Source organism: Centruroides sculpturatus, unplaced genomic scaffold (genome assembly GCF_000671375.1).
Source record: "Centruroides sculpturatus isolate CEXI.00-Female unplaced genomic scaffold, Cexi_2.0 scaffold1165, whole genome shotgun sequence".
NCBI lineage: Eukaryota > Metazoa > Arthropoda > Arachnida > Scorpiones > Buthidae > Centruroides > Centruroides sculpturatus.
Window position 1 is genome coordinate 20,197 of NW_019385337.1, and position 123,136 is coordinate 143,332.

Below are 123,136 nucleotides of genomic sequence, written 5' to 3' on the forward strand. Positions count from 1 at the left end.
TACGATAACGACAACGTAATAGTGTAACCACTTTTTTTTTTTTTTAAATTCATTTTTAATATATAAGGAAATTTATATTTTGGAAGCGAAGCGCGCTGTGGAGCTTTCGATAAATGCGAAATTACTGAATAAAACATTTTCTATACAGCTATATATAAAAACAACGAAGGCCATAAATGGACTGTTCTTACGTGGTGTCGCGGTCTAGATGAAGAATTGAGTAAATGGCTGTCTACGACGGTAGATAGATAGCTTATTTGATGACGTGTCGAATCGACCGGTGCAAAGTTTGGATCACGTGATTTAACACGCGCGTTATATCATCACAGATAAAAAGCAGCGCACATTTTTCAACCTCGTTTGCCGTTACTTCGCTACCGAATGACACAAACCAGAGGTGGCAACAAGCGAAACAGAAACTAAACGAACAAAACGACGGCGATAAGCGACGAACCGTACCATAAACGCATCAATAATACAATACCCTATTCCAGAAAGAATAGATCACGACCCGTAGAACTTTGACACCGCGTATGTACTGTTTACGTGGGTGGTGGTGGTGGTAGAGTGTTATGTATCTCATTTAGCTTCTAGTTTATTTTAATTATAAAAGAAAAAAAAAAAACAAAACGAGAAACATTTTACATTTAGATCGTTTATAGAAATAGCAATTTGCTATTCAATTTACTCGTCTTGACGTTCGTTTACCCTAATTGCATCCGGAGAAACTCGAAGAAGTAATAACGGGAGGAAATAATAACCTCATGAATAACAAGGCGGTTAATAGCCTGTCTCCCTCTCTTCCACAAAACAGACATTTAAATGGCATTGTCTGTACGGATTGCCGTGATACAAAATTACAACGGGGGCGGCAATCGATAACGCGATTTGCACAGAAATATGTGAATTTTACGTGACTCGCGTAAAGATGCCGATTCGCGTGAACAACGGGAGTAAAGAAAAAAAAAACAGGGAATTAATCACGTGCTCAAAGAAATTAAACCCTTTTCGTGCCACTCTCTCTCTGGGCAAACGTAAATTAATATCGTTGATGGGCGAGGTCTCGACCAGATAAGAAAAACGGCGCAAACGTGACGCCTTACAAACAGTTGACATAACAATAGAACTTTTTATTCGGTATTTACATGCACGTTTAAATAAATAGGGTCGAATTCGTTACTCGAGAATTGTAAGAAGATTTACGTGATCAACGAAACGATCACGTGGCTGGACACTTACTATATATATACTTTTTTTCAGCCAACCAATTGGCGCTAAATCCCATTTTACGGGCCATCGATTCGAAACGTCACGACAAATCTCGCTAGGCCACCTGATCGGAAAAGATGTCACCGCCATAAGATTTAATAACGCGCAATTGACACGTGATTAAATATACAGTATCTTGATTGGTCACGCCACGGTTTAAACGCATTCGTCATTCAACCGTTTCCGAATTTTCGGCATTCATTCATTCATTCCGAGTGTACAGTTTTAAAATCACTTATTACTATGCAAAGAATCGTATAATTACTCTATTCCGAAGCAATTATTATACAGTAGTATTCATCTACAATTATAAAAAGACTATTAAATTTGCAGCCGTGCTGCCTCGATAACAATTTGTGGTTAGACAATGGAAGAAGACTAGAGTAACAAGGTTAGACTTTAATAGATATGGCGATGAATTATTCTATAATGACACCAGAATATAAGTGGCTACTACTATTACTAGAGCAATAAATTTTTAAACTATTATTAGATTCCCTTTTCAGTAACAATCCTTTATAAAATCTCTCATCCCAAATCGATCAATATCACAATTTACGGAAACATTTTTATTGTTATAACAGTATATGAAGTAGAACTGTATCAACACCATTATCTTACAATAAAGAGCGGTTTCATTTCTTGATACATCAAGCGTTAGAGCTTAATAATATGTCCCCTTCTATTACAGTAACACAATAAATATACTTACTGTAATTCTAATTACTGTATATATTGATATTTCGATCTATTTTTTCTGTAATATAGGCCTATATATATTTTAAAGTCGAGTTAATAATACACAACGTACTGTACCTAGTTACCAAGATAGAATTTTAATGTTTATTAAGTAAATAATTAAAATTCTATCTGCAAAATTGCGTCACGTTTTTGTAGACATAATATACTGAAGCTAATCAATCTTCCATTAGTAAGTGGCATCTTCGATTTAGGTCAACTACTTAAGTGCTAATAAGCAAAGTAACTTTATTTATTTATAAAACTTTACTCTGTAAATAAGAGAATAAACGCTGCAACTAAGGCATTACCGCTACATTTGCTTAAAATTTACTGTATTAGCAATAAACAATAAATATGACCAATTTAAAGTAATAAAATTTTGATTAAATTGCAATGTTACGAATAAAACTTAATTTTATACTAGAAATAATCAAGATTTATGGACAATCTCACAAACGACAACGTAATTTGAACACATAAAATTAATTCTTAAATTTGATCAATTTGTTCGTCCTCCATCTCCAGCGGACACGTTTCGAGTACTGACAGACACACAGAACGCTATTGTATTTACCTTTCTAACTGAAATTCTAATGTTTAGATTTTTATAAAAATTTAGTAATATTTTACTGATTCGATGGTGTTTCGAACCATTCAAACCGTATCGCAATTTAATACACAAGGGATCTTTAATTCCCAATATATTCCCGACTATTAACTATTCCAGAAGAATTTAATTAAGAAAATGTAATTTATTTCCGAAAGGAAAGTAATTGAAACAAAACAAATGTCAAAACAATACACTTTCAAATTGCTTAAATTAACTTAGAAGCTATTGTTACAATTTTCCGATTAAAATCGAAGTAGGACCGGATGTAATTTTGGAAACAAGATTTTTATTAATTCAAACATCGCGACAAACAAACGGACACCCCATCCGAATTACAAACACTTGACCTATGATCCAAAAGGGTCGAATTGGAGAATAATCTAACATAACGAATCAATCCATCACGTTCTGTCAAGTGTTTACAACTAATACTACAACAGTACTAATTAGAGAACAAATATTTTTCTCCCTGTATTTAGTCTTGTAATTTGACTTTTGAACTTTATTCGAGCGAAAGAGATGAAACATTAATATTAATGTAGTACAAATAAGTATAGTTGCGTTACGAATTTAATTCGCTGTAAAGTCAAATAGCTTCACTTTAAAGCAATAGATTGTACAGTACATATAATGTTTCCACTCTCGTGTTGCCGGAAAGCAGTGAGTTAATTATAAGATACGTAACCTAAGAGAAGAGTAATTAAGTTTATATAAGACAATTACGTTGCTATATATTCCTCATATTTAACCTCATATTAAATACAGGAATATTTTCTATTAGTTCAGTAGCAATTATTGATATACAAGTCGACCCCCTATAAGATTGTTGATTTTTCCGTTTTATATGAATTCCATGTTGTACGAGTCACTTAGATTTTACAAATACGTGTGCCGGGCTGTGAACGGCTCACATATTTGTAAAATCTAAGTGACTCGTACAACATGTAATTCAGATAAAACGGAAAAATCAACAATCTTATAGGGGGGTCGACTGTAATATTTTGAATTTTAGTTAACAGAAATATACAGAAAAGTAAAAATATAATAAACTGAAAAACTAATGTATGCAAATGACTATATAACATATAGCATATACTAGTATTTGGTTTAGTAATAAATAAATTTAATGTGTCCGAGAGCAATTATTTACAATGATTTTAAAATTGATCTCGGATTTTAAGAATTTTAAGCATTATGGTGGTGAGTAATTAAAGTTTACAATAAATGCGTTGATTTATAATGTAAATTAAACCAGTATTTGCTAGTATCTTTGTTTTATTTACTGATAAGAACATGTCTTACATTTTCTCTTAATATCCTACATTTCGGAATAAGATGTCCGCTTTTTCATTATGGTTGCCCTAATCATTGTATATTCATTTCATAAATAATTTATTAACTATTCCATTAATTCCATAATTGCATAAGATAATTGTATAGAAGTATATTTCATAAAAATTAGAAGTTTTTCTAGTCAAGTTAGAAAATGTATTCAGAGATATGTATAAAAGTGTTAAGCACAAAACATATTTGATCCAAATGTTTGCTCTGAATAGCTGAAGTCAAATAATTAATTCTTAACAAATAATTTGTTAATGTAAAATTCCACTTCATTAATTCTCTTTGGCTGGCAACAGATTTGTCATTTCGAACGGACATCAGCAGAAAATGATCAGATGATGCTGGAGAGAGATGGAGAAGCACGGTCCGAATTATAAGTATAAGTTTTATTAAAAGCGTAAAAGATATTGCTATGCAATTATAATGTAACTCATGTTCTATTCACAAAAAAATACAGTATTTACATATCAGGTTTTGAATCTGTTTTTTCACTTTTCTTTTAATTAATAAAAGTCCTATTTCGTTTACTTTCTTACTGAATTTTCAGCGCATTCGCTAAAGAAACCATTTAGTTTCATGGCAATTTGGTCCCATCGTGAGTATGCTATAAAACTGATGAGAACTTTTCTCCTTTTACATAGCCATCTGGATTGGCTTCAATTTTGTTCATTCGCAATGGTAAACCAAACATTTAACCTTTTGTATGTAGACTCGTTCTTCATTTCCCAATCGCCCGTTTCGGTCATGGCTGAATCCATAATGGACATGAAAAAAGGCTTCTTAGTCTACAAGAGGAAAACAGTAAAAAACAAAAATTTCTTGAATGTACAGTACCATGTATTACACATACAATACCACAATACCATATTCTCTCGTATTACAAAATCAAACCAATTGAAAAAACAGACTTTTAGCTTATTCTAAACTTTTAAAACTATGGATATTTTTACTTGTTTTTGAATTATTATTTTTTTTTTTTTCATTTACTGACATATTGTAATGTTATAATATAAAATACTGCACATGTAAATTAAAATAATCATATTAAAATGTTCATTATAATTTTACATTGATGTTAATATAAAGTTATAGTTTTATTCAGCATATGATAGATGAATTTGAAAAATTTTGATTTCACCAAATAAATTTATTAGAATTTTTTGAAATTGAATGCTCGTCGCGCTACAAACCAAGCACATCATAGATATATAAAGTTTGATGACAAAGAACCTATTGTTGTTCTGATTATTTGGATATATATTCTTGTGAAGGAAAGTCATACTTTGATGCATCAGAGAATTTACAAATAAACTCTTCCATCTATTAAGTATAACTTTCCTTTAAGAGGAATGCATTTCCAGTTAATAATAACAATGACATAAAAATAGTATAATAATAAACATGAAATAATATTACTTGAAGTATCTAAATATAGTTTTATTCAGAAACTTTCGAGATTGGCTTCTAAAACATTCATTGTATGCAAATTAATCATATCGTATCTCGACCAGTTTACATAGACTATATATTATTCTTAGTAACTGTTCTAATGATTGTTTAAAATGATAATAATTATCTACTGGAAATTTTTGTATCTTGTACTGGCAGCATATAAATCGTAGGCTTTTATATAAAAGCCAACGGTTTTGACTATATATATATATATTTAATACAAAGCAGAAATTTCAAGATATTGAAATCTCTGCATTGAAAAACGATTCAACTTTTCAGATGGTTCTGTAAGCTGTACAGTACATGATCTACATGTAGTGGATCCAGCTGTACTACTGTACTATGTTACCAGAATTAATAGTTTATATCCCAAAACATAAATTAAAATACATATAAAACTGTTTATTGTAATCAGGTTTCAGTTATTATTGTTATCTTCATCTTTTCATCTTTAGATAAATAAGTACAGTATTATAAGTTTTCTTTCACGCTCTCGACTTCAACAGGCCATAACAAGCAATCGTTATCAATCTTAAGTAGTGTTTAAACGTTAAATGTTAATCGTTATTTGCTCAGTTGACGATACATTAAATTGCTAGTATTTCCCCCTCTAATTAATTATGTGGTAGTTATTATTGCTAATTATTTTATATACAAAATGCAGCATCATACAAACAGTATTGAATGAATTAGTATTAATTAATATTAATCATAATTAGTAAATCTTGAAGCTATACACTTTTTCAAATTGATTTAATGTATTATTTCAATGAGTTAATATCAATAAAACTAGAATTTTTACTAACTTTAGTCTCTTTTACGTATCGCGCATAATCCGTGTGCATTATGTTATCGATGGTTATACTTATCATTATCATGAGCCCTAAAATGATTTCAGTAAGTGTAATCTATCGTATATAATACTTTTTAAATCTGACAAGACCCATAATAGATTTTCTTTGAAAATCTATTATGGGTCTTGTCAGATTTGCAATGAAATGGACGATTGAAAGTGATGTGATCCAACAGATTCGCCTCGAACAATTCGTGATTTCTAAGATTCTGTCGCTGTAAAGATCGGGATCTTTACAGCGACAGACTGGGCCTTTATTGCCTCGGCCATTCTACAGTCAAACACTAGAAATTTTTAGTTACTGTTTGTAAACGTTAGAAAGCCATCTGATGATATAATCTCGTGTATTTGCAGAAAATTTTATTATCATTTTAAGAATATAGCGTAAATGAAATTGTTTAACAGTTTGCTTTAGCAGCTTTTTTAATATCTTGGTTAACTATATATAAAATTTCTTCCATTTTTTTTCTGTATCACAATAAATAATTGTATTTTTTACATTACTTTTCTTCTTAAGAAAACGATCATGTTTTATTAACGTTTTACTTAATTATATCTGATATGTAAAGATATATACAATAAAATCAAATAACAACATAAGTGCTAACATTTTCAATATTTTTACGTAGAGACAAGTGCCATTATTTAATTATTAGTTTTAAATCAAATTCGAAATGGATAAAATTATTTAAAACTCTGAGACGTAACAAACATTCCTATTTTTACGAGTAAAAATAGTTTTCTCCTATTTGACGTCATCACATTCTTTTCAAGTCGAAATATCCACAGTTGACTTGTATATTTAGTTGTGCTGACTTACGATAACACGAATAAAACAACGCAAATTTTCTAACTTGAATTATTATTAAAAATATTTTAATGTCTATATTATGGGTTTGGCCGAAACTATGTTAAATATAATAAAATAAAAGTTATTTTAGTACTCTCAGAGGGGCGAATAAAAAGATAATCCAGAATAGGTCGACAAAATTATCGTAATTAAAATTAATGGTCATTGTATCAATATTTCAGATATATTTCTTATATATATCTAAAATACATGTATTGTTGTTCTTAACTGTTTTTATTTAATGTATTAATATCTGCCGGATGATCATAAATTTATTTTAAAATTTGAACTATTTAAACGGCGATCTGAAAAAAAGATGAAATTCACCGAAGTTCTAGAAAACTTTAATTTCAAATAGAAAGTTATGATAGATAATATTGGAAAAATAGAAGTAGAAAAAGAAAATGAATTTGTTAGATGATATCACTTTGAGATATAAATTAAAAATAGATCTTATTTCTGAATTATTCGTCTATCGATTTCAAGCAACTAAAGAAAGAAAAAGAAAGAAAGAAAGGAATTGCGGATTACTAAACCGCTAGAAATTCATGCATTTTACGAAGTTTTCCATATGTAGTAAACAAATAAAATTATTCAAACGAATAAATAGATAATCAATACCTCATTGTAAGTGCAATGCAAATGGTTTATGCTATAAGAGCAATGCGATGAAATTGTCGAATACGGCAATGCTTAAGATTGTAGAGAAGTTTTCATCAAATAATTTGTAAAATGCATTATTTTCAACAAATTTTCGATAAATATGCGATTTTATCAATTGTTATTCGTATAACCATCGTAAACTCATAGTCATAGTATAATTTTTTGGCATGTCTAAGTGTGTTACGATTCTAAAGACAACTATATCATCTTCCGAATGTAAAAATGGACAGATGGAGAAAGATGGTCTGTTTCTGTCTGAACAATCATATAACGAACGACTCAGAACTGATGAATCCTATCATTTAATACAAGGTACAAATTGAATAAAAAGAATAGTTAGATAGTTCTGCAACAATAAGAACAATATACCGGATAATAGACTGTATATAGACAATACTCCGCTTAGTTAAATCCAGGATGATAATCGTTAACAGAATCACCGTAAAATAAGCCGTTCTATTGTTATAAGCAAGTTATATATTAGGATTATGTATCTAGAAATAATACAATTTTTATTGAGTAATACAACATAAAAGCAGCATACAGTAATAAATATAGTATCTTATACAATCATAATATAAATTTTACAGCTACAGGGTATATTCTATTAAATATTATATTTAAAATTTACGCAACGTTAGTCAATAGATGACTATTTACATTATTTGAATATGGAATAATATAATAATTTTTATTGAAATTTGTTGCAAGCTTGAGCATCTTATTGTTTGCTCTATAAAATTTCGTTTGTCTTTTCTAAGAGTCTACATATATTTTTCTGTTGACCTATACACATTTAGAATTTCCAGAAAAGTATACGAACATCTAATATTTAATCATTTAATATAAACAAGTTTTTAATAAAATAACATGGAATTCATTTGAAGTTATTTTATTTAAAAAGAAAATGAAGATGAAATAGAAGAATAAGGAAGAGGAAAAAGAAAGTAAGGCGTAGCAGAGGAAGAAGAAGAAAAAAGAGGAGCTTTGACCTAAAAATTCATTGTTCGCAAGAAGAGGATGAAGGATGAGGAGAAGAAGGAAGAGGAGAAAGGAGAGAACGAGGAGCAGGAAAAGAAGAAAATAAAAGAGAGAAAAAGTAAGTTATGGGGAAAAAATTTAAATCTGCGAACACGTATACAATATATATAAATATATATTATATATGTTCGAAGAATGATAAGTAAATCAGAATTACAGTTGTCAAATTAATACACTGTATAACTTTCAGTCATGATGATTGATGCAGACATATCGTTTTCTTTAATTTAAAAAATTGTTCAAATTTTCCGAATTCAAATGCATTAATTCATTTTAGACATTGTTTAATATATAAAAATATAATTTTTTCTTACATTTTTTCTTTTATACATTTTTATTTTCAAATTGCATTTATCGATCGAATATTGAGAAGAGATTTCCATTTCGATTCTTCAAACGATCGGAAAAGTTGCTTTAAGCATCAATTTTTCATTTTTTAGGGATTAAAATTCCAAGCAATTCATTCTTCCTCTGTCAATTTAAATATTTTTTGTGAAATTTGAGAAGTATCCAATTATCCGTTATCTATTTTTAGCTCTAAAATGAGTCAATTTAATTATAACCATCCTTCGTAGAAAATGGCTGAAATTAAATTAATAGTAGGATATTTGAGTCTACTTAAAACTGATCGAAATTAATGAAATTAAAATAAACATATACTTAATTTAAATAAGTAACAAAACGATTTCGTTTAAAATTATAGATTAATTAAATTTTTTAAGAAAACAATTCTTTGTTAGCCAACTGAATTCATTTAGTAACAAATTGATTTAGAAATATAAAATTAATAATAATAAGAGAAATTAGACCTTAAATTTGCAACGCATAAATTCAACAGTTTGAAGTTCGATAGAAATTCGAGTATGGGCAGAACTCACGACATGTTTTTCATCTTTTATTCTTGGTCTTTCTCTCTTTTTCCTTCTTCCTCTTCTTCTTCTCTTAATCTTCTTCTTCTTGTTTCCTTCTTTCTTCTCTTCCTTTCTATGGCTTATAACAAATTTACTATTTTATCTTTTAATATATATATGCTATTTAATGAAAAATATTTTAAATTAATAAAAAATTATCAAAAATACTCTCATATTTTTATTAGTTATATACTTGTTGGTTTATATGTACTGTATTGTACTGTAACCTATATAAATAAATAAAATGATTTAAACTCAATAAAATTGAATAATACAGATTTGCTTGAAAGAGTAAATAAATAATTCAAAATGAAATCATTAAAGGAAAACAAGGGATGCGATTTAATCATGAATATTTCAAATTCATATAAAAATTTTAATTTTAATGATAATATTATGGATATTTAATGACACTCTATGCACTTTTTTATATAATTAATTATATAATTTTATTTAAAATACTTAAAAATCTAATCTAACTAATTTTTAATACAAAATATGTAAAAATTAATTTTTGTAGTATTTTTGTAATTTTGGAATTTATATTTATTTGGTTTGCTACAATAATATAGTAAATTAAATAAGTTAAACATAATGTAATGATACATTGAAACATTCCAAAGCATTATCTATGATTAATACCAACAAAATATATAAAAAACATTTGAAATTTTGGCATATTTATTAATTGTTACCCTACAATTTTATTACAGCATTCAATATAAATTCTATAGAGAAGCATCTTCTATAGAGTTGGTAAAGTCATCATGGTCGGTAGACCCCGATTAAACAAAATCCGATTGTGTTCCTAAATGTTAGTCTAATAGATGTTCAATACTCGATGATTCAGCAGCATGGTTAATTGCAAAAGAGTGCTTCAATAGAACTAACATATCGCTGTAAGTATGACCCACTGTTCGCCATGGCAATCAATATTCACTGAGAATGCGGTTATCCTAAACAGATCAATTCTTTCTCTATCTTCTAGAACTAAAAAGAAATTTTACCAATGAAAATTGCCTACTATGGTTCTAAAACTATTGACATGAATTTCATTTTCCCGTCTCACTATATCCTTACATTAGTAGAAAGGTGCTCTTAGGCCCACAATAAGTCCCCAAGTTATAACATAAAAGAGGTACTCTCCTCTCATCAAATAATAATAATTTAAAAGGTTGAGAGCTTTAGCGCATTGTAACTTGAGGCCTTAATCTGCAGCTTATTAATTTGCGTGTAAATCTGATTCTGTTTATCATGATTAAATCTGTCAATGCTCTAAAATTGTTGACACAAATTTCACTTTCTGTTATATTCTATAGTTATCAAGGTTGAATTTAAACTTGTTTTAGACTTTAGATACAGTATATCTCTATCAAATAATAATAAATTTAAAAGCTCGAAGTCTTAATTTATAGCCTTGTAGCATGAAGTTCTAGCCGTACTTATTTCAGCTTATTTATAAATATGCCAATATATCCTTGCTACAACTTAAAAATAATTAAATTTTTAATTAAAAAATATATTTCATAAAATATCATTAATAATTTTTTCTAGCTTTTTATTTTGTTTAGTCTCTATTACAGGGTAAACTCTCCCTCTGTGATAAGGCCCCTATCACAAGGGAGGATAGTTTTCCCGCTTTGATAGGAGCCTTATCACAGGTTCTCTTGTAGGATATTTAGCTAAGGCCTCGCGTATATGAGGCCTAAAAGTACAGTATTTGTTCTCTTCATTGCATTTCCTGTATATTAAACAAATCCCTTCAGCTATTATCAAATTTTATTATTTTAAAAAATAGTTGGTCTACAATTTTAACGTTCTTTTTTGGATATTAATATCTTGGATAACTGAAAAAGACAAGTGCCTCTATTCAGGATCTCTTTTGACCTCTTAATATAGGCTAATTAAAATTGTCTTAAAATTAATTTAGATTTTTATTTTAAAAATCGACTTAAATTAATCATAAAAAATCTTTAATAACTTTTCATTCTACTAATTTTTATTTTTAATTAAGTCATAAAAGCGAGCCTACTGTATACGATATTTTAATACTTTTAACTAATGAAATACAGATTTATATAATTTTATACGTAAATAATATTAATTTTTAATTATTAAAAGCTTATTTTGAGCGGTTAGAAAATATTTTGATATATTATAAGCTTATGTTTTGTAATAAATCGTCAACTTACGCTTTAATTTTCACCAAATAACCAATTTTTATTGGTCGAAACGAAATGAAAATTTCCAACGTGGTCGATGTATGGTTGACATTTTAGGCTCTCTAGTAACAGAGCATGCGTCTAAACTTTCTTAGTGACGTCAGAAGGGGATGTGGGAGACTGCGAGTGAGAGACAGAACGAGAGAGAGATACAGAGAAAGCAAACTCTCGACAGCGAGGCTCTCTCCGTTCTTGAAATGGGACCCGTAAGCCTATCTTTTAAAGGTTGTCCAACGGGAGTTATATTTGGTGATCTGTCGGAATGTCTTAACTCGTAACATTTGATGAGTCCTCTATTTGTTTGTATGGTTTCGGTTTGTCTAAAATTATGACTGCTCTGGAGGGTGTTCAGAGATATTTCGCATCCTTAGAACAATATTATTCCGAAAGAAATAAGTTAGAAAGCTACAGAAGGAATAGAAAAATTAAGGTAAGTTACTTTTTATAGTTTTATATATATATGCTTTACAGGGTTCTAATACTGTATATACACTGCAGAGTTTTTATATGCACTTTTACACTCTTATATATAAGGTTTTGGGTGTAATTGCATTGACATACAATTACAATTTTTAAGTTGGTTGTTTGAAAGAAGAATGCAATTTGAATTTAACAAGAAAAGGTATATTAAGAATTCTAAGAATTGAATATAATAATTTAATTAAAATTCCAATTAAATTATAATAGAGAGGATAATTTTAACTTTTATAATACTTTATAAAAAGTTAAAATACATGCAGCCATTTAAATTATGAAATTTGTAAAAATTTTCTAAATTTATTTATATTTTTTCAATTTCTAAGTTTCTCAATTAAATTAATTTTAAAAATATACAATTTCATATAAAAGAAACTAGCTTTAATTTGGTATTTTACTTTAAAATATTATTAAGAATATTAAATAATTATCTTAATTTATTTTTAAAAGAGTTATTTATTTAAAAATTGAGTAGGTTTGAGGGAAAATTACGATTAATAACTTGAATTTGTATACGTTACTCTCTTATATTAATTGACAAATTTACTACTTCAATGCCACAGGAGAATGTAAGAATTAAATGTCTTTGAAATTAATTATTTAATTGATAAACATTTGAAGGTTATCGAAAGGGGGAAGTAGGAAAACTTTCCATATACTTGTATGAAGGAATAGAGTGGTGACACCTCATCGACACGGGGTTAGTAACTTAACGAGCTCGGCTTTGGTATCACCGACCTCCATACAGTCACATGACCTTGTTTAAATAAATAGAGTTACCCAAAAAAGGACCGGATGTCTGTCGTCTGAAGCATATTAAATTGACAGAAATTACGGTGGTAGCTAGTAGCGTATCGGGTATTAACATTTAGCATCGTTTAAGATAGATCGAGCGCATTTTTTTTTAGTTAACTTTAAGCTATTTTCGTAAAGAAAACACGGTATACAATTTTGTATTTCTACAATACATTGATAATAACGGTGCGATTACAATATTTTAAACATTAACAAAAAGTTAGGGACTTTTGGATGCAATCTCTGGTTCTTCGGGATTCACAAGCACCATTCCTAAAGTTGTCGAATGTACCGAACGGCGGCGCTACGAAGGGCGTGACGCTAAACGTTGACGTCATCCGTCAACGTTTAGCGCCGTCTCGTGGTAATGTGCAGAACTACGGAGTGTGGTGTCGAGTGAGGAACGATCCGGACATTGCTGTCCGAGTCGGTGCATCGGAACGTATAAGAGCGGGACGTTTCCTCGTCACAGACGATCTCGCTGCGAAAAACGATCGAAACTCGAAAAAAATACTAGAAAAAAATTAATCCGATCGATCGATGCAAGAATGAGAACAGATGCGAAGAATCTAACGTTGACGAGATTAACAAGCTGTTACTGTTAGTTCTACGAAGGCCTAAGAAGAGCGGTGAGTTACTTAATTCTTTCTTATAAATTCTTCAATTTTACTTCATAGAAAGTTGTAAAAAAAAGCGAAAACAATGGAGGAAAGTTTGGTACATCAAACATTATCTGTTTCGCTAAGTTACATTACTGATTTGTCACATCGCCTTAAAAACTAGGAAAAAGTCGGCAAGCGTGACTCCATCTAACTACAGCATTTTTTTTTTAAGTAATAGATACGAAAAGGCATAAAATAACTAATTAAATCTGGAATTAAATAATATAAAGATATTCTCTTTCCTTTCAGAAAATAATTAGGTCATGTTCTGGTCGGAAAAAGTTTAGCTTATCTGTCAAGCATCTTAATTAAAGGTCTAGCATTTGTTTGGTGTCACACACGTCTTCCAGGATGGACAAATTGATTCGAATGTAGTTTACTAATAACCTTAATTTTCTTCATCACTTACAGGTTTTAACTTGATGTATAGATCGGTTATATAAGAAATTCTTTCTCTGTTCCCTTAGGAATCCATTCTAATTCGATTCTCCGATGTTCTAATTAAGGCTTCTTTGAGATGATTACTCTCTTTTGTACCGTATTTAATTAACACAAAATGGATTTGGTCAATTGCATTTGCACCCATCTTTTTTTAAGGTGAACATAAACCAAATTGTCACCTAAGAATTTCACATTCGCGACTGATTTTTTTCTAATTTTAGTCATTAATAAATGCAATATTTACACCCTAAGTATTAGATTAAGTGGAGATAAAATGGTAGCTCACATGGCTCGGATTATTTTACTCGATTTTAGTTTATTTCTAAGGTTCTAAACGTGTAGAAATCGCGATGGGGTTTCTCTTCCGAGAGTGTTAACGTCCCTGTAAGATTTTTACCAACAACAGAAATGCAATTTTATTATCGTAGATTAGAAACCGGTTTTGTAGATGTTCTAGGAAAAATCTGTTGAGACAATGAGGCTTACCGACTATATGTATAAACAGTATATCGAAAACAGACTGTTTTGGCTTCATTTTATTTGCATTTATTATCCAGCTATTTTAGAATTATTGCAAGGGAGGAGTTTTGCGATCTAGTGGAAAATTAATAGGAATTGTAGTTAACGCATCAACTGTATCAACTGTAAGAAGAGTGAGTGGCTTGATATATATATATACAGTATATTGAGTTGCCCTTACGATCGTTTTACTGTACTACTGGGAGTAGATTAACGATCATTGAGAATCGGATTTTTTCCCTCGAGGGCTTTTGAGCATCGCCTGTTGCTCTAGTACACTGAAAGAACGTTTCACAACTAAAATCTACTCGACTTAAACGGAAGAATTTAACCATTGACTCGATTGTTGAGTCAGACTCAACTTTTTTTTTTTATTTGTTACAGGTTGAGGCATAGTAAAATGTAGGTCTTTAGGTTTGTATTATTAAAAATTGATTTGAATGAACTATTAAAAGTTACAAGAGGAAATTGCTCAATTCATTGACCTTTTTTTCCTTTAAATCTATTCGATAATTGGTGACCTCGCTGTGTATAGTCACTAAAATTGAACCCGAAACCCCGAAAGTCAAATCGGAGATTTTACGATATTTATATCGGAATTTGGAACTTTATAATGTTAAATTTATTTATTTTAAGATGATGACGACGACGATGATATGTATTTTTTGTTTTTAATTTGATCGTGATGAATTCGTAAATTGTTTTAGGTCACGGAAAACCGAAAAGCGTTGTTGCTCTTACGTGAACTATTGTATTTTATATGGAACGAGTTGATGTTATGTTTAAAATTACTTGGCATTATCTTAAAAACTCTTTAAAACCCGATTCGTTCTCGCACCTGTTACGGGTCAACGAGGTTGGCAACGTAATTAACGATAATTACTCCTTAAAATATTTAAAAAGCGGGTTTTATACGGATTGTGCAAGTCAGAAAACTCTCTCTCTATTTCTCTAGAGTCAACGGAAAGTGGTGTTAAGTGATTAAAATCGATTAAAAGATTTGATTTATAACACCTCAAAATAGATTTGACTATAAATTGACGACGTTGGAAATTGGTTCGACGACAGATTTCCATGTTAACAGATGGTGCCAAATCGATTGACGTCATCCAACCTGTTGAGTGTCTCTTCAATAAAATTAGAACTTTTCAATTGCTGTTATTACATTCTCATGATTGAAATATTGTCCCGTCTTTTAAAGGGGAAAAAATAAAAAAAAAATAAATTGACGTCTACTCAATGCGCCATTTGTAATTATTTTTCGTGTGGGTTTAAAAGTTATGACTCACTCGTTGACGCCACTCGACTTTTCTTAACCATCGAATCTGTCAAACCGAGACAGATTTTGATTTTAATTTTTTTTTAAAGATCCTACTACAGTGTTAATTCTTTTTTTAATTTTCGAAAGATTGAGATTTATGATTAAATCCAAATCATGAAAAATGTAGATTTTAACCTAATTTGAAGCTTTAAACTTATAAAATATAAATTGGCAATAAGTGTTTAACTGTAAAGATTTTTTAAAATAAAAAAAACCTGAACAAGAACTGGCAACACTTATGTTTAAAAATTGGGCAGAAAAACAGTTTGAAATGTTGCCAACTTTAATTAGATAATTTTTTTTATTAAAAAAAACTGAATAATAAATGGAAACGTTTATGTATTTTAAAGTCTAAAAAATCGTTGAATAAATATAAAACGGGGTTAGATTTTGTATATTAATTCGGTTCTTATCGGCGTTAAAAATATTGTTTCATATTTATCGCTGGAAGTAATATGATTTTTATGCTTTTTAATTTGATGTCCGAAATGCATCGGACGTAAAACTCTGTCGGAATTTTATTATACTGGTATTTCGTGACAAAACCTTGTACGTACTACATGAATGACACACTGATAAGACAATTAATGTCACGACATCTTTTATTACTTTAAAGGGGCACATAGTTACGCTTCTAATAAAAATAAATAAGTCTTTTTCCTATGTAATTCTGGATGTCAAAGAGATTTTGTATTAATGTTTTTCCTTTCCCCTTTTTTTGTATATATATATATTTATATTACCTCTCGATAACGAAACCGAATCTTGAACAGATGGCTGGATCTATCGAGGGTTGAATTACAAAATTACACAAGCTTCAATCGCCATTCTCAGTTCAGTTTGTAGTAATTTAACGTTGCGTGTAAGTTCGGGAGCAAAAACTTGAGATAATTTTTATCTCCGCAACATTAAAAATAGATACATTGAAGTTATCTATGTATGTTCTGATTGTAATGCCAATGTTTTGGCTTATTTTTTTTAAGTGGGAATTTTCTATCGGGATGGTTGGATTTAATTCTAGTTGTTAGAAGATCATGACTTTAGGTGATTAAAAAAAGAAAAAAAATGGTTAATTTAATAGTTTTGTGCATCATATTTATAAACATCCACCCGGTCATCTTTGTCTGAAGCGTCACGTGGGTGTCGCGCTTGGGGCACTATTTGGGTTTAGACCACGGGGGTCCTTACCTATCGGAACTACCGTAACTTAAAGCGAAGTTATACCCTCGGGAGTTGCGTGGGTATTGCGTGCCTCCTACCAAAAAGATCAGTAAGAACCGATGGTTTGTTTTGAACTAACAATCCGATGGAACGTGATAGCAATTAGTCACGATGGTCGATCGTGATCGTCGAGTATCCTATACTTTAGGTAACTCGTTCGAACGTTCCTTTGAGCCTGTTGCCTAGAACGCGATCAAAAAAGGCTCATCTTCCGATTACGTTTTCTTCAAAGTCGCGCGATGAACCGCGTAGGGTCACTCAACCGCGTCACGTGACCAGCAGGTGTCCATTAACCCTAATTATGGACAATACACCTACATTTACGATAACGGATTCAAATCCGAATGAGGTTTGGTACATGGAGTCAATTGGCCTTATTGCTTGTATTACTGCATCGTGTAATGGATAAAATAATGATTTATGTATACTTAGTTCTATTTATTTCACGCATACTTGTTTGAGTATGAAAACAAAGAGCCAAGTCGGTAGTCACCAGAGTGTGAAATTCTTTGTATGTCTAATGTAGCATTTTAAAGTGCAAAAGCATTATATAACTTACCAAATATTAATTCGAAACAGTCTAGCGCTCGTTTTAAGTGGTCGCAAATTACTAGAAAAAGTAAAAGTCCAATATGTGGAAGAACTTAATTTTATTGTGATTAAACTCCATAATAAACCATATTGTCGGGTATGTTTATTATTTTAAAGACGGACAACCGATAGCGAACTGTTTAATCGTCACGAAGCACACGTGTTGAGTTTCGTAAAGCCCACAAAGTCGCGACACGAATCCTGTAATCACCGAAGCCGACAAGCTTGACCAACGTTTACTATTTCGGAGAGCGTGACGGCCGGTCACGCGCGAACGTGACGTTTCGTGACCTTCGTGTGTGACACAAATCGCTCCGATTCTCGTATTGTCCCACCGCTCGTGTACAAAATCTGTATAACGTAAAGAAAAAAATTGGTCACTAATGACGACAATGCGACCATTTTTAACTAAAACATTATAGTTAAAATAGTCGAATTACACAGAGTTAACGTGTCATTACCCCTTTTTTTCGTCTTTATCATAATGGACACACAATGGCGGCTTTTTTCAACTTCTGAGTATTGTTTATTTATAAAGTTTCCGCCTGGAGTATCTGTTACATGCACAGTCGGTAAATCACCCCCCCCCAAATTATGACAGCGCGTAACTAGTTACGATTCACTTCCCTTCCTTTATGATAAAAATCTATTTAATATTTCTTAGAATATGATCTCATTAAAGCTTTAATTAATTTCGTTTTTTTAAAATTACTTACATTGCTCTTGTCGCAGGATGGTGAAAACTCGGAAAAAATGGAAGTCAAAAGACCGTGCTATAAGTGTCAAGACCAGTGTCCCGGATACGTCCCCCATTTTTGGAGGTAAGTGCCACATTATCTAGTAATTTGTTTCACAAAATATATACTAAAAAGCCGAACGAACGAACCATTTTATCCCCCTCCTCCTCTTACTACTACTCTTCCTGCTGCTGCTGTGCTTCTCTTCCTCATTTTCATCTGATGAAGGGGCGAACGATTAGTCATTGTAAAAAAAAACAGATAAAAATCTGACCTTCGAAAATGGAAGATTTTTGGATAGGAAAGAATGCAAAAATGTGTTTTCCCCTCTAGATTAAACTATTTTAAATTATCTTACGAGCCGAATCTGAAAATAATAATCATAGAAAAAAAAAAAAATGTTATCTCTGAAGAATGTATGAGAGCCAGTTCTTAATCTAGTCGACATCTAATGTTTTTGTCAAACGTTAATTAAAATAGTTGCCGCTTTGCGATATTGCTTGTATGAAAATTGAATTTTGATATTATTCTTTATTTCTTTTTTGATTTTTTCTTTCTCTTCTTTCATTGCCCAAATGATTTTTCTCTTTTTTAAATTGATAAAACTCGTTGCTTAATAACAAGTTGATGACAAGCTTTTGGCGATATTCTTTAGAAGGAAGATTAATTTATTGTTATAGATTAGTCTGTTTGTTATTTTTTTAAAGGAAAAGTCAGTATAGTATGAGTGAAAGAGAGAAAGAGACGTATAAAGACATCACATCTGAATGCCTAGGATTGCCATGTCTGTTAAACGTTTATGGCTTTGCCACTTGACGTTAAAGAACGTCTATCACCGGGAGTATGCGTGACACAAATGTTGATATACAAAGCGATACCAAATATCATAGCGGATCTCTGTGTACAGGGATGATAATGATGATAACATTTTTAAATATACCCTCACTTGTTTAAATATTTTACGAGAATTTCACCATGTGACTACGAAGAATCAAGCTTGTTAAAGAAGGGCATTGTTTATATTATAGTAGTCCGGTTCTATTTTTTCCTTTATTTTAACAAAGAGTTAAGTCGTACAGATAAAAATTCATACAAAACTCGACTTGATTCTTCATCATAATTCCAGTTTTTCGACAAACTACTACCTCCTTTTTACCAAGATTTATTATAATTTAGTATTCACGTCTTGCAATATGAATGAAAAAGTTGTAATATCTTGTAAAGTATCTTTTACAAAATTGTGATTTGAAGTGCCGCTTTTTTTGTGTGTGTTATTTTCTTATTCTGTGGTTTAAAAATGCTTGTCGTTTTGGCAATTTGTTCATCGGTTTATCTGTATGTCTACGTCGAATCTTATGGAAATTGTTTTAGATATTTTCATGGTAATTTTAAGCGTTTATTCTTTCGTTAAATGCCATAGAAAAAGTTTCGGATTTCTTCTTGAAATTGAAAAACACAAACTGATTACTATAATTTAATTTGTACTATTAATAATTTGACTTGACTTTTGAATTATTTCGTTTATTTATTGATTAATGTAACAACAAGTTAGCTTCGAGCAATTGACTTTATTCAATTATTATAGGTCTACATATTAAAAAACATAAATATGATGAATTGATGCGAAATAATGCCGAGACAAATAGTACATCAACCTTTTGAAAGTATCTTGATCTATGATATTAATTTAAAAAAACATGAAACCAGAACTACATTCGTAAAAATCATTTATGTTTTGTCTATGTGTTTGCATATTTTTTAAAATGATATAAAAAATATAAGCCTTATATTACTGTATTTTGTAGGAATTTTGAAATTTTATTGAAAATTCTAAGAATATTTTTGGTTTTTAGATTATTTACAATGTGTTTAAAATATTTATGTATTTTTTTTTTAAAGACATTTGAATGATTAACGCTAGCTATTTAAAATTGCGCGCTCCTCCCCCACACATACTTATATATAATGAACAATTAAATATGTATTTTTACTGAAATAATGATAAAAATCTTTGTTTCCGCTATGTTTTTATAATCGCTAAACGCATGATAACATTTTTCACAAGTTACCATTGTCAATTTTTTTTATTTTGTTAGATTAAGTGAGTGAGTAATAATAGCACCAGGCATTAAACGTCTCCATTCCCCCCTTTCCCAAAATATTCATTAAAAAAGTATATATGTAAAATCCAGTGAAGCGTGTGCTAATGAAACGAAGACCGGAAGTATAAGAAAGGTATTTTCTGCATTAAAAAAATGTAAAATTAATTTAAATTATTTTATATACGGCGGTAGGAGTAAAAAGAAGATTGGTGTCATAGTTCAAATGTCGTAGTTTGTGTTTTGATAATCGGTGTTAAGTCGGAGTAGAGGAAGCATCACTTCCTTGTTGAGTGCCTATTGTCTAGTAGAAACCACACCTGCCTAGGGGAATGGCCGATATGTCCGGTTTGGGTGGGTTGTGTATTATCTTGCTCCGTATACAGATCAAACGTCATCCAGAATCTTTTCGTTATCTGTTGAATTTTCTTTGATACGCTGCTCATCAGCGCTCTGCTCCGGGTGTTTGTGTATTTAAATTTTTAAATGTTCAAGCACTTAAAGTATTTAAACAAAAATAGTATCTTAAATTATTACGTTCTTAATAAACAAAGTAACATTTTAAATTGTGGCTTGAATGAACAATAAGCGAAATAATCTGCTAAATTGGGGATTTGATATTTTAAAGACTAATAAATTGCTTACTTGAGCATCCAATAAACAAAATAATTATCATTCTAAATGAGATAAATCGGTGTGTAAATCGCAAATACAAAATTTATATGCCGGTCTGTGTAAAAACTGAACCTATGTACTTTCGTTTAGAATGTTTTTAACTCTTTGTGAAGACATTTTAAGTTTATTACTCGAGAGTTTAAAAGATGGCGTTTGATCAAGTGCGTTTCCAGAAGTTAGCGAAGTGTGAACAAGGTACAGTACACGATGTATTTTTTTTTTCTTTTTAAAAAGCCTGTTCGGAGTTTGTTAGTTAGCTTTTTTTCTTGGCGGTGGAAGTCTCTGGGGGTGTCTTTCGCTTTCCGGAAGTGGTCGGACGGCAGCTCCATCTATCAACGACATTCAAAGACATCCCGATGGGACGGTTTTGGCATTCAGCCCGGATCACCGGCGAGCCACTGCCCTCCCTTGGGAAATAAATGAAACAAATGAGAAGTCAGTTATGTTGTTCCGGGTTTCGTACTTACTGGCTCCACTTTTCCCCCCGCTGCGTTCAATTGATTGAATGGAAAAGCTTTTGTAGATCGGTTAGAACAATGCAGCTATTGAAATCATTTAAAGAACATTTGCATCGCATTCATACTCCGGCGTTTCTGCCGTCCTCGGGACGACCTCGAAATTACGAAGTTTTCGTATTTTGTATACGATGCGCGTATACGGATACACCCCGAAATAATTCAAAAGGAATAATCTCGAAGGAGAGCGGGTTTACTCGAGGCTTCTTTGCGCTCCGTAGTCTTCGAGTGTCCTGTTAGACGACAACACCCTTAGATGTCACGAAGCGCGTCGAGATTATTCCCACGAGACTTTCTTAAACGCTCTCACAACTAAAAATGATTTCCATTCCATTTAAACACGCCTAATTCGAAATATTTCGTGATTGTGGATTTCTTGTGTAAGGTCAAGAAAACTCTCTTTGTTTAGCCGAAAGGAAACGTTTTCTATTCCTAAATAACGGACTCGCCTTCATTAATTCTGAATGGGAATTTTTCTGTTGTTTTCACCTGGCCCAATAGAAGAGCCAATTATTCGATCGCCCGCGGTCACTCTTCAACTTTGCAGGTGTTTCGAGAAATGTTAATCTGGAGGTGAGCTTACATTTTCAAAAAAACGACCCCCTGCACACACAAAATTCCTATACTTTGACCTCTCTGTTACGTCGATACGGTGGCTCGACACGTTAACAAATAGATTCCTGTAGCGTAAACGTACAGTACAGAGGTATTCGTATCTTGCGAACTGACTTAACAATTAGGTCGGATCTGTTAGGTCAGATCGCGTGCCAAACTAGAATTAGTAGAACCTAACACGAGTTATACCCTTATCTATGAGATTTTTCTGGTGTACGTGAATGACATTCTTTATACAGGTTCGGAAATAACAAATTTATCACCGTCAAATGATAAAAGTAGAAAGTAAAATAATGTTTTAGAGAGTTAAGATCTTCTTTAAAGACCGCATCTCCATTACTAAGCTGAAAATCCGATCGGGGGTCTCGGTCGTGCACAAATCTAATTGTTTGGCTCCCCGGTCGGAAGGGGGAGACTAATATCGAGTAAGAAGAAGAAGAAGGGAAAAAATGGTTTCGATTGAGTTTCGTGTCGTGCTGTGGTCTGTGTCGTTTGTGAACGACTTGGGTCGTTGCTTGGCATCATCAGCATAAATCACCCCACACTCTGTTTGCTGCACAAATCTCTTACTCTTTCTCGACAGTCGGCGCTCCCGTTAGAAACAAGGACAAGATAACTGACTATTGCACTCTTGTTGAATACCAAACACGTGTTAAATTGTGCAATAATTAGTGCGTCGCGCCATCTGCCGCTTAGATTAAGAATTATATCCATTCGTTGTCTGTACAATTCCTTTGTTGTCCCGAATTTCTACTGGTTTCTTTGTCGATTGGCCAGCGACGAATAACTGGTACCGTTTGAACAATGAACGAAATGGAACGTTGTCCTTTCTTTCATATAAAAAAAAACGAGGCCTGAACCAAAAAAGAACCGGATTTGTATTCCACACCAACAATTTGCACTCAATAACCGGTAAAGTGATGGCGAGACCATAATAATGTTGATTCTCCACCATATATTACCTATTCGAACTAGAAGCGCATAGAAATAACCGTTAAAAAAGTACATACGAAACTCTCACCGTAGGAGCTTTGTAACCCCCGTTGGTTCTTTTTTTTTCCTTTTTTTGCTGGTTGCAGTTTTGAATGGCATCAAGGTCGACACGCTCGCACGATCGAGCTTGTCTAACCACATTTTAAAATATTTGAACATTAATCAATTGAGCAAATTCTTTAGCACTCATATGTGTCGCTCGGATTATTAAAATCACTCCAATCCTAAATGATCCAATGGAAAAAAAAAATCAGGTTTCTTAGATCGGTGATTATCAATCTATTGCCTATTTCATCTCATCTGTCGCATCTTCTAAAAATCAAATATTGAAGATTTCTTATTTTGTTATTGATTCTTGTTTTATTGCTCTTTGCATCTTGCAAAAAACAGAACTTTCAGGTTTATCAGATTAATGGTTCATAATCTTTTGCCTTTTAATGATAAAATTTTAATTCTTATGTGTAAAAATTTCAGTTTTGGATCTCTTAAACCATCTTATTCTCATTTTATTTCTATCACATTCTCTAGAATCATAAATTTTACATCATTTCCTCCAGTTTTATAGTCGAATGGTCCTCATTCTTTTGCTTCTTGCATCTCATCAATCACATCTTGTAAAATCAAATATTGAATGGTATGTTTTCATGTTATTGCCCTTTGTATCATGCAAACTATATCATGTAAAAATCAAAATGTTCGGATTTCTTGAATCAGTTGTTCTCGTCATATTGCCCTTTGCAATTCACCTATCGCATCTTAAATTTTACCTCATTTTCTCTGGTTTCTTACTTGAGTAGTTCTCAATCCCTACTGCCTAAAATCTGGCATTTCACACCTATTAGAATCTTAAATTTTATATAGCAGTTGGATGATGCCAAACCATCTGCAATTCTCTCTGGCCCCTTCAAAGGTGCTCCGAAGACCACCGGTTGCTTAAACTGTCTACTCTGTTTACAGTTATCAAACACGTGATGGACCGCCACGAAACGAGCGGCTTCCTGATACAACCTCCCAGGGCTAGGTAGAGCGCGAATTGTTAATAGCGTCTTATATGCAAATGACGGTAAATGAAGGCGAGTGACGTTTCCAACACCTTTTATTTAATTTCCCGCAACGCATAATTTGCAGTTCGGGGTCTGTAATCGCAGGTAATATGTCAACTGGTCCTGTTACCTAGGCGATGTAGTCCATTACCACTTTAGTTGGTAGTAATTAACGCTTTGGGTCCATTTGTGCTGGATTGTTTACAGAGGTTTATTAAATATTCAGCATCGTTTCTAAGTACGAATGCTTCGGTACCATTAATAAGGTGAGTAGGAATCGTCGAGTATTTCGATGCGTTTCGTAATTGGCAGTTGCAAAAATGATAAAAATTGCCATAATGGGATAATTTATTTAACATCAAAGTCGACCGCGCTTAAGGGGTTGTATAGAGCGGAACAAAACATGTCAGATACATCACGTGTGTGTTTTGTCACCCTCTTTTCTTCCCCTCTCCGACTTGACTTCTCTTCTTCTCCCTCCGAAACTTTCACCGCTTTTGATAGTCGTGACGTACCATCGCGTAACCTCTGACCTCCCCAGGGACGGTGGGAAAGACAACGGAATTCCATTATTAGCCGAGGGAGGACGGGTCAATAATGGTCGGAATTAAAGAAAATTGAATTTCCCGCCACGCTGTTTAGATATACAATCGAGAATTTAAGGAGTTTTTTTTTTGCGATTTTGACCGGAATTATAGAAAATAAGCGGATGAATTTTGAAGCGATTTTAACTAAGATGTAATTATTATATACGAAACTGCCTGCGGGTTGAACAGGTTCATCTTCACGAATCGTGAAAGATGATGCTCATGTTAAACAATTTTAAAACATAAATTTGTTATGAAGAAATTGCTTAGCTTGTTCTTTTACTTTTTCCTTCGTCGAGGTGCATTTTAAATATGAAATTTCTTTGTTTTCTTTGTTAAATCGTATACGAAATTTCTTAATTTTTTGTTTTTTGATGTGAACTTGTAAGGCCTAACAAGGGAAATTCCTTTATTTCTTTGTGTAGAGTTAGTTGCCAGTAGCCGCGATTGTATGAGGAAGTAGTTTTAATATAATATAATTATTGTTAATTCACTATTATCGCTATGAAATTCGGAAGGGAGGGATAAAACAGCAGGAAACGTTGTAATTTACTTACAAATTTTTCACTTTTTCAGCGCAACAGCGACTGTTTTTTAATTTCTAATCAGTTTTTTCGTGTATTAAATTTATTTTTTAAACCTTAATTTAGGGATTAAATTAAAGAAAAAAAGGAATTAATTATAATTTGCTATTTATAATGTTTGAATTTTTTATTTTTAAACTGTCGAGGAAACGTGTCATTTTGTTATTACTGTTAGTAATAGATCTCTCGAACGAATTAATGAGTGTCGGAAGTAATGTTAAAGGTCACTCCTTTAACCAATGACACGTGGTCCAGTTAAGTTGTCAACAGGATGTGTATGCTGTATTTATCTCCTTCCTCTCATTTGCCATCTCGACTGGATAAACGATAGGAGGTAAGCTAATTTAAGACACCAAACTAAATTAAGAATGATAAACTGTCTCGCTAACAGATTTACGAAAGTTTTTGATAGTATTAGAGGCATTTTAAGCGTCCGAAATTCGGTTAAACATCACAAAAGATAGTACTTAAATTCTGACTTTGTTGAGTGTATGGCGATATTAAGAGATCCTAAATTCCAATGGATTCTTTCGACATCAAATGGATTCAGTTCTTTCCCAGTTCTTCTATCCAGAAAGTTGAGGATCCATCTCATTTTATCCGCGCTTTCATAGCAGAATTCCATTTACAGATCCCATCTTTCTAAACAGATGTACCATATTTTATTTTTTTTATATATATTTTTTCTCTTATCTCGGTCCATCCTCAACACGGTTTCCATCTACAATACTATTTACATGTAATTGAGTTGGAGATCTGGACTTATTACAGTGGGATTTAAGAAAATATCCACACAGAATACAAAAGTCAAGAGATTGTATCAGCAGAGAATGAGAGGGAGTGTGTGTGAGAGAGAGAGTAGCTATTGACGTTCAACCTAGGAAAATTGCCACGTTGGCCAGTTTAAGAAAACTCATTGTAACGTCTACGTAACCGAATTTATGAATTATATTCTATAATATAAGCCAGATAATAGCTCTATTTATAAAATAAAATAAATATATATCCGTTGTGTGGCAGTATATGAAAAATGATTCCTTCAGTACCACTCGCGTGTGAAGTAGTTATAATTCACTAGTTTGACTCTACAGAAGTTGTAGGTCATTCGCCGTATGGGGTCTTGGAATTAAGAATTTGCACTAAATTTTTATATCATTTTTCCATTTAAAATGTTAAGGGCAAACTGGACTTTTGCCAAATTCGCATTTTTCTGATGGTGGTACTCATTGGCACCACTTTTGCTATCACATGGTGCAGACAGAGTTGATTAACGATTCTTCTCCCGAGATGTTAAGTGAAGCGAACAGACGTAAAAATATGAAATAAAAGTGGAAATTTTGTGGTCGACATCCTTACAATAACGTTCCCTCCCATTCTCGAATTAATAAAATTTCAAAAACTTGGGGTTATGCATTCGCTCGGAACTTTTCCGTCTTTGTTTTATAAAGTGTAAACTCAGCTAGAAATTTGTTACTTCGTCTGTTATTTTTCTATATTTAGGATCATAAAAACGTTGTAATTTACGAGTCGAATATATAAAAATATATATAAAACAATATGCAAATACAGAAAAATGTTCGGATATCTGCAGTAATCAAGAAAGTAGCGGAAGCCATACAGACGCCTAATGAAGTAATTAAGACTAAACACAAGACTTATCTATGCACTTTGAAAATTAGCTAGCTAATTATCATGTCTTTGCTAATTAGTCACCGTCGCCCTGCGTTATGGACTCTTCCAACACTTAGTAAAATTGCTGAGTTTTCTCCCTTCTTCCCGTAGATTATACGAAAAAGTAATTAGATAAAAATATAAAACTAGTGACTGTGGCAGACAAACAAAAGGATGTCCATCAGTAGGACCCCCGTTTCTGAACATTAACGATCGACTGGCAAAAAGATAGCATTGATTCTTCCTGAAAGAAAATGGCACAAAAATGTTTTCCCCACATCGAAAAATATTTATCTCTTCCCATTGCGTGTAGATATCCCTACGGAACTAAGGGTCGAAAAATTCCTTATTATACAAGGAATTTATAGTGTAACCGTATAGGATAAGATTCTTTATTGTACGAGATATCATTCCTGTCATATTTCTATTAAAATTCAATTAATAAAATCGAAATTTTACTCGTTGCAACACGCCGGAACTCAGTATTTTTAATAAAAATCTTCAAATGATGGATCACGTTTACGGTCTCCAACGACAAGTTTAGAGGTTGCTAACGATGCCAGAAGCTGAGTAGCTTCATCAATAACATTGATACACGCTTGGCGTGTTATATATATTAAAGGATGCATAGGAAGAGAGAGGAATGTGTTGTTACCCCTTTTGGATGATGGTAAAGGTTAGGGGAGCAACTAATCAATCTATTGTATACACTTCACTAGATTAATAATAATTATTTACTTTGCCACAGGACAGTTAGATCTAGCGCATGATTAAATTTTGTGCTCTATTAATGATTTAGCCATCTTTTGTGCGGTTTGAAGCAGAAAAAATTAAATCATTTTCCCTCCTCCCACGCAAGAGATGGTCGAAGGCACTTGGCATATTGAATGAACACTTTGAAGTTATGTTGCGGTTTTTCTATACTTCACTTAACACCAATATGGTTTAATGTTGGAAAAAATAAGCTACTGCCGTATTTTCTCCATATCTAGACCATCCATAACGGTAAATTTAACCCCGTTTCTATTAAAAAAAGAAAAGGGCAAGATTAGACGGTATAAATGCAACGTTATTTAAATTCTTCTTTGATTTATACCACTTTTCCAGGTTGCTGCAAAAGTTAGATAGAAAAATCTATTGGTTTCGTGCTTTTAGAGGTTATGGTCCGCATTGCAAAGCGAAGAATCTCTTCTTCTCGTCTGGTGTATTTTCTATCCCCCTTCCCCCTCTTTGGATATAATTTCGTAGGTAAACTTTTAGTCATTAAGGATCGTAGGAGCATCATTACGTTACGACGGACATTGGGCCCCGCTGGGACCGGAAGTACCGTGACCGTGACTGTCACGTGCCGATGACTTCCGGTGCTGTCCGGTGTCGTAAAGACGACTTTAATGAGTCATAAAAGATTCAACTTATCGCTTTGTGTTAGTCTGTAGGAGGATAAGGCAGTTAACTAACTGGACGTCGGGGACGCAATCTCTTAATCTTTCTCTCGATCAGTTTTATTAAGAGAGCGACGTTCCTCTTCTACTAAAGAAAATCGACACGTCTCTTTATGACTGTCCAAAAGCTTTCGCGTGGCGCCATCTTTTGCCACAAATAAACATTACATATTTTCAAATTTTTAAAAAAATAATAATAATTTATGAAACGGATTTTTTTAAAAAAAATAACGCAAATAAATTTTTTATATCTTAATTATTTACTTCGTTCTAATCAAATTACTTACGTGTAAAGCAAATTACTTTTACAAATTACACCCCTTTTAATTAAAATTTTTTGTATAAATTTTCAAGAAATTTATAAATATTTTAAAGCTAAATCATTTTATAAATTTATAATGTTCTTACATTGATAAAATGGCATTTTTATACTTTTTTTTTAAATCAATAAATAGTTTTCCTATAGAAAAGTATAGGATGGTAAGAGCTAAAGATTAATTTTTAATGAAATATTTATAGGCATGTTGGCAGTTTATATTATTAATAACTGAAATCGTGTTTTATTGTTAAATATCTAAGCTTTTTGCATTTATTAAGGCGTAGAGCGTTCAGACAGACGAATGAAGTAGACCGAATTGTAAAAGTTGTATAGCTTATTTCATGTTTTCTGGGTGACGATATGCATAAAATGTTTGCATTGTTATGTATATTTATGCATTAATTAAGAAATTATAACTTAAATTTTTAAGTTTTTAAATTAATTTCGAACGTAATTACGTGTCAAATATATAAAGATAAATCACATTCTTCGTACACATAACACGTGTTTGCGTTCATTTCTATGATTAAAAAGTATAGAAAATGGAAATTCCTATCAGTTTTTCAGATTATTTTCAATAAAAATGACAAAAATTCGTCGTAAATTATAACAAGACGATTTTTGTATGGAGAAAGCGGTACCAGAACTTTCTTTATAACGATTTTTTTATCGCAGTTTTCTCGTTTTTATGTGATTAGAATTTGTAATAACTTATTTTTTATTTTATTCTATTTTTTTCCTTTTTTTATTCACCGGGAAACACTTCCAATTCTTAGTAAATACGAAAGAGCCATTGGAGAAATCTGCAGCCTCAGCACGTCTCTTGATCCATAGCGCTGACCGTCACGTGACCACTTGACCGTTACTTAGCAACGGGGGGACGTCGGTGGAGGAATAACGAAGGCGGGTCGTCGTTCGACAGAGTCGAATGGCGAATCTGTCACCGACATTTGTCACAGGACGTTGTCAAAATGTTGCCTTTTCTCCCCCACTCCGAAACAAAAGTCGAATACTCTCACTCCCGAACCACTCCACAGAAATTCCATATTTATCGAACTCTTCTCCCCGCATTTCTCGAAGAAATCTATACAAAATACTTCTTAATTCTATATATATATAACTAAATTTTTCCGTTTTCCTCCCCGCTGATTCTTCTCTATCCCTCTCTTTTGTTACTTCGATGACCAAATGGACGTGGGTGGAAGGAGATCGGCGATTGGTCAAACCGATAAAGAAATGCTAGTTGGGAATTCCATTACGTTGCTCGTAATTCCGTTAGTCGGACCGGAAATAGAGAAAAACGTGACTTCCGTCTTGTAGATGTTGCCATGCGAAGGGGGGGAAAAAGAGAAGGAAGGACAGGATGGAATTTTATTGGTTGGTCCGATATAAAAAAATATAAAAAACTAAACGAATCGTGGCCATCTGTTGCCATTTCCGATAAGAAGACGAAATATACCAAATGCTATTTTATAGTAATAAGTTCAAATATTGCTAATATTATTAGATCTAACGACATTTTTAACGCTTTGGAGATGAGGAACAATCGATTCCTCCTCATCATCTACACTTTTGTATTCTTTCCAAGCCAAAACATTGGATATTTTCCATATTAGAGCCGGCGCCTTCTCTACACATATTTACATGAAAGAATATGAAGTATTTCGCATGTGATGATGAAAATGAAATTTATAAAGTGGGTTTATTGTTTATAATTATTCATTTTCTTGCTAAAAATTCTTTTAAAATAGTTCTTCACAAACATCGAAATAGTTTCATAAAATTCTAATTAAATTTCTTTAAAATAAATTATTAGCAATTATCAAATAATTGAGCTAATTTACTGCGATGGATGTCCTCTACAGGTCTATTGTTCACGTTTACGTCAATTTGACGTCACGCTTACGTTTTTGCAATGGGAAAACATAATAATGATGTCAATTTGACGTGAAAATGTATATTATTCTGACAAAACGAAAGCGTTTCGGGAATAAAAATGGCCGAAACGTCTTTCCATTCTTTCCTTTCTGAATCGATAACAATTGCAATTTAAATTAAGATAATCTGCAAAAAGAGAAGAGCAAAATGGTGGTGATTAATTGAAGAATAATAAGATTTAAGTATTATAAACGAAAGGAATGACAGATCTGATTTTAACAGGAACGCTTAAACTTAAAATTCAAAGTAATGGAATGGAATTAATGCAAATATATGTTACATTATAATTAAATTCAGTTTTTCGTTAGCGAGAAGAGTGTTTTAATTTTTGATTTTTTAAAAAATTAAATAGCCGTAAGCCGGATTGTACTGTACCAGAGATAAAGATTCCAGTACATCGCTCCGGAGAATCCGGGTTCGAGTTCGAGTCAATCGGAAATTTTCGTAAGGAAGTTGACCCGATTATCTCGAATCTTTCCTCAGGAGGGCCTGGTTATGTTGGGCCTCACTGGCTGGGTATCCGAAAATATCGGTGTTCTTCTTACAACTCGGCCCTCCTTCGTTGTAGGCCTGGTCGAATTTATAAGTAAGAAAATAAGGATACAGTCGACCCCCCTATAAGATATAGATACGTTCCAATTTATTAGGAATCCGATTNCGCTAGCTATTTAAAATTGCGCGCTCCTCCCCCACACATACTTATATATAATGAACAATTAAATATGTATTTTTACTGAAATAATGATAAAAATCTTTGTTTCCGCTATGTTTTTATAATCGCTAAACGCATGATAACATTTTTCACAAGTTACCATTGTCAATTTTTTTTATTTTGTTAGATTAAGTGAGTGAGTAATAATAGCACCAGGCATTAAACGTCTCCATTCCCCCCTTTCCCAAAATATTCATTAAAAAAGTATATATGTAAAATCCAGTGAAGCGTGTGCTAATGAAACGAAGACCGGAAGTATAAGAAAGGTATTTTCTGCATTAAAAAAATGTAAAATTAATTTAAATTATTTTATATACGGCGGTAGGAGTAAAAAGAAGATTGGTGTCATAGTTCAAATGTCGTAGTTTGTGTTTTGATAATCGGTGTTAAGTCGGAGTAGAGGAAGCATCACTTCCTTGTTGAGTGCCTATTGTCTAGTAGAAACCACACCTGCCTAGGGGAATGGCCGATATGTCCGGTTTGGGTGGGTTGTGTATTATCTTGCTCCGTATACAGATCAAACGTCATCCAGAATCTTTTCGTTATCTGTTGAATTTTCTTTGATACGCTGCTCATCAGCGCTCTGCTCCGGGTGTTTGTGTATTTAAATTTTTAAATGTTCAAGCACTTAAAGTATTTAAACAAAAATAGTATCTTAAATTATTACGTTCTTAATAAACAAAGTAACATTTTAAATTGTGGCTTGAATGAACAATAAGCGAAATAATCTGCTAAATTGGGGATTTGATATTTTAAAGACTAATAAATTGCTTACTTGAGCATCCAATAAACAAAATAATTATCATTCTAAATGAGATAAATCGGTGTGTAAATCGCAAATACAAAATTTATATGCCGGTCTGTGTAAAAACTGAACCTATGTACTTTCGTTTAGAATGTTTTTAACTCTTTGTGAAGACATTTTAAGTTTATTACTCGAGAGTTTAAAAGATGGCGTTTGATCAAGTGCGTTTCCAGAAGTTAGCGAAGTGTGAACAAGGTACAGTACACGATGTATTTTTTTTTTCTTTTTAAAAAGCCTGTTCGGAGTTTGTTAGTTAGCTTTTTTTCTTGGCGGTGGAAGTCTCTGGGGGTGTCTTTCGCTTTCCGGAAGTGGTCGGACGGCAGCTCCATCTATCAACGACATTCAAAGACATCCCGATGGGACGGTTTTGGCATTCAGCCCGGATCACCGGCGAGCCACTGCCCTCCCTTGGGAAATAAATGAAACAAATGAGAAGTCAGTTATGTTGTTCCGGGTTTCGTACTTACTGGCTCCACTTTTCCCCCCGCTGCGTTCAATTGATTGAATGGAAAAGCTTTTGTAGATCGGTTAGAACAATGCAGCTATTGAAATCATTTAAAGAACATTTGCATCGCATTCATACTCCGGCGTTTCTGCCGTCCTCGGGACGACCTCGAAATTACGAAGTTTTCGTATTTTGTATACGATGCGCGTATACGGATACACCCCGAAATAATTCAAAAGGAATAATCTCGAAGGAGAGCGGGTTTACTCGAGGCTTCTTTGCGCTCCGTAGTCTTCGAGTGTCCTGTTAGACGACAACACCCTTAGATGTCACGAAGCGCGTCGAGATTATTCCCACGAGACTTTCTTAAACGCTCTCACAACTAAAAATGATTTCCATTCCATTTAAACACGCCTAATTCGAAATATTTCGTGATTGTGGATTTCTTGTGTAAGGTCAAGAAAACTCTCTTTGTTTAGCCGAAAGGAAACGTTTTCTATTCCTAAATAACGGACTCGCCTTCATTAATTCTGAATGGGAATTTTTCTGTTGTTTTCACCTGGCCCAATAGAAGAGCCAATTATTCGATCGCCCGCGGTCACTCTTCAACTTTGCAGGTGTTTCGAGAAATGTTAATCTGGAGGTGAGCTTACATTTTCAAAAAAACGACCCCCTGCACACACAAAATTCCTATACTTTGACCTCTCTGTTACGTCGATACGGTGGCTCGACACGTTAACAAATAGATTCCTGTAGCGTAAACGTACAGTACAGAGGTATTCGTATCTTGCGAACTGACTTAACAATTAGGTCGGATCTGTTAGGTCAGATCGCGTGCCAAACTAGAATTAGTAGAACCTAACACGAGTTATACCCTTATCTATGAGATTTTTCTGGTGTACGTGAATGACATTCTTTATACAGGTTCGGAAATAACAAATTTATCACCGTCAAATGATAAAAGTAGAAAGTAAAATAATGTTTTAGAGAGTTAAGATCTTCTTTAAAGACCGCATCTCCATTACTAAGCTGAAAATCCGATCGGGGGTCTCGGTCGTGCACAAATCTAATTGTTTGGCTCCCCGGTCGGAAGGGGGAGACTAATATCGAGTAAGAAGAAGAAGAAGGGAAAAAATGGTTTCGATTGAGTTTCGTGTCGTGCTGTGGTCTGTGTCGTTTGTGAACGACTTGGGTCGTTGCTTGGCATCATCAGCATAAATCACCCCACACTCTGTTTGCTGCACAAATCTCTTACTCTTTCTCGACAGTCGGCGCTCCCGTTAGAAACAAGGACAAGATAACTGACTATTGCACTCTTGTTGAATACCAAACACGTGTTAAATTGTGCAATAATTAGTGCGTCGCGCCATCTGCCGCTTAGATTAAGAATTATATCCATTCGTTGTCTGTACAATTCCTTTGTTGTCCCGAATTTCTACTGGTTTCTTTGTCGATTGGCCAGCGACGAATAACTGGTACCGTTTGAACAATGAACGAAATGGAACGTTGTCCTTTCTTTCATATAAAAAAAAACGAGGCCTGAACCAAAAAAGAACCGGATTTGTATTCCACACCAACAATTTGCACTCAATAACCGGTAAAGTGATGGCGAGACCATAATAATGTTGATTCTCCACCATATATTACCTATTCGAACTAGAAGCGCATAGAAATAACCGTTAAAAAAGTACATACGAAACTCTCACCGTAGGAGCTTTGTAACCCCCGTTGGTTCTTTTTTTTTCCTTTTTTTGCTGGTTGCAGTTTTGAATGGCATCAAGGTCGACACGCTCGCACGATCGAGCTTGTCTAACCACATTTTAAAATATTTGAACATTAATCAATTGAGCAAATTCTTTAGCACTCATATGTGTCGCTCGGATTATTAAAATCACTCCAATCCTAAATGATCCAATGGAAAAAAAAAATCAGGTTTCTTAGATCGGTGATTATCAATCTATTGCCTATTTCATCTCATCTGTCGCATCTTCTAAAAATCAAATATTGAAGATTTCTTATTTTGTTATTGATTCTTGTTTTATTGCTCTTTGCATCTTGCAAAAAACAGAACTTTCAGGTTTATCAGATTAATGGTTCATAATCTTTTGCCTTTTAATGATAAAATTTTAATTCTTATGTGTAAAAATTTCAGTTTTGGATCTCTTAAACCATCTTATTCTCATTTTATTTCTATCACATTCTCTAGAATCATAAATTTTACATCATTTCCTCCAGTTTTATAGTCGAATGGTCCTCATTCTTTTGCTTCTTGCATCTCATCAATCACATCTTGTAAAATCAAATATTGAATGGTATGTTTTCATGTTATTGCCCTTTGTATCATGCAAACTATATCATGTAAAAATCAAAATGTTCGGATTTCTTGAATCAGTTGTTCTCGTCATATTGCCCTTTGCAATTCACCTATCGCATCTTAAATTTTACCTCATTTTCTCTGGTTTCTTACTTGAGTAGTTCTCAATCCCTACTGCCTAAAATCTGGCATTTCACACCTATTAGAATCTTAAATTTTATATAGCAGTTGGATGATGCCAAACCATCTGCAATTCTCTCTGGCCCCTTCAAAGGTGCTCCGAAGACCACCGGTTGCTTAAACTGTCTACTCTGTTTACAGTTATCAAACACGTGATGGACCGCCACGAAACGAGCGGCTTCCTGATACAACCTCCCAGGGCTAGGTAGAGCGCGAATTGTTAATAGCGTCTTATATGCAAATGACGGTAAATGAAGGCGAGTGACGTTTCCAACACCTTTTATTTAATTTCCCGCAACGCATAATTTGCAGTTCGGGGTCTGTAATCGCAGGTAATATGTCAACTGGTCCTGTTACCTAGGCGATGTAGTCCATTACCACTTTAGTTGGTAGTAATTAACGCTTTGGGTCCATTTGTGCTGGATTGTTTACAGAGGTTTATTAAATATTCAGCATCGTTTCTAAGTACGAATGCTTCGGTACCATTAATAAGGTGAGTAGGAATCGTCGAGTATTTCGATGCGTTTCGTAATTGGCAGTTGCAAAAATGATAAAAATTGCCATAATGGGATAATTTATTTAACATCAAAGTCGACCGCGCTTAAGGGGTTGTATAGAGCGGAACAAAACATGTCAGATACATCACGTGTGTGTTTTGTCACCCTCTTTTCTTCCCCTCTCCGACTTGACTTCTCTTCTTCTCCCTCCGAAACTTTCACCGCTTTTGATAGTCGTGACGTACCATCGCGTAACCTCTGACCTCCCCAGGGACGGTGGGAAAGACAACGGAATTCCATTATTAGCCGAGGGAGGACGGGTCAATAATGGTCGGAATTAAAGAAAATTGAATTTCCCGCCACGCTGTTTAGATATACAATCGAGAATTTAAGGAGTTTTTTTTTTGCGATTTTGACCGGAATTATAGAAAATAAGCGGATGAATTTTGAAGCGATTTTAACTAAGATGTAATTATTATATACGAAACTGCCTGCGGGTTGAACAGGTTCATCTTCACGAATCGTGAAAGATGATGCTCATGTTAAACAATTTTAAAACATAAATTTGTTATGAAGAAATTGCTTAGCTTGTTCTTTTACTTTTTCCTTCGTCGAGGTGCATTTTAAATATGAAATTTCTTTGTTTTCTTTGTTAAATCGTATACGAAATTTCTTAATTTTTTGTTTTTTGATGTGAACTTGTAAGGCCTAACAAGGGAAATTCCTTTATTTCTTTGTGTAGAGTTAGTTGCCAGTAGCCGCGATTGTATGAGGAAGTAGTTTTAATATAATATAATTATTGTTAATTCACTATTATCGCTATGAAATTCGGAAGGGAGGGATAAAACAGCAGGAAACGTTGTAATTTACTTACAAATTTTTCACTTTTTCAGCGCAACAGCGACTGTTTTTTAATTTCTAATCAGTTTTTTCGTGTATTAAATTTATTTTTTAAACCTTAATTTAGGGATTAAATTAAAGAAAAAAAGGAATTAATTATAATTTGCTATTTATAATGTTTGAATTTTTTATTTTTAAACTGTCGAGGAAACGTGTCATTTTGTTATTACTGTTAGTAATAGATCTCTCGAACGAATTAATGAGTGTCGGAAGTAATGTTAAAGGTCACTCCTTTAACCAATGACACGTGGTCCAGTTAAGTTGTCAACAGGATGTGTATGCTGTATTTATCTCCTTCCTCTCATTTGCCATCTCGACTGGATAAACGATAGGAGGTAAGCTAATTTAAGACACCAAACTAAATTAAGAATGATAAACTGTCTCGCTAACAGATTTACGAAAGTTTTTGATAGTATTAGAGGCATTTTAAGCGTCCGAAATTCGGTTAAACATCACAAAAGATAGTACTTAAATTCTGACTTTGTTGAGTGTATGGCGATATTAAGAGATCCTAAATTCCAATGGATTCTTTCGACATCAAATGGATTCAGTTCTTTCCCAGTTCTTCTATCCAGAAAGTTGAGGATCCATCTCATTTTATCCGCGCTTTCATAGCAGAATTCCATTTACAGATCCCATCTTTCTAAACAGATGTACCATATTTTATTTTTTTTATATATATTTTTTCTCTTATCTCGGTCCATCCTCAACACGGTTTCCATCTACAATACTATTTACATGTAATTGAGTTGGAGATCTGGACTTATTACAGTGGGATTTAAGAAAATATCCACACAGAATACAAAAGTCAAGAGATTGTATCAGCAGAGAATGAGAGGGAGTGTGTGTGAGAGAGAGAGTAGCTATTGACGTTCAACCTAGGAAAATTGCCACGTTGGCCAGTTTAAGAAAACTCATTGTAACGTCTACGTAACCGAATTTATGAATTATATTCTATAATATAAGCCAGATAATAGCTCTATTTATAAAATAAAATAAATATATATCCGTTGTGTGGCAGTATATGAAAAATGATTCCTTCAGTACCACTCGCGTGTGAAGTAGTTATAATTCACTAGTTTGACTCTACAGAAGTTGTAGGTCATTCGCCGTATGGGGTCTTGGAATTAAGAATTTGCACTAAATTTTTATATCATTTTTCCATTTAAAATGTTAAGGGCAAACTGGACTTTTGCCAAATTCGCATTTTTCTGATGGTGGTACTCATTGGCACCACTTTTGCTATCACATGGTGCAGACAGAGTTGATTAACGATTCTTCTCCCGAGATGTTAAGTGAAGCGAACAGACGTAAAAATATGAAATAAAAGTGGAAATTTTGTGGTCGACATCCTTACAATAACGTTCCCTCCCATTCTCGAATTAATAAAATTTCAAAAACTTGGGGTTATGCATTCGCTCGGAACTTTTCCGTCTTTGTTTTATAAAGTGTAAACTCAGCTAGAAATTTGTTACTTCGTCTGTTATTTTTCTATATTTAGGATCATAAAAACGTTGTAATTTACGAGTCGAATATATAAAAATATATATAAAACAATATGCAAATACAGAAAAATGTTCGGATATCTGCAGTAATCAAGAAAGTAGCGGAAGCCATACAGACGCCTAATGAAGTAATTAAGACTAAACACAAGACTTATCTATGCACTTTGAAAATTAGCTAGCTAATTATCATGTCTTTGCTAATTAGTCACCGTCGCCCTGCGTTATGGACTCTTCCAACACTTAGTAAAATTGCTGAGTTTTCTCCCTTCTTCCCGTAGATTATACGAAAAAGTAATTAGATAAAAATATAAAACTAGTGACTGTGGCAGACAAACAAAAGGATGTCCATCAGTAGGACCCCCGTTTCTGAACATTAACGATCGACTGGCAAAAAGATAGCATTGATTCTTCCTGAAAGAAAATGGCACAAAAATGTTTTCCCCACATCGAAAAATATTTATCTCTTCCCATTGCGTGTAGATATCCCTACGGAACTAAGGGTCGAAAAATTCCTTATTATACAAGGAATTTATAGTGTAACCGTATAGGATAAGATTCTTTATTGTACGAGATATCATTCCTGTCATATTTCTATTAAAATTCAATTAATAAAATCGAAATTTTACTCGTTGCAACACGCCGGAACTCAGTATTTTTAATAAAAATCTTCAAATGATGGATCACGTTTACGGTCTCCAACGACAAGTTTAGAGGTTGCTAACGATGCCAGAAGCTGAGTAGCTTCATCAATAACATTGATACACGCTTGGCGTGTTATATATATTAAAGGATGCATAGGAAGAGAGAGGAATGTGTTGTTACCCCTTTTGGATGATGGTAAAGGTTAGGGGAGCAACTAATCAATCTATTGTATACACTTCACTAGATTAATAATAATTATTTACTTTGCCACAGGACAGTTAGATCTAGCGCATGATTAAATTTTGTGCTCTATTAATGATTTAGCCATCTTTTGTGCGGTTTGAAGCAGAAAAAATTAAATCATTTTCCCTCCTCCCACGCAAGAGATGGTCGAAGGCACTTGGCATATTGAATGAACACTTTGAAGTTATGTTGCGGTTTTTCTATACTTCACTTAACACCAATATGGTTTAATGTTGGAAAAAATAAGCTACTGCCGTATTTTCTCCATATCTAGACCATCCATAACGGTAAATTTAACCCCGTTTCTATTAAAAAAAGAAAAGGGCAAGATTAGACGGTATAAATGCAACGTTATTTAAATTCTTCTTTGATTTATACCACTTTTCCAGGTTGCTGCAAAAGTTAGATAGAAAAATCTATTGGTTTCGTGCTTTTAGAGGTTATGGTCCGCATTGCAAAGCGAAGAATCTCTTCTTCTCGTCTGGTGTATTTTCTATCCCCCTTCCCCCTCTTTGGATATAATTTCGTAGGTAAACTTTTAGTCATTAAGGATCGTAGGAGCATCATTACGTTACGACGGACATTGGGCCCCGCTGGGACCGGAAGTACCGTGACCGTGACTGTCACGTGCCGATGACTTCCGGTGCTGTCCGGTGTCGTAAAGACGACTTTAATGAGTCATAAAAGATTCAACTTATCGCTTTGTGTTAGTCTGTAGGAGGATAAGGCAGTTAACTAACTGGACGTCGGGGACGCAATCTCTTAATCTTTCTCTCGATCAGTTTTATTAAGAGAGCGACGTTCCTCTTCTACTAAAGAAAATCGACACGTCTCTTTATGACTGTCCAAAAGCTTTCGCGTGGCGCCATCTTTTGCCACAAATAAACATTACATATTTTCAAATTTTTAAAAAAATAATAATAATTTATGAAACGGATTTTTTTAAAAAAAATAACGCAAATAAATTTTTTATATCTTAATTATTTACTTCGTTCTAATCAAATTACTTACGTGTAAAGCAAATTACTTTTACAAATTACACCCCTTTTAATTAAAATTTTTTGTATAAATTTTCAAGAAATTTATAAATATTTTAAAGCTAAATCATTTTATAAATTTATAATGTTCTTACATTGATAAAATGGCATTTTTATACTTTTTTTTTAAATCAATAAATAGTTTTCCTATAGAAAAGTATAGGATGGTAAGAGCTAAAGATTAATTTTTAATGAAATATTTATAGGCATGTTGGCAGTTTATATTATTAATAACTGAAATCGTGTTTTATTGTTAAATATCTAAGCTTTTTGCATTTATTAAGGCGTAGAGCGTTCAGACAGACGAATGAAGTAGACCGAATTGTAAAAGTTGTATAGCTTATTTCATGTTTTCTGGGTGACGATATGCATAAAATGTTTGCATTGTTATGTATATTTATGCATTAATTAAGAAATTATAACTTAAATTTTTAAGTTTTTAAATTAATTTCGAACGTAATTACGTGTCAAATATATAAAGATAAATCACATTCTTCGTACACATAACACGTGTTTGCGTTCATTTCTATGATTAAAAAGTATAGAAAATGGAAATTCCTATCAGTTTTTCAGATTATTTTCAATAAAAATGACAAAAATTCGTCGTAAATTATAACAAGACGATTTTTGTATGGAGAAAGCGGTACCAGAACTTTCTTTATAACGATTTTTTTATCGCAGTTTTCTCGTTTTTATGTGATTAGAATTTGTAATAACTTATTTTTTATTTTATTCTATTTTTTTCCTTTTTTTATTCACCGGGAAACACTTCCAATTCTTAGTAAATACGAAAGAGCCATTGGAGAAATCTGCAGCCTCAGCACGTCTCTTGATCCATAGCGCTGACCGTCACGTGACCACTTGACCGTTACTTAGCAACGGGGGGACGTCGGTGGAGGAATAACGAAGGCGGGTCGTCGTTCGACAGAGTCGAATGGCGAATCTGTCACCGACATTTGTCACAGGACGTTGTCAAAATGTTGCCTTTTCTCCCCCACTCCGAAACAAAAGTCGAATACTCTCACTCCCGAACCACTCCACAGAAATTCCATATTTATCGAACTCTTCTCCCCGCATTTCTCGAAGAAATCTATACAAAATACTTCTTAATTCTATATATATATAACTAAATTTTTCCGTTTTCCTCCCCGCTGATTCTTCTCTATCCCTCTCTTTTGTTACTTCGATGACCAAATGGACGTGGGTGGAAGGAGATCGGCGATTGGTCAAACCGATAAAGAAATGCTAGTTGGGAATTCCATTACGTTGCTCGTAATTCCGTTAGTCGGACCGGAAATAGAGAAAAACGTGACTTCCGTCTTGTAGATGTTGCCATGCGAAGGGGGGGAAAAAGAGAAGGAAGGACAGGATGGAATTTTATTGGTTGGTCCGATATAAAAAAATATAAAAAACTAAACGAATCGTGGCCATCTGTTGCCATTTCCGATAAGAAGACGAAATATACCAAATGCTATTTTATAGTAATAAGTTCAAATATTGCTAATATTATTAGATCTAACGACATTTTTAACGCTTTGGAGATGAGGAACAATCGATTCCTCCTCATCATCTACACTTTTGTATTCTTTCCAAGCCAAAACATTGGATATTTTCCATATTAGAGCCGGCGCCTTCTCTACACATATTTACATGAAAGAATATGAAGTATTTCGCATGTGATGATGAAAATGAAATTTATAAAGTGGGTTTATTGTTTATAATTATTCATTTTCTTGCTAAAAATTCTTTTAAAATAGTTCTTCACAAACATCGAAATAGTTTCATAAAATTCTAATTAAATTTCTTTAAAATAAATTATTAGCAATTATCAAATAATTGAGCTAATTTACTGCGATGGATGTCCTCTACAGGTCTATTGTTCACGTTTACGTCAATTTGACGTCACGCTTACGTTTTTGCAATGGGAAAACATAATAATGATGTCAATTTGACGTGAAAATGTATATTATTCTGACAAAACGAAAGCGTTTCGGGAATAAAAATGGCCGAAACGTCTTTCCATTCTTTCCTTTCTGAATCGATAACAATTGCAATTTAAATTAAGATAATCTGCAAAAAGAGAAGAGCAAAATGGTGGTGATTAATTGAAGAATAATAAGATTTAAGTATTATAAACGAAAGGAATGACAGATCTGATTTTAACAGGAACGCTTAAACTTAAAATTCAAAGTAATGGAATGGAATTAATGCAAATATATGTTACATTATAATTAAATTCAGTTTTTCGTTAGCGAGAAGAGTGTTTTAATTTTTGATTTTTTAAAAAATTAAATAGCCGTAAGCCGGATTGTACTGTACCAGAGATAAAGATTCCAGTACATCGCTCCGGAGAATCCGGGTTCGAGTTCGAGTCAATCGGAAATTTTCGTAAGGAAGTTGACCCGATTATCTCGAATCTTTCCTCAGGAGGGCCTGGTTATGTTGGGCCTCACTGGCTGGGTATCCGAAAATATCGGTGTTCTTCTTACAACTCGGCCCTCCTTCGTTGTAGGCCTGGTCGAATTTATAAGTAAGAAAATAAGGATACAGTCGACCCCCCTATAAGATATAGATACGTTCCAATTTATTAGGAATCCGATTTCTTACAAGTCGTTCCAATCACAGCCCGACACGTGTCAAGTTTACGGACTACGGCTGATTGAAAGGTTTTCTTCCATAAAATTAATCGATTCTACACTAATCCGACTCAACATTTCCAAAATACGTATATTTTTTCGTAGTTTTATAGGAATCGTAATTATAGGGACCGTAATTATAGGGGGTCGACTGTATTTTACTGCAACATGGGCGAGTTACCAAGGAGGAAATGCGTCCCGGAAGGATTTTGCTACGGAAACTGGCTGCTTTTTAGATGTTAGATTAGACACATGAAGAAAATCCAATAAATTTTACGTGTTCAACGTAGTTTTATCCTGCCAACAGGGTGGAAAGATTTAAAAATTTGATGAAAATGTTATAAAAAATGTCGAGAATTACTGACAAAATGTAGTATGTTTTACGTTTTGTAATTTGGATATTACTTAGATACAGCTGTAGCCAGAGAAAGATTGCGGGAGGAGCTATTTGGCTCGATTCCCGGATGCAGATGGGCTCCCAAAATTTAGTTTCTTATATGAAAAACATGCCACGAAAGTGATACAAATGCAATTCGCTTTTGATAAGTTGCACAAAAGTTTGTTTTTTGTTGATTTTTCGTATATTTTTGTCTCACAGAAGACCCCAGGATTTGTAATCGGAAAGTCTTATTTCGCCTCTCTCGAGCCTTACTTAGATATTAATTAATTGAGTAAAATGATCAATTATTAAACAATTTTTGAGAAATTGATGGAAATTTAGACCCTTTAAAGTGTTTTAAAAAGCTTTATTTAAAACGGAAAAATAAAGAATTTGATGATATTTTTAACTTTTTATGAATTCAATTCTCCAAGTTTTCCCAATGAAAATATGTAATTTGAAGGGTTAAAATGGTCGATTTAGATTGTCATTCCTCTCGAAACTTTATCTAATTTCATTTAACTAAGAGATGTTATTTGTATTTATGTTATCCTTTGAGACTAATGCCAATAACTACGCAATAACCACACGAAGAACTTTTATTAAGGCAACTTATCGATATGTAAATTGAGTGGTGGCAAACATCTCTTTATTGTCCTCCACATGGTTGACACTGCATCAAGCTTTCTCCATTTTAATGAGATTTCATAGCTGTTGTGGTAACTCAAAGCGGGTTATTAAACTTTAATTATAACTATCCTCATCCTGATTAAATGGTAAACTATACAAGAGTTTATTGCCACGTGCTCCATTTAGTTAACATTGGATGTTGACATTCTTTAAACGTCTTTTTTCCACTTTCTAACACATTTTAAAGGTTGGAAAATCTTAAGAAACGTTCCTAAACATTGAAAATTTACGTTTGAAACGCTTTTAGCATCAGAAAAGATAGCGTTAAGTATGTTTATAGCGTGTCTAAAGTGACAGGTGATCCATCTACGCGAAGTGATTGATTCGTGGTTGATAAGGCAGATATTGCGTGTTGTTATGCTATATCTCCCCTGAAAATATAGGAGCCAATACATATAAAGGTAATAATAATGTGAGTAACAGCACACAGATGCATTTCTCTTGTTATATTAACGTTTGCACGTGTAAAAGGCTATTAATTCCACGTTCTCTTATTGCGCTTTAATCTCCATCATCTGAGTAGATAATAATTCTACTCTTCGCCTTATCTCATTCTCAGATTATTGTATTAATAATAGAATAATTTGAGAATTAAAATAAACTGTAAGTGATAAATTATTATTTTTTCCCCGTAAATAATTTCATTTATACAGAAACTTCTCTAGAATACTTGAATTACACGTAAAATAGTCTATTTTAGGTTATATAGTATATGATTATATATATATATATATTGTAAATTATTAGTTTAAATTCGAAATATCTTATCGTAAGAGCGGTATTTGGCGTGAATTTCTAGTTTAAACTGGAAAAATGGAATAAGAATTGGGTCGTAAAGCGGGGAATTCAGCTGTAAATCTTGAAACTCGAAAGAATGGAGTAATATTTGAACACAAATTTTCTTATTTAGTTTCATTTTATCGTCTATAAAATTTATTTAAGCGTGGAAATCATTTTCAAAAACTTTATTAATTTATTTTGTTTTTTTTTTTAAAAATAAAGTAATTAAAGTGAAAACTTTTCTGCCCGAAAACAGAACGCGAAAGGAAGAAGCAAACAGGAAGTGCAATACAGTCGACTGGTTACGAACTGGCACGTCGTTCCTCATAACTTCCGGTCCAGTTACCGGAAATGGACCTCACTCCTGTTTACTTCCCGAAAGGACTAGGAACTCCATTAGTGGAAGAATAGAAACCCCTCGAGTCAGACTTTACCCCACAACTTTGGCCTAATGCGGATACATAATCGGGGGATGTGTCACATTACGAGATCGTTGCTTTCATGACAAATGCACCCCCCCTTTCATAAATATCTATGCTAGGAATGTAATTAGGACATCATTTCCTATTAAATTATAATGTTCCTATACGGGTTCCTTTATAGGATAAGCTTGGAGGGAGGGTGCGGATGTCTTTGTCATTTGAAATTCATTGCCTCAAGAAGAATTTGTATAGCAAAATTTAGAATTAAAATTACGAAATTATTGATTCGTATTTTAATGTCTCAATATTTATCAGTTTTTAAAGAAAAAATTGTATTTTATCAATGTTTTTATAGCACGATTCTCATCTTTTCGTATTTTTACGTTAGGATCACCCATCTTTTTTCTCTCATTTTATATTTATATATATATTTTTTTTACATTTCTAATGCTTTTACACGTTATTTTTCTTCTATTTTTACTCTATGGTTATGATTTTATTCTCCATTTTTGTCTTTTTCAACGGAGGATGGGGAAAATAAGGGAAAAAGACATAAATTCCAGACCAATTTTTAAATATTTTCTGTTTTCTTCTATCTCTATAAGTCTTTTTCCTTATTTTAAAAATATTTTCTGGTTCCGCTCTGATCAGAATAATGCATACACAGAAGAAGAGATGTAACAATAGGAGTGAATATATGTTAAAGAAGGAAAATAACTTACAGAAAAGTGAGGGAAACGAGAAAAGATGTAAAAAAAGATGCCTATTTGGAGGTGGAAATGTAAGAAATTGTGTTAGGATTACATCTTTCGGCTTGTTTTACGTACATTTTCCCGTTTTATACATTTTTTTAAACAGAAAAAAGTATGAAAATGGAAAAAAGAGCGTAAAATAAGAGAAAAAGACGTAACTACAGTGTAAATTCTTACGTTTTCTCTTCCAAATTCGTATATTTTCATTGTTTTCTCATATCTCTATTCCTTGTTTACCTTATTTAACACATACTGGCATTCTTATTTTTTGGTAGCATTAGCTTTAAAAAAGAGTAAAAATGCTTCGCTTCATTATAAACATAAGTCTAAATACAATTTTTTTTCTTTGAGATCTAGAAAGAGATAAACCTTTCCTCGAATTTAACTCATTCCATATATTCAATAACACTCCAAAAATGCAAGTTTTGCTGTATTTGAGAGAATTAATGGTGTTCTGACGTCATCATTCTTCACGATTTCATCTCTACTGATTCTTGTCGCAATTTCCGTTGACGTCAATGTCACATTCGTGTCATTTGTCCGCTTCGTGACTACTTGCATCTGGACATCACTTTCATTAGTATTTATGATCGGCTCTTTCCACTTGTTTTCTTGTTATCTGTGTATCACGTGAAAGAATGCCTCATTTTCTCTTGTTTTCCTAGGAATTAAGATGAGGGATTGCTCGTAATTTAGTTGAGTTTTACGTGATGTTCATCCTTTTGTACTTATATTGCTAATCATTAGAATTTTGTATTTATAATGTCATTAAATTGAAATTTTATCCATTTTCATGAGAAAATATAACCATTTTTATGATGAATGTAAGGTTACCTTATGGTTAATCATTAAAATTAATAAAAAAAATCAATTTTTTCTCACGCGAAATTTATATTTCCATCACTTTCTAACGAAGACATTTCTCCACAAATAATTTAATTTTAAAATTTAATTAATATAAAATATAAAGAATTTATAATCTAAAACACGAATCTTGGATTTTTCAAATGTAATTCTTAAATAGTTATCCTTTTTAATTACATTACTTGGCAGTTAACTCATATAAAAGACAATATTTAAGTTGAAAGTTTTGCCATATCATTCTGTTACATCTCTCCTGTTTTCTGACGATTCGCAGTGGCTTTTTAATAAGAGGCAACCATTTATTAATCCGTTGTTATGCTATTACGATGCAGTAAAAGTCAATTTGGATTGACGCTAACCAGGTAGTGGGCGTCAACACTTTGACTTTCAGACAAAACAGAAACCTCCCCGGGTTTTTACTACCTTCACTTACTAACTGCCAATTGCCTCTTTAAAAGCCACTTAAAAACGAATTGCTTCTATAAAAACTTCATTAGTTAATTGTTTTCAATTATCCCAACAGCCTCCAACCTGCACATCTTTTTTTTTCTTGTAGATCTCAAGTTCGCATCTCTCTTTTTATAACGTTTCTCGTGGATAACGCGCATTCTAAGCATCTTTTCCTGCATTTTAAAAGTTAAACGTGCGTTTTTCTTATATTTTAAAGGTTAAATGACTAACATATACTTAAATTTTACACTTAAAAATCGAAGTTTTTCCAAGCAGTAAGTCGTTAGTTAATTATTTTCAATTGTCTCAAAAGCCTGAAAGATGGATCACATCTCTGATTTTATAACACGGAGGATAACACAAATTTTAGTATATGTTCCTGCATTTTAAAACTTAATGAGATCTGTGTTAAATTTTCATTAAATAAGTTGTTCGAAGGTGTAAGTCATCAATTAATTATTTTCAACCCAAGACTTGGAGAGCCTTTGTTATTTGTTACACTCTTCTATCACATTTCTCATGGAATAAAATGTATTTTTCTGATTTATTCCTATATTTTAAAGCTTAAACTAACGTTTTTCGTATATTTTAAAGATTAAACTGAAGAAATTTTAAGGATTTTTAAGTGTAAAATATGTTCTAGTCAAGTTTTCCAAACCTCAATTTGACTGAATTCTGTCTCGTTTCTCTCTCATCTCACCCTTTTTGGGGATTTTCCAAGAGAAAAACGTGGTCAAGATGAAGATAAAATCAATTTCTATCGATATTTCTTTAGTTTTAGGTGGACGAAATGTTTACTTTAGAGTTTTGAAACAAGTCATTACCCATGGTATAATATCTTCTATGTTTGTCAACCGTTAATTTCGTTGGTAATTTGGAACGGTTGTAATCCTCCACTTTACTGATTTTCCACGTTCTCAATCTAAAGTCTAATCTGTCATCTAAGTTCTCTTATCGTTGGGACAGAAAAAAACCTCCTCATCATTATTCTAATGACACACCGTAAATATGGAAGTTGGACTTATCTTCTCTGCCACTGTCGCCTCTGTGTTCGTCTTCACTGCATAGCGCGGCTGAAATGCAAGTAAGCTAGCTTGGCAGGAGCCGGGATTCCAAAAGACGTGAGGTATCGTAAAACTCGGTATAAACTTTCAATTTTCCAACCTCCCTCCTGGCTTTCGGGGGTTTTCCGGGGTTGAAAAATCCCCGGTGTTCTTGTCGGGGGAGGGAAGAAAGTCGTAAATATTCAGGCGCCAAGTTTCTAGGATATATGGATATATTTCTGGACTTCAAAGCGGGGTAGGAAGGAGATGGGGGATGGAAGAAAAAGAGTCAGTTCTAGAGGAGAATGGGAGATGGAGGAGTAGGCGACAGGGGGAATAATCTCTCGCACGTTATTCTTTTTTTCTTCTTCGCTCTTCTCCCCTCCTCGTTTTCCGGAAAATATCAACAGGAGAATGTGTCTTTGTCTCAGCAGTTCGATTATAGAGCAACAGGATTGGACACGAGGACCTATCAAATACTCTTATATTACTTCAGGTTCAAATAAGATGGAAGTTATTCTCCCACCTTTTATATATATATATATATCTATATTCAGGTTTTGTTTCGATATAAATTCTACTTTAAACTTTTCTCTTTTCGCAACTACTTTCACGGGAAAATAAGAGATAAAGTTGCGTTATTTATCATAAAATCTTAAATTAAGCAACACAATTATTATTAATTTTATGAACGATTTCGTTAAAGGGGGTATGGTTATATATAACAATAGAAAATCCTCCCCCCTTTAACGTTAATGCAAGCTTCAAATGTGTAGAGATTAACGTTGCTTCCCCACTCGAAACGTTGAAGCCCTTTAATTAATTTGTGACTAGGATTCATTCTGTTACGTTGCATTATTTACTCGGGGAGTTGACACGTCATTTACATATATCGTCATCTCGAACGACAACAGCAAAGTATTTTGTACTCGATATGAAAATTTTATCTTGTATGAGATTAGGAGGAGTTGTGTCAAATGGACATTTTGTACGACTATACACACGCACAGACTCACATACACACGCTTGGCTTTATGGAGTGGAATGACTCGAGTTATAAAGTGGAAAAGAAAATTGAGAATATATGTTATTGCTGCTTCTCCTCTCTCTCGCGCGCTCACTCTTTGCTCTTCCTCTTCTCCATCCTCCTTTTGAGGAATCCATTCTAGATAATTAAATATTGTTTAATGAGATGAGAAAAATGCATTTTTTTGAATAATCCCACTTGTTTTTCGTATTTAAAAAAAATATATCTTACACATTTAATGTGTTGCTGCGTGAGGGATGGTGGAAAAATTTTAATTTTTCCTTCCCCTCTCTACGGATAATCATACTCATTACACTCTTGAGACGATAAAATTTTCAGGCGTGCTATTAATTAATTTTTATATCTTCTCTAATGAGTGTGGAATGTAAAATATAGGAGTAGGAGATAAGAGTTTAGTATACGTATGTCCGTTTGTCGCGTGGATTTTGGGAAAGTTATCCCTCGTCTGCAGTTAGTACCATAAACTACCGACAGAGGGCAACGTCACGGACACCTGGTGCACTTGACAGCGAGTATTAACTTTCTTGCATCCCCCTCTGCTGGCAGGTGACGTTTGTGATCGCTTAATCTCCCCCTAGTCTACTGACACCCCGCTACGGAGGGTAGAAGTAGATATGACAAAATTCCCTTGTATTATGTTGCTAACAAGTATATGAAAGCCAGGCGAACGTCAATGATTTTTTCTCTTTCTTCCTTTTCTTACGTGCGCGGAATTGCGTAGGAATTCCATTTATCTTGCTCTTCCATAGTCTAGAATTTTGGTCGATTTCAGTAGAATGGGACATTTTTGGAAAGAACTGCTCTATACTTAGAGGCAATCGAAGTAAACACATAAAGGGAAATGGGCAAAGAGAAGGGATAAAAGACAAGAAATCAAGTGAAAAGATGTTGGAGACGTTCTTCAGAATGTCACTTTAGTATAAAAGTAAAAGGTCTAAATAGAGGAAGAATCGATTTGTTAAAGAAAAACCATCCCATTCTGCGGTGGGACAACTTTAAATCAGTTTGACATTTATAGCCCATGGGACTTTATAACTATTGGAATTGCAGAATTTGTTTCTGACACCGAATCGATTTCGGTCGACATAGTTTGATATTGGTCACTAACTTTACACTGTTCTGAATTTTACAGCCTTGTATCTAATCTTGTACTTCTTTTATTCTCGTGCTACCAGCACGAGAATAAAAGTTGCTTTTATAAAGTAGTTTAAAAAGCAGGCAGTTGGGGGGGCCAACTGCCTGCTTTTTAAACTACTTTATTCTACTCAACTTTTTATTTTTTTTTATCGATTGCAAATAACACACACACAAAAAAAAATGCTTTTTGTATTCAATTTATTGCTAAATTTCTCAACAATTAAATGAAATAAACGGTTGAAATTTTGGGGGCTTGTTCTGTATACATTTCTCTATTTACCAAATTTCTTGTAGAATTGCTCTTCTTATTTGTCGCACTTTGGTCCTTCCGAACGCAAAATGATAATTTTCTCCTGAACTAAAATAGCTAGACTGATGTAACTTTGTAGCCATTTTGTGCATTCGTCCGTATATTCATTGATCGTCCCGTTTGTCTGTCCGTTTAGTTTCTTATAAATTAAATGGACTAGGTTGGCAGAGATGGTGAAAGACGTCGAATAATTCGTTACGTATCGCTAAATTTATTTAAAAATTCCCTTCGAATGGTTGATAAACAATTCAACTTTGTTTTATTTTAAGCTGAGGTATAAAAATCTGTAAGAAAATCTAAAAGTTGAAGTGATTTCGTAATCAGATTTGGTCTTTTTGTGGTTAGAACGATTCTCCGAAAGATAAATTGTTAAAAGCGAACAATGTTTTGGATTTAAACTTAATTTAATAAATAAGTAGGGGTTGGATTTCACGTGAAAAAGTTAACGTGGCCTCGTGGCTCACTTCTAAGTTTGCAGAATTAAATTAAATGTTGGAAACGTTCGTCCCGAATGGAAAAAAAAAAAAAAGGCAGACTTACGCCCGACGATTGATAAATAATATAAAATGGAAAGTGAAAGAAGAAGAAGGTGTATATTCGAAACACGAGAGTGTGGAGAAAGTGAAGATGTTGGCAGATAATCTAATGGAGATACCTCAGGCATCTCACGTCACACTTTCTGGCAGAGAATCAATTCACTTGACGTCCACACCTCCTGATTGAGACACTTGGCACGCTCTCCTCTTTCCTCGCACCCTAAGCCGTATCGGAGCTCCCCTGCTAATAGCTCATTTACCTCCAAACTTTTCTTGTTTTCGTTACTATGGCAACTGGATTAGGAAAAGCTTTGGCCGAGTCACGTGATGGCTCGGAGCAGTAAGAGAAACAATAGAATTTGGGGGAGAATATTCTTCGATTCCCGCATCCCGTCCCAACCGGTTCGCCAGTCACGTGACGGTGGACATAGAAAAGGCGGATCCGGAATCGAGAGCATGCGCCCAACGTCACGGAAATGCCATCAATTCCGGAAGTCGTATTTAAACTTTAAATGAAGTCACGCTGCCGCATCTTTAAGCTTACAGAAAAATCATCTAATTTCCAATAGGAATATACACGTTTGTATAGATTCGGAAATGTTTGTGGAATGTGTAATATAGTCGAGGGGAATTCAAGCTACAAACTCGAATACATGAAAATGCGTGTACATTGCTTGAATATTTTCTGCGTATATTTGTAAAATTTAAAGATAGAACATCCGTTGGTACATGCTGATGTATATTATAGTCGAGAAAAATCTTAGATTCGACAAACAGACGTTCGAGTTCATAAAAATGGATAAACTCGTACGTGTAACGCTGTTTACTCGAATATTTTTTCCATATATTTGTAAGCATTAGGAGATGGTCCACCCGTGACACGCGCATCTCTACACTGTATTCACACTGATATACTGTATAATACAATCGAGAGAAATTATGTTACGCTATACAGACGTTCTAATCCACATAAACGAATAGATAAAATTATATACACGAATATTTTTTCTGTATATTTGTAAATATTCATGTATGGATCTCCGTTAGCAAGCTCGTTTTTACACTGTAATGTGTATATAACACTGATGAAAATACTGGATAATCGAAAGTCACGAGACGACGTACAGACGTCTTAGATGAATGTACAGAATCCGAATATTTTCTCCACATATATATAAATACTTGGGGCGGGTTGCTCATTATCACGCACATATCCACACACTACAGACGTGTCGATGTGTAACGGTAAGGTACAGACATACAGACGTTCGAATCCAGATATATAAGTAGATAAAAACTGAGCATCTGACGTTCTTTACCGAAGCGAACATTTTCTCCACATATAGTCTATCTATAATCATCAAGAGGGATGGACCACCCGTTGACACGCGCGTTTCTACACCCGCTACTCTATCGACCCCGTTTCTAATGACCTGTCCACTGTTATACGTAATGAAATGACCGGGGTCTTAACGATAAATTGCCTTTTTCCATTACCGAACTGACCTCTCTACCTTGTTGGACGAGTGCCACGCTTAGCGAGTAATGTATTTGATTTTCATTGCTTAAACTCGGGATCTAACCAATAATAATACCCGATATATATATATATTTTACTTTATTATTTTTTTATATATTTTCTCGTCCCCCCTCTCTCTCTCCACTTTTCCATCGACTTAAATCATATCCGAGCTTATTGCTTATCACCATGGCAACAAGAGAGTGAGCGAGAGAGTTTAAAATCCGTAGCCAGGGCTTAATATCAGCCATCTTACGGTAGTGTGTAGTTTGATTACGACTCAGTTCAGTTTATGGCCTCAAGGGGCGATGTTACAATTAGGTCCAGCTGTCCTTTCATATCTGTCGCTTTTAAATCATGACGGTATGCAAATGAGAAACTGTACGATGCTTCCTTTATAGACATCCCTCCAATGGAGGAGTGACGGAGGATTATCGCTGCCCCCTAGTGGCAGAAATTTCAAATATACACGGGACCATACAACTCTCGAATTTTCGGGAATGTGCCCTTAATAGGCGCCTGCATTGTAAAACGATGTTTAATACGTCTAAGGCCAAGCCGCTGTCAGAAATAGATTTATTGTTAAGATCGCGATATGAATAACCCCCTGCTTTAATATTTTCTTCTTTGTAACATTTTCAATCAAAATTCTTACTTTTAATGCTCTCTATCCCCCCTTTTTTCTGTCGTTAATTATGGAATTGTATAGCTAAAGCGGGGCAGTTTATGTGAGAGATTGTGTATAAATAAAACTGTGTTTCAACTTCGTGAAGTGACTGAATGGACGATTTGTTAGTAAGCAAATGACACCCCAAAATATGAACTTTAACCTCGTGTTTATCGGGAGGAAGAGCATCGGGTTCTGCAAGATATTTGAACTCATTATTTTAAGCTTTTGTTTTTTTTTTCTTGAAAAACTCTTAATTAGCTTTGAAAAATAAGTATAATGACATAAAAAAAGGTATCTTTTACCAATATAAACAATTGAAAACACTTTTATACATTGAATAACAACATAAATCTCCCTTCATAACACTACTTCTCAATCTCTTTCTACCCGACTCACTTTTACAATATCCGAAGTCGCTCGCGAACTACCGCTTAGAAAACAGCACTTTTTACCATTTTACGTCGAAAAATAAGTCACAATAACTTTTAAAAAATACTCTTTTTACAAAAATAAATCAATAAAAACAATTATAAACATCGGATAACATCGTAAATCTCCCTTTTGAGGTTCGACGCAACAACGATTACTCCACACACACTCTTACAACATGAAACGTCGCTCGCGAGCTACCAATTGAAAAGTACGTTTTTCACCTCCCCTAATTCTTACAGGACAGTATTTAAAACGGAATTTTCCTAATTAGTACTGTAGCCAACGTTCGATAGAGACGAATTAGCTATATTCGATTCGTCTAGAAAATTATTAAAGTCGAGTTGCGGTTAAGCTTTATTTGTACAGCTCTTGTCACAGAAATTTAAATCCTTCTGTCAACTCGACCAGTCGGGAACTGTGCGAGAGTAATATTGACGTAAGAGATTTAACTTAGCTCTTTTCTACAATCGATACTTGTAGTTGTGAGTCAGTAGGGAACCACTTGTATAGTAATGTACCGTTAATTGTTCCGAGCGTTATACAATTTTGAGTAAATTATTGCCATTAAATTACCGATCCTCACCACTCTCAGGTAATGGAGTGGATGGAAATACGGTAATTTATATGTATGAGCGTGTTATTTTGATCGATTTAAAGTTTCATAATTTTCTTCTTCTCCCCCTTTTGTTGCTCACTAAACTCGGTTAGTATTATGTTGCGTGATTAATTGGAGTTGCCTTAATGCTTTTATAACTATAAATTACTCGCGTTATATCGACACTTCTTTTTATATGCATAAACATATAAATTTTACGTTAAAAAGATTAACAAAAGTTGCATATCTTTATTACTAGATGGCGACAGGAGTCGATTTTTGAATTCAGTGATGCCATCTTCTGAATAATTATATTTTTTATGCATCATTTCTGTACGGCGACTTTGTGTTGCGGTGTTAATTTTTTTTTTTTAAATATCGTCTCTGCAGGGTTCTTAACCTTTATAAGGTGTAAAACAACACAACATCATTATTTTCGTGGAAATTATTTGCATATATTGTCTTTATACGAATTTATCCTTACCTTTAAGATGTCTTCCGCACAAAGGAGCATTGATAATAAGCTCCGGGCTAAGTTATCCAATTCTCAGAACGAATGATCGATAAATTAACGTAGCTATAGTTTTTTAATGCTTCCAATTAGTGGTTTTTAGGAATCACATTTAAGAAATAATCGTCGGTTATTCGAGTTTAAATACTCCGTCGCCGGTTTATCACAGTTCAAGAGTCGAATTTGTGGCTTGGCTCGGAATGTTTTAAGTCAATAAAGCTGCAGTTCCGTCGAGCTGTAAGCGAATTAAATGGTGTTTTCTACAAGTGAAACCTCGAAAAATTATTTTTCTGCTATATTTTTCGATCGAATCTACTGTATAAAGTAGGTCGCGTTATTTTTCTATTGATGTATCCTCTCTTAAATGCCTATTTATCAACGTGACCTATTTAATCGCGACTTTCGGAACGATTCGATTTATGTTACTAAGGGCATTTAGCATTAAAACGAAGGAACTGTTTTTCAACTAGTGATTTTGACACGAAACAACTATAATTGCCTCCAGAAATTCACGAAAGAAGCTTTTTACATAGATGTCGAACAAGACAAATTATTAAGAAAGGGTGTAGTGAATATCCGTATTATGCGAATCACGTACCAGTACCTCCCGTTCTTAGAAATTGGGTGAGGATTGTACGGGACAAGATTTAAAATTTATGACTGTCTATATGATGAGATTGTCGAAATATACTTTCTTTTTTTATCTATCTATATACATATATACTTTTCTATTGGATGCTTTGAAAAATATCTCCTCTCTTATCGGTGGGGTTTGATCGTGTATACATACACGTGTATCATGAATAAAAGCATTTTATTCGGACACACCTAAATCAAAATCATTCGATCTGATCGCAAAGATCTGTTTAAGTAGACTCGTGTACATCTTGTTTATCGATATATCAGTTTGGGGTCATCTTGTCAATAGATTGTGCACATTTTTTGATAACGCTCTCGGTTATTTTTTAATAGCTCCCGTTCAGACCTCAAAAAAAAGACTCCACCTTAACCGTCAGGTTAATCGCTTCTTTCCATCTAATGCACATTCTTTCTCGCCGGCCTAGAAAGAAGAAGAAGAAAAAAAAACTGCCTTCCTGTCAGGGAAGGTTGGGCTTAACGTGCTGCTTCTCCAAAAAAGCGGGTAGGACGTCGGGGCGTGGAAGGAACGAACGAACTGCAAGAAGGGAGAATAATACACTAAATTAGTTGTTCAACGCTTTAAAATCGGATTGAAAATGTTGATTTAGTGAGTAGGTATCATCAACAAGTGGCAGCGGCATCCGAGTTAGGCGGGTTCAATCTTGGTATTCGTCGCAACAACTTGGTCGGCCTCCAAATACCTTCGTAGGGGAAGATATCGGAATGCAAACCTGAACCAGAGAAAGACAGGAATGTCCGACTGCCCCTCTGCTAAGAGATGTTTATGAGCGTGCTGTTGACGTAATGTTGGACTCTGTAATTACAGCAGCTAAGAGTCTACTGCCCCTCCCGTGACGTCCCTGCTGAGGGCCTCCGAATCTTCGCGGTATTTGTCTCATCAACACGAAAACTAGGATGCTTCTTGAAATTCTAAACCCTTTTTATACTTAAAAGAATATCGCAAATGTTAGATACCTTTGACTTTAAAACCATTTTACATCTTTAATTTTATAAATTATGTTCTAAGCTCGAGGCGTTATGCAACCAGCTGCAAAGAAGCAACTTCTTTTTTTTTCAGTTTTCTTTAATTTACTGTAAAGGTTTTACGGTTTCTTAAGTAACAAATCGGAACTTGTTCGAAGATTAAACGTACTGAATTTAAAATTAACAGATCTTGTTAAAGTAATGAATATTTACAATCGATTATCATATTTTTATATATCAAACGAGTTCTTTAATGGCGGATACGCATATTTAAATGGAAGAAGAGATTTAAAGATTCGATTTTTCATAATGTTTTTGATAATTTAATTTAAAGGATATCTTTTACGACGAAGCGAATCGAAACTGGTTATTATAAAAGATTAGGCAGGTAGGCTGTTCTACAGAAATTTTTCACTTGATAAATGAGCTCATTGTTGGTCGAATCTTTCAAAAAAATGCTTCCAATATTAATAAAAGAATGGGAGAGACAATTCGCGAAAAATGACAAGTTGCGAAAATAAATTATTTTCGCGGTCCTTTCTTGAGAATATAAATAGTAAACAGGATTAAAATGGAAAGGTAAACAGAGGAACATCTGTTGCCTCGAGCCGTATCCATGGTAAAGAATCTATTCCCATACCAAAAACCAACGATGCCATTGTCCACAGGATGTAATGACAATGACACGTTTATTCGGCGGAAGTTCCGCTCGGCCCCTCCGTGTCCCACCCTCTCCACCTGTGGTCCACCTTCTGGATAGACTGCTCCAGCCAGACCAGGTAATAAGCAGGTAGATGTAGGACCAGCGAAGAAATAGTCGAACTCTCTTCTTTACAATAGTTCCTGCGTGAAGTGTGCGATTCATTAGATGCTGACAATCTGTTCAATTAGTTTTGTAATGTTTTGGTCTGTGTTTTCGACCGATGTAATTGGTGGATTTTTCGTTCCGTCTTCCTTAATATTGCCGAAATGTTCTTCACACGTCGTTTCATCCGGATACTAAAAGGATATATTTCTCGACATCTGCCAGATCAGTGAACTTGCTAGTGGCTCTCGCCCCACGCCACAACAGGAGATGAAGATAAAGTTGACAAGAAATGTTTTGTCGGACACGTGTTTGGGTGTGTAAGACGTCAGTTGGTATATATACAGTAGCAGTGACATAAGTGCGACTAAGTCATAAACGGGGGGATTCTTCTCAAAAGGGTAATTTCGTTACTGACAGAGGAGGAAAGAAGAAAATTCGGTACGCAATATGAATTATTTTTAGAATGTGAAGTTATAAAAGTTTAATGTCAAAAATGCCATCCAGACCAAATGGTATCACTACTGCGACAAATGCAAAATCTGTACTAGTGTTTCGCCAATGGTGGAAGGTATGTTGGATATACGGAGATCAGTACAAAGTGTACAGGCAGGCTTACAGCAGAAAGAACGTACAGATGAATCGTGTTGAGTAAGTTTTTATTACATTTTTTTTCTTCCTGTTTTCCAATTTATCTCGAGTGAAGTCCTTCCATATTGCAGATCCGTTTATTAGCTAACTTACGTTTCTAAGTCTTGTTACTTTTAGGCAAAAGATGCCAGATGTAAACCAGGCAATGAACTACATAACCTATTGTAATAAGTCCGGATTGTGTAAATTGTAATTTCTAACTCTTCAATGTCATTGCCGACTTGACAGAAAAGATGCCCGAAGCATTTTATTCTAGCTGAATACGTTGTCAGGTTGGGAGTGACAAATAATGATAGACTTCCTGTAAAATGCCTTCTCTTCATAATCAAAGAAAATTACCCCCAAGATGACAAACGGAGCCTGTTATAATCGGAGCGATGGGAAGATCTCAAACTTCAATAAATATAGGTTAAAAGAATTACGAATTTAACAAAGCTCGCACACTAATGACCAGTTGATATAAATCGGTAACGTTTTAAAAGTCTCTGTTGTTTAAATTAAAGTCAAAAACTCATAAATTAAAATAAAATTCGAGGTCATTTGTACGTTCTAAACATTGTTCTCGTATGGCTAGGGACGTATAAAGTGACATTATAATCGCACGTTAGGACGAAAATATATAAAGTCTTGTGAGTTATTAATGACGAGACGTGAATGTTAAAGCAATGTTGATGCTTCTAGTTATATCTCGAGATGTAAAACCAACCCCATACTCTCGTTATCTACTACACAGACTGGCCCCGGAACACCATTATTAATGGACTCTTCTATTTCATTCAAAATATACGACTGTCGTGTCTCATACCCCATATTCTCTTAGATTGCTCGTTAGGAGCCTTTTGTATAACGATTGTTTGTTAGTGAGAAAACTTTCAATGTATTCTTGTGATGCTTATCGACCTATAAAAGGCTATTGGCCGATAGAAGGACAGCAGACGTGTTTTAAATGTCAAGTAATTGAGCCTTTTTTTCTTCTACTTACGTGTTATAATTTATGCGAAGATATATTACTTGAAGGATTTTGAGGAATTCGGAACGAGTCAGGTGGCAAAACGTGTCGATTTGGATACCCACATACCGGATTTTTATGTAGATAAAAGTTGAAAAAAAAACTAAAAACAAGTAGGCAAAAAACCCGAGTGAACAAATAACTACAGATTCAGGTGTGGACACGAAGCATAATAACCAGGTAGCCACCATTTGTAAGAGCGATTGTCATTCCACATGACTCTAACTTAATTGACTCTACCGTGAGGGGTGTGTCTAGCCATCTACACATTTAATATTTTGTTGGACTGGTTCATTGTCAAATGAATTTTTATTTATTTATTTATTTTTTTATAGCGTTAAATCTATGTGATCTTTTTAATTATGACTCGTCATTCTACACATTAAACTTAGCAATTTTAGTATAATTATTTTTTAATTTGCTAACACTGCGGTAGGAATCTCTTATAGTTGTTAATGATATGTTGACCTAGAAGTATCTTCTACTATAATTAAGTCAGAATTTTGACTTGATCTATAGTGTGCTTCTTCTTCTTCTTTTTTTCTATTAAGTCTATTAAAATGAGAATTTAATTACATACTTACTTAATCAAAATAAATGACACGGTCTATTCTTAAACCTGTTTTATATTAACTATAAATATAGGAAAATAAGTCGAAGAACAGTCAAAATACATAGTAGACTACCACTAGCTTTACTTAATTTGCTGCTTTTAAATGTGCAAAATTGTTACTTTTTTAAAGCAAAATGTTAAAAATTGTTTTGCAAACGATTCAAAATAAGTTTTTTTTAATTTATTTATTGACTTATGCTTAAAAATGCGCGTTACCTGCATTCGTTTTTTTTACATTAATTTTACAGTTAATGTATTGAATCCTGTTTATCCTCCAGAAAAAGAAAAAAGAAAGAAATGAAGTTAATCTGTAGATTGTTAGTCTGTATGTCGATACGAAAAATAAAGGAAGAATATCTTCTGTCGACCTAAATCTTTATAATTTTTTTAAAAATAATGTTTTTATTCTTATGTAAAGTATAACACCTTAATTTTGAACTAGAAATTTATTTTCCTGGTCAGAATAAAGTAGTTTTAGTATCACTACTTTGTTTGAATTGCGAAGAAGAGCGAAAAGAAGAGAATTTTATTGATATTAATCATAAAACAATTCCTCTTTACGTCTATCACGATTAGACCCTTACGATAAATTATTATATAGCATCAGTAATTTAATTTTATTTGATATAAATCAAACAAAGGATATTAATTTTGAATAAACGTATCACCGATTAGATTTCGTAAAGGATATCTCCTATAATTCCATAAGAAAATATTGAAAGATTATTCTTTGTTTCTTTTTTCTTCCTTCTTAAATCACTGTCTAAGGAAGATGATAAATGGCTCATTTTTCCGTCTCACTACTTGTGGTCTGTTATTAAGAGACATTTGCTTAGTTCCTCAAGGCCATAGGCAAAAATCATTATGTGGGAGTTATAGATGGAAACAGATTCAAGATCTTTGCTTCTGCATCTTTGTAATAATTGGAGGGGGAAAATGGAAGAATGAAACTCATCATCCCGTTACATCTCTTTAAACTTATTCCCTTCTGAATTTCTCCGTAACACCAATTTTAGTCACAAATACATAAACCTTATCCAATGCTCTAGAGGGTTATTATATCGATTTTCCAAATTAGTCATGAGTTTGCCTTTTCAAACTGCATCGAGTACTTATACACTTCAAAATTAGTTCGTGTTTTTTATTTATTTATTGTTTTAAATAGATAAAAACGCGAAAAAAATGGAATTAAATTTGGAAAATTCACGGAGAGAATTGTTAAATTTCCTTTTGTTAATTTCATTTTCTGATGATTTGCTATTGATTATTTTAAATATATTCCATTCTAGTAACAGAATCTGGTTGGGAAAAGGAGGAGAAGTATAATAAATATCAAAATATCTTCCTTCTTTCTTCACTTTCAGCTTCTTCTTCTTTTTTCCATGCCAGATGTTTTAAAATTCTTCAGACTTAATGGAGCGAAATTGATATTTGATGGAAGTTTTGAGACCCGCGTCATGCATTCCCGTTTATTAGCTACCATAATTTACCCTTACTTGCCCCATCTTCTCTTCCCCTATATACTTGGCCTAGCTCATCAACGTTTTACGCTTAACAATATAAGTCAGGTATTACATCTCTTCTATATTAAAATGACAGAAGTTTGATTTATGCAAATTCATAAACATTCACCTGTGATAAATCAATTAAGCTTACATATATCTCAACTTTAATCAAGGAGTGAGTATCAGGTAGCTAGAAGTATGTAAAATCATTATAAACTCTTCTAATTTTAGTAATATTCATTAAAATTATACGAAAACGACAATTTTTGGCGATCCAGAGAGCTTTTTTGGGTGTTTGATGATTGCTTGTTAAGTTGGATATCAAGTAAAGATAACTAAAGCGTGAAAAGATGAAAGATTTTATCTGAGAATGTATAAAAAGTAATCCCTAAAGTTTGCCAAAACCACTCTGTTCAACTTTCCACTACAATTTAAAAAATATGAAAGAAAAGATGCACGGAACCTGTTTAATCCAATTGAAAAATGGAAATATATAAAAATTTAAATGACCAGTTTTGTAATTTGTAATATTTTATATTATATTAGTCAAATTATTTACAGAATTTTTTAATTTTTCCAGGAAAATCTGTAGGAATTGTAAGTGTCCACGCGAAGAGCACGGCGACATGTCCCTCACGACCACAGCATCGGAAACGGATAGGAGCCATCCAAAGATGATTTTGCAAGCAGCAGACGGACAACAGAGGCAATCACAATCGGATGACGATAGTGGATGCGCTCTAGAAGAATACACTTGGGTACCGAGCGGTTTAAAACCGGAACAAGTAAGATTTTTACCCCCAAAAAATAAAAATTGTTATGCAAATTAGCAGAGGAAGCGATTTTTGCACGCTTCGCTCGCGTGTTTATTAGAAAATAATCAAGTATGACGAAGCTAACTTTAATGATTTCGACTGCCGCTAGCTTCGGTAGCGCGGCCATCTGCCATTTGTCATAAAGAAAAGAAGTATCTGGAAGCTACTTCAATAGCTGTGATGACCGGTCTTCCTTGCCCTAAAGTCATAGAAACCCCGCGCCTATCGCTGCAGCCATTCTGATACATTATACAGAAACGGCTCATCTTCATCCTTTAGAAATGCTCAATTAAGCTTAATAGTCCAGTTATTTTTTATTCTTTCGTATAGTTTTTCTTTACAATCTTCCTGTGAATAAATTGTTATTCTATTGTTATTGTAAGCAATTTAAAAAAAAGAAAGAAAATTGTTAAAATTCTAGATATGTTGGAGTTTACGTATATTTTCAAAATAAGGATTTCTTTTTTTATCTCTTCGCCCGCATGTCTTTTCTGCAGTTTTTTCTTTTCTTTCTTCTTTCGTCGCAGGGATTTTGTTGGTCTCTATGACAACGAAATGGATTACGGGATTAGGAATAATCTTCGAAGATAGGAAAGCGTCAAATTACACGGCGATGGACAATTAAAACGTTTCTTCTAGATAAAAATGTCTAACGGAAGCATTAAATCATGATTGGAAGTTAGCCATTTCTGTCCACCTGTCACACAAGATCTCGTTTGTCGACGTTCTTTCGGCTCTCTTCTGCCATTTAAGTGTGAATTAATGAAGATAACGTGGCTCTGAATCAAGAAATCAGTGTCGTTTTTTTAAAAATATTTCTAAAAGTACAGGATCTTATGTAGTAAATTATATTTTTAATAAAATATTCTCTTCCGCAGTCCAGAATAAAATGATTTTTTCATACGTCTTCAGTTGGATTTATCCTATTCTATTTTTTTCCAATAAATCCACGGAGAATATAATTTTAAAACTTAAAGATACCTGGCAACACTTTTTGTTATATTCAAAATTAAGTTTTATTTGTTAGCTACAATTCAAAATTTGAAAATGGGATTAAGCGTTGCCAACCGCAATTGAAGATTTGAAAATAAGCAGAAGTGTTGCCAGTTAGTAATTCGAAACGAAAAAAGAAAATTCTGATAGTGATAACAGAAAGTGGGGAATCTTTTCGCTCTATTTAACGCTTTGATACGAATAGGTTGCATATACGATTTAGCCCTTAAACATGCCCGAGGTAAAAATCTTGTATTATTCATAGCTAAAATCTCCATTCTGACACTATCTGAAATAAATAAACCAATTCAGAAGCTAGTTAGGTCGTTGATTTCCTCCTGGTTGTCCGATAGTCTTATCGTTCGATAAGTCAATGCTTCGATTTCTATCCAAGTCACGGTTTCTCTTATCTTTAGCCAAGAGAGAGATTGTTTACCTCTTCTTCCACGCGGTAAAAAGTGTATTCAAGCAATGGAAGCGGGCGAAACGTGCCAAAATCGGCGACAAATTACATTGTTGCATTGTTTTGTGTGCTCAAGTTTTATCTGAGTGATACGCTAGTCGAGCGAGTCATTTAGTACTATAACAGTCTAGACGTGACCGATGTGACTCTCCTATATATATATATACACACACACACACACACTTAGCCTTTATTGCTAGTTTGCTTAATTGGAGAGGTCATTCGAAGATTACTCGCAGAAGTATCTTACTAACACTAATTACTTTATTCATGGATAAATTATGCAAATTTCATCGTTTTCTTAAAATTATAAAATGGCGGATTTGTATAATATTCATCTGCATTTTTCAAGTATTCGGTGAAATTCTTTGGCACAATATATGAAATTGTATTTTGTAATTTCTCGATATGTCGGGTCTTAAACTACAAATACTGTATAACCATATTTGGAGTTGATTGCACGCAACGTTAATGGATTATCGTCGAAATTGGACATTTACGTTTGTTATAAAGGACGTATAAATTTATAAACTCGATTAATATGTCGGAAAGTAAGCAATTCTTTCAAGATTTATATCTTTTCTGTGCCCATTTCTTATTAGATTCTTGGAGATTTTAATAAGATGAAGATGTTGAAGATTCTTTCATTCTTGTTCCAATTTAGAGCGCAACTAAAATATGTAACTTGGAAGGCATTTTTAAAAATACCGATAAATAAAGTTATAAATAATATTTGAACGTTAAAAGTAAACATTTGAAAATGTGTTTAAGTGTTGCCAGTTTAAATTGAATTATCGACGATAATCGAAACATTTGCTTAATTTCAAATAGTTTTTGTCTCTGATTTAATTAATTAATTACAAAATTTTTAAAATTATATATATATATCGATTTAAAAAATCTATAAAGTTTTTTACCTAAAATTATCAATATATAAAGTAGAAAGTAATTTTCAGGTTTAATATTAGCTTTCTCCAGGCACTCTGAGTGTCATTTCCCGTTATCATCTGTAGTAATTGATGGGAAAAGTCCAGAATGACTACAAAAATTTTTGTAGAAAAATCGATGAGAAACTCTAACGAAAAAATATATATATTTTTTTCTTTTCTTTTCTTTTTTTTCTTTCATTTTATTGGCTTGTAATGTACGGTTAATCGGTGCCATTTTGTTGAAGTGTTTGCATTTATGATCCTATTTTTGTGTGTTTACATATTTGCTCAACCGTGTAAATATTCCGTCGTGTCTCTCGTGTTACATTAGCGTTACAATAAGTGACTCTCTTCAATCGTTAATGTATTGAATCCTGAATTTAGCTTTCCTGCATCTTGTATTTATTCTCATAAATCCCGAATTAATTCGCCTGAATCCGAAATTTAACTTTCTCCAATGTCGAATTTATCCACTTGAATCCTGAACTTAATCCTGAATTACATCTCGACTATTTATTTATTAATATTTAAATTTTTGGACATTTTGATCCAAAATAAAACCAGATTTCTAATAGAATTTTTTGTTTTTCTACTTATCAAAAGATGTATTTAATTTCTATCCTATTCGTATCGTGTTTTTTTTATTACTTAAAATATTACATTTTGGGGTCTTTTATACCTAAAAATAAAGCCTGTAGACATAGAAAGGTCCCGAAATTAAATTTGTAATACTATGTCTACAGGCCTTCTATTTTAAATGCCAATTTGGTAATTAAGTTTGTAACGGGTCCAAATTGAAGAGTGTCAGATGACTGCTGGAAAAATTATTTGATAAGCCCTCTTTTCGAGCCTGCTATCACTTAATTGTCAAATTTTATTAAATTTTAATTAATTTTAAAGTTTATCTTGGATTCTTTTAAATATAATTTAATAGTCATTAAAGGTATTTAAAACTATGCAAAATATATTTTTGTTTTCATATTTTATGCCCGTATTTGGTTGATGAACTTAGATTTATTCTATAAAATCTTAATGAATAACTCCTTAATATATAAAACTATAGTATTTATAAGAGGCTATTAAACAGAGTATTTTATGTACTTGTCATTTGAGAAAGAATGTAAGGAGCTGCTTTATGTGACCTTATTTTTTCTCTAAATCCTCACCCTTCTTAACTATAGTTAAAGCCAATTTATATAGTTTACTACATAAAAGACATTTTTCCTGTATTAAAATCTTTTTTTTTTATTTTCTTAATATGATAAGAGGTAATAGGGCTTTTATGGCATTCACTAAAATGTAATCCCCATATCTATTCAATGTATAGATATATAGTTATGCCTTTCAAAGTCATCCAATAAAATTGATTCCCTGCAAAATTACTCCAGTTTTTGTCATTTTATTATTGAAATATAACGAATTTAATAATATAAATTCTTTAAACAACATAAAAATGTTCTTTAAATAGTAATTCGTGTCTTTTTTATTTTTGGGGTCGGAATTCTTTGATTAATTGATGGAAGGTTAGATCTGAAAGCTGCATTAATAAATATTTAACAAGTATTTTAAGAAAAATCTTGCTAATTAGTTATTAATTAGGTTCTACAGTCTACAGTATACTCGTACAGTTAATTGAATATTCATGTAGTGAAATTATCACAATTATCTGCATCTGGTTCTGTCAATACTTGTTAGTGATTTACATTCTACACAATAAATATTTCTGTAAGAAGTATTTTTATCGATTCTTTTGTCGAAATTACATGTTTATTACATAAAATTCGCAGCATTGTGTTCATTGCTATCTTCTGTAGAACTTACTTTTACTTTACTTAAGGAGTGTTGCTAAAAAGAAGTAAGTCTGCTTGTAGTTGTACTGTACACAGCTTGATGCTAGTTTAAGGCTCTAGTTCTTAAATATTCTGTCCTGTTTGAAGAGTTTTTGACCTTTGCAAGTTTGATTTTGCTTTTAAAATCCTTCAATTTGTGGAGCAGAGTCGAATTTAGTTAAATTTAAAAGCGCAAGATCTAAACTGTATAGTAGTAGCGCGAGGCCTTCAGCTGTAACTTAGGGCCTGTTGTAGATACCTCTTATTTACATTTAATATGAATAAATATCTCTATCATATGTAGGCCATTGAGAGAAAATTCCAGCGATTTAAAGTAAAAATAAGTTGGAAACTTAATCAATGCATTCACTTTGATTCACGTTTGTTCGTCCTGTTTGGAAAATGTTTTCTCCGAATATGATTTAATTTTAGTATTTGCTTTTCATCTCGGTAGATAACTAATAAAATCAAGATAACGAAATTTAAGTTTTTATTGAATTTACTATTTCTGTAAAGCTTATTGAAATGTATTTTCAGCTTTAACTTTATCTATTATGAACATTTCTGACCCACAATGAACTCGTCCAGGCAAATGTATTGCTATAAAGACATGTCAACAAGGCTAAAATAAATTCAAGACAGAATTAACTTAGGAGTTTATAGAAACTATAAAACTATACTACTGTATATTATTCTATACTAATACTACACTATACTACTATTACACTACGCTAGCGCTTTTTAGTGTGTAGTATATTGCAGTATAAAGCGCTAAAATGAATGGCTTTTTAATTATCAAGCACTATAAATTGAATTATAACGCTACGACCGTAATTATAATTAATTTCTAATAATACGACCGTAATTATAATTCTAATAAAGGTTAATTATAACTTTCATTCAAAATGAAAGTTATAATTAACCTTCCTATTGGCCACTTGTATACCTACTTGAGAAGCGTATAGATTTATTCTAAAGTAAAAAACAAATTGAAGTTAATTTTAAATTAATAAAATTTATTTTATTTTTAAAGTTATTAAACTAGTTTTTTTTAAAAAAAAAGTTATTATTTTGTATAAATGAGTTGGAAAACTTTAACTAGCTGCTGTTTACTGTAATTATAGCCAAATGTACACAGTGAGAAAAGTACATAAAATTAAATTCTATTTAAATTTTATGACAGTGTTGTGAAATTTATGGCAATATTAAATATTGGAAACAGACAAGTTACTAAACAAATTCCAGGAAAAGTTTTCTCTAATTCTAGGACCATATCTTCTATCCTCTGTTAGTTGAAGGAAGATAATTTTTTTTTAACAGTCGAGTAGGGAGATAAAGTTAGCAAACGTTTTTCTAGGAAAAGTATTTAGAAAAAAGCCATTTACAAGAATAAGTGTAAAACTTATCAGACATTCGTTAGAAGGCTAATTTTAGTATAATTTCGACTTGAGAAAATAGAAATAGTAAATATTCTAATTATCGGTATAGAATTTATGAACTTTTTCATTAAAAATTTATTTATTCTCACTGGAACATAATTGTTTGCTCCCTAAAATATGAGTTAAATAGTAATATTATAATATATTTTAGACCATTAAATGAATATAATGAACGTTATTAATTATTTCTAGTAATATATAATTGCGTAGAATGTCTTATTTTTTATTTTTTTTCTCTATATAAAAGCAAATAAATAAAGCGACACACATTACAAACATAAAATAAGGTCTAAAAGGCCTGTAAGTACTTCACCATTCATATAATAGTTCATGTTCCAACTTATATTTTCTATATAAAATCTGATTTATTGAACAATTCTCTTTAAAATGTAACGATACGTATCTGGATTAATAGGGGAGACCGGGGCAAGATCGGCATGTTAAGCTTTACTTAAATTTTGTGTAATAAATACTGCTGTAAACTGAAAAAAAAAGCTTTGCATATTGTCTATTGGAATGTTACCTTACTATAGAACTGGTTAAAATCAGTTTGGAAATAAAAATAATTAAAATAATTACAACTTTACAAGAAGAGAGAAATTGACGAAGTTGCCCCGGGTATAGGGGCAAGATCGGCAACTTCTCTCTTTTTGTAAAGTTGTAATTATTTTAATTATTTTTATTAAAGTTGCCCCTGGTATAGGGGCAACAGTAATGGGGCAAGATAGGCANTAGATTTTTATTTGTACAGTTGTCAAGCTTGGTTACTTTCTTTCTTTTTTTTTTTTGTACAAAAATGTTTCTAATGCATGATTAAAAGAGATTAAAATGCTGAATTTTGACATTTTATCTTAATTAAAAAGTTAACGCAGCACCCGTGTGTAAAGGGTGACTCAAAAGTCAGTTAACCACTGTAAACGCTAAAATGTCTTATTCGAATACTTTATTACTTTAAAAACTTCACACAAATTATAGAACTTTTATAAATTCATTCTACGATTCGTATTCACAAGTATGTAAGGAACGCGAAATTAAACACGGTTACTTGAGTTTTGGGCCACCCAGCATAAACAGTGCGTGATCAGAAGTAACTACAGTAGTAGTATTTTGGGATTCTAAAATCTTTTGAGTCAAACAATACATTTTCTGGATTTTTCTTCTTTGTATATTGTCAGTTAATGCACAAGAGAGTGTTAATTATCATTAAAAATTAATAGGTGAACACCTGACGTAATTAACTGTTTGTTAAAGTTAAAAATACCATTTAAAGACAAGTGATTAGAAAGTTCGTAGTATAACCGAAGATCGTGGGTTCAGATCCTATAATTTAAGTGATACGTTTAATGATATATTGATAGAAGTTTGGTTAAAACATTCAAAATCTTCCTCCAACTTTTTAAAAAACAAGTCTTATCAAATGTTTTCTATACTTAGAGAACAATAATAATTTTTAACAATGATTTTCATACGAAATAATCAAGAATTTAATGTAATTGTTTCATTTTGCGAATTTCTCATGAAACAGAATCAATTATTACAACAAATTAATGAAAAGACAAAAATTAATCAGCGAAAGGCCGAAGTTGGTAAAGGTGTCAGCCTACCGCTCTGGGGAACCCAGGATCGAATCCAAGCAAGCAACTCGGGAATTTTTCACGGATGGTCTGCTCGGAACACGTCAGTTCCCATCCCTCGTCACCGGTCGCTCCCCCAGTGGATCTAGCCAAACTTGTGGTATGGAAAAATCCATTTAGTGCCCACAGGGTTTTAAAGGATACAGAAATTGTTTCGAATAGGAACACATAATTCTACAGCCGGCGTCATTGTTCGACTTCTATCGCTGTTTAGACTTTACATGATAAATTATGCAATTTATCATATCATGAATTGGGACACCGTTTCTGATCTTTCAGTCGTGTTGGCCGAACCACTGAGGATCAAGTTCACCTGCCGTAGACTAAATTGAGACGGACCACATGGCCTTATTGTGCTGTATTATGCGTTAAAAACTAACGAACTGTTACACAAACTTCATCATCAACATCCCCTTGACGTCCGGATGGTCGAAGCGATTAAAGACCGATTCACCCTCTACGTATTTTCTTAGTACAGCAAGTTCTTGGACAGTGAAATATTTAGCTGCTTACAATAGTCTAATAAACTGTCGGGCAACTTAAATAAGGAAATACGAAAAAAAATGAAAAATTGGACTGAATTTGATTTGATTCAAACCTTTTATTACTGTAAGGTAAATACAGATTTGATTAGACAGACATGATTGGAAATGATATAGACTTTTTTGGCAAGAGAAAATTGACAGTTATCTTCTATACTCTTGTGAAAGATAAAGAATAAAGTCACTTTAAGATTTATCTATATTCCTCTGTCATAACAAGATGTAGTATTATATTTCATTGCAGATGTACAAGTATTCAAGGTATTCACAATCAATAGTGACAATTTGCTTTTTTATTTTTCCATAATTAGATTTATAATTTTGTTTGCAATGATAAGGTTTCTAAAGAACAGTTGCTCTTGCCAATGTACTGGGAAAATTTATGTTCTTAGCAGAGAAGAGAGAGGACAGGTCAATGCCTATAATGAAAAGAGAGGAGGGATCATGTATAAGGAAATTGAAACAACTGGCTCTCATATTATATAAGTCTATATATGGCAAAACTAATCGACAATTTATAATGAACCTTTAAATTTTATAGGATTGTAAAATCAAAAATTTTAAACTGACTAACAATTTTCCTTCTGTTATTTTAGTTACTTAAAATATTTAAAAAGTAGTAATTAGCTTTGATCCACATTTTGTTTAAATAATTACAGTATATCAAAGTAGTATTTATTATAATTAAAGGTTATCTTGTGTAATGTTAAACTTTGTAATTAATTTTCATACATATGATAGGAAAAAATGCCATCAGAAAGATTAAAAAACAAAAATGCTTTTTGATATACAGTGAGTGATTGGTTAATGAACAAACTGGATAACGAACACTTTTGCAAAAGATTTTTACGTTTGGATAACGAACACCTCACACATCAAACACAAAAAGAAGCGACATAAAATAATGAATACCGATTGGTCTTCCCTTGTCTTCAGACAACAATTTGAAACTTTTTGGAGCATGGGAGACTTTCTTTGATATCGATGCTCAACCCGGCATATACTGCTTGGATAGTATTCCTCCAAACTTTGAAACTCTCTGTTGTAATTCCAGCCTTTTATTTTTCTGACAGAAACAATTTTTTTATAGTATTAGCAAGACTGTCAGGCGGGAACTTGTTAAGTTTTGCATCGGTTTTTATTTTCGAAAGGTGAGAGTATAACAACAAAAGTAGAGAGTTGGCAGATGTCTGATGTTGCTGGGCAGTATGCTTTGAACAGGTCTATAGTAGGCCACAGTTCAATCTTACCTAAGATACTGTATTATCAAGAAGACACAAGCAGCTTAAGGAGTAACAAAAATCACATCTGAGAAATAAAGAACATTGAAGCACTCATAATGGAACCTGAAACGAATCTGATGACAGAAGAACGCCAAGAACTCTTGAATGAAGAACACCAAGAAACTCGGCGAGATACGCTTTCTTCTGAAAAAGAGAATTAATGTCAATATTTGCTATTAAACATTTTTTGAAGACGTGGGATGATGTTAAAACGACGGTCTTAGAATGACATCCAAACCAGATTGAGGTTAATAGGATTAGAGATTCTACAATTACAATGCTATTAATTAATTACTTCTGAAAAATCTTGAAGAGAGAAAAGACATTTAGACAAATTCTTTAACCCCCACAAATACTATGAAAACAAATGACTAATAAAAATACAAGACTGTATATATATGTATTTTTATTATTACATATAAATAAACGTAGTAAGAAAGTAATAAAGATGGGAAAGAAGTCATGTGATTGATTAATTAATTATTTAATAACATGATCTTGTGTTTAATACTCTCGAAAATTTAGTACAACACAATTTCAAAATAACAAATAAACAAGAAAGTATATATTTTTTTATTTTTTGGAATCTCCAGAATGAATTAATCAAATTCCCATAAAAACCTATGGTAAATCAATAATTGGTTAACAAACAATTTGAATAGCGAACAAAGTCTTGGAACGGATTATGTTCGTTAATCGATCACCCACTGTATATTACTGTTGTCTACATTGGAATATATCAAATACGTGTTCATAAATTATCTGTAAAACATTATAAAATTTCATTTTAAAATAAATTTTCAATTTTTTATTTTGTTTTCATATTAAATTTTTAAATTCATTGTTTGAATTGATTATTATTACTGACTAGAAATTTCCCTGTCAAGCAAGACAGAATACATTTTATCAGAAAGTAGATCAAAGAATTGAGAAGAGTAGAGAATTCACAAAATTCAAGAAGTGTTGCTATTTCTACAAATTAAGTAGTTTAGACTCAAGCTTGATATTGTGATGCTGTTTCTGTAGCCATTGACAAAGCAATTCTTACTCGATGTTGCTCAAGTCAAACTTCACAGCCTTCAGGTGTCCCTGTTGTTCTTATTCTTTTAGTTCTAGAATTTACCTGACCAATTTTAATCTTACACTTTCTTAGACATTTTTTTCAAAAAATAGCAAGTTTTTTTTAAATCCACATTGTTAAAATAAAGTTGAATTGTATGTACATTAGTTATATGAGTGGTAACACTTTCTAAATAACAAACTCGTTAAATCATTACTTCCGATTGGATAAGAGAACATCACATGGTCACTATGGAAAGATTTGTTAAAAAATTTGTTATATAAATGATATAATGAGACTGTCACAATGAGAATGTCATTTAAATTTAATGAAGTAAGTTTAAAATATACCATTTGTCAAAATATTTAAAATTGCAACTTAAGGAAAATTTCCTCATCAAGCATGAATGTCACGTGGTCACTGATGTCACCGCAATGTATGTGCAATCACCGATCCAAAAATCTATAAAATGTTTATTCTATAGCCAGTATTTCTGTAAAATAAACAGTCTATACTTTTTGCCAGAACACAAAATGAATATAACCAAAATTTTATCTGAATTGGACAAAACTTGCAGGAGTTATAAGGAATTCACATACAAATGACAACTTTTATATTAGTCTTTTATATCTTATATTTTAAGCTATGTGAACAGTGCTGCATTTCAACTCATATGGATTTAATACTTAGATTATTATTGCACATTCAAGATTTATACCATAAATCTGATTTTTAATCTACAAAAATAAACAGTACCTCACTTAGGTATAACAAACTTAATTTTGTCATATAATTACAAAACAACAAAAGGGATAGGACAGGTTCATGAAATACATAACAATGATTAGAAATACAGCAACAACAATACATTGTTTAAAAAGCTGTAACCACATGTTTTCAAACTGTGTACAACCAGGACTTAGTCCCACAAAGTCCAACAGATGAAAGCAGATATCTGAAAATGGAAACAAGGCCTGAAAAGTCATCCTGATTGCTTAAGTTTGCAGAGACAAATTTTCCTTGTGGGATACATTCAAAGACTGTGTGTCTTTGCACCAAATGATTTACCAGAATTATGCACAAGAATTATCACAGCTACAATTGTTACCAACAATCTAAACTGGATATAGTCTGAGAGAAATTTTCACTGATGTTTTTAGCATCACAAAAGTAAACCATGTCAAACATTTGTATTACATTAAAAACATTGTGATTACAGTCTTTCAAATGATATATTATTCTTGGCTGTATTTCTAACTTATATAATACAGAACTTTCAAAAACATTCTATTCTACTAGCCGTTAGTTCGATATCATCAATACCTGAGAATGTCTATTACATATAGATGAAAACGTTTGTAGAAAGAATTTTTCTGTTGGTTATGAACTGGTAATGGTTTATTTGGTGAGTGTTATATAATAGAAATAAAATCAGTTACAAATGACTTTGAATGTGTATATATATATAACCAAAACATACTGGAGGTAGAATAAGTTGAAAATAAATTACACTGATATAAATCCAGCAAAATTTAATAAAATAAAAACGTTTTCAATCGTTTTTCAACGATCATCATCAGTTACAAAAATAGAACAGTAAATATAGAACATAAAATGCTTTTGAAATAAATATAAAAATAAAAATTAACGGAAAACGCCCTAGCGGANTTGAACAAGATTTGTATAGAAGACTCTAGTTTGATTTACGTGAAGCAAAATAAATAATGATTAAATGTACAAGTTAATATTATTATTACTCCGATTTTCACGGTAAAATGTGAAAATTTTGTTGTACAAAATCAAATGTTTATAGATTTGTTCATAGATTTTTATTTGTACAGTTGTCAAGCTTGGTTACTTTCTTTCTTTTTTTTTTTTGTACAAAAATGTTTCTAATGCATGATTAAAAGAGATTAAAATGCTGAATTTTGACATTTTATCTTAATTAAAAAGTTAACGCAGCACCCGTGTGTAAAGGGTGACTCAAAAGTCAGTTAACCACTGTAAACGCTAAAATGTCTTATTCGAATACTTTATTACTTTAAAAACTTCACACAAATTATAGAACTTTTATAAATTCATTCTACGATTCGTATTCACAAGTATGTAAGGAACGCGAAATTAAACACGGTTACTTGAGTTTTGGGCCACCCAGCATAAACAGTGCGTGATCAGAAGTAACTACAGTAGTAGTATTTTGGGATTCTAAAATCTTTTGAGTCAAACAATACATTTTCTGGATTTTTCTTCTTTGTATATTGTCAGTTAATGCACAAGAGAGTGTTAATTATCATTAAAAATTAATAGGTGAACACCTGACGTAATTAACTGTTTGTTAAAGTTAAAAATACCATTTAAAGACAAGTGATTAGAAAGTTCGTAGTATAACCGAAGATCGTGGGTTCAGATCCTATAATTTAAGTGATATGTTTAATGATATATTGATAGAAGTTTGGTTAAAACATTCAAAATCTTCCTCCAACTTTTTAAAAAACAAGTCTTATCAAATGTTTTCTATACTTAGAGAACAATAATAATTTTTAACAATGATTTTCATACGAAATAATCAAGAATTTAATGTAATTGTTTCATTTTGCGAATTTCTCATGAAACAGAATCAATTATTACAACAAATTAATGAAAAGACAAAAATTAATCAGCGAAAGGCCGAAGTTGGTAAAGGTGTCAGCCTACCGCTCTGGGGAACCCAGGATCGAATCCAAGCAAGCAACTCGGGAATTTTTCACGGATGGTCTGCTCGGAACACGTCAGTTCCCATCCCTCGTCACCGGTCGCTCCCCCAGTGGATCTAGCCAAACTTGTGGTATGGAAAAATCCATTTAGTGCCCACAGGGTTTTAAAGGATACAGAAATTGTTTCGAATAGGAACACATAATTCTACAGCCGGCGTCATTGTTCGACTTCTATCGCTGTTTAGACTTTACATGATAAATTATGCAATTTATCATATCATGAATTGGGACACCGTTTCTGATCTTTCAGTCGTGTTGGCCGAACCACTGAGGATCAAGTTCACCTGCCGTAGACTAAATTGAGACGGACCACATGGCCTTATTGTGCTGTATTATGCGTTAAAAACTAACGAACTGTTACACAAACTTCATCATCAACATCCCCTTGACGTCCGGATGGTCGAAGCGATTAAAGACCGATTCACCCTCTACGTATTTTCTTAGTACAGCAAGTTCTTGGACAGTGAAATATTTAGCTGCTTACAATAGTCTAATAAACTGTCGGGCAACTTAAATAAGGAAATACGAAAAAAAATGAAAAATTCTATTAAAAGTATTAATACCAACGGTTTTCATTTGTTTGGTTATACAGTATTTTCTGAAACATTGNAAAAAAAAGCGCTTGACAAACTTGCCCCGCATGCCGAAGTTGCCCCGGTCTCCTCTATATTTAGGTTATATTATTTCATTTATTTCTGTTAATTAGTACTTTTAAGGAGTAACTTGAAGGAATGAAATTTTCTTTACTTTTAACATCGGCTTCATATTTTGCGGGGTCCAATGCAAAATATAAATGTGCAAGCCTTTTCAAGACGACGAAGATGGAGCATTAACCGCGCGGGGCCTTCTTAGCCTCTCTAAGCACGGGGCCCTGCGTGAATGTTTAGGTTGCATACACATAAAATCAACTCTTCGTATTTTGAAAGAGCATTTAATATATGGAGGCTTAATTGTGATTTTTGTACGCATACATAAATCAAATTTGCTTGTGGAGATATAGCGTCCTCTTAATGCCACCCTAAAAATCGCTCGTGAACAGATCTACATCATAAATATTAAATTGAGAACCCTCACTAGCTGTAAATTATTAAATTTGTTTATTAAATTAGATTTTGCATTGTAAACGACATTCGTATAATCAAACCACGCGATTTTCAATCTCCCAACCCCAAACTCGCGTGTTTACCTGATTACTTCATATAACTCTTATTGTTTGAATTACTTCGATTTAGAGCCATATTTCATTCAGAGGCGGAAAAAATTGGTAGCGTTAATTCGAGGTTTGGTTGTATATTTATGTACTGTACAGTACGTTTTCTCGAGACACCCAGTTTTTGTATGTTTTTTTTATGTTATAGAAATAAACTTATTCTATTTTGTGCTGTTTAATCACACTTTAACTTTTTAATTAGTTAACTTTCTTTATTTGGTTGTCTATTTTTTCCATTAATCTTAAATTTCATAAACACAGGAGTGCTGTATCTTCTAGCGCATTAACCTTTCTTCACGGTCATATCTTTGATTTAGATATGTCACATTTCTCTCAGTTTCCTCTCTTGATTCATGTTTTTTTTTTTTTTTTTCTAAAATCGTATTAGATAATAACGTTGTTTTTAAAATTTCTAATTGGTAAATAATTTTTTAACATTATTATTTTAATATAAAACTCAAGAGTATTGACAATACAGAAATGTTGTCTTACGTTATGAAACATTTTCTTCTATAAAATCATTTTATGACAAATTCTAGAAAAACCGAAATGGCTTCTCATTTAGTTTTCATTGTTATTGCTGTTCTCAATGATCGGACGTTAAGCATTTGTAAAACTTTAAATTCTCTCTTCTAGATTGATTCTGTAATCTTTATATACTTATATAATTTATTCAATATACGATAGAAAAGGGTGAAAAAACTGTTAATGAAAGTTTAGCAGTGCCTGAACCAAAGGTAACGATTGAAAAAAATGACAAGAATGCACTCTTGGATTCTTTTTCTTACGAACTAAGAGACGATAAAGAAGAATAAATTTCATTAAAAAATTACAAATTAATAGCTGATTTTTTTTTAGTACTAAGTAAATTATAACTCGAGAAGAACAGTAAAATTTACCAGAAAAACAATAATTGAACCCAAGATCATTCTTTACACAACCAATTTAAATAACAAATGAGAAATTCCCTTTCGTATAATTTAAATTCTTGTCGTTGATATCACTTGTAAAAAATGTCTTTTACACTTTTATTCATTCAACAATTTAGCTTGTTAATAAAAATTACGCTAATTTTTATTTAAAATCTAAAGGCAAGAAATTGTTGAATGAATAAAAATGTAAAAAAAACGTTTCTTATCGTATGTAAAAAATTGATAAAGTCATACTCAACACTTTAAATTTTCATAACGAAAACATGCATCTATGTCAAGTGAAGCGCGGAATATGATTTCATCACTCATATTATATTTTTTTTAGATAAATATAATATTCAGATCTTCTCTTCTATCGTTTCAAATATTAATTATTTTACTTTATCGGGTGTTATACTTTTCCGTTTCTCATAAAAAATTTTTGTATCTTACTGTATTTTACTTCTGTTGTTGAAAAAACAATATCAGCGTTTGTATAAAACTTCAGGTTAGCATTTATATGAATTACACAGGGTGGCCCAAAAGTCAGTTAATCTCGTACAGTGTATTAAAAACACAGCATTAAAAAGTCGTATTATATATTATATAGCCTACTATATAAAAAAATTTCTTTCTTAATACACAAGAAATGCAGTAGAATTATTCATTTTGTAAGAAATATTTTTAAGACGTCGAACTAAATTGCGACGCCGTATACAAGAAATAAGCAAATTTCCGAATTGAAAACATAATGAATAAAGTCACCATCCATCCTCTTAGATTTACTGCAGAATACACCAATTTTATAAGAATCCGGATTTAAAAATTAGCAAAAGTTATTTAGGGGGAAAAAGTCATTGGAGATGATTGAAAGTGTGGTATGTATCTTCTCCCCCGCTACGATTTATTGGTAAAGAGAAAGTGGCTTGCCGTCGTTAGGCGAACTAGGAGAGATTTTACCAGCTGGTTGCCAATTTATTTGATTGCTCTGCACGGCCATATATCATCGAAAAGAAGGCCGAGTTTGCCAGTTGGACCGGGCATTTGTCGCCAGCTGGACATTGGTCCATGTTAGACACCGTGTTAAGAGTCGAATGGGACCACACTATTAAACTGTAACGACGCACCGTAAGTCCATTTGTTATTTATCGAACTCGACAAGAAGAATCCACTTCCCCAGAAGAGAAAGAAAAGGAAAAAGTATACGAATTAATTCGAATAAATGACGTACTTAATGATAGGATTTTGTATGTTGGAGGAGAAGATATCGAAGAACGACACGAATTTATTTAGATTAGTCTCGGATATAACGCGAAAAATTGAGGATGGTATAATTACGAAAAGGCGCTTTACAGTAATGATTAGAAGCTTTAGCAAAATAGAAAAATGTCAGAACTGATGGAATTCTTTAAAAAAAAAATATTGTTAAGATTAGGAGGAGATTAGAGAGTGAGATTAATTTTCCCGACGGATCGAGGCGAACGAGATTTAAAGTTCTTTGTCGAAATCTTGGAGTATGTGAGAGGAGATTTCTTCGAAAACTTGTGAATAAAACGTGACAGACGGGAATGGAAAACTCGGAACTTCAGAAATAAAACTTCAAGAAAAGATCTGACAATGGTTTAAGTTTTCTTTACTTCTATTCTAAAATTTAGAATCGAAATTTCTAAAGGAATCAAAGAAAGGTCTTATCGGAACGTGACGCGCCATCCGTGCTCCTGTGGAATTTCCGGCAGAAGACATATCCCTGGAACAGTTTGAAACGGAAATTCCTGTTGACAGACAATAGAAATGGAAAGTGAGCGGTGTTAGAGCAGGAAAGCGGTCTTATCTGGCACGATTGTGATTGGACATTTTACCGAATCATCCGAGCAAAGCGTTACCTCTCTTGATCTATGGTTCCTGTTGAGTGTGGTTCCTGCTTACTTTATTTATTACAGTTTTGTAGTTATATATCGATTTTCTGGAAAACAAGCAAGCAAATTAATTTATTCGAAAGTAAAATCAACAAATCGCTTAAGTTTAATCTAGTTATTTATCCTTATTAGATTCTTCGGCCGCACGAAACGATAGAAGATTCATAAATCGTTGTCTATTTAACGTGCTAGAATCACTTGCAAAATGGCCAAATCGTGATTTACCATCGATCCGACACTTTTCGCCCCTCCTAGCTTGTAATTAACGGATTTAGTTTTCTCGCTTTGAGGTTTAACTGAAAGGGTCCATCGTCTGTAATTGTAGACATTGGTATGCGGATCGTCGCCTTGTGCCATTGCTTATGGCAACTATTAAGAACTGGCTCGGAATAACAACGACGCCGAAAGCGTACATTGTCTATGCGTCCGACGCTCATTATCATACGAAAGGCACTATCAACAGGTGGCCTAAATAAAGGACCAGAGGCCCTTCAAAGACTGCGCTTCTGAGGTTAAAAAAGAGAAAGAGAGAGGTGATTCTTTTTTGAAAGATTGAGCTGTCTTTAAAAACCCTTTCTTCGGATTGGATATGCAAATATTGAGAACAATAAACCTAGTCGTTTCTAACAACCCGGTTATTTTCTATCTTGACATGAGAATGGGAGGAGTGCCAAATCTTTAAGCTCCTTTCTCTCCCACGCTTATCGGAAAGTACATTTATTTGGATCCTTAATCCGAAATCGCAACCATTTACAACAAATTAACGAGATTCCTATAACCGATTCGTCCATTTTCTATAAACTGTGATTAAGGAAAATTAATGAAGATGACGATCTCGATTTTATACTTTCTTTAAAACGATTTATCATGTTAATTGTAATGATCTTCATTCGTGCACACCAAGTCTACCGAAGGCAAAAGTTTTTGTTTCAGCGTTGCTTCATCAAAATCCATCTACTCATTTTTTATTCGGAGGATAAGTTTTGCGACTTAACTCGATTAAACACGACTATATAAACTCGGAAACCTTAGTGTTTCTCTGTATATTACTTATTGTGACTCAATCGTTTATCTGAATGTGACTTTCGGAGCAGAAAACCATGAATTAAATGACGGTTGTCACTAGTTTGTAGTATACAAGAGAATACAATAGAATCATCGTAGTGTAGCCCATTTGTTTTCATTACCTACTCATTTCACACTTAATTAAGCGGAATCGCAGTAGATGGCTAGAGCCCAACTCTCGAACTAACCTCATCCCCACAATTTAGCTTTTCAGAGCAACTCACGTTTAAATTTTTTCAACGTCCTTACAAAGAATTATATTGTAAAATACGCATCAAATCTAATGGCGCCAGATAATCTGATAGTCGGAGAATAAGCGAGTAAAGAATCTGACATCTTCAAGTATGCTTCAAGTGCAGAAATTGATTTCGAAATGAAATTACGAAGAAATTGATCAAGTAGCCATTACCAGCTGAAGAACAACGGTTGCGTGACGGTGACGTAGTATCATATTTATGCTTTTAATTGGCTCAAACTGGTCAGATGTTTAAGAATGTCAAGCGATTCCGCTATGACGTCATCGGCAGAAAACAAATGGCCTTAAAAAAGGAGAAGAGTAGCCTGGAGGTGTTTTAGTCCTACGCTCTCCAATTTTATTTAGTGTTTGTTTGTTGGATCATTTGTCACGCGGTCTGCAACAAGAAAACTTACATGGATATTAATCAAACGAATGAGAGAGAGAGAGAGAGAACTACATTTAAGCTGAACACTTTTATTGCTAATTCCTTTATCAGGACGAGCTTTACGAGATAATTACTCTTTTTTTTTCCTTTTAAAAATACAAATTACTCGTAAACCTCGAACAAATTCGGAATTGATTCTTCATAAAAAGAATATTTTTGTAATGCCCATTTGCATTAAACAAACTCTCGACGCGTCGCCGCTTCCATCGTAGACGAGTGGCGCCGTCTGGTGCGGTCATTTCCGAAAGTTTAACGCATCCGACCCCCGTTCCCATAGCAACCACATCCCTGTTGGCGCCGTCCTAGATTAAATGTCTTCCGATATTTGCGTCCTTCCTATTGTCTCCAATTGGAAGAAAAAATAAGAAAGAAAAATATATATCAGTATAGAATGTCTGCTACAATATTTCCAGGTTAGGTTCGGATATAGCTTTGTGATGATAGATTATCGTGATTGTTATTGGTTACATAACAGATACGACTGACATCGGGGTCCTCGGGCTGTCAACAAATGATATATTACTGTAGAGATCAGGAGGTTTTTCCAAATGGAAAAAGTTTGCAGTAATTACTTTTTCTAGAAACTTATTAATACTTAATTAAATATTGCTTTTTGATCAAGTTTGCGTGTATCCAGCTAAAAATCTTTATTCCCAGCAGATGCTAATACGATGTAAATTTATGCATTTAAAGTCGCTACAGTTGAATTTATATACTTTATAAAGATCTGTAATTCCGTTTCTTAAATTCACAAGTTTGTTTTGTTTTTTTTACAGGTTCATCTTTATTTCTCGGCACTTCCCGAAGATAAAGTACCTTATGTCAATAGCGTAGGTGAAAAGTATCGTATTAAACAGCTTCTGCATCAGTTACCTCCACACGATAACGAAGTTCGATATTGTAATAGTTTAAGCGAAGAAGAGAAGAAAGAACTTCGTTTGTTTTCCGCTCAAAGGAAAAGGGAAGCTCTAGGAAGAGGAACCGTCAGGCAGCTTAACGCTTCTTCTCTAGCCGCTACTACTTGCGAAAACGTAAGTATTATCAATAGTAAATTTTTTAACCTAAAAGTATTGTCATTTGTCATTTTTACGATGTTGCCAGCCTTAAATGAGTTATCCATTAATAATTTTCGGCTGTTATTGACGCGTTGTGATAGCGGAGATGCATAATTTTACGTCTTTTCGCTAATATTATTAAGAATCTTTACAATTATGAGTGCCGCTTTTAGCTTTATGTTGAGGAAGAGCGGGAGTATGAGACTCGGCGCCCGATATAAATGAATAAATAAGGTTTTCCTCGCTGGAATTAATCGTGTATCGATGACAAACGTGTTTAGTTTATTTGTCAGAGTTAATAACGATGTGGCGAAAAGCCCACAATTTTTTTCTTAGCTCACAAAATCGATAAAGTTAAAAAATGCCCTCTTATTTATATGCTGTACGTAATGAAGCCGAATGTAAATAATAAATATCGACTTCTCGAAGAAAAAACTAAACACAAAAATAATAATAATCAATTTTTATGCATAAAATTTTCTCGACTGTGCCCTTATGCGTCATATTTATTTTCTTTCGAGACAATTGGATATAATTCTTCACTATAAATACTCGCTCGGGATATTTTCTTTGCCTTTTCCATCTTAGGTAATTACCTCCATTCGAGTTTTGTGTTTTCTTTACTGGCCACCAGAGGCGGGCCTTACTTTATTTATTCAAGTTCATTAGCGGAGGAAGTGGTCGGTGTTTGAATCCCAAACTGTTGTTCCCGCTCATTAATTCAGTTACATGACGTTATGGGAATCGTGCCGTTAGGAACCACTTTTTTTTTTCCTTCCTCACTAGTCGAATTTGCATTTTATCTATCGCCAGCCACCATTTCGGTACCGGAATATGTAAAAAAAAAAGAAGGGTAATGGAAAGCATCATCCGAAAGGGAGTGGAATGTATTTTATTTCTGAACCCTTTGCCTTAGTGGGATATTTAATTATCCCGGGAGTAATTTAAATAGTTATTTAGCATCCTTAGATTCAATTAATTTAATATCGATCTTACAACAAGAAAAAAATACATAAAAAAATATAATGCGCCGTGTCGACGCCCGACTCGCCGAGAACCCACCAATGATGATTCATGTTCCATTTCTATTGATAAACTTTTGAAAATAATTAATTACGTTAGATAAAAGTCGAATGTTACAAGGGTGGAATTCACTTTTCTTGAATTCTATACATTTCGCATCCGAGTAAAAAGTATGGTTGCTATCTAATTGAGCAAATAAAAGTAACCGATAGGAGGACAGCTCCGGTTACATCAAAGATGTGGATGGAAGCGTCGACCAATTTCACGTTCCAATGACCCCAAGAGACAATCAATGTTTAGTGCCATTAGGGTACTGTTGACCCCACCATCCTTTAACGTCGACAACAGAGCCGTTATCCGTTGGAGTGGTTGGAGGGTACTCGTTGTCGGTGATCGGTGACTCCCCTCTTGTATAATTCGATAGGAGATTCCGATGCTACAAATAACACTAACTTGGTTATTGTTTCAGTGTAGGGAGAGTTGCGCACCCGGTGACATTGGAGTGTTCGCCTCTAGATCGGGACCGAATACTTTTTGGCACCCGGCATGCTTCGTTTGTTGCGTGTGTGGAGAGTTACTCGTCGATCTCATATATTTCTACAAAAATGGAAAATTGTATTGCGGCCGACACCACGCCGAAAGTCTAAAACCCAGATGTGCAGCGTGCGACGAGGTATTTATTAAAATTTTGGCGGAATATTGCATATGTGTTCACATTCTTAATCGGACTTTTTGTTGCAGATCATTTTTGCCGACGAATGCACCGAAGCGGAAGGAAGAGCGTGGCACATGAAGCACTTCTGTTGTTTCGAGTGCGATCGACAGTTAGGGGGACAGAGATACATTATGAAAGAAGGTCGTCCCTACTGTCTGCATTGCTTCGATGCCATGTTCGCCGAATATTGTGACACGTGCGGAGAACCGATCGGTGTCGATCAGGGACAGATGACCCACGAAGGACAACACTGGCACGCGACCGAATCCTGTTTTCGATGTCATTCGTGTCACGTGTCTCTATTAGGATGTCCCTTCCTGCCTCGACGAGGTCTCATCTATTGTTCTCTACAGTGTAGTAAAGGTACGGCCATCTAGTGGTAGAAAATGTTTCCTTTTCCCGTTTTGCAGATTTTAAATTAAAATTTTTCTTTTTCTAATTAAATCGTTAAAATTATTTTAANTAGAATATAAAATGCATTTGAAATAAATATAAAAATAAAAATTAACGGAAAACGCCCTAGCGGACGAACTAATGAAAAATTAACAAATAAACTAATCGTTTTTCAACGATCATCATCAGTTACAAAAATAGAACAGTAAATATAGAACATAAAATGCTTTTGAAATAAATATAAAAATAAAAATTAACGGAAAACGCCCTAGCGGACGAACTAATGAAAAATTAACAGATAAACTAAATAAATAGTGAAAAATTAACAAATAAACTAAATAAATAGTGAAAAATTAATAATTGTAAAAGGACCTCCACGCAGTGGACAACGAGTCGGCATCTCTATGGTTTATACAACCAGTTTTCATGTGCGTTTTATAGATTTCCAACCTCTCCAGATGTTTGATCGTTTGCCTATTAGTCGTCGTTTTTATAACTGATGCTTGATCCCATTGCACGTCTATATCCTGTTGCTTTGCGTATGATGCTAAGACAGTGTTATCAAGGTTCCTATCTATTGTGTATTTATGCTCCTTGAGCCTTTGCTTCAGACCACGCATCGTCGCACCCACATAAACAAGACTGGAATCGAATCGTTGATCATGTAAAGGTACTGAATATATACTCGTTGTCGAATTCCGATCCTCTTTCTTTTTATCATTTCTCAAAAGCTTGAAAATAGTGGGGTTGCGGCGGTATATAATGTGTATGTTATTAGACTTGGCAGTAGATCTGTGTATCTAGTTCAAAAATGGGATGTAATTAAGTACTATTCATTTATTATAGTCAATCTTGGGAGAACGCCGTTCAGTGGATTGGAAGGATGAAATAAGATTCTCTATTTCTTCCTTTGGATATCCGTTTAGTTGGGCTATCTCAAGAATGTACTTTAGCTCCCTTATTGTGTCGGAAAAACTTGTACAATGCGTGTAAGCACGTTTAATCCATGATCTGAAAACCGCCAATTTGATATATGATATTTGGGATCGATTGATTGGCGTGGGATGATAACAGGTTGAAAGCAGGGTTTACGGTAAATATCGGTCCAGATCTCCCCTTGCTTGCACGTAATGGAAATGTCCAGGAAGTTAACACTGGAGTCACTCTTCTGGTCAAAGCTGCAAAGTTAAACCGTAAGGGTTATTGTTGATCTTGTTTAAAAAATATTGTAGGTTAGGTTCTTCGCGCCAAAGTACAAATATGTCATCAATGTATCTGGCGTACAAAATGATCTGCTGTTGAAATTCGGGTAGGATGGTGTTTTCAAGCTGATGCAAAACCAATTCGCAAAGGATTGCAGATGTAGGACTACCCATAGGTATGCCTCTTCCTTGTAAGAAGACATTTCCTTCAAATTCAAAAAACGACGTGTAACAAATTAAATGCGCTAATTCCAGGATATGAGCATGATAAGATGGAGCATTTTCTATATTGGCAAATAAAAAATCTCTTATGGAACAGAAGCAAGGAGGTAATTTTATCGAAGGGTACAAGGATTTGTAGTCGAATACGGTCATACATTCCTTGTCTGTAAGAGAAATGCTTCTGAGACTCTCCACAAGCTGCAGTGAGTTGGAAATAGAAAATGGATGTAGGTGGTCTCTAGCACGGAAGAAGTTGACTAACTGCTTTTCAATCAAGAATGTTGGGGAGCCACATTTATCAATGACCGGACATAGCTGGTTACCCGGTTTATGTGTCTTCGCAAACACAAACAACCTAGGAGTTCTTGGAGCGAGGATCATAGAATTCTGCATGTGTAAACGTCGTGCTAAAGCGGTGGAAGTGAATCTCTTAACCCTATTCTGCAAAGTATCCAAGAAATTGACGGGGGCAGGCTGGCACTCTGTGTTTGTAATATATTCTTTTAGCTTCTCGTTGTAATTAGAACGTTTTAGTAGTACTATATTGTATATCTAATACCATATAGTAGTAGTCTCTTTCGATTTATCCACCCTCGTGAGTATAACATTATTCTGTAGTAACCATTGGCGTAATTTCTTCAAGATAAGGTGAAACCGTCTTGCATTTACGTTATTGCTCTTCTCTTGCACCGTGCGGAATCTGATTTTCCATCGAATAACATCTTGCTCTGTGCTATTCATATCCTTAATGATGAGCTCAATATCTGGAATGAGGGTCTCCGGATGCGGTAACGGAGCCGGAGCATAAACAGGACTGAAACTTAGAGTATCCAAAAGACATTGGAGAGGCATGATGTTGTCCCAGGCTGTGATACTTAACTCCCACTTCTTTTGTGGATTAATATTTTGGGAACGAAATATCCATTTAATTTTTTTGACGTATGTACGCTTTAAATTTCTTTCGTAAGAGTGCGATAAATATATTTTTGCAATATATATATATATATATATGTATTGTATATATATATATATATACAGTAGACCCCCATAACACTTGATAATTGCATATTATATGAATTCCATGTTGTACAAGTTACTTAAATTTTACAACATGGAATTCATATAATATGGAATTATCAACGGTATTATAGGTGGGTCTACTGTACACCATATTTTTGCAAAATGACCAGCATGCTAGTCTATCTGGGAGAGACCATAAAATCAGATATTTCTGTATGGTAAAAATCAACATGTTGGTTTATCCCAAGGAGAATGCTGGCATGAACCTAACATGCCTGTTTAAGTGAGATTATATACATACCTCTCTAAAGGGTGCATTAAAAAAACAAACAAGCTCTTATTCTAAAACTGTGAAACTGCCAGCATTACATCAAAAACTGATTACAGTAGACCCCCTATAACACAGGTTCCTATAATGGAGATTCCTATAATGCGGCGATAAAATTGCGACAATATTTGTATAAAGATGCTAAAAGGGACGTGTAAGACGCAGTAAAACGTCATCGCCAACTCGTCATCACGGACAAGCAGCCGAACTACTTTCCACCATCCAGCGCCACGCTACGGAGAGTTTAGGTGGGTAAATTGAGTTTACTATTGTCTGTACAGTATTATATATAAATTAGGTACCGTACATATAATTATATATTAATTATATATAAATTAGGTACTGTATATATAATTATATATTAACTTAATTTATTTTATTTTAACTTTATTATAATTATATATATACTTTCCGCCGTCCAGCGCCACTCTACAGAGAGTTTAGGCGAGTAAGTTGAGTTTACTATCGTCTGTACAGTATGTAAATTAGGTACCGTAAGTCTAATACAGCACTGTAATTTTATACATTTCTTGTGAAAAAACATTTCTTATTCAACGGCCATAAAAATTATTTCTATTAATGATGTCTCCAAAGTTCAACGAATTTTTCACAGAAAAATAACATCAGAAATCACGGCTGCCGTTTGGTGCGCTGCTCTGCGACAAACACAAGCTTAAGCAATGGCGACGTCGAACGGTGCACACTCGGTAAGCAATCCTACAATTTTTTGTTTATAGCATAGTTTATACGGGTTATTCCCAAAAATTTATATGTATTTTGGAAATGTTAAGTTGAATTAGTCTAGAATCGATTAATTTTATGGAAGAAAACCTTTCAAACAGCCGTAGTCCGTAAACTTCACATGTGTTGGGCTGCGAATGGCTCATGTATTTAAGGATTCCTACAACGCAAAATTCGTATAACGAGGAACGTATCTCCGCGTTATAGGGGGGTCTACTGCATATGCTTAATTTCTTTATTTTGTCTACTTTCTAACAACATAAAACTCTCTTAGAATTCCAGAAGTGCTTTTTTTTGTGTATTTTATTGTTATTTGATTCAAAAACACAAAAATAAACATATTAAATTTAAGAAACTCTATAAACTATCTCAGATTACACTGATTAACATCACTACAGTGTGAAATCTGAGAGGAAGGTGTTATTTTTAAGGTCAGGGTAGACCACACTACCTAACTACTACTACTGTAAATGCCAATAAGTCATTAATTGTGTTTATTGTCATGAAAATGAAAACTCTCTTCTTTATTTTAAGTTGGTCAAATTACAATGTTATTATTTTAACTTGGAAGAATGTTTTCTTTAACATTTAATTAACAATTAGTTTCATAAAATCTGATTAATTTTATATTTTAGTCACAGTTTAACTAGCATGCTGGTAACCCTGGGGTTACCAGCGTGCCAGTCATTCTGTGAAAATAGGGTACACGATAATATAAAATACCCACAGTAAAATTTCATTAATTTGAATTTTAAGAATTCAAATTAATGAAAGTTGATTGTGCCATAATAAATATTTTGCATTAACATTTGATTACCTGATTTTGAAATGTCTCTTCTATCAAAGATTCCTGGTCATCTCCACCAAAATCTCCACTATTAACTGTAGGAGTGGACGCATCAGATCTCATTTGATCCGAATTTAGAGTAAGAACACCAGAAACACCAGAATGAGTTGCAGCAATTGTATTTGGAGCAAGTGATGTTAGAGCTGTAGCACCCCCTGTGGCACTTATTATTATTTGTGGCTGAGAACTCATCTGTATGGCCATATTCTCTCTGCCTTGAAGACTCTCAGTCTGAAACAATCAATATATTAATAATTATAATATTCATATTTTTTATGACCAACAGATTTTACAAATAAGGAAATCTGCATTATATTTAATATTTTACTGTATCTTAATGGAAGCTTGAAAATAATTTTAATCCTAAATTGAAAATAGGTAACTTGTATTATATTATTCATATATTGTAATCATTAAGTTGCAAAACCTATAAATTTTCATAATTATTAATTTAAAATACAATATTTATTTTAATTGTATTAGTAATATTTGTCAAAATGTATTTCAGTAGGAAAGTTAAAACATTCATAAAAATAATCATTACACATCATATCTATGTAAAAAGAAAATTATGTTTAATAAACTATTATAAATATTTTTTAATAATTTTTTTTTAAATTATAGTAAATTATAGTTTATATTCTTATTGGAAATGAATATCTAAAAGAGAACAGTACAGTATTAACAGAGACAACTACACAGATATAATTTTCATACTTCCAAAATCCACTATCATCACTTATATTATAATTTTTTAAAATTTCTCTCTTAAAGCTGATGCATTTAATGCCAACAAAATTAAACTGAATCAGAATTTACTTTTAAAGTATTAAATATTTGATAAATTCTATTCATATAATAACAACTTTATTTCTAAAACTAGTTTTTTAAACTCTAAATAGTAACAATTGTTTATGAAATATTTTATTTAACGTAAATACATATGTTAGGTTAAAGATCAAAAATGCTGAATGAGCTAAAAAAGTATCATAATGTGTTGCTGTTTGACAGAAACATGAAACTGGCATTGTAGCTGCTTAAAGAGCCAAGACACATTCTAGCATTTTTTAAAATGCCATGATGCAAAATTTGTTTTTTGGGATATTAAAAAAATTATCACAATGTTTTCCAGCATTATTAACATACCACAATACATTGATATATAAGCAACATTAGGAATTTTTATTACACATGCATACAACAATCTGCCATCTTAACCCAGTAAGGAAGAGAAGCCAATTCAAGGTGAACTTGGTCATTTGTCAGTTTTGATCTGATGTAACATCAGCAAACATGTCTGGACACCAAAGAAGACCCATTCAAATGATTCTATACTTGCAATGAGTGCACAACTGCTGACAACAAGTAGTGCCTTGTAAGCTATATTGTGAGAAGTATTGTATCAACAGAAAGTGCAAATATTATCAAAAAACATCAATGGTAATTTTAAGTGTTGTTCTAACAGTTCTTGATTATTACACTTATTTAACCATATATCCTGAACTCTTATTTGTTAATACAGAATAAACAGGAAATGACTGATAGACTGTGGTATGTTGATAATGGTGGAATTTACTGTGATCACTTTTTAACAGTCACAATATGAATTTTGTATCAATCAATGCATCATGGCTCTATATAAGCAGCCAGGATGTGAAATTTCTTGTTATGGCTGTTTCTGTAAAGCCACAACATATTATGGCCATTTTTTCCACTCATTAAATATTTTTAATCTTTGATCCTAACACACATATTTCACAAAACTGTAAGTATGCAAGGTTTTTTTTTTCGCACATATTTATTTATTTTTAAAAACTTTCATGGGACATTAACATCTTTTTCATGCCAATCTCATAATAGAAGCAGTTGTGTGTTGAGAGATGAAACTCAACATATCAGAGTAATCCCACCCTACAAAATCTGAGTTAAAAACATAGGTGCTCCAGTGTTGCACAGTAATCACCTCTATCATCTTGGTTATCATACACATTTAATAATATGTTTTGAAGGTTTTATCTTTATATTTTTGATGTAAATGGAAAAAAAAAGTTTTTGAAAATGATTGTATGCTGTTAATCTAAAAGATTTCATATAACTTACTGTAACAGCTTGAATAATTATTTGATTTGGTGAAATTGAAGCTGTTAATGGTATGGACTGAGTTGGATGAGTGAGTAGGAAAGTTTGTGGATTAGCTGGTGTTAGTTGAATTCCTTGCGGCAATACTTCTAGGGTCTGTAACATGGGAGACATTCCTACTGATGAAATTGTTGTAGCTGGAGAATTAATAGTTTCCACAACAGTAGTTGTTACTAAATTTGTTGTAACACTTGAATGATTTAACTCTATAAAAAATAAAAGTTTAAATGAAATCATCAATATTTAGGATTTAAAATGATTATGATAAACTGGTTAATCTTAGAATGATAATAAAAATAACTTACAATGAAAATCATAGAATAAATTTAAAAACAAATTATTCACTTTTAAAACATGCTATATAATAGCTGTAAAAGTAAATTTTTCAAATGTAAATGAAGTATTTATTCAAATTAACTTTTTCATACTTGCTAAAATTTTGTAACAGACTTACTGTTAACTATAAAATCAAAATTAAGAATACAAAATACAAAGTATGTTCAAAGAGTTCCAGGAATAGATCAAAACATCTTATTTAATAAATTTCTTTATATTTTATATTTCAAAATAATCACCTCAAACTTTGACACACTTTCTCCAACCATTTCAAAAAACATTTAGAAAAACAAATTTTTTTCAAAGATAACAAAATTTATTTACCATTTGTCTTAAACAGTATGAATTCTATTGACTAAACATTTAGAGTTTGAACTCTTGTTCTTCCACAATCACCCATTTTCCTAAACTAATTCACTTTAAATTTTTCTTTACCCAACTTGAAAAAATCAGCTTCTAAGTGTTTTGTGAATTGGAGAAATCATTGAAGAAAATGGAATGAAGTTCAGAGTGATTATTTGAAAATTTTAAATAAATTTCTTTACATCCTAATGTGTTTTGATTTTTTAACCAAATCAAAGACAAGTCTGCCCAAGAGTGATCACCATTTATTTTGCATTCCAGACTATACACATACATAACAACAGACCTTCCTTTTTAGACTATACACATAGCCTAAAAAACGCTATGTGTATAGCCTGGAATGCAAAATAAATGGTGATCCCTCTTGGGCAGACTTGTCTTCGATTTGGTTAATAATAATCCCGCCATCAGATGAAAAAAAAAAGTTTTGATTTTTAAAAAATTAAAAAATGGAAACCTTGAACAACCTTGTTCATTTAATACTTATTTCATTACTTTTATGTAATGTTTTAAAAAAATATAATAAATATTATTGATTTATAAATTTAATTTAATCATCTCTATTTTATAGTTTACTCTATAAAAATGAAAAATAAAAAATTTACAAAATTATTTCAAAAGATGAAGAATATTTCCTCAGTGTATTCCTAAAAGCAACTTTTTTTTAAAAAAACAGATTTTTAATGTAACAAGAAATGGGAAAATACTTTGAAATTAATGTAGTCCTCAAAATTTGTTACCATCATAATTTAAAAATGATAATTGATTATTCGAATACCGATCAATAGCATTGATTATCCGAATACCGATCAACCAAAACATTGGTTAACCGAAAGTGTTCCGGTCGGCAATTTCAAATTTTCACTAGGTTGCTACTCTTTCCTCTTCACTGCCAACTTAAACTGTAGGCCTACTTTATGTAAGGTATGTATTTGTAAGACACGATAGAAAGTATATACAGTACAGTTTTGTGTTTAATATATTTTTTTGTAAATAATCAGTTATCCAAACAATCCCAGTCCTGAATTGTTTCAGTGAATTGATGCTCTATTATATTCAAGAAGCCAAAAATAGAGTAGACGCCCTATAACATGGAATTATCTACAGTGTTATTGGGGGGTCTACTGTAATTTATTTTAGAAACTCTAAAAAACTACTTGAATCAGCTTGAGCCATCAATTATTTGTAAATTCTTATAATGTCAAATGGAATATCAAATAAAACTGAACTGAACCACAACATTCAAATTTAAACTGTGGTAAATTAGAGAATGATGAACAACTGTTAAAATACAGAGTAAATAATGAATTAAATCAAATTAATAATAATAAACCATCTAAAAGTAATGCGAAATCTTTAGCAGATTTCGCATTACTTTTAGATGCAATAGATGTATTAATCTATTGCATAAGATCAATGCTGTTTAATATAGGCTTCCAGCTATTGCAAATGGACACAGCATCATTAATATTAATTGTGTTTAAGTATTTGGATAAATAATAAATGTTCATCTACTCTTCTATGTTTTTGAACCATTACGGTTCTTCTTCAGGTAACGATCCCCTAACAGAATGTTGTCTTGACCCAATGAAGTCAATACGGACCTGTGCAGTATGCATGCTGCGTTCTATCTTAGAGTTTTATCTAGCAGGGCCTGCCAGGTCATTGATAGAGTGATTTCCTCCTTGTAGTTAATGCAATTACTCTCTTTAATTGTATTTAGGCATATGTAGATCGCCTCCAGCCATCTGAGATGGTTAGTGTGGTGGGTGGTATGTATGACCTTTATTTGAGAGAATATGGGTTTTATGTCCAGGTCCGAAGAGTATACAGCCAGAGCTGTGTGTTCTTTCATGATTAATATCTGCTTTATGTTCTTTAATTCAGGTTTCAAGGGGGAATTTGGTTGATCCTGTGTAGACCATGCCTCTATCACACCTGTGATTAATGATAGGAATGGTGTAGATGCAGGGAAGTTTATTTCCGTCTGGGGTATCTTTCCCATTTCATAACAAATCAAAAATCGTAGCGAATCTTCTAAAAGTAATACAGATATCCTTTTTCCTAGCAATCTCAGTGTATATGGATTATAGTACCAGATTATATGTGATAGGGATATTGTTACTAGGAGTATCATTGGTGAGTTGGTTACGATTTGCTTCCTACTGTTGTATTTTTTTGTTCAGTTTACTTATGAGCCCGTGGTAACCGTGCTGTTTGGCTACATATGCCTAAACATGATTAAAGAGAGTAATTGCATTAACTACAAGAAGGAAAATCGTTCTATCAATGGCCCGGCAGGTCCCGCTAGATAAAACTCTAAGATAGAAAGCAGCATGCATACTGCACAGGTCTATATTGACGTCATCGGGTCGGGACAACATTCTGGATCCTATTTCTTAACAACTTTGAATCAAAGCGCATTCCGTTAGGGGATTGTTACCTGAAGAAAAACTGTAATGGTTCAAAAACGTTTGTAACTTTGTTGTATAGTGTGATGAAATGTGCACTGGGAAAAGGCTTATAGATACGTGCATTTTTTACAGAACTCTGGTGTAGACATTCTACCATTTTCGTGTTCATCTACTCTAGTAATCTTATGGGAAATCCTTCTCTACCTCTTCTATGAGAGCTGATTTGTTCCATAATACTCTGGAACTTGTTATTTGCACATCATTGCACCAGTGAAGTACTGACACTGTTCTGAACAGAAATAATCAAATGAATATACTCCTTTAATATCTAGGGAGTGAGTGGTGGAACCTTTACAATAGAAGCATTGATCTTTTTTCATTAATTTTAGAGCTTATTCTCCAGATTTCTAAATAGCTTATTTCTTTTAAGAATAATAATATTGTTGCTTTGATTATTTCAATTTTTAAAATTATTTTTTATTGTATTTATATTTTTGATAATTTATTACACCATTAAATATTTATCTTATTTCATCTTATCAATATACTGAACAGAAGTTGATGATAATACATATATATATATCAAAACATTTTGGTTAATCTATGTTTAGCAAACATAAACAAAAACTTTTTAACCCTAAATCAAAATTATTATATCAAATTTTAAGATTTTACCTCGTATAGCAGCAGTTGAAATAGCTCCTTCCATTTCTAAAGGACTAGATATAGAATCTGTTGGACTGCATAAGATAGATGTAGGTGTATGACCCGTTAAATGAGCCGGAGGATGAGAATGCAGACTGGAAACATTTTCCGACGTTGAAGTGGATTCATCTTTTAACCTAATTTTTTGAACATAATGCTGATACAAATAATCACATATATCTGAAAGAAAACAAATCTTTGAATATTTATTTATTTAATATATAATTAGGAACTGACAGCAAACAAAAGATATTCCCCCCAATTAACAAGGAATAAAAAACATTATTTATGAAATAATGCAATATATCTAGGTTGCTACTCTTTCCTCTTCACTGCCAACTTAAACTGTAGGCCTACTTTATGTAAGGTATGTATTTGTAAGACACGATAGAAAGTATATACAGTACAGTTTTGTGTTTAATATATTTTTTTGTAAATAATCAGTTATCCAAACAATCCCAGTCCTGAATTGTTTCAGTGAATTGATGCTCTATTATATTCAAGAAGCCAAAAATAGAATAGACCCCCTATAACATGGAATTATCTACAGTGTTATTGGGGGGTCTACTGTAATTTATTTTAGAAACTCTAAAAAACTACTTGAATCAGCTTGAGCCATCAATTATTTGTAAATTCTTATAATGTCAAATGGAATATCAAATAAAACTGAACTGAACCACAACATTCAAATTTAAACTGTGGTAAATTAGAGAATGATGAACAACTGTTAAAATACAGAGTAAATAATGAATTAAATCAAATTAATAATAATAAACCATCTAAAAGTAATGCGAAATCTTTAGCAGATTTCGCATTACTTTTAGATGCAATAGATGTATTAATCTATTGCATAAGATCAATGCTGTTTAATATAGGCTTCCAGCTATTGCAAATGGACACAGCATCATTAATATTAATTGTGTTTAAGTATTTGGATAAATAATAAATGTTCATCTACTCTTCTATGTTTTTGAACCATTACGGTTCTTCTTCAGGTAACGATCCCCTAACAGAATGTTGTCTTGACCCAATGAAGTCAATACGGACCTGTGCAGTATGCATGCTGCGTTCTATCTTAGAGTTTTATCTAGCAGGGCCTGCCAGGTCATTGATAGAGTGATTTCCTCCTTGTAGTTAATGCAATTACTCTCTTTANAAGATTGACGAATACAGAGGCAACTGTGGTATTATGAGTTTGTCGCAAATTACATAATTTATTTCATAATAAATATAGTTTGAAAGTGCAAAAGTTTGGAAATCAGAGATGGAGCAGCCATAGACCAGATTGGAAGACAGTAATCAACTATTTACTGAAAATTTGAAAATAAAACTGTGTAATTATGGGTTTATAGTTTTACAGAATCTCCAAAGGATCCCTTGGCATATTGTGAGAGATTTTATTACTTTATCAATATGATGTTTGAAATTTATTATAAAAGAGATTACTTAAATATTTTGATATATAAGTGCATGGTATTTTTAAATACTAAGTTTGTGTTTCCAACTTTCAAACTATAACATTTTTATTTGAAAATAATATTTGAAAAACAACAGAAAGAATGGTAGTTATTGATGTTAATAAATTACTCCATTTTTTCACTCATTAATATTATGTACTTTGAAATTGTTAAAATATAAATAATAAATAAACAGCTTCAATGTTATAATATCATATACATTACTTGATACTGTCACATGTTAATCTATCATGTTATGGCATCAACACTAAAAAGTTCTATTAAATATTTACATTTTTATTTGAAGAAAGATACATATATTATTATCTTTTGCATATATAATTTTAATTTCTTTCAGTAGTTTATAGCTAATCATATTTCTATATACACAAAGATTTCTAAAGGATATGATTCCATAATAAATATATTCAAAATGATAACTAATTTTTTTTAATGTGAATATTTCTAGGAAACATAACTGAAGTCGATCCAAAATATTATTAAAAATTGCAATTATCTATACATTTATAGCAATTAAATGTTTAAAAAACATGTGCAATTAACATTTATTTTAATAAAACTCAAAATAATAAGGAAAACAAATAAATAAAAATGCATAATAATAATAACTGTTGTTTTTTTCAAATTTTTTATTTATGAAAACAAATTTAAATAAATGATAATATAAAATTAACAAAATGTACGTATTAGAATAAACATTTGTTTCATGATTTTGTTTACAAAACAGATTTATATATAAATCCATTGTGCTAATTTTTTTTATTTATTAAAATACAAAAAAATAAAAAATATTTACCACGGAAAGGGAGAGTAATGGCATTGGGTACATGTCGTTTCAAACTCCACCATTTCCCTCTCAACCACTGTGGTGATCGAACACTGTTATAAAATTTTATTATATTAGTCTAATCAAATAAAATTTTAGAAAAAATTGTCTCTAAAATAAAATCTTTTTCATTTAGAGAATTTCTACCATTTCAAAGAATCTAAAAATCTACTTTTTCATAAATCTAAAATGGTTTTAACATTTCCAAATAAAATTTTTTACATGCACATTCTTAAAGAAAAGAATTTTGTTATTTATTGCTAATAAAAAGATATTTACTTTATTGATTACATATACCAAACAAGTAGAAATAAATGACTGTCAAAGGTACAAATTATAATATAATTAGTTGCAAAAAGATTAAAACAATAACAACATTATCAATTTCTTTAAAATAAAGTATGTTTTCTGTTTTCAACCATTTGGCAGAATAAATTGATTATAAAGAATCTTACTTCTTTTAGAATATTTCAACTGAAAAATTTCATTAGAAAAGCTAAACTCAATATCACTATTTTGATTTATAAATAAGAAATTAAATTTATAGTTTTTATATATAGTAGGGTGCTTAGAATAGTCCTAAAAACATATTGAAAGGCCTGATGATCAGAAACATATGATCAGAATTCCTCACAATTCTGATCATATCATAATTAGCTACAAGATAATAGTTTTTTCCAATCTGGTCTTCAAAATTCATTAATGAGCTGTTTTACTTCTCATAGGTTCAGTACATAAACTGAAATTACATTCCAAGAAACAGTTTGAACTTCATACTTCGAACAACTCTAACTTCAAATGCTTCAAAGTTCAAATGTTAAATTCAACAAAAATTCACTTTCATATTTTTAAGTCACTCGTTAAATTACATTAGAGATTAAATTTTGGAAGTTGAATTTAATTTGATAAATTTTTTATCCAAACATAAAAAATTTATGCAGTAATATAATTAATATAAAAATTAATTTTTCACTTTCAGAAAGAAAATAATTCATTTTTATATTACTGGATACATTTTAAAATAAACTATTAGATAAACATTAATTAAATATTAATTATATATATATTTTAAAGTACAGTGGATGATTGGTTAACAAACATAATCTGTTCCAAGACTTTGTTCGCTATACAAATTGTTCATTAACTGATTATCAATTTACCATAGGTTTTTATGGGAAATTGAAAAATTCATTCTGAAAACCCCAAAAAATAAAAAAATATATACTTTCTTACATGTAATAATAAAAATACATATATACACATCCTTGCATTTTTATTAGTCAGGTTTTTTCCGTTTGTGGAGGTTAAGGAATCTATCTAATGTCGATTGCTTTTCTCTCTTTTTCAGGATTTTTCAGAAGTAATTAGTAGCATTGTAATTGTAAAGATCTCTAAGCCCAATAACCTCAACCAGGTTTGGATGCCATTCTAAGACTGTTGTTCTGACATCCTCCCACTTCTTCAAAAGATCTTTCATAGCAGATATCGACATTATTCCTCTTTTTCAGAAGAAAACATAGCACACCGAGTTTCTTGGTGTTCTTCTGTCGTCAGATCCATTTCAGGTTCCATTATGAGCTCTTCAATGTTCTTTATTTCTCAGATGTGATTTCTGTTACTCCTTTAGCTGTTTGAGTCTTCTTGATTATACTGTATCTCTCTTGGATAAGATTGAACTGTGGCCTACTGTACACCTATTCAAGCCATACTGTCCAGCAACATCAGACATCTACCCACTCTCTCTCTACCTTTGCTGTTACCTTTCAAAAATAAAAACTGATGTAAAACTTAACAAGTACTCTTCCAACAGTTTCACANTACTTTCTTACATGTAATAATAAAAATACATATATACACATCCTTGCATTTTTATTAGTCAGGTTTTTTCCGTTTGTGGAGGTTAAGGAATCTATCTAATGTCGATTGCTTTTCTCTCTTTTTCAGGATTTTTCAGAAGTAATTAGTAGCATTGTAATTGTAAAGATCTCTAAGCCCAATAACCTCAACCAGGTTTGGATGCCATTCTAAGACTGTTGTTCTGACATCCTCCCACTTCTTCAAAAGATCTTTCATAGCAGATATCGACATTATTCCTCTTTTTCAGAAGAAAACATAGCACACCGAGTTTCTTGGTGTTCTTCTGTCGTCAGATCCATTTCAGGTTCCATTATGAGCTCTTCAATGTTCTTTATTTCTCAGATGTGATTTCTGTTACTCCTTTAGCTGTTTGAGTCTTCTTGATTATACTGTATCTCTCTTGGATAAGATTGAACTGTGGCCTACTGTACACCTATTCAAGCCATACTGTCCAGCAACATCAGACATCTACCCACTCTCTCTCTACCTTTGCTGTTACCTTTCAAAAATAAAAACTGATGTAAAACTTAACAAGTACTCTTCCAACAGTTTCACAAATACTATAAAAGAATTGTTTCTGTCAGAAAAATAAAAGGCTGGAATTACAACAGAGTTTCAAAGTTTGGAGGAATACTATTCGAGCAGTATATACCGGGTTGAGGGTCGATGTCGACGTATCCCGTGCTCTGAAAAGTTTCAAATTGTTGCCTAAAGACAAGGGACGACCAATCAGTATTCATTATCTTACGTTGCTTCTTCTTGTGTTGATCTGTGAGGTGTTCGTTGTCTGAACATAAAATCTTTCGCAACAGTGTTTGTTATCCGATTTGTTCGTTAACTGATCATCCACTGTACTAGATGATCATAATTAAAGTTGTCATATTCAGAGGACTCTCCAGCTCCAACCAATAAGCCAACTGACACCAAAATTTGTGTACACAGTATTCAAACAATACAGGAAAAGATTCTGCTAAAAAAATTTTGTTCCAAAATTGTTCGCTACAGGTTAAATGGTGCTGAAAAACAAAACAACAGTAACACAATGAAAAAGCCTTTATTCATTCATATGGGATGATATCAGTATGTACTGTACAAAATTTTTAGCAATGCAGTAATGTTGTTTAATGTGTTCCAAATTATTTAGGTGTAAAATTTGAAGATAATGCACAGTATGTTCAATGGTTGACTGCAACTATTTCCCTATGATGCTTCACACTGTAATGCAGTACTGTCCTTTATCTGTCAATGCTGCAACATTACCATGATAAAACATATTCTTTAAATGGCTCCACAACCAGAAATCACATGTATTCAGATCCAGAGAATGTATGGCCAGGTGATCAGAAACAGACAACTAATCACCTGGTCGTCAGTGAAATGTTGGTGCAAAATCGTTGGAGTTACAGATTCCTCTGAATAGGACAACTTTAATTATGACCACACTGTATATAATAACTATATATAGTTTATAAATATTTTAATTTAAAAAATTTATATTTAAAATCTTAAATTAAAAGAATACAATTTTAATAAATATAATTTATACCTTGCCCATCCTTTAGCTAATTCAGCCCAATCAATCATATTCTCATCATTTACATTTAATCCATATACTCTGAAAATATTGTTTGACATTTAAAATATTTATATTAGCTTATAATTTCATATTTTATGTTTAAAATTAATAATTTTAAATAATATAACATGTTCTATAAATTTTAAACTAGATCAATAAAAAATGATTGCATTATTAATATTATCATATTATTATGAGTATAGTATTTTCAGGAGGCTTATCAAAAAAAATGAACAATTATTTATTGTGACAGCATCACAATGCTGGGCTGTAAAAATTTATTCATATATTTAATTTAAAATATATGTTCACCACCTCAAATTAGTGACTTGCCCCTGTACATCATACTTTTCTTATTCAAATAAGAATGACCATACAAATAATTTTGAGTCAGTTTAAAGTCACAACATGAAGATAGAAACAGTTCATTAAAAATTGACAATATGACATTAAAAAACATTTCACTTTAAACTGACCCAAAATTATTTGTATGTCATTATTGTTTGAATAAGTAAATTAATCCTTAGGACTTTATAATTCATCATACTTTTCCTTTAACAATAGAGTCATGCCAGTCATCTATCAAACACCTTTAAGGAGAAAATTTTTGAATTGAAATAACATAACTTCTGGTTTGCATTTGGAAGTTTGTATATAGTTAACCGGGGCCTTCTGCCTCAAGGTTTCCCTATCTTGTCTTGTCTTGCATGTATCTAACTCTGTTCTCAAGATTAAGGACAACTGGACAAAAGTGAAAATTTACAGATCTACAATCTTTTCAAATTGCAGTCTAACTAGTTATAAAATAAATGTGGCCTAACAAACAATAAAACATTTTAGTGCTGTTGATCGTCTTAAAGTCAACCATGCCATCAGGGCTGCATTTGAGTTTGAGTTCAATTTCATGTATTAGTCTGCAAACTCCTTTTAAAACTGTGGCCCATGTGTGAGAAATATAGTTTTTAGCTTTTAAGACAATCATGTAAATTACTTCCCTCACAGCTACTAATTGTAAAAGAGAGAGAAACATCAAATATATGTCAGTTATATCTGGACCTAATCAATTTAATTAGCAACTGTTCTAGAGTTTTCCAATGTTCCTTCAATTCCCAGGCCATAAAGTTTGTACACATCAAAATTAGAGACCACTCAAATTTTGGTCAGGTGGGCTAAGGCCCTATTTGTCCTGATATCTAATCCAATTCTTATTGGTCATTTCTTTTTTGTCTAAATAATGTCTGGTCTTTAATAGATGCCAGTCTACAAAGCAATTTCACAAATAAAAACCAAGGTGTTTATATGATATACAATATTTTTGATTTGGATTTTATGATGAATGTATAGATAAAAAAAATTGGTGATTTAACTACATGGCAGATAAATACTAAAAATTACTGAATTATATTTTAATTATTGAATTTATATACATGGCAAAGTTCAAGAGAAAAGTTATTTTTCATGCAGAGAAGATAGGTTTTTGGCCAGCCAAACAGAAATTTAATGCAAATGAAAAGAACGTTTGCTGGTGGATTAAAATAAAAGCTAAAATATACAAGATACCTTTACAAAAGAAAACTCTTCATGTCTATCCAGAAAAATGGTCAGCTTTGGAATAGAATTTTGCTAAGTGGATAAAAGCTTGATAAGAGGATGGACTGCCAGTCTCCACAGTTTTATTTAGGATGCAAGCATGACACATGGCAAAAGACATGAATATTGCAGATTTCACAAGAGGACCGTCCTGGGTAATCAAGTTTCGCAAGACATTTTTCATTTGTTCAAGGACCACCATTGAACAACAGTTGCCAGAAGGGTGGAAAGAAAAAGTGAAAAGCTTTCATGCATTTCTCCAAATAAGAAATGAAAAAGAGTAAAGGAAAATCAAGTTTTTAATATGGACAAAATGCTTTAACATTTAACACACCACCAAGCTGAACTGTAATGGTGAAAGGAGAGACTCTGTCTACATGAAAACAGGTTTTACTGTCCAGAGAATTACTGCTCTCCACATCTGCAAGGTGTATAGGACTGCACTCATGAGTGCTTCATTGGTAAAGTCAGATTTGATCCTAACAGATTTAAAAATTAAGAAAATCATTTGGAAAGAGAACCTCGTCAACCTGCCCTGGTGAGATTATAGTGACTCAGATGTTGCCAAAAATATTAAGGTAAGATTCCCCTTAGTCTAGCTCTGCTTGCCAACACAAGGAAATTTGATTTAGATAAAAGAATCCTTCCCATTTATGACTACCACCCTGTAAGCAGCTTGCACCTGATGTTTACTTTGAAGATCCAAAGAATCACCCCATGTTTAGAAATTACACTGACAGTCTTGTCATTGTCTGCTCTAGTCTGTCTGAGATGATCCTGTCTGTATTCTTTTGTAGTAATAAGTTAGTTATAAGTTAATAATAAGTAGTGTTAAGTTAGTTTTAAGCTGGTTATGAGAGATTTAAGTTAACTGTTTACTCACTGTTTCTTTCTTCATCCAGTTAGGTTATTTTGTCTCTTAGGGCTTGCTAGCTATGACTCTGGTATAATGTATTAGTTTTAAATCTTCATTAATAACAACTTGGCATTCACTTTTCTCTGTCTAGCATTTATGTAGCTGCACTACATAATGATGTATTCTAAACTCAAGTTTTCTTTTAGACACTTCAAGGGCAGATTTGCAGCATAGAAACTGCATACCAACATTAAATATAAAGAGAGCAGTGACATACACTGTTCAGAGAAAGCCTTTCTTTCTCTTCTTCCTATTCCCTTCCCCTCATCTCCCCTTTCTTCTCCAACCAAAAACTTTGTATATGGCCATAATCTTTCATAATGTAATGTAATGGGAGGAAAACCGAGGCCAATGATAATACTGAAAAGAAAAACTCCACCATTACACTCATAGCCATTTTTTCCTTCAGACAGAAAAAATGGCTATGGGTGTAATGATTGCTTTGAATAAGAAAGGCTGGGTGTTGGAAGGCATAATGCTTCAGTAGCTGAATAAATTGTACCATAAGTGCAGCATGCATACATTTTTTTACTCTAAAGTCAGTACTGATCATGGATTCCATGAAGACTTGTGATGAAATGAAAACTTCCCTACTTATAATTCTGGGTGGACTAACAAAAAAATCCAGCCACTTCATTTGACAATAAACCATGCTGTGTATACATTAGGTTAAATAGGTTTTCATAACCTATTATTTGTTTACCATGTAACTATAATAAATAAAACCTTTTTTAGTAGAACAAAGCTCACTATTATTATTCATATATTGTAAGTTTAGGAATCATTTTAAACATTTTCACTGTGGCCTAACTTCCATGCAATTACAAAACAAAATGTTTTATATAAGTATTTGGTTTTTCTGTGCAAACTATAATCCCAAAAATATGGTACTTAATGTAAAAGAAATTGGAATAGAATGTTAACAGTTATTTAGATCAAACAAATTATAAAATATTGTTTTTTCTACTTATTAATAAAATTCAAATCCTAATATAATCTATACTTTTTGAATATTAAAAAGATATTTTATTCTAAATTATTTCAAAAATCTGTCACATTAATAAATTTAATTTAAAATTTAAATAGTAGATTGTCTCAAAAGGAAAAATATCTTTTAGATAATTTAAGAATTAAGGATTATTATTACCACAGATGAATGCTTCAAAAATATAAATTTAGCCCAACTTAAATCAATATTCACATCAAAGAAGATACAGATTAAAGATATAAGACATTTTATAATTACATTAATATTTTCTCACTCATTAACTTCTGATAGTGTTTTCTATTCAGTGGTTGAAAGACCCTATTATTGAAAAACTTATATATAGTAAAAAGCACTCATAATTCATTCATTTATAGTCAGTTTTAAAAGAAATTATCTGACATCTTTAATTTAAGAAATGTTATGAATTTAAATAACATTAATAAATTAGGAGTCCTAAACTTAATTTAGACCCTTATATAAAATAAACAATTATCAAAATATATCTAAATCTAAGCCAAACACAGCCAGAATTTTTGGATAATAATTCTGTAGATTTTATAAATTACAGTACAGTAATACCTCGATGTATGCGAACCCGGAGTTATGCAATTTTCAAATCTCATCGATTCATCTTTTGTTTGAGCACCATGAAACTCTTAAATTACTCACTCCCCCCACACTATTGTTCAGCTTACATGTTCGGATGTGTCATGCGGAATCGACGCATAGCTACAATTTATTTTGTGTTATTTATTTCTGTGTTTGTTATATCTACGGAGACTTGAGAGACTCTACTATGTTATCCAAACAAAGTAGAACTGATTCTTCTGCATCAAACAAGAAAAGAAAAACTTTATCTTTAGAATATAAAGTTAACATTATTAAAGACTTCAATACAAAAATGAAAATTTGTGATTGGCAAAGGAGTTTGATCTACTGGTATCAACAGTCAGAACAATTATAAAAGATAAAGAAAAAATTCTTGAAGCTGTGAAAAATGCTCAATCTTTAAATTTAAGCATCATTTGTAAATGTAAATTTGCAGTATTATCGCTGAGATGGAAACAATGTTAAAATTATGGTGTGATAATCAAGTAAATGTAAAAAATTGTCCTGTTGATCAGTACAATGTGCTCTCAAGCTAAGTTGATTTTTGACAGATTGAAACAGAATGCTGGAGAGGTGGCTAAAAATGAAGAGTTTAAAACTAGTAATGGTTGGTTCAGCCGATTCAAAAGTCGCTATAATTGGCATAGCATTGCAGAAAGTGGAGAGACAAGTGCTGATAAAGAGGCTGTGTCTTACTATCCAAAGAAATTTAAAGCTATGTTACCTGTGATTTGAAAGTTGAATCGTAAAGCTTGGGTGACAGGTCATCCCCTGAAACTTTAACTAATTTTGATCCACGAGTGAAAGTTGTATTTTATCTTTTTTTACCTTATTTTGGTACCAAATACCACCAGTTTGCTTCAACCAATGGATCAAGGAGTCATAAAAAACATTCAAAGCTTATTACACAAGACAATCATTTGCACATCTGCATGAAGCTATGAGACAAAACAAAAAGCTCTCTATTAAAGACTTTTGGAAACAATTCAATGTTTTAGATGCAGTGAGAATCATTGGACAATCTTGGAATGAAATTTCACAAAAAACTTTAAATGGCATCTGGAAGAAACTGTGTTCTTTTTTTTACCAATGAAACACAGGAGGAATCAGTACCAAAGAATGATAAAATTGGTAATGTGATTGAAGAAGTTGTCGATATTGCCAGGCAAATAAATTTAGAAGTGGATAGTGATGGTGTTCAAGAACTGCTGGATTCCCACAATCAGGAGCTGACAATTGATGAGCTCATAGTAATGCATGAGTAAGAGTCTTGACATTGAAGAACTTGATTCTTTAGATCAGTGCAATCAGAAGATCGAATGACAGTTGGAAACTTGACATAAGGCATCAGTTCAATTGAAAAGGGGTTACAAATTTTAGAAAATATTCCAACGAAGAGTGCATTTCTTCTACAAAACAAGGAATAAAAAAATGATTAGCATGCTACGAGGAAATTTTGTGGGAGAAAAAATCTTTGAGCCGTCAGACAAATTTGTTAAATTTTATGAAGCCTTCTACATCAAAATAACTTCGGTTTACAATTTTAATAATATAATTTGTTATACATATGTATTATCTAAGATTTTATTAAACATCTTTTTCTAAATTATTGTTTTCTTTAGTTTCCGGCCCCAATTAAAAACAATTTGTATGTATTTATATGCGAAATTATACCCCAACTTACGCAGTTATCGCTTGGTCCCGCCTATCACGTAAGTTTGGGGTATTACTGTATAAATATAAAATACAGTAGCGCGTCGATTATCCAAATCAATTGGGGACTGGGGTTGTTCAGAAAATTGATTTTTCGGATAACCGATTATGTACAAAAAATACATTATTAATATACTGTAGTATATTAGTATATTCAAATAATAGAATATTAATATGTCCCATATTAAAATTTTTCTCTGTTGCATGTCACTTTGCGTTGAATTTTCATCGATGTTAAGTCTAATGAAAATTTTTATAATAATAATCGTGGCTATTGTATCATTAAAAATTATTTCTTTATTTTGTACAAACAAAATAAATATATTGAAAAATTTAAAAACAAAAAAAAATTATACTTTAGAAGTTAATCTAGTATCAAAAACATTTGATTCATCACAACACAGTCCGACTGGAACGTTTTCGGTTGATCGGCATTTGGCTAATCGCCACTCTACTGTATATGAAATCACAAGATTATAACCCATAAAGATCTAGAGGTGTTTGGTTTATACTCAATTTATGACTTTTTTGAAAAATATTTCAAATTTTTTGTTTTTACAAATTTCAAAAATTTCATATTCAGTACATGAAAATGTTCTATCAATAAGGTAACAACTTTAGATTAATAAGAATCTTAAAAATACAAGTTTTGAAGTCATTTTGTTGACCAAATGGCTGAGGCAATTATGGCATCAGTCTACCACTCTAGGAAACCCAAACTTGAATCTGAGTTAAAAAAAAAGTAGAGAGACAGCTTATTCCCAGTCCTTCACTACCCGGCTGCCTCTACTGTGGGCCAAACCAACATGGCCCTTCTAGTGCCTGTAGGGCAAAAAAAATTAAGGAAGGCATTTTGTTATTAATATTGCATATGTAACATTCATTTTTGTGAAGCATAATTTCACAAAAAATATATTTCAATCAGAATTGTCAAAAAGATGTTTTTTTGAAAATTGAAATGGCTTACAATGAATGATATGTACTGTACATACCTACAAATTAAAGAAATGTAATCTTCTCGAGTCCATTCTGTTCCACCAGCTTCCTTCCAATTTAAATAGTTAAGCCATTTTGTTCGACATTGTTTCTCAGATCTAGTACCTACTCTCTCAGCAACGGCAGCCCAAGAGAGACCAGATGTAATTCTTTCACCTGGTATCGCACTGGCTAATTCATACACAGCTTCTGCTAATCTCCTCTCCTCAGCAGGAAGCCATTTACCTAAAATTGTATTATAATTAATAAAAAATAGAAAATAAATTGTAATTCAATTATACATAATGTGAGATCCCAAGCACAATTAATTAGTTAAATTAATTAAATTAAAAATTAATATGCAGTTAATTTACAAAGTAGAAAAAAACCACTTTCTTTCCCCACCACCTGGCCTTTCTGTTGACCTCTGACCGATAGATAAAGACGATCAAATAATCGTACAAATCAACAATTTTTAACAATGTTTTGAATAAGTGTTAAGAACAATTCTAAACATATGGTTATTAATGGAAAAAATGTCAAATCAGTTAAATTATGAGGAAAGAAGAGTCACAACATCTTGATGGTGACATCTAAGAACTTCAAATTTGTTGCCCTATAAGGTAAAAAGAGTCAGAACATCAAGAAAGTATCAATAATCTGGCCTGATCCAGCCAATGCAGCCGATGCAATGACACATCCTAACCTTAGACCACCTTAAATCAAAATCACCTGATTCGACTCTCATGCTTGGGAAGAATAAAAAGGGCTCGAACTAGAATGTCAGTGTGGACATATTTCGAGAAACCATACACAACGTTCCACCTGCCAATATTAACTCCGATGTTTCCGCTGCAAAGTTTCATGATCGTCTCCCTGACCTTCGCATAAGCCAGACCTGCTAATAGCGGACCATTTAGGAGGTATTCAGTAAATTTTACATAAACTCTCTCTCAGTCTATTAGTGTATAAATACTTAGCTGTATATAGTAATCCACTTGGTTTTTTTATTAAATGTGTTATTTTATTAACCAGTCCAAATGTCTTTATTCAGAAAACCGGACACTCTGTCCACTTACCCGCAACCTCCCCACTCAACAAATAGCCCTCCTAGCAAATTAGCCATCCAGTGACCCTTGAGAGAGGCCTTTTCCAGGCTGATGCCAATCAACAGGCTCAGAGCAATAGCCTCGAACCCCTTACTTCTCACAATAATAAATAAAGCAACTAAATTATTTACAGGCCATTTTAAACTAAATTCAATTAAACTGTTATGAAAATTGATATTAATGGCAGGCAGTAGCATTGTCTTGTACAGAATTTATTTATTAATTTAAAAGTTGTTGTAACCAATAATTTAATAATGTCTGGAAGAAAAGATTAACCCATAGCAGAATTCAATTTTGCAATGTCTGTTAGCTGGGTAAGTAAATTACTAGTTATGTGTTCCAGCCATCAAACTCATATATCTTTTCTTCCAGATATTTCTAAATAATTTATTAATTTGAAATTAATTATTTATATACATATTATATATATGGTCAAATCCTATTCATACAAAGTTGAAGAGACTTAAAAACTAGCACTTCATATTATTATTATTTATTTAGGACACTGGCCATAAGTCTTTTATAAGCAAAATACAACTACATCATAAAAAACATACAAGAAAAAAATAACAATAATAATAAAATAATCAACATACAAAAGTAAACAGAATTCAAGCTGTTGATAGCATCTTTAAATTGTTTGTAGATTTTCAAATGTTTGTATTCTTCTTTTAGGGCATTCCAATTGTATATCATTTGGTAGATTGGCATGGTTCAACTGAAACAGTGTTTGGATATTGGCAGTAGCAGATTATTTTTCCATCTGTAGTTGTATTAAGAAGGTGGTAGCAGGTAGCAGGTTACTAATAAAAAATTCTTTCTTGCAAAGTTTTTAAAACTATCTAGAAGAACTTGTTTTTTATATAATATATGCACTTTGTCAATGTTATCCTAGTTGTAATATAAAGTGATGGTAAAATTATAAGATAGTTTATGTAATGCTCTGATGAGATTATTCTGTGTGACTTGAAGCTGGTTCAAAACAAAGTCTGAAGCTGTAACCCATATAGAAATGCTGTATCTTAATTTACATTCTATACATATATGATATAAGTGTAATAGTTTAGGTATCTCATTATTTTTTTAAAGTATTCCAGTAAACTTAGATAGTAAACTTTGGACAACTTATATTATTAATTCTTACTTGTATTTGGTCTAAATTTACTAGTTTATTTCTATTACCAGGCAGATATATTTTGTTTTGTTCTTGTTTATACTTAAGTTATGGTTTTCCATATAGATACTTAGTTTGGCTAATACTGAGTTTAAGCTTTCTTCAATTGCTTGGGAATTCTGGTCTGCATAGGTTATTATGATGTCATCTGCATACATTATGGTGATGTTTCCAGGAATAATCTTAAATATGTTGTTTATATAAATGTTAAAAAGTAAAGAGCCTAATATGAATCCTTTGTTAGTTTAGAAGAATTTAGATATTGAGTTACTTACTTTGACACAGTAGTTTCGATTAAATAGATAAGAAGTTAACCACTCCAATGACACTCCTCTTAATCCAACTTTATATAATTTTTGTTTTAATGTTTTCATGTCTACACTGTCAAAAGCTTTTGATAAGTCAATGAACACTGTTGCCACTATATCTAAATTATCAAATCCATCAACAATATATTGTTTGAGATGTGTTAATGTGTCAACTGTAGGAAAACCTTGTTCAAAGCAATACTGGTTACCATTTACAACATTATTTTTTTTTTTATACAATTAGAAAATCTTTCATAGAAAGCCTTTTCAATTGTTTTAGTTATAATTGGAATGATAGTGATCAGGTGATAGTGAAGTTTGTATTAAGTAAATTAAAAAAAAAAAATTTTTTTTTTTAAATTTGCTTTAATGGTCATACCATCCAAAAGCAAAAGCCAAATTTTCTCCTAGTTATTTCATTGTGTTTTAATTTGTTTGGATATGTTTAAAAATAAATAAATAAAATAAAATTTTATGTTGTTCCAAATATACACTTTATTGAGATACAATGGCTTGAAGAAAGACCCAATGTTTGTTATTTGACAGTGACTAGAATTAGTAGAGTGATTATTAAAATAACTGGATATAACAGCCTAATCTAGATGCCAAATCAAATCCAAGAGTAGAATATGCTAAAACCTTTACAACTTAAAAAAACTTATTTGCTTGGATTTCAATGAAAACAATTTGTTTATAATTTTAAAATTAAAAAGTAATTACAATATTTAATATTGTAATTCAACTGTTTCATTATTTCTGCTATTAAAGTAAATAAAAAAATAAGAACTATTTCATAAAATTAGATTTTTAATCAAAAATTTCCTAGTCTTATTAACTTTCAGTTTTCAATGCACATGTTAACTGTTTTATCTAATTGTTTGACATTGTCACAGAGTACAAGTGCCGACTATAAGAGAAAGTGTTATTTTTGTGAGTTGGAGTGAACATTATTAGTATAATGTATATTGCATTGCTAACAACAATGATAGCATTGATGTTGTAAGTGTTGTGTCTAATGTTAAAGTAAAAAAAAAACACACTCCTGATATTATAGCGTGGCTATCATATTGCCACTTAGGCTCATGCGACTTTGAAAAAAGCTGGAAACTGTGTGCTAAGACCAGATCTCACATCTAAATAAGAAACTGACCCTATTTAGGTGTTAAATCTATGAAAAAAATCTGGAAAACTCCCTATGGCCAGCCTGTTGGTGGGATGCAAACTTGAGACCAACTACCAGTGTAAGCCTTATAAAATTTCATTCAGAAGTCATTGTCATAAATAAATTTTGCATTTTTGGATGTCAAAAGGTCTGTGCTAAAAATGAAAATAATCATTCACAGCACTGACTTCAATTTTATTTCTATTAATTAACATATTCCATCAAGTTTATAATTGTATATGCTATCCTATGATGACAATGACATGTGCTTAAATTAAAACATTCTTTTAATCTGAAATATTTTTATGTTAACTTATGGGTTTAGTGTTGCATGGCAAATTTTATAGTAGGCATATTTAATTATATGCATTATTTAATTTGAATTTATCAAACTATGTAATAATAATTATTGCTTGGTCCATAAATTATTGGTTTTATTTTGTGTGCAATAATCTTTGGGAAAATTGTGTGTACTTTTTGAGGAAATTTGAGCCTGAAAATATTCTGTCCCCTTCTTGTAAGTTGAATTGCACCACATTACTTCTTGTTGCCTACAGACAGCTACACTTGATCAACCATATTGTGAGTAAAAGTCAACAAGGCAGCCAAGGAAACAAATTTCCTGACTTTCCATGACTTTTTTGAACACTAATGAAAAACCCCAACATTCCAGATGTGTAGGAACCTTGGTTTAATCATATTATATTTATTAGGCTCCTATATTATTGGATATTTAATTATAAAACAACTATAAATACAAAACCATTTACAAAACTATTCATTGAAATTATTAAGATATATTATGTTTAAATGTAATTACAACCAGTATTGTTTTCTTGACTGTTTCTAAATTTAAAAAAATCTATTATTTAGTTGTAAATATTTTTGCTTGCTTTATCACGTTTCATAAACAATCTGGTTAAGTCAATTTCATAATTTTTCTTCAAAATTAACTAAAACTAAAAACAAAATTGAATTTGTTGCTGTTTTCTAAAAACTGTATAATGAAATCATATTTCTTTCTTTCAACACACAAAAATATAAATTATAAATTTTCCCATTTTATCTATAAACTCATTTGATTCAAATTTTCTATGCAATGATATTGCTTAATGTAATAAAAAATGATATTCAATTAGGTTTCCAAATTATATCAATAATGCTTATAATTAAATAATACTAAACAAGATCATTTCAATATTTTACAAAATTAGAAATTTTAAAACACTTGCCTTGATTACAATTTTCTTTCATCAATCGGCAACGATCTTTAATAGAAGAAGCACTTCTTCCCATAACTGCTCCAATAGCTTGCCAATCATTTCCATAAACTGATCTTAATCTAATTATGCACAAAATTTACAAATCTGATGCTTTTAATATACTGTTTTCATTACAAAACTTATAACATTTCATAAAACATACTTTTTTAATCTTTCTAAATCTTCTGGAGTATATTTTCCAACGTGGTTCTTTTTGTCATACATCCTTATTACACGACGATAAACAGAAAATAATGGTCTATTTAAATCCTTAGCTACTGATCGATAAAAGTCTTTCCTCTCATCCTTTGTCATTTCAAAAATTATTGTAGCAGGATCAGTAATATTATGTTTCTAAAAAAATATTGGTAAATAATATTATTATTTTAAAAATTATATTGTAATATTAAAATTTATAACTAAAATAAAAGTTTTAACCACAAACTTTTAATTATTCAATTTAACATTACAACATTAATTCTGAAACTAATCAATAAATGATGTTGACTGCATACATATTTGTCTGATTTCTTTGTCATCATAATTTTCAAAATATTTTTTAAATATATTGAATTAATTTGCTTTAATTATTTTAAGAATACATAACTAAATAAAAATTTATTTTTAACAAATCTCTAATAAAATTCACCATCTCATTTTGAAATCTGTTAACAAAATATATTTAATTCATTAAATATTTATTGATATTTTCTATTTCATATATTTAAAACGAAACAATTACAATAGTGTCTCAATTATCCAAACTTTTGAAATCCAAAATTCTGCTTTATCCAACATAGCATATTTTATATTGAGCTTTGTGAGCATGTACACTATTTTGTTCATTCCCACTGTTACTTTATCTATCAGTATGTCATATATGATCACTGTTATAATATCAAGTTTGCTCAACTGCAAGAATAATTTGTTATATAGTATGTATTGTAATTATTAGTTTATTTTTCCAATCATATTTTCCTTTATTATTCCTTTATATTCTTTTATATTCCTTTATTTTCTTTTATTATAAATTTTATTTCAGTAACAAATTGGAAAAAAGTGATTCTTTCAATTAAATAATTATTAACAAAATCCAATTTCACATTTATACCAGACTTCTGTTAAATTTGAAATTTGTTTCAAATTTTCTCTTATTCATCTCCATATTAAAATTCTATATAGGACAGGTGGTCAGATTAGCAGAAATACTATCATCTTTGCTAATTTGACTATCCATACGTTTCTATATTCAACGGTTGACTCAACAGTGAATTTTCCGTTGAGTCCCTCCGTTGAACAATCTGACGTCATGTTTTGCAGAAAAAATAAACACTTTCGTTGAGAGGTCGCTTTTCAAGATGGCTGACTTAAGTAACGAGAAGGTGGCGATTGTGACTGTTTTGCTAAATAATTAAAGTAACTCGCTTAACCATTATTCGAATAAATCCTTTTATCCAAATGAACCCATATCTGTATCATTATCTTGTGTACTTGGTCTTTCTTTAATAATTTTAATTAATTTCTTGAATATTTATATCATTAGGAAGACTTAGAGGGCCAAATATCGGTCGTAATCAATTTTGGACAAATGAAAAAAATCTTAATACAGTATTTCAATATTGACCAAATTATCCAACATAATCATGCAATCACATGTTTTATCATATACAGATTGTTCATTAATCTGTTCACTATTACAGCATCCACAGCAGCGAATGGATAGTTTCTATAAGCGAAATTTACTTTTTCATGGAAGCCACCATGTTAGTTTGTTGAATACTCAACGGTCTTTCAGGTCGTTGAGACTGTTGAGCTCAACGGTGAAACAGCGCTGACGTCACTAGTCTCAACAGAGAACTCAACAGTCCATTTAGAAACGTTGTTCTCTCACCGTTGAGTCAACTGTTGAATATAGAAACGTACGGTATCTGTCAGTCCTATTTAGTTGGATAATTGGGATGCCATTGTTTGCTTCCTTTCCATTTATCATAAATTATATACATGCTAATTTAGTAAATTCTTGATCTTCAAAAAATTAGTTAAATATATTGTTTATATTAATCAAACTACTAGAGGTTTTCATATTTTGTTTATAATCAAATTATCAATTTGGACAGTAAAATGTTTTATTTTAGTAACAATAATGATACACAATGATTAAATTATTTAGTATACAATCTGTTAAGCATTAAAAACTTAAAAGCTTTTAGCTCATAGATCTGAGATGCAATAATTGTGTTAGATCTAACATCACACTATAAGAAAATATACAATACAATTATCTTCCTGTCATTAATGAGTCTTTATATAAGAAAGGTTATTCATAACAATGAAATTACTTAAATTTTTAATGCATTATAAAGCTCTTTGAACACAGATGTTCAATATATTGACAGAGTTCTATTCCAGCTTTGATTTACTAGCAAAAGACAAGAAAGAAGTACTCAATTGAATATTAGACAAAAACCAGATTGCCCTTTAACATAGTCCTACTTTAGTTCATTTATATACTTAATGTAATTTAAATGGGCAAATTTATTAGATACTATTAATAATTACTCTGTAGTTAATTACAAAATTAAGTTTTAAACAATTGAATGAAATTTTATTCAAATGTTTATATTATCAATTGCTTTTGCAAACATATATCATTAAAAGCATCACTTCAAAACTTGATATTACTGGCAAAGAAATATTTGCAAGAAGACTGAAGTGAACTCTGAATAGAAGAAATGATTGACTACATCAAATAAGTCAATTTTATATAAATTCAATTAGCATACAAATTTATATTAAAAAAATATTATGACTAACCTCACAATAATGTCTAATATTATTCTCCAGTACTTCTATTTCATCTTTGGACCACATTCCTTGTTTCCACATATGACCTGTATTGGAAGGTTCTGGGTACATTAGACACAGAACAATGCTAATGTTATAAAACCTTCAAGATGTAGTATATTATAAAGGCTCAAAAATGGCTACATCTACTTTGTTTTAGTACTAAAAAAAATATACTTTAAACTTAAATAATTTATATCTTAAAGTATTCCTATCAGGTAATTGAATTAACCATTAACTCTAATAAAACATATATTATTATTTGTTAAGAAATCTTAATTATTATTATTTAAAATAAAATGCAGAATATTTTTACTCAAAATTATTTTTGAACATTTTGAAAAACAATATTTCATAAATTCTAAAATATTTAAACAAAATTTAAAAAAATATATTATATCTATTCAAATAATAAAATAAATATATATAGAAAATAATATCAATTAATAGATATTTAATGGTTTTCATTACAACATAAATATCAACTAGTGACATGTTGAGAAACATGATCTGGTGTACAACATATGCAATTTCAGTTTATCGCCTATTTTTTTCAATCATCCTTTCAGTTTATTACCTAATCATTTTTTTTTCAATCAGGTTCTTTACATTTGCTCTAATTAAAGCATAATTTTTCATTTATTTAAAAATTGTTATTTGAAATCTAAAACTTCATCACATGTAAACATTTTTAAAGATAAGTATGCATTACTCTGTGCATGCAGGCTCAAAAAGGTTCACAATTCCTGAACTACATCATACAAAGTTAATTATTAAAAGCAAATCAATTTTTTATTGTCTAAATTATTTTTTAAAATTTATTAAATGTATAGTATGTGTAACTTGTTTAAAAATTTTATTTTATAAAACCAACATTCATTTTTATATGTATACAATTTTATAATACTAATAGCTACAACTAATATTTATCATTTATATTTAATATTTATTATTTTATTTTACAATTAATCCATTAAAAAATTTTTGAAAGTTGTCTAAAAAGACAACAGTATTTCCACGTACTTTGAAAATTTAAACATTTTGGACAAATATTATGATCATACAAAATATATTAAATGTATATAAAAATAAATAGAATCTTGTGTCAAAAAACAACTATTAGATTAAATTGCATCAGACATCAGTAAAAAGATAAATATAAGAACAAGACATGAAGATAAAGAACAAGCTACTGCGCAGTATATTGCCAGCATATTAGATTTGTTAAAAGCTACCTGCAGCATGCTGATTTATATTTGTGGATATTTTTCTTGCTAATGAAGAGTAAATTACAGATTTCTATACAGAGATAGCTTTTAAGCTAAAAAGCTAAGAGGGAGCCTCTTTTAAAATGGTCTTTATTTCTATATTGATATTTTTAAAATGCTATTTCTGGCATAATTTTATAAAAGACAATATAAAAAATGTTTTATACTTAAAACAGATTCACAAAATGTAACTATATATTTACTAAATGGAAAAAATAACCAATAGAAATGCACAAGTTGACTATGTCAAATTTATAATCTCATCAGAATAATTCTTCTTTTTGTTTTTGATTTGTTTGATATCCAGTATTCAGTAATTACTAATCTCATACTCATTTAACCTTTATTGTCTGGAACTGCTTACCAATTCATAAAACCTATGCCACCGACCCGGATATTTATGCAGAACTATCCAACACCAGATTAATAAATAGAGCTTTTCATATGGACCACATCAGAGCCCTTGAAGCCCTGGAAATATAGATGTGAGGACCCAAACGGGGTCCGAAAGCAGGCCATTAACAACTTTTTAAATGAGTCAAGTTTCGTAGTGCGAAAGAGCGAACTTAAAGATCGAATTTAAACAATGAACCTTTTGTCTTGTTAAAAGATTTTAAACAATAGATAGAGTAAAGTCGAAGAAAACGAGGTTGGAGAGGAGTCGTGTTCCGACGCGACGTTGAACTCTCCCGCGCCCTGCCTGGAGTTTCGAATTGTCACCATGTGACAAGGAGAGACCAATGGAGAGGCGACCGCGGTGGAAAAATCGATAAAACCGCATTTTCGGGAACTTTACAGAGTCTTTGGTTTTGTTGTGTAGAGCTCACCTGTCGGGATTTGGTGCTCCCGACTGAGACGCAATGAGGGCTCTTCCGACGACCTAGGAACTGGTTTCGCCAACCCGTCCACTCTAGGATTGCCAAGGTCACGTCCAGAATCGCCGAGGTTCGACTTGTCAACCGAGGACATCACTACAAGTGTTGGTGCATGCCCCGGAGCCATCGTTCTCTGCGTCCACAGTGCTGAAAGCTCCCCAGGGACCAATCAAACATTCAAACTATCCAATTTTTAGGAACTGTGACAGAAACCCATCGTGGGATAAGCTCTTGCCTGCATTAGATTGTTGTAAGAACGATTTATGTATATTATTAAACGGTTATATATGGCAAACCTGTCTCGGTGAGTCATTCCGCACCCACACGACAGAATTAACCGCTCGGCTGTCGAAAACACCTCACCCCTAATCGGCTGGCCTCACATAGAGAGCTGGCTAGACAGGGAGAAGTATAAACACCAAAGACAGCAATGCTCTTTCCTATGCTTGGCGCTACTTATGCGAAGAAAATAATGATGATACGTAACACACGTATAAGTTCGCATATAGTTTAAAAACTAAATGTTCATTCTAAGAATGAAATTCAATTGTTCTTTTAACCTGAAGCAGACCTTGACTGAGGCCAAAAACGTTTCTTTTATGAATGGTTAAGCAGTACTGGACAATAAAGGTTAAGTGAGTACGAGATTGTTCAAAATACGGGTATTCAGAATAGAAGATTTGTGTCAGTAATTACTTCAATGAATTTGCTCATTCCATACAGATATAAAAAATTTAGAAGATTCAGAAGTTTTCCTGATTATAAATTTTATATTAATATTAAATATCTGTTATCATATTTCATTAAAAAACTTTCTATATTTTTAACTATTATAAAACAGCAAAAATTTTAATTTTGAGGGTAGGAATGAGTTTTATAAAAAAATTGTAAGTGCTAATAATGTGTAAAATTGCCATTAAGTCCGACCCAGATGACCCCCATTATCTCCCCATCCCATCAACCTTTTACTACCAAAATTTAATAACATCAATCCCCCTAATAAACAAACCTCCCAGCAAAATTTCAGAAATTTTCAACAAAAAGCACAGAAGTTATTAAGCTTCAAACAAAGTAAACAAAATCATGCCCTCCCACACACAAACATTCATACATACAGAAATTATCCCCAAATTTTTTTCATTTTTCAATGTTTCAAGGTATCCTAAGTCCAAAAAATGTAAAAATCTGGAGGGTCGTTTGTTGCTAAATTGCCGTACTTTCTCTCTGTTGTAACAGCTGGGTAAGTAAAAAAGGCAAATATTGGACATCAAGGAAAAAGATAGATTTGCCAGCATTATTCATCAATTTATTTCCTTTAAGTTAATATAGCAGATCCAACAAAATTTTAAAATAAATTTTCTAAAGCAAGAGTTGATAAAGCAGTATTTTGGACTTAAACAAGAACAAGATAGGATCATATGGCATTCACAGTTCTGCTTGCAAATGTTTCTTGTTTTATTTTAGAAAACATCTAATATACACTGGATGACAAAAAAATAACACACCATGAAGGACTTGTTGGATTTGAATAAAAATTGGTATGTTGCATCATCATAGCTAAATATGCTTTTGGGAACAGTTTCTTGTGTCATATCGCCACAATAGGAAAGAAAAGTGCTTCCTCTGTCTGGTATAAAGGTGCACGCTGTGATGACTTGTGCATATGTCCTGCGTTTTGTGTTGATGATTGTGACTTTGTTGAGTGAGTTTGTTCAGTTAAGTGAGTTTGAGAGAGGTCGTATTGTTGGATTAAGAGGAGGATGGTCATACCGCCGGATTGGCCGCCATCTGAACCGTTCTGATGGAACTGTTAGGATGTGTTATGAGCAGTGCGTACGTAGAAGTACGCATGAATGGCAAACCACAGACCACCAGGAGAGAGGATCGTCTCATTGTACGTCAAGCACAGATAGCGCCTACAACTTTATCATCTACCATTCATGCAGCGGTGGCACCTGCATTACGGAACCATGTATCCAGCCGCACCATTTCCAGGCACTTAGTAGAAGGCGGATTGGTCTCTTGATGCCCAGTATGTGTTCTACCGTTAACAGCCACACACCAATGCCTCCGTCTGCAGTGATGTTGTGCAACAACTATGGACAGCTACTGACTGGCAGTATATTGTCTTCAGTGATGAATCCCGCTTTTGTTTGGGGGCTCATGATGGCCGTGTGAGGGTATGGTAGCCCGCTGGTCAAGGCGTCAGCCCGGCCTATACTGTGGAGCGGCACATGAGCCCAACAGTATTATGATGTCGGGAGCAATAACATACGACAGTAGGACACCTCTAGTTGTCATGTGTACTACCCTCACTGCCCAATGATATGTGCAATACATCCTCCAGCCACATGTGTTGCCCCTCATGGCAGGGCTTCCGACAGGCATATTCCAGCAGGATAATGCCTGGCCACACAGCACAGCAGTCTCCCAAGCATGCCTATGTAACGTTGCCACACTTCCTTGGCTTGCACGGTCTCCAGATTTATCGTTAATCGAACATGTGTGGGACCACCTGGGACGCCAGCTGTGACAGCCACAGGATCTGATGCATCTTGAGTCCCAGTTGCATCACGCATGGACAGATATGCCGCAGAACATTATACGCAACCTTTATGCCTCCATGCTGAGGCATATCACAGCTTGTATCCGCACTAGAGGTGGCCCAACGGGATATTAGCACCTGCACTGTATTGCACATTACTGCACAATAAAGTACGTTTTTGCTTTATGGTTGCAATCATATACCTGTCTAGCTATGACGATGTCACATACCAATTTTTATTCAAATCCAACAAGTCCTTCATGGTACATTATTTTTTTTGTTGTCCAGTGTATTTTTTCAAAACCATTATTATTTTCTCCATATCAATGTAAAAAATAATTCTGATCATTCGTTTATTTATACATGCAAATATTATTTTAAAATATTCTAATGCAACATAATTTTTGAATATGAAAAGAATTTCTAAGCTTATTTCATTAAAAATTTTAACTTTTCCAAAAATTTCATTTAAACACTAGTATAATTTGTAATTTTATTGAATTATACAGTAAAATTTTGTATCATTCATTTAAAGCAGCATTTAATATCCTAGATAAAGTATTCTATCAATATGATTGATATGTAAATCCCATAAATCAAAGTTTTCATATATATTCATAAAAATAGAAATAACATCTTGAAAAAAAAAATATATTGAGAAACAGAAATAAAAATAAGTAATAACAAAAACAACAGACGAACAAATAAAATATATATATATATATATATATATAATTGTACAGGTAGAATCAATTACAAAAAATTAAGACCCAGATTCACAAAAGTTTTGCTAGTTACATCATATTCTCATGACATTGTTAAATATGACAAATTTATGACATTGTATCTGAAAATCATGATACTCATCATAATCTGATTTACTTTTCATGACAAAATATCAGTGATCGGATTTCAAAAGTATACTGTTTCATCCAATAAAATATAGTCTGAAAACTTTTAAATGGTGCAAGTTGTCTCTGATATGAGTTTCAGCAATAAAAGAGAAGAGAAAAAAGCATCATTTCACTTATTCCAAAATATAGGCATTGATAGATGGCAGTGAGAAAAAAAATAATAATAATAATAATAGAAGGGATGATAGATTCAATTGTCACTTCTCACAGAAAAGGTAATTGTTGGAGATTAAACCTAATTTTCAAAGAAGTGAATAGTGTTAGTAATGTATGTAGCTGCTTAGATGAAATTCAACATAAATGAAGAACGATTACAAAAGCATTTAAAAAAAAAAAAAACTAGTAAAATTTCTATACGATTGATTATAACAATTCTATTTATAATTTTAACATGATTAAGAGACTAGCATGCTATACAGTACATGATGTGTATGTCTTTCCAAATGAGATTTCAGTTCTTCAATTAAACTAAAAATCATTTCCCTCTATATTATAGTATCAAATTAATTCTGTTAACAAAATGTCTTTGAGTGACAGACATGGTAAACAATAACTTTTCAATAAACTGAGTAATTTGTCAATCGAGAAAGCTAAGTATTCAGTGATCAACTTGAATTGTTTTGACTTATGACAATCCACCCTATGTCATATATAATGCCTATTTACAACATTTTTGGTCATGACAAGTTTTGTGAACACCAAATTTTCTCATATCACAACTTATGACAAACATTCATCCTAAGTTGAAATACGATACTTTCATGAATCCAGGCCTAATGTTGTATGTAATAAAATCCAAACAAATAACTCAGTTAAAATAAAAAATATACAGAATCTCTAATATTATTCATAATTAAATCGATATATGATCATCATCATGCAAAAAATGAATAATCACAGAAGGATATTTTCATTTATCACTTTTTATGTTTTAAATAATTTTTGATAAATGAATTAATTTTAAAATTAAATAATAAAAATAATCAGAAAATGTAATTTATTTTAATAAAATTTTAATTTCTAAACATCAGCTACATTCTGCTTACCTCTATTATGAAGGCTATTTTTATCTTCACGGCTTGTAAACCATGCTTGATTAATATCTCCAGCACTCATTGAATTTTCTCCATTAAAAACCTAGAATCAAGTTAAATTTTAATTATATTTAGTAAATAATGGAACTTCTTTATACTAAATTATTTATATATACCTCTGTAGGCATCAAATTGGAAGAAAGTGTTCTCTGACCTAATTCTACTACTCCAGCTGTCAAACCTTCTACTCCTTCTAAAATTTAAAATACAATTATAATAAATTTTATACTGCTATTTAGTACTATAGTGAATATAAGAAAAATTTTTAACCAAAGGTGTTAAAATTCTTTTAAATCATAAAATCATTAAATTTTCTCTTTAATATCTGCAATCTTTACATTAATTTTTATCATGTAACTGTTAATTATTAAAACATCCACCAACTAGAAATGATAGGTGTAAGTAAATTTAGATAATTCAAATACATCTGAAATTCATATACATCTACATTTTTCTGCAAAAACTAACTGGAAACATTAACCATACTGACTTTTATCACCACATTTTAATAATAAATCCTCATTTTAGATTATTTTTAAAATGTTTTGAATGTCTGAAATATATGTAAAGTGTGTAATCATATTAAATGAAAAATTAAAAATCATGCTCAACCACCTAAATGACATTGATAATGTTAAACAAATAGCAGATAGCAAAGATCAACAAACTGATTAATAGTAATGATCAATTATTCATTTTAAGAAAAAACTGAATTATACCATAACTATTTTTCCAGTATCAAGACAAAATTTTTCCAACTATTCAATAAAGTCATGTGATAACCTGTAGTACTGTTTATGTAAAAAAAAAAAAAAAGATCTTAGAAAATAATATGACAACATGAGGAGAGAAAAATGTATTGTTTTAAGTACAGAATGTTTGCACCAAGCATCTTAAAATTTTAGTAATGTGTTAACTCATAACCTGAATTCAATTTCTTTCTATAGGGCATTTGAGTTCCAAAGCAATTTTTCTTTTAAGAAATAAAGTAAATTAATCTGTTTCCAAACTCCAAAAATCCCCATTTTAATTCTAAAAAAACCCATAATTTAAGCTAAAATAACACAAAATAAATGCTCTAATTAATGCATAAAATGATGAAAATAATAATAATAAATTAAAAACAATAAAAAAAGTAAATAATGCAGTAAAATAAACTGTATCACAGCTGAACTCATTCAATGCGCATCCAAAACTCATATCAATGGATTTAGAAAAGTAACAGATTTTCATTGTTTCATTTGTAACCCAAAAATAAAATTAACTCAATCTGACAACAATGCTGCATGATGTGTACCTGCATAGATATCATATATCATGTAGTATGGCTGTCCTTGTTTGTGTTCTACTTTTGGAGCAAAATTTCCTTGAAGTAACTGTTTAGTTTCCAAGTTATTTAACTTTTAGAGCATTAGAGTTCCGAGGTACCACTGTATTATGTAATGCATCAATTTCAATTTGATATGAAAATAATAATAGTAATAATAATATCTGGAGTTGTATATAAACAAAGAGTGCATAATAGTAAGATTTTATGCTAAATACTTTAAATTTATGTCAAAATATT

The 123,136-nt window shown here is 32.2% G+C and overlaps 2 protein-coding genes across 10 annotated transcripts in view; one reads left to right on the forward strand and one right to left on the reverse strand.

The window, feature by feature from the left end:
- The first annotated feature begins 12,098 nt into the window (after positions 1–12,098).
- Positions 12,099–84,181, forward strand: LOC111637819 (prickle planar cell polarity protein 3-like). Of its 4 annotated transcripts, none has more exons than XM_023383388.1 (6): positions 12,099–12,383; positions 18,713–18,801; positions 62,039–62,243; positions 81,760–82,014; positions 83,531–83,734; positions 83,803–84,181. In XM_023383388.1, the coding sequence occupies exons 1-6, from the start codon at positions 12,282–12,284 to the stop codon at positions 84,151–84,153; spliced, it is 1,206 nt and encodes a 401-aa protein (XP_023239156.1). In that variant the 5' UTR covers positions 12,099–12,281; the 3' UTR covers positions 84,154–84,181. The 4 variants fall into 4 exon arrangements, with proteins under 4 accessions (XP_023239156.1, XP_023239160.1, XP_023239158.1 ...); XM_023383392.1 differs by lacking the exon at positions 12,099–12,383 and adding an exon at positions 13,590–13,854; XM_023383390.1 differs by lacking the exons at positions 12,099–12,383; positions 18,713–18,801 and adding an exon at positions 37,231–37,386.
- A 4,265-nt stretch (positions 84,182–88,446) lies between these two features.
- Positions 88,447–123,136, reverse strand: part of LOC111637817 (cyclin-D-binding Myb-like transcription factor 1) — a 78,300-nt gene continuing 43,610 nt past the window's right edge. For 2 of the 6 annotated variants that reach the window (XM_023383384.1, XM_023383382.1), the window contains exons 4-15: positions 121,686–121,762; positions 121,522–121,612; positions 114,844–114,935; positions 112,193–112,383; positions 112,000–112,109; positions 107,032–107,260; positions 103,976–104,035; positions 100,194–100,262; positions 96,761–96,843; positions 94,457–94,666; positions 90,630–90,874; positions 88,447–88,760 (exon numbers count right to left, since the gene is read on the reverse strand). In XM_023383384.1, the coding sequence (XP_023239152.1) occupies positions 88,485–88,760; positions 90,630–90,874; positions 94,457–94,666; positions 96,761–96,843; positions 100,194–100,262; positions 103,976–104,035; positions 107,032–107,260; positions 112,000–112,109; positions 112,193–112,383; positions 114,844–114,935; positions 121,522–121,612; positions 121,686–121,762 (1,733 nt within the window). In that variant the 3' untranslated portion in view covers positions 88,447–88,484. The remainder of the gene's footprint in view (positions 88,761–90,629; positions 90,875–94,456; positions 94,667–96,760; positions 96,844–100,193; positions 100,263–103,975; positions 104,036–107,031; positions 107,261–111,999; positions 112,110–112,192; positions 112,384–114,843; positions 114,936–121,521; positions 121,613–121,685; positions 121,763–123,136) is intronic. The other 4 variants (XM_023383383.1, XM_023383380.1, XM_023383386.1 and 1 more) reach the window with 4 other exon arrangements.

What these genes read in the sequence shown, in the direction of transcription:
- LOC111637819 (XM_023383388.1), top strand. Translation starts at nt 12,282, where the DNA reads ATGACTGCTCTGGAGGGTGTTCAGAGATATTTCGCATCCTTAGAACAA. An exon ending in GAAGGAATAGAAAAATTAAG is followed by an intron (nt 12,384 to 18,712) that starts GTAAGTTACTTT and finishes CTCTTGTCGCAG; the next exon opens with GATGGTGAAAACTCGGAAAA. An exon ending in GCGGTTTAAAACCGGAACAA is followed by an intron (nt 62,244 to 81,759) that starts GTAAGATTTTTA and finishes TTTTTTTTACAG; the next exon opens with GTTCATCTTTATTTCTCGGC.